The 135151-nt window shown below is 43.5% G+C and overlaps 1 protein-coding gene across 2 annotated transcripts; it reads left to right on the forward strand.

The window, feature by feature from the left end:
* The first annotated feature begins 580 nt into the window (after positions 1-580).
* Positions 581-61861, forward strand: bbs7 (Bardet-Biedl syndrome 7). 2 transcript variants are annotated; one of them, XM_041194241.1, is made up of 19 exons: positions 581-879; positions 5590-5655; positions 5975-6037; positions 9582-9757; positions 12980-13166; positions 16629-16701; positions 17436-17552; positions 19260-19390; positions 27819-27903; positions 31968-32070; positions 35346-35538; positions 35703-35777; positions 44654-44716; positions 52620-52759; positions 55266-55430; positions 56723-56832; positions 56930-57033; positions 59386-59509; positions 60655-61861. In XM_041194241.1, the coding sequence occupies exons 1-19, from the start codon at positions 844-846 to the stop codon at positions 60786-60788; spliced, it is 2145 nt and encodes a 714-aa protein (XP_041050175.1). In that variant the 5' UTR covers positions 581-843; the 3' UTR covers positions 60789-61861. The 2 variants fall into 2 exon arrangements, with proteins under 2 accessions (XP_041050175.1, XP_041050183.1); XM_041194249.1 differs by lacking the exon at positions 5590-5655.
* The last annotated feature ends 73290 nt before the right edge of the window (positions 61862-135151 follow it).

Here is a 135151-nt window from a genome sequence, read left to right on the forward strand (position 1 = left end):
AGGCCAAGCTATTCCCTATTTGTATATGAATATTGAAGCCTGAGACAATTATTTATGCAAATTAGACATCAGATTTAAGGAAATATAATCATGGAAGCTTTTAAATTTTTGATGTGATAACAAGACTTTCTAAAGGCTGCATCGAAAATCTTAGATGTAAATTCACAACCTGTTCATAACAGCAGAAGACGTGCACTCTCCATAAAAGGGGAAAGGGAGCAAGCAGATTGCCTTGGCAGACGTTTCAATGTGCAAAAGAATACGAAAATAAATTATTTACTCCCGAATTTCCATGGTCTCTTGAGTTGAATCTTGGCATATTTTGGTGCAAATTGTCTTTGTTTCCTACATTATAACGGTTACTACACTTCAAAAAGTGCTCCATTATTTGTAAAGTGCTTTGAGGCCTTTCGTGGTTGTGAAAGGCGCTATATAAATGAAAGTTTCTTTTACTCCTTGGCTAACTCTTAATCCATCCGAGAGGAGCCCTGAAAGCGTGGCTTCCAGCTGCCAATGAGCTGTGAGTTTAAAGGCCGGTGCGGTTATCGAAAGCCAATGGTGAGCGGTGTTAGAAGACGCTTAAAGTCGCCATAGAAACGGGATTAGTGGGGCCTGGTTTGGATTTGCTCAGATCTACTGGTTGGCCCGGGGGAGGAGGAAAAAAAATAACTTGTTTGTTTGGCTGTTCCTTTTCTCGGTCTGATGCACTGAATGCCTAGCGGTTTCTGGCATGAATTTTCTGAGCGGCGCTGACTCTTTACCGGCTCTTGGTCCCTGACACTTTTAACGCGTATTCTGATCCTCAATCCGCCCGATTTTCCCGAAGAGGAAACTGCGACGGCCATGGAGTTAAATTTAAATCGCGTCGACTACCTGCAGGTCAGAGAGTTGACTCAGTTATCGCCGGGTTCGTTTAATAAATCGGACGGTATCCGCGTTTAAATCCAGTAGATGGGAATCAACTCCGCGGTCTTTAGGGTTGAGGGGTGGAAACAAATCAGCGGGTACATTCCCAAACGACAGGCGCTGCATCTCAATAGAACCGAGCCTTGTAAACAAATTCGAGTGGTGGAACTTCAGCCGTGCCATTCTTAAAAAAGTCTGTGTGAGGCCAACTCCCTTTGGCTTTGGGTAAATGAATTCCCCACAATGTACTGGACCCAAATGATCTCTGGTCTGTACTGACGTGAGCCAGGATCACAAGGTCACTAGAACTGGCTTCAGTGACTTTGGACAGAAAAAGTTCCGGCTCCTGAGCAATATTCATGGGCCATTACTGAGAAATATGAAGGCTGAGTTTGCTACCTTAGGCAGGCAGTCCCTAGGGGGTTCGAGGATGACTTGCCTCCACACTAAAAATTAGTTCTCAAATGACTGATAGTCCAGTGCACAACCTATAGTCTGTTACAGGTGGGGCAGACGATGGTAGGGGGAGCGGTTGTGTGGGGTGCCCAGGTTGCCACATGCTCTTTTTGCTGTCGACACTTGGCTTCAGCTAGCCCTTGGCGATGAGACTTGAGGTGTTCAGCTCCTTCCAGATGCTTCCCCTCCACTTTGGGCTGTCTTGGGCTGGGATTTCCAGATGTTGGTGGGAGTGTTGCACTTTTTCAAAGAGGTTTTGTGGGTGTTCTTGAAGCATTTCCTCTGGCCTGCTGGGGCTCGCTTGCTGTGTCAAAGCTCTGAGTAGAGTGCTTGTTTCAGGAGTTTCATGTCAGGCATGCGGACAATGTGGCCGGCCCAGTGGAGCTAATCGGGCATGGTCAGTGCTTCGATACTAGGGATGTTGGCCTGAGCAAGAACAATGACATTGGTATGCCTATGCTGCCAAAGGATTTGCAGGATCTTGTGGAGGGAGAACTGGTGGTACTTCTCCAGAGTTTTGAAGTGCCTGCTGTACATAGTCCACACCTCTGAGCCATATAGGAGGGCAGGTATCATGACTGCTCTGTAGACCATGAGCTTGGTGCAAGGCTTGAGGTCTGGTCTTCAAACACTTCCTCAGGCGGCTGAAGGCTGCGCTGGCACACTGAAAACGGTGTTGAAACTTGTCACAAGATATTGAAAGTAGTCCACAATTTTCAAACTCGTCGTGGATTTTGATAACCGGGGGCAGGTTGGCAGAGGACCTTTGTCTTTTGGATGTTTAGTGTAAGGCCTGTGCTCTTGTATGCCTTGATGAAGGTGTTGACAATGGCTTGGAGCTCGGCCTCTGAGTGTGCGCAGACGCAAGCATTGTCTGCCTACTGTAATTCAATGATTCAATGATGGAGGATGGAATGACCTTGGATCTGGCCTGTAGGCAGCAGAGGTTGAACAGGTTCCTCTTGTTCTGTACTCCACTCCAACCAGGAGCTTGCTGAGGGTGAGGTGGAGCATTGTGGCAAGGAAGATCAAGAAGAGCGTCGGTGCGATGAAGCAGCCTTGCTTGACGCTGGTCCAAACGTGGATTGGGTCTGTGGCGGATCCATTGGTCAGGATCATGTCATCGGGGGGGGGCAGCTGAAATGGAGGAGGAAGGCTTTTGTGAAGTCACAGAAGGGCATGTAGAAGGGTTGGTGCTGTTCTCTGCATTTCTCTTGCAGTTGCCGCATGGTGAAAATCATGTCTGTTGTGCCCCCTTAAGGGCAGAATCCGCATTGCGATTCTGGGAGGAACTCTTCAGCCACAGGGAGAAGGCGATTGAGGAGGATTCTTGAGATGACCATCTCTGTGGCAGTCGGCAGGGAGATTCCTCTATAGTTACCGCAGTCGGAAGATGGTCACGATTACGGCATCTCCTGAGATCTCCTGGCATGTTCTCCTCCTTCCAGACAAGGGAGATGAGGCCATGTATTCGTGCCATGCTTTAGTGCTCCCACAGGGATTCCACCTACTCCTTACAGCTCTTTAGCTGTCGAATGGCTTTTTCTACCTCGTGCTGGGTTGGGGTTGTGCAGAGGTGGTGGCAGGTAGCATGCTGTGGGGTGGAGTCGAGGACACTTGTGTTGAAGACAGAGCTTCTGCTAGCATGATCTTGGAAGTGCTCCTTCCAGCGGGTTTTGACTGCCTCTCTGTCCTTGATGAGCATCTCTCCATTCTTGGCCAGCAGTGGACTGGGGCCATAGGTGGCCTTGACTGCGCTAAAGAAACCTCGCATGTCATGGTTGTTAGCTAAATGTTGAATCTCCTGCGCTTTCTCCACCCACCATCTGTTCTTTAGATCACGGGTTTTTGCTCGACCTCAGCCTTCAGCCATTTGTAGAGCTGCTTTCTTGCTCTCGAGATATGTTGCTATTTCAGGTTCAGAAATGCATTGCACTTATAGCTTATCAGCTCCTAGATCTCCTGGTCGTTCTCATCGAACCAGTCTTGGTGTTTCCTGGTCAAGGGACCAAATGTCTCTTTGCAGGTGCTGATTATGGAGGCCTTGAGGACTGACCAGGTGCTGTGGACACTCTGCGTCTCAGGGTCACCAGGAGCCGCCAGGTTGGCAGTGAGATGCTGGCTGAATAAGGCTGTCTTATCAGTGCCTCAATGTTGATTTTCCTACGGCATTTTTTCTGTTGTCATTGCTGCTTTGGGCCTAGATTGATGTTGATGACAGAACGAATTAGGCAGTGGTCCATCCAGCAATCTTCGGCTCCTGTCATGGCACAGGTGATACATATGCCCTTTCGGTCCCTCGCTCGGACAATGACGTAGTCAAGCAGGTGCCAGTGCTTGGAGTGAGGGTGTTGCCATGAGGCCTTGCACTTGTCTCTCTAACGGAACAAGGTGTTGGTTATGACGAAGTCATGTTCTAGGCATTTTGTCAGGAGCAGGATACCATTGGTATTGGATTTCCCTATCCCCTCTCTGCCGATTACATCTCCCCAGAGATCTGTGAGCTTCCCAACTCTGGCGTTGAAGTCACCAGGGAGGACCAGCTTTATTGCCCACTGGGACTTGGGCCAAGGATTGTTCGAAGCTGGAGTAAAATTCCTTTTTGGACTTGTCTGTGGCATCTTGTGTTGGGACGTACACACTGAGGACTGTAGTGTATTGGTTCTGAGCTAGGGTGAACCGAAGGGTCATGAGATGCTTGTTTATATTACAAGTGGTGTCTTTGACCAACTAGTTTGTTTTTAATGGCAAAGCCAACCCCGTGAAGGTGGTGATCTTCTCCCTGGTTTACCTTTTCAGAAGAAGGTGTAACTGTTCCTTGAGCTGGCCTTCCCCTGCCCGCCAGCTCTCACTTAGGGCAACGATGTCAATTTCGAAACATCTGAGCTCCCGGGAAACGAGAGCAGCATACTGTTCTGGTCTGTTGCTGTTGGAGTTGTCCATGAGGGTCCTTGCGTTCCAGGTCTTGAACTTAATCTTAAGGGGGTGGAAGTTGCCTGTGCATGAATTCTTTTAATGTGGGGTGGTCGTTGCACAGCAGCAACCAAATGGCCTTCATGGAGCAAGGCCTTGGTCCAGTGGCAAGCGGGTCTGAGATGACTGGAGACCAGGTTCCTCTGTGTGGGCCTAGGACATACAGACATACATACTCCTACAGTCTTTTTTTTTCTCCTTCCAATAGGACTTCTGTCCCTGGGATTCATAAAGAGCAGTAGCAGCCTTCTGATTTCGCTGTTGGCTTGTGCTGCGCTGCTCCGGGCAGTAACCACCAGGTGGTGATTCCTTCCTCTGGGTCCTCACCTGCTCTTCTGGGTGGTGATGGGTGTCTCCAGGCCCTCTTTTTGCCCACTCTTCAAAGTGATGGTTACGCCTTGGTCCTCACCCGCTCTGGCTCTCCACTGCCTCTCCTCTCGCACTGTTTTTAGATTCTTGACTGCCTCTCCACTCATGTTCTGCTCTTCTTGCTGAAGTTTCGCTGTTTACAACCCCACTTTCCTTGCTGAAGTCTCGCTCTTTATACCCAGCTGAAACTGGCCTGAGTTTACTATCATTTATTGTATAGACATCGTCTTATTGTGTCTACTTGAGAAAATTGTCAAGTATATAGTTGGTATAAATTTGACACTGTAGTTATGTTTGTCAACATTGTGGTTAAACCAGCCTCCTTCAGATGTTTGAAGGTACTAAATCACAAGCCATATTTGCACTGGCAGTCAAAAATTAGCCTCTAAATTTCTCACATGAACAGACTATTTTAACTTCCTACTTCCAAAAGTGTGATTACTGTGCTCATAGCACAAATAGGGTACTTGTCAGGAAATTCTTCATGTTAAGAATGATGAATGCGTGACATGAATATTTCAGTGAGAGTACTGGATGAAAAAGCTTTGGAATCAGTTCAGAAGCATGGGATGCTATCATGAAGGATGTTTCTTTTTGGCTGAATGAACTAGAATGGGGCAACAGGACTTGCGTATCTGTAATGGCTTGTGACAGTTTAATATAGTGTGGATCAAAGCAGTGTCCTTGATCTTCATTCAGTACACTGCAGTCCTAAATTTCAAACTAAGATTCTCAGCACATGAAAATTTCACTACCATGAAAATTAGTTTGATTGTGTTTTCCTTTGATCACCCTATAGTAAGATGTATATTCATAGATTAGATAATCAATGTGTGTTTATTGTGATTGTGCTGTAATTCATCTTCCTTTTGATTTTTATCCTAGGTGGGGGTGACTTCCCAAAAGACCATGAGGCTCCTACCTGCATCAGGACGCAGAGCAATCCAAAAGGTTTATTCCCATTCAGTACACACATCAGGATGATAATTTGTTTTTCCAATTCCAGGCAAAAGTGTAGGGGAAGGAAGAGGAGAAAGAAAATTAATGTCTTATACTTGACCTGGTACCATTCAGCTCTCTCAGCAAAGATATATTTATTGCATGTTGTGGCATTATTGGAAACCAAAACTTGTACAGTACTGGAGCCTCGCCTTTTAATTTTATGATGCCATTTCTGCACTTTGCCAGAACTTTTTTTTTTTAAATGGTTGTTTTAATATCTTTGATACTATATTGTTCTTTTAAATATTTTTATGTTTTGAACTTTTAGGTGGTCATTGCAGATCATGATGGAGTGGTTACTTGTTTTGGTATCAAAAAGGGAGAGGCAGTTGTAAGTATCAACTTAATGTAACATTTTAATATTTTAGGAGTGAGATTGTGATGTTGGACGTTTGAAATGAATCTTGTGCCTGTGCCAAGCATTGGAATCTCCCAATTATAGCTTGATTGGATAAAATACAAAATGCAGTTTTTAAAAAAAATGTAATAAAAATGAAAAAATGTTGGAAATGCAGTATCTTTCCATTAACTCAAAGATGCCTTTGCTTAGAAGCTTAATTGGACAGCAAAGAAGGAGGCCATTTACCTATTGAGTCTGCACTGACTTTTTCAAGGAACAATCCAGTTATTCTCACTGCACTTTCCCTATATCCCTGTAATTATTTTCTCAAAGTATTTATCCAATTCCCTTCTGAAGGCTACTGTTGAATCTGTATCTGCCACCTATCAGGCAATACATTCTAAATCTTAACCATAGACCATAAACATGTTGCCTCTTGTTCTTTTGCCCAAACACCTTATTCTGGTTACCAAGCCTCAAGTCATTGGAAATAGTTTCTCTTTGCTTACGGTTCCGATCCAGTTAGGGACTGTTAACATTTAAAGAAGGAATTTAAACAACCAGCAATTAACTGACAGAGCTACACCGCAAGATTTCACATTTTTAAACAAAAACAAACTTGATTGTATATCAAAAATAATTAAACAAAGTAAAATCTGTTAACTTAACACTGTAGCTTATAAAGATTCATGCTATAAACTCAGTTCTATTTTTTTAACTCCCCTCAAGATTTCCCTTATCTTATGAAATATTTAAGATTCACTCACTTTTCCAGGGACCAACCCAATAGTTATATCACCGCTCTTTGGAATTCACTGATTTCTCTTCAATGTTCCAATTATTTGTCAAGGTACACAATTTCATGGGGGGTCCTTCCATTAGCTTTTGGCTAAGTGACCCTCCAAATTTCTTTACCGACCTCAGAACTCCGGATTCCACAGCTCCAGTATGGGCCTTCCTCCAAACCCTGAGCCGTGGCTTAAAACATCAAAAGACATCTTTGGTTTCCCAATAGACCACTGCTATGGTTTCAAAATGCAACCAAGCTGATTACTTCCAGAACTCCAATTGCAACATGTTTAACTGCTTTTTATTGAAGATTAGTACAGATTTCTTACTTTAGCTTCCAGCTAAACAAATCTTCCAGTTGTTAACAGTCCCCAATTGCGAGCTGCATCATGAACAATACGTTTACTCTATTTCACATGTAGATCTGGCTTTATCTTTCGACTTCCGAGGAGCTACAAGTTACATAAGACCCAAAGCTTCTGCAGTCTCTTAGCTGTATCTCTCAACCAGTCTTACCTGCTGAATTCACAGAAGTAAACTCAAAACAAAGGATCTCACTTAGCTCCATCCATCCCCATGGCAGTGTAACACATACAGCCTGTTCCCAAGTAGACATGCAGATTAACTAGCTTTTAATTGCAAAGCTTTCCTCAATACTGGGAAACTACATGACTAACATATAATTTATACTGGAATAACTGCAGATGTCATGTCTCCAGCTCTTTTAACTAAAGATTGTCACCCTTTTACTCTGACTTTATCCAGTAAAGGCAAGTTACCTTTTGTGTTGTAATCATCTTACATCTGTTTGGTTTGCCAGCATCTAGATGTTTACCAGGGATTTCTTTTTCCCACTGAACTTGTATTTAAAATTCAGTTTCTAAAACTAAAAAGCTATACCTCTAAAACCATATGAACTATGACATTAAGCATATATAACATTACCTTATCTAAAGCATTTGTGATTTTAAATATCTCTGTTAAATCTCCTCTTAGCCATCTCTTCTGAAAAGAGAATAATCCCAGCTTCTCCATTGAGTTGAGTTTTTTGCATTTCGATTAAAACGAGCAAACAATTTGAATTAATTAACTCTCGGTGAAAAGAAGTAAATTGTATACAGCAGTATTTGTAAAGAGAAATGATAGATTAGGACTTTTTTGCATGTACACCCTTAGTCAAAATTGCAAAGTAGAGGATAATCAAGCCTTATTGAATTTAGCAAAACGAAACAAAGGGGCCGGGAGAGAAATTATTAATTACCTCTTTTTGACAGCATGCCTGACTTTTGACTTCTACCTGTTTGTAAAATGTTAGTGTAATTTTTGTTCTCAATATATACTTTGGCTGAGTAAAAATATATACAGTAAAATTGAAAACAGAATTACTTTTAAATGTTACTCTAATAGATAAATCAGAGAAATTTTAACTTTCTTGACTCACTAAGAGTGGCTGTTGGGGGCTGCAGGGGAGTGCCTGGTACAGCGCAGGAAACATATAAGTCAGGGTTCCACTGCATGCTGTGGAGTTTTAACAGCGGCTGGTTCCCTACCTGCAATTGACAGGCTTGACTTCAATTTGGGCAGGGACTAATTCAGCTGGGGGCTGTATGATCAGGTAAGCCTTTGCCATGACCTTTAGGAGCAAGGGGTGTGGGTGGTTGGTGATTGGAGGCCTGAAGGATTGGTCTTGGGGAGATTGAAGATCTGGATGGGGGGTTGGGTGTCGGTGGGGGAGCTCTGAGGCGTTGGGAGTGCTTAGTCAGAGGCTTTGGGTAGGGTGCGTGGGAAAGATTAGAGCCCCGGGGGGTTGGAGAGGGTGTGTAGGGAGGTCAGAGCCCTGGGCTGGAGGGAGATGGAGGAAGTTCAAGCCTCTGGCAGGAGAGGCAGGAAAGAGTTCCAGTCCCATGTGTGCTGATAGGTGTTGGCCTAGACAGCGACAGCCGTATTCTGTGAAAGAATAAAATAAATCGGGCAGAAAGTTGAAATGGTCTGGGTAGGGGAGGGGTTGTGTCCTGTTGTTGGAGTTTGGCCAGGCAGGCACACTGCATCCAGCAGGTAAGTGGAAAGCCACTTCTTAGTTTCTGATCCAACAGCCTCATGCTTGGATTTAGCTGCTGGGTTCCCTGAGGCCCAAGAAACCCGGTTGGCCAGGGTTGAATTTCAAATAGTGAATTAAGATATGGACTCTTTCTAATGCTTACAGTGCCAACCAGCCTCCATTAAAACCAGAAGTGGGTGGTTTAGGGTCAGAATTCAGCAAACACTTTAACCCTGACCTGTCCCAAACCCACCCGTTTTTGGGATAAAATTCCCTCCATTATAACTGATTATGTTAATTTACAAGGGATTCTTTTTTCAGGTTAGATGATGTTTGTAACATGGCCATCATTCAGGCTTTTGTTTTGATTATTAGGAGTTGGTGAAGTTGTCTTTGGATGACACATGAAAGACTCTGATTGGGATAGAATTCCTTCAATTGGAACTAGTGATGAAGCTTTTTGACTTTAGCCTGAGGAGTGATTATGTACCATAGCACACCCTATGGTTTCATTGCTGTTGTGGGGCACATTTTGTTGAACTAATCTGCTTTTTCACTGTGGATGGTATATTTGAGATAACAGTTTATAGTGTAAATTATGTTTGAAACTGTGTCCCCAAAAAGTGAAATGCATAATATGCTTTAATGTAAATTGCAAAAGTCTTTTGTGTTTGTGGAAGTCAAATGTGTGATTTCACTTGTACACAGCCAGTGTTCAAGACCTTGCCAGGACAGAAAGTTTCAAGATTGGAGCTAGGAGGAGCCATTGGTACACCACAGGAGAAAATCTTTATAAGTGTTGGCTCAGAGGTGCGAGGCTTCACAAAGAAGGGAAAGCAGTTCCTGTCATTTGAAACTAACCTTACGGAAATCATTCGAGCTATGTAAGTCATCCATGAATTGTGTCCATCTTTTGTTCAGAAATAAGGCTTCCTTCTCCATGCAGAATGTTCACTGATTGTTGCCTAAGTATTAATGGAGTATGTGCTCTTTTACTCCTCCAAACCTCTTCTACCAACAAATTCCCCACATGTTGCTTCTGAGGAAAGCATTAATTGCCCTCCAGGTTTAATTCAAATTTCTATTTGGAAGAAGAGTAAAAGAACGTTTATCTTACAGCCAAATACTTTACTCGGGAATTTACATTTGAAGATGTGCAATAAATATATGTATAAAATATGTACACCATTTATTAGCATTGGCAAAGCTAATCTGGAGTTTGTTGCTAGCTTCACATATCTAGGCTCCACAATCACCAGCAATTTATCACTTATTGCTGAAATCAACAAGATGCATCGCAAAAACTGCAGCTGTCGTGTCTAAGCTGAGTAAGAGAATGTGGACAACAGCAATCTGACTGAGAATACCAAAATGCAAGGGCAGGACCCTGTCGGGGGGGTGGTTGTGCGGGTGCGAGTGTGAGTGGGTGGGTTCCCGATCGGCGCCCCCAATTGGGGGTGCACTGCCATTTTACATGGGTGGGCGAATTAAGGCCCGCCCAGCGCAACGTCTGTCAGGAAGCGCTTGCTTTCCGTGCGGGCGGGGGTGATTCCCTGAGCCTGGAGTGCACGTGCACGAAAGAGCCTGAGGGAGGTCGGCTCAGGTTTGAAAGATTAAAGATGAGAAAAAGAAATACTGACATGTCCACTTAAGTGCCACTGTCACATGAGCAGCGACATGTCTATTTCTTTTATTTACACATTTCAGAAAAATTTTAATGCCTTCATGAAACCTCATCCCTCCGTGGATGAGGTTTCATGTTTTTTCAGAAGCCCGCCTGGGCTCCTGGCCTGCCTGCCAACTTTGAGGTTCGTTGGGAAGGTCCATTGATTACCTCAATTACTTTATTAATGGCCTGAAGTGGCTGTTGACAGTTCAGGCAGCTGACTCAGCTCCGCGTGCACTGACCTGAAAATGTAAATGACACGGGGTGACGTTGGGATGCCCGCCCGACGTCACCCTGCGTCATTTTACCTGTCGGCGAGCGGGCCCCGCACCTCCACTCGCCGACCGGAAGATGCAGCCCCAAGCTTACCAAGCCTGCATCCTCAACGACTCCCTGTACGCTAGTGAGATCCGGACAGTGTGCTAGGCAGAAGAAAAGGTTGAACAGTTTCCACCTTCACTATCTTAGACATATCCTCGGCATCTCTTGGCAGGACAAGGTCACCAACACACAGGTCCTGGAGTGTGCTAATTTCATCAGCATACACTCGTTGCTAAGTCAATGATGTCTGCACTGGCTCGGCCTTGTTCATTGGACACCTGCAAGTGATAGCGGACATTGATGCTGAGAACTGGGAGACTGTCACTGACGGCTGTGACTGTGACCTCTGAAGACTGACTTTGTTTGGAGGGGTATACATACAAATTGGGAGCATAAGGAGGCCATTTTACCCCTCAAGCCTGCTCTGCCATTCAATAAGATTATGGCTGATCTGATTGTGGCCTCAACTCCACATCCTGCCTACCCCCCCAATAACCTTTGACTCCCTTGTTAGTTAAGAATCAATCAACCTCTGCCTTAAAATATTCCTTGACCCTGTCTCCACCACTCTCAGGGGAAGAGAGTTCCAAAGATTCATGATCCTCAGAGAGAAAATTTCTTCTCATCTGTCTTAAACGCGAGACACCTTTATTTTTAAACTATGTCCTTTAGTTCTAGTCTCTCTTACAAGGGAAAACATCCTTTCAGCAATACCTTGTCAAGTCCCCTCAGGATATTATATGTTTCAATAAGATCACTTTTCAATCTTCTAAACTCCAATGGACACAGGCCGAGCCTGTCCAACATTTCCTCATAAGATAACCTAACTTTTCCTGACTTGTGTACGAGGACATCCAGATTCCCTGTACCTCTGATCTGCAATCTCTCCCCATTGAAATAACATGTTGCTTTTCTATTCTTCCTGCCAAAGTCGACAAGTTCACTTTTTCCCACCTGGCAAATTTTTGCCCACTCACTTAACCTATCCGTTGTCCCTTCGCAAACTCCTTATGTCCTCTTCACAACTTATTTTCCTACCTATCTTTGTGTCATCAGCAAATTTAGCAATTGTACATTCAGTCCCTTCATTCAAGTCATTGGCCGGGATTTTCCAGTTCCTTTGTGGCAGGACCCGCCATGAGAGATTCAGCAGCCCAACCAAAAGTCCATTGACTTTCAGCGGGAGTGGATGATCCCGGTGGCAGGCAGGGCTGGAAAATCCCAACCATTGATGTAAATTGTAAGTAGTTGAAGCCCCAGCACTGACCCCTGTGGCACTCCATCATATCTTGCCAACCGAAAAGAGACCCATTTATCCTGACTCAGTCCTTCCTGTTGGCTAACCATTCCTCTGTCCATGCTAATATGTTACCCCCTACACCATGAGCTCTTATTTTGCCCAATAACCTTTGATGTGGCACCTTGTCAAATGCCTTCTGGAAATCTAAGTACGGCACATCCACAGGTTCTCCTTTATCCATGTTGCTTGTTACTTCCTCAAAAAGCTTCAATAAGTTAGTCAAACATAATTTCTGTTTCACAAAACCATGTTAACTCTGCTTGATTGCATTGAGATTTTCTAATTGCCCCACTATAACCTCCTTAATAGTAGATTCGAGCAATTTCCTATGACAGATGTTAAGCTAACTGACCTGATTTTTCTATTTTCTGTGTCCTTCCTTCCTTGAATAGAGGAATCAAATTCACTATTTTCCAATCTGATCAGGCCTTTCCAGAATCTGGGGAATTTTGGAAAATTAATATCAATGCCTTAACGGAAGAGGTGAGGAGAAACCGAAAGCTCAGCTGGCTGAGAAGAGGGCCCAGAGAAAACAGGACCTGTGAGTCCTGCACCTGCTCAGCTCACTGTCTTTCTCTGCAGCAAATGAAGCAGAGACTAACATGTCAGAGTGGGGCTCCTGAACCAGGCAATGCTTAACACAGTTGACCACCATAGCGCAAGCCATCTTCCTATAAGACGAAAAGCTACCAGTATAGAGGATAATGTGGTGTTTTGTTTAATTTGTTCCACTGAAAAGTGTTGTTTATGTTGAGTTGCCTTTTTTTTTTCACTTAGATATATTCATAAAATTCTCACCGCATAATGATTCTTTTCCAGGTATGTGTCCGGTGCAGATCTTTTCTTGTGTGCCAACTATATCTATAATCATTACTGTGACTGTAAAGATCAGGACTACTACCTGTCCAGTGACAAGATCAATGATATAATCTGCTTACCTGTGGAAAAAGTAGGTCATATTACACCGATACTAGCCTGCCAAGACCGAGTGCTCAGAGTTTTAAAGGTAATGCGACAAATTTATTATTGCATAATTTTTGACTCTTTTTTTCCACAGATTGGATTTGGAAAAATAGTTACTTTTAAATGTTGGGTTTTAACATAAAGCATATTCACAAGTTTAGGAAAAAAACATTGAGATGAATGGTTGGTAAAATCATAACGGATTAAGCTTTATAATTGCTGGTGAAACAATTCAAATGATAAGCAATTTGCTAGCATGCTTTGGTGAAAGATAAACTCTTTACACCCATTGCATTGAGAAGTCTCTGGTCCTGGACACTCAGCAGGGGCATTCTGATAGGCCTTCTCTGAACACAGGATGCTAAAACAGAGATAGAGATATAGACTGTCAGATTTTACATAGGAAATAGGAGCAGGACAAGGCCATTTGGCTCATTTGAGCCTGCTCCACCATTCAAAAGAACAAAGAAGAGTACAGCACAGGAATGGACCCTTTGGCCCTCCAAGCCTGCGCCGATCATATTGCCCGTCAACTAATTTGCACTTCCGGGGTCCGTATCCCTCTATTCCCATCCTATTCGTGTATTTGTCAAGCTGCCTCTTAAACACCACTATCGTACCTGCTTCCACCACCTCCTCTGGCAGCGAATTTCAGACACTCACTACCCCCTGCGTAAAAAACTTGCCCTGTACATCTCCTCTATAGTTTTCTCCTCTGACCTTAAATCTATGTCCCCTAGTAATTGACTCTTCCACCCTGGGAAAAAGCTTCTGACTATCTACTCTGACCATGCCACTCATAATTTTGCAAATTTCTATCAAGTCGCCCCTCAATCTCCGTCACTCTAGTGAGAACATTCCCAGTTTCTCCAACCTCTCCTCGTAGCTAATAACCTCCAAACCTGGCAGCATCCTGGTAAACCTCCTCTGCACCCTCTCCAACGCCTCCATATCCTTCTGATAATGTGGTGACCAGAATTGCACACAATATTCCAAGTGTGGCCTAACTAAGGTTCTGTGCAGCTGCAGCATGACTTCCCAGCTTTAATACTCAATACCCCTGCCAATGAAGGCAAGCATGCCATATGCCTTCCTGACTACCTTATCCACCTACGTTGCCACTTTCAGTAACCTGTGGACCTGTACACTCAGATCCCTCTGCCTGTCAATGCACTTAAGGGTTCTGCCATTTACTGTATAATTCCTGCCTGCATTAGACCTTCCAAAATGCATTACCCGCATTTGTCCGGATTAAACTCCATCTGCCATTTCTCCGCCCAATCTCCAACCGATCTATATCCCGTTGTATCCTTTGACAATCCTCTTCACTATCTGCAACTCCTCCAACCGTAGTGTCGTCTGCAAACTTACTAATTAGCCCAGTAACATTTTCCTCCAAATCATTTATGTATACTACAAACAGCAAAGGACCCAGCACTGATCCCTGCGGAACTGCACTAGTCACAGCTCTCCATTCACTGCTACCCTCTGTCTTCTATGACCAAGCCAATTCTGTATACATCTTGCTAGCTCACCTCTGATCCCGTGCGACTTTAGCTTCTGTACCAGTCTGCCTATGAGGGACCTTGTCAAAGGCCTTACTGAAATCCATGTATATAACATCCACTGCCCGTCCATCGTCAATCATCTTTGTCACTTCCTCGTAAAACTCGATCAAGTTAGTGAGACACGACCTCCCCTTCACAAAACCATGCTGCCTGTCACTAATACACCCACTTGCTTCCAAATAGTAGTAAATCCTGTCTCGAAGAATCTTCTCCAATAATTTCCCTACCACTGACGTAAGGCTCACCGGCCTGTAATTTCCTGGATTATCCCTGCTACCCTTCTTAAACAATGGAACAACACTAGCCTTTCTCCAGTCCTCTGGGACCTCACCCGTAGCCAGTGAGGATACAAGATTTCTGTCAAGGCCCCAGCAATCAGCTCCCTTGCCTCCCTCAGTACTCTGGGGTAGATCCCATCTGGCCCTGGGGACTTAGCCACCTTAATATTCTTCAAGATGCCTAATACCACCTCTTTAACTAGATCATGGCTGATCTTCTACCTCAACGTCACCTTTCCCACACTATCCCCCTTTCCCTTGATATCTTTAATTTCTAGAAATCTATCAATCGAATATACACAATGACTGAACCTGCACAGCCCTCCAGGGTAGAGAATTCCAATGATTCGCCACCCTGAGGAAAGAAATTCCTCCTCATCTCAGTCCTAAATGGTCTACCTTTTTATTCTGAGACTCTTTCCCCTGGTTCTAGATCCCCTAGCCAGGGGAAACATCCTTCGTTGTCAAGCGCATAAGAATTTTGTATGTTTTATGATCCTGGACCAAACCCCCAAATGTTGGGTATGATCCGGTTACGGACTGGTAACTTTTTGTTTAGAGTAGACACAGTTTGAGACCCAAGACACTGGCTAAGAGAATAAAGCTACAAGACTCCATGGGTTTTGAACCAAATAAATAAGCTTTATTCTACAAGGTCAGAAAGATAAAATAATTTACAATATCTGTCTTGTACTCTAACGTTCAGGATTAATATGAGGTACATGTGAATTAACAGGCAGACTGTGGTCGAACACACTACACCGCACAATAAATAGCAAATGTGACTAAGACGGGTTCCACAGACTTTTCGGCAGCCCACCTAGGTGTCAGTAACACTGAGTCAACCAATCTCATTGAAACTCTCTGTCTTGAGCAATTCTAGTCTTTGCCTTCAAAGATCTAACCTCTTGGATTCCCTCCAATAGTCTCTCTGACTGGGACTACCTCAATGATTGCACACCTCTGTGTTTCAATCTCATCTCCTCAGACTCTGCAACCTGGATTCCCGAGTCTGTACTCCAGCACCAACCAGCAAGCACAACTTCAGCTCTTCAGCTGCACCAAACAGAACACTGCTGCTCTAGATGGATACCTTTGCCCCACTAGCCTGCAGCACGGAGTCACCAACCTTTTACTGCCTTTTTCGATTCCTCGGGCTTCCCCTGAGCCCTCACTACTTGAAGTCTGCCAACCACAGCCCATTTTATGCTTGGAGCCCTGGTTCTTTCTCTTAACTGGGACCCCTCTCCCTGATCCTTGGTGCATTGCTTGGATGCAGATGAATAATGGAAAAATACTGAGGGAAGAATAAAAGGAGTAACCCTGAATATTTGAATTGAGAAAAATACTGAGTTGTAGAAGGTTGGCATAGTTGGATTAGTTTTGGATTGCTTGCATAAAAATCATGTTCTGATATGGGTTGAATGGCCATATTTGATATAAACCTCTACAGTTCGGTGACTAAGTTAAGTATTTTCCAGTCATAGGATTTTAATCTCTATTTGATTCTAGAGCATTGGCAAATTACATTTTGTTACGTTTTTCATTTTTTATCGATCTGTGGAAATAGAAGTTGGTGAATTTATGACATTTAAAATTGTCTCTGATTACATCATGGTTAGCATATTTGACAGTCTTGTACTTGCTGTATCTTACCAGGGATCTGACCTGTTGTATGAAGTGGAAGTCCCTGGAACACCCAAAGTCCTGGCATTACACAATGGAAATGGGGGCAAGTATGGTGCTGGTGCTGTGTGTAGGATTATTACTATGGTTTATCCTGCAACAATGGTATAGTTGTGGCCATAAATTGCATGTTCAACCATGATCACAGTACTTTACTAATTTCTAATATGCCACAATAATTTATGGCCAGTTGATTTCACTCAAATTCATTGTATAGTGCTGCTGTAACCCCATTGTCAGTGTGCACATGTATTACCAAAGTCCTTTGCTTTGTCAGCAACTTGAGAGGACTGGCAGAACCATGACCTTGGCCATGGCTTCTCCCTACATAACATTCAACTAAATAATGCTGTAAGAAATGACTTGCATTTACATAGTGTCTTACATAGGATGTTCCCAAGTGCAGAATTCCTAAATTCATGCTGTAGATAAGTAATGTGAGTGCTCCATGGGCTCAAATGGTTTGTCCTCCTTTTGCTCTAATTACCATTTAGTCTCTAGTCATAATGGCTAATATCCAGCAGTAAGCATTTTGTATGTGAGCAGAAGAGGGAAAATGTTTCAAATTAGTGCCCAATAATGACTCTTTGTAGCAATATGATCATTGTTCACTTTGTGGCTTTGACCAGAATAGTCAAATTGTACATTTTCTCCCAACACCTGTTTTAATTGTTCCATTCAAGTAATTTTTTTAAATTAAATCAGTTTTCTTTATAAATACTGTATTGTGTTTAGAAGAATGACATACTGTAATATTGACTTATTATTCAATTTTCTTAGGGGACTCTGGAGAAGACCTACTGTATGGAACATCTGATGGCAAGTTAGGACTGGTCCAGATCACAAAAAGCTCTCCATTGCATCGTTGGGAAATTGCCAATGAGAAAAAGAGGGGAGGCAAGGACTGCTTTGTTTTGCTAAAGCATTTTGTGGGATGCTTTTTTAATTGTTTTTTTCCCAAAGAGGGAAGTGGTTGCATTATCAGCATATAGCACATCCTCCATCACTTGAGATTAGACCAGGGGACTGAAGATACTTCCCATCAAGTGTGGAGACTGTTTGGAATATTAGAGTTAAAATTGTGGTAAAGCAATTGGAGACCTGATAACATATTTAATTTCAGTTTCAGTATTCGGCAAGAAGTGCCCAACCTTAGACACATATACTTCAAATCATTTCATCAGCTTTTCAAAGGGTTCCTTTCAGTATTATTTTCCCTTGCACATTTATCCTTTTTTTTGTATTTTAAATGGTTGGATGAGCTTCATGCCAACATATCCAAAGTTTGTTTCAAGTTTGTTGGGATGAATTTTCCTTTGAGGTCAGGTCTCTGATGCCAGGATCAAATCCAGGTACTGACCCCACATTAGGTCAGAAGTATTCACCTGGTATGATTTTCAAAGCCATGGCCAAATAATGGCCAGGGAGCATTCTTGCCATTCAATTAAGGATGACAGGTGGGCTCTTGATACTGGAGATCCAATAGGATGCCCCCCCAGCACTGAAGGAGCTTCAGCCTGCAAATGCAGGAAATGGAAGAGAGGAGGCACCCACTCAGCACTTTATGCATACTTTTTAAAAAAGAACTGGCCAAAACTACTGGACCACCATTGTGGCTGCAGTTGTGGCCATGTAGATTTGGTGGCTGTGCAGGTGGTGGGGAGAGGGTGGGGGGAAGCCTCAATTTGACCCTGGAGCACTGCCCCCACCCCTCCACAGTCTGCCGCTGGGAGGCTGGCTCCAGGCGCATCTGGGCTCTGGATGCTGCAGGCTGACTGAAAAATTCCAGTTGGCCTCTGATCAACCTTAATAGGCCTTTTAGCTATTTTAACAAGCTGTCCACCATCTTGTGGGCGGTCGCTGTCACCCTACCCTCCTGGAAATGGCCCAGAGTTGGGAATTTCCCGACGGCCCGCCCTGTCCATTGTGTAATTGAGTATATGCATCAGATTTCGGGTCCAAAGCTCCTTTATCTCATGTGTAGTAACAGTGAAATGTAACCCTGCTCAAAATCAGTTTTAGAAAAAAATATTGGCTGATTTCCGTTACTGGTTCACTAGGTAAATGCATGTATGGTACTGAGATCTGCAGTTGCTAAGGCCTTGGATTCATTTTCTGGACCCTGGTGAGTATGTAATGTAACCCAGGATGGTGTGAGGGCTACCAAAGTTGTCCATGGTGTCTCTGAATCATGAAGAGAATAATAAATAGGGTCCTATTCCTGTTTGTTATCAAGTGACCCTGATGAAACATAAATTAATGTGCAATGCATCCAGCTTGGCTGTTATATCTGCAGAGTTCATTTTTTAAAAATTACTTGTTAAAATGTGGATAATCCTAACAAAACCTGGATTTGTAGTTGCCTGGAAAAGGTGGTAATGATGGGCCTTCCTGAACTACTGCAGTCCTTGTTGGGAAAGTGTTCCCACAGTGTGTTAAGTATAGAATTTGATGTTCCTAACCAGGTTCTTGAATATCAGAATAGTGTGACACTTGGAACAGAATTGGGAAGTAGAATTATACAATTAGTTGGTAAATTGCAAAGAATAATAGCGCTGCAGGGGAGAAAAATAGACTCAGTGTTTGTTTTTGTATGAACTGCAGGTGCTCTGTGTGTTGACTACTATGATATTCTGGGCGATGGAGTCAAAGAGCTACTTGTTGGTCGTGATGATGGAATAGTGGAAATCTATGGATTTGATAACAACAATGAGCCTATCCTTCGATTTGAACATGTGAGTCTTCATTCCTTAAGAGATTTAAAAAGGATACTGTAATTCAGATATAGATCAATTAACACCAAAATGTAAATTTACATATATAAATCCCTGTTTTGAAATGGAATTAAACATAGAAACATAGAAAATAGAAGCAGGAGTAGGTCATTTGGCCCTTTGACTCTGCTCCACCATTCAATATGATCATGGCTGATCTATCTCAATGCCATACTCCTGCTCGTTCCCATACCCCTTGATGCCTTTAGAGTCTAGAAATCTATCTATTTCCTTCTTAAATATATTTTTTTAATTGTTTCATGGGATCTGGGCATCACTGGTAAGGCCAGCATTTGTTGCCCATCCCTAAATGCCCCTTGAATGGAGTGGCTTACTCGGCCAGAGGGCAGATAAGAGTCAACCATATTGCTGTGGGTCTGGAGTTGCATGTGGGCCAGACCAGGTAAGGGTGGCAGATTTCCTTCCCTGAAAGACATTAGTGAACCAGTTGGGTTTTATGACAATCTATGATGATTGTCATGGTCACCATTACTGAAACCAGCTATATATTTCCACATTTTAAAAAAAAATTAAATTTAAACTCCACTAGCTACCATGGTGGGACTTGAATTCATGTCCCCAGAGCATTAACCTAGGCCTCTGGAGTACTAGCCTCCACAGCCTTCTGTGGTAGAGAATTCCACATGTTCACCACCCTCTGAGTGAAGAAATTTCTCCTCATCTCAGTCCTAAATGGCCTACCCCGTATCCTGAGATTGTGACCCTTGTTCTAGACCCCCCAGCCAGAGGAAACATCATCCTTGCATCCAGTCTGTCCAGCCCTGTCAGAATTTTATTTGTTTCAATGATACCCCCTCTCATTCTTCTAAACTCCAGAGAATACAGGCCTAGTCGACCCAATCTCTCCTCTTATGACAATACTGCCATCCCAGGAATCAGTCGTGAACCTTCACTGCATTTCCTCTAGGGCAAGTATATCCTTTCTTAGGTAAGACGACCAAAACTGCACACAATACTCCTTGGTCTCACCAAGGCCCTGTACAGCTGCAGTAAGACATCCTTGCTCCTATACTCGAGTCCTCTTGCCATGAAGGCCAACATACCATTTGCCACCTTAAGTGCTTGCTGCACCTGCATGCTTGCTTTCAGTGATTGGTTTTCAAGAACACCCAAGTCCCTTTGTACACCAACATTTCCCAATCTATCACCATTTAAATAATACTCTGCCATTCTGTTTTACCTACCAAAATGGATAACTTCACATTTATCCACATTATACTGCATCACTCAACTTGTCTAAATCCATGCCTGGGCAATGTCACGTTGTCAGTAGATGCCAGTGCTGTAGCTGTACTGGATCAGCTTGGCTAGGGGCATGGCTAGTTCTGGAGCACGGGTCATCAGTACAATGATAGTGATGATTCAGGGCCCATAACATTTGGTGTATTATCAAGTAAAGCCTTGATCCCATTACAGACCGTGGGAACACCACTATTTACCTTCTTGAAAACGTTTAGCTGAAAGTTATTTCCCTTGGCTGGGCATTTGGAACATGGGGGCAGAGTCTCAAGATAAGGGGCTGATCATTTAGGACTGAGATGAGGAGAAACTTCTTCACTCAGAGTTGTATATCTTTGGAATTCTGTAACCCCGAGGTTTGTGGGTGCTTTTACCGTTGAATATATTTAAGGTTGGGATGGATAGATTTTTGGTGTCTCAGGGAATCTAGAGTTATGGGGAGCAGGCGGGAAAGTGGAGCTGAGGCTGAGGATCAGCCATGATCGTTGAATGGCGGAGTTGGCTCGAGTGTCTTCTGCCCCTATTTCTTGTGTTCTTATGCAGAAAAAGAAAAAAATTGTCCTTAACATATAGGTTTGGGATGACAAGATACATTGAATTTCAAATGCACTATGACATGGGTTGTTAGGTCACAGTTTGACAGCAAGTTCATGATTTCTGTGTGGCGTTGGTGAAATCCTACCTAGAGCAAAAGGCAAAGTTAAATTTGGAGTGCACATCACGCTGACCAACCTTTGTTTGCCTTTTGGTGGCCTATTATGGATAGGTGCCAGATAAAGCCTGGGTGAACTTTGGGGAGATCTACAAACAGGAATAATGTGGGGGGAAAAAAGCATTGCAGGATGAGGAAATATTGGTTGCCTTAGAGTACACTGGAAATACCAGTTCCCTTGGAGTATTCTGAACAATGCAGAATAAAGTATCACTATATTACTATTTTTAATGGGTCATAAACTTAAAAATATATTGGCTTGCTTTCTTACTAGTTATTTTTATAGGTTAGATTTCAGCTTTGTATTTTATGTAATAAGCAATCCATGTTTATATAAATATGATTCACTCAATAAATAACCAAGCTGTTTGTGTTTATTGCATGAGTTTTCTAAGGTTTTTTGTATTGAGAGTGTAGTAAAATACTTTAGTGAAGTTTAAAAGATGATGCAAACCTGAAACAAAAACTGCAGATGCTGGAAATGTGAAACTAAAGCAAAAATTGCTGGACACCCCCAGCAGGTCAGTTAGCATCAGTGTTAGAGAACAGGTAAGTTCATGTTTTAGGTGTAGACTTTATCAAAATTGGAAAGAATTAAAGATGAATAACATTTAAAAAGGAACAAAACAAAGGTGGGAGCAAAAATGCATACTGTCACAAGTGCACACACTTACTCATGATGTAGAATGACGTGTAACATGCTGAAATGGAAAACCAATGATAATTAAATGGCAGAAGTGGGGTTAACTTGACAATAGGAAGCATAATGAAAGAAATTAAATACGAGATATTGAGAATCTGTTAGTAGCTGAAAGAATGGCTGAGTGTAAGATGGATAGAAATGGAAGCAAGAGAAACTGATGAAGTGGAAAATAGACCACAAGAACCTGGGAGATGAAAAAAGCTGGTTGTCAGCTGCTGCTTCTTTCAGGCTTCTGGTTCACAGGAGCCTGCTCTGCTTTGCCAGTACTTCTTGCTTCTATTTGTAACAGCCTTACACTCCACCAAAGCTATTCGCAGGTTATCTGTGTTTTCTAAATGCCTTTAATTTGTTTCACAATGCTTCTTAGTACCTCATGTTTAAAGTTCTTCAACACAGAATCACAGAATTGTCACGGTGCTGGGGGATGCCATTCAACCCATCATGTCTGCAGTGGCTCTCCAAATGAGCATTATGACTCAGTGCCATTCTCCTGTCTTTTCCCCATAAGCCTGCACATTGTTTCTATTTAAATAATAATCTAATGCCCTCTTGAATGCCTCAATTGAACCTTCCTCCACCACACTTTCAGGCAGTACATTCCAGACCCGAACCACTCGTTGTGTGAGAAAAGTTCTCATACTGCATTTGTTTCTTTTGCAAATCACTTTAAAGCTGTGCCCTCTCATTTTCGTCCTTTTACAAGCGGGAACAGTTTCTCCCTATCTACACTGCCCAGCCCGCCAAGATTTTGAACACCTCTATCAAAACTCCTCTTAGCATTCTCCTGTCCAAAGGAGAACAGTCCTAACTTCTCCAAACTATCTTCACAACTGAAGTTTCTCATCCCTGGAACTATTTTTGTAAGCCTTATCTGCACTCTCTCCAATGCATTCACATCCTTCCTAAACTGTGGCACCCAGAACCGTACACAATAGTCCACCTGGAGGTCTAATTAATGAACTATACATGTTTAGCATAACTACCTTACTCTTGTACTCTGTGTCCCTATTAATAAAGCCTAGGACACTAAATGCTTTATTAACTGCTCTCCACCTGTCCTGCCACCTTTTGATGACTTATGCACATATACACAGGTCCCTCTGCTCCTGTACACCCTTTAGAGTTGTACCCCTTATATTGTCTCTCCATCTTCTTCCTGCCAAAGTGAATTACCTCATGCTTCCCTGCATTGAACTTCATCTGTCACCTATTTGCCTCCTCCACCAACTTGTCTATGTCCTTTTGAAGTTCTACACTGTCCTCACAGTTTGCAATGCTTCCAAGTTTTGTATCACCTGCAAACTTTGAAATTGTCTCCTGCACACCAAAATCGAGATCATTAATATATATCAGAAAAAGCAGGGGTCCCAATACCCACCCCTAGGGAACTCCACTACAAACCTTCCTCAAGCCTGAAAAATATCCATTAACTATTACTCACTGTTTCCTATTACTCAGCCAATTTTGTATCCACTTTGCTACTTTTATTCCATGAGCTATAGCTTTTCTCACAAGTCTGTTGTGCGGCACTGTATCAAATGCCTTTTGAAAGTCCATGTACACCACACCAACAGCATTACCCTCATCAAACCTGTCTGTTACTACTTCAAAAAACTGCAGCAGGTTAGTTAAACCATGCTGGCTCTTCCTAATCAACCCATTATTTTTTTCCATGTGACTATTAATTCTATCCAGAATAATTGTTTCTAGAAGTTTCCCTGCCATGAAAGTTTAACTGACTGGTCTTTAATTGCTGGGCTTATCCTTACAACCTTTTTTGAACAGGGGCATAATATTTGCAATTCTCCTGTTCTCTGGCACCTCCCCTGAGTCTAGGGAAGACTGAAGGATTATGGCCAGTTCTGTGGCAGTCTCTACTCTCGTTTCCTTCAGCATCCTTGGATGCATCTCATCTGATCCTGGTGCCTTGTCCACTTGAAGTATTGACAATTTATCCATTACCCCCTCCTTATCAATTTTGAACTCATCTATTGACAGAGTTTCCTCCTTTGTCACCATAGCCTGGGTAGCATCTGCTCATTTGCTAAAGACAGATGCAAAGTATTCATTTAACACCTCAGCCATACCCCCTGCCTCCATGTGTAAATCCCCTTTTTCGTCCCTAATCAGCCATACTCCTCTTCCTTTTACCACCGTTTTACTATTTATGTGCCTGCAGAAGACTTTGAGATTTCCCTTTATGCTGGCTGCCAGTCTTTTCTCATAATCCCTTTTTGCTTCTCTTATTTGCTTCTTCACCTCTCCTCTGAACCTTCTATATTCAGCTTGGTTTTCAATTGTATCTTCTACCTGACACCTGTCATAAGCACACTTTTTCTTTTTTATCTTAATTTCTATCTCCTTTTTCATCCAGGAAGCTCTGGATTTGTTTGCCCTACCTTTCCCTTTTGAGGGAATATACCTTGACTGTGCCTGACCGTTTCTTCTTTTAAGTTAGCCCATTGTTCAGCTACAGATTTTTGTGTCAACCTTTGGTTCCAGTCTATCTGGTCCAGCTCCTTTCTTTCCCCATTGAAGTCAGCTCTCCCCCAATTAATTGTTCTTATTGTGGATTGCCCATTGTCCTTTTCTACCGTCATTCCTAAATCCTATGATACAATGATCACTGTCTTCTAAATGTTCCCCCACTGACTTGGCACCTCATTTCCAAGAACTAGCAGTATCTCCTGTCTTTTTGGACTGGACACATACTGCAGTAGAAAATTCTACTGAACACACTCTAGGAACTCATGCCCCTCTTTGCCTTTTACCACTATCCCAGTCTATATTCGGGTAATTGAAGTTCCCCAAAACAATTACACTATAATGTTTGCACCTCTCTGTAAGTTCCGTGCAGATTTGTTCCTCTACATCCTTCCCACTAGTTGGTGGCCTATAGACTACACCTAGCAACATAATTGCTTTTTGTTCCTTAGCTCTAGCCAAATTGATTCTGTCCTTGAACCATCTGGGACATGCACCTTTTTCCAGCACTGCAATGCTCTCTTTAACCAATACAACCACTCCTCCTTTTCTTCTTACCCTATCTTTCCTGAACACAATTAATTTTATACCAATTAATTGTTTCTAGAAACTTCCCTACCACCAAAGTTAAACTGACTTGTAATTGCTCGGCTTATTCTTACAACCTTTTTTGAACAAGGGTATATTGTTTGTAATTCTCCAGTCCTCTGGCAACTCCCCTGAGACAAGGGAAGACTGAAAGATTATGATCAGTGCCCCTGCAATTTCCACTCTCACTTCCTTCACTAGCCTTGGATGCATCTCATCCAGACCTGCTGCCTTGTCAACTTTAAGTACTGACAGTTTATCCAATACCACCTCCTTACTGTACCAGGAATATTTAACATCCAGTTCTGTCCTTCCTTGAGCCAGGTCTCTGTTATCACCACAACATCATAGTTCCACATGGCAATCTGCGCCTGCAACTCGCAAATATTATTTACTATACTCCATGCATTCAGGTACGTGCAGTACAACCCTGATTTTGTTACTTTCTCCCTTATTCTGACGCATCTTATTAACTTACTATTCTCTATTCTAGTGCTATCTGTCTTTCCGAGTGTTTTGTATACCTTGGTATTACTCTCTGGGCCACAACCTCTGGCTGTCCACCCTCTCTCAAGGTCCTGCAGCAGCTCAGTGACATCCTTGACCCTGGTAACAGGGAGGCAACATATCATTCTGGAGTCGCATCTACGGCCGCAGAAACACCTGTCTGTTCCCCTAACTAACGAGTCCTCTATGACTATTGCTCTTCCTTTCTTCTTCCTCCCCTCCATTTGGCCGAGCCACCTGTGGTGCCACAAACTTGGTTCCGACTGCATATTTCTGAGGAACCAATGCCCTTGGAAGTATCCAAAACAGAAAACCGATTAGCAAGCAGGACCCCAGGGGACTCCTACACTACCTGCCTGGTTCTCTTGGACTGCCTGGCAGTCACCCATTCCCTTTCTGCCTTCATGCTCCTAACCTGCGGTGTGACCACCTCTCTGAACATGCTATCCACATAGCTCTCAGCCTCATGGATGCGCCACAATGACTCCGGCATCCGCTCGAGCCCCAAAATCCGGAGCTCAAGTTTCTGCAGCTGGCAGCACTTCCTCCACATCTGGTCATCTAGGTCACTAGTAGTGTCTACAATTTCTCACAAAATGCAGGATACACATTCCACACGACAGAGCTGCCCTGCCATGTCTTAACTTTACTTCCCTTATGCTAACCTTATTTTACTTTGGTTTACTTGTATTACTTTGTTACTGGCCCTGACTTCCCCTTATTCCTAGTGTTTCTTACTCAGATCCAAATAACAGCTACTTTAAAGATAACACACTTTTCTAATTTACAACTATTTAAAGACAGTCCCTAACAGCAGTTTCTTACCAACCATTGAACTTAACGGACTTCCAGTGATGTGACTGCTCAATTTTTTTTCAAACTCTGCTCCAAAGGGGAGGTATACACCGAGGTATGTTTCTGCTCAGCTGCTCCTGTTCCCAACTTAGAATAGTTCCTATGTATATCACACCTCTTTCCCACGTGAGTCCAATTAGCTACTCACTCGGTCTCTGTCTGACTCTTATATAGACCCTCTGATGGGTCACTAGCTAATTTGGCTTCCTGGTAATTAACACCACTTGAACCAACTGCTTTCAAATAACTGTCACTCCAGGCAGTTCTCTTCTTAACAAGCTAACCTAATTTACTTATGTCAGATCTTGATTCTTAACCTATAGTTAAACCTGAAAAGGACTTATCAGAACTTACTATGTGAGTCTAATTTGTAACTCACTCGATCTCATTCCTGCGTAGTTGCCCGTCCCTTCGCGCGCCCCTTACTGACTGAAGTGAATAAACATTATCACAACTCATTTCATTCTACTTCCTCTCTTGTGGGTGTTTTTGTATTTTGATTCCCCTCCCTTCCTTTTTGTTCTGTTCCTTTTTTAAATGTTGCTCATCTGTTCTGATCAACTGTCTTTACATCAAACATGTGTTATGTGTTCTCTCCTCAGATCATGACTGATCTGATGAATGCATTTTCTGTTTGTGTTTAAAAGGTGATGCATTATCTTGTACCATGATGATCAAATTTAACTTTTTTAAATAAAATCTGGTCACCAATGCTGTGAAGAGGCAGAGTTCAGTTCATTGCTTTACTGTTCCCCAACTTGTACTGCATGATCTGGGAAGATGTTCAGAAGATGTGGGTGCCCTGTAATCAATGAGTCACTTCCTGATCACTGAAAACCTCTTCACCACCTATAAGGCTCAAGTTAGGAGTGTACTGATATATTGACCACTTGTGTGAATGAGTGCTGCTGCAGCAATACTGGAGAAACTTGACACCATTCAAGACAAAGCAGATCAATTGTTGTGCACCCTTGCCACTGAATTCCATTACTGGTGCACTGTAGCTGCACACCAATTTCCCTAGCTGTCGAGAGGGAAAGAGACAAACGGAAGTATATTCAAGCTACTGCCAAGCACTTAACATTTAGTTCAACAGAGCAGCTGAAATGGGTTGCTTGCTAACTACTTACATGGAAGGAGAAATGGATAACTAATTAGGAAGAGAACGACTTCCAAGATGTAAAAAGACATTTTTTATCTATTTGGGAAAATAAAAGGCTGTATATTCAAATATTTATGGATGTTTAAAAATTGTTGTTGTGTGCAATTACACATTCTAGACTTTGTCTGAAAGCATCACCTCTATTCAAGGAGGATGTGTTGGAAAAGAGGGATATGATGAAGTTTTAACTGCCACATATACAGGTAAGAAAATAAATTAACTGTTTTCCATTTTTAGAATTGGCCATACTTAAATGAAACAAAAAATAATCTGTTGAACTACTAAGGGAGTTCCATGTCCAAATGCATTGGCTAAACTGGTACTGAAGAATAGAGCAGAATCCATCAGGCTTTGGTTGTTGAAGTAGTTGATCTCATCAGGGCAACAGGGCAGTCGGCTCCACTGCACCTGGTCTAGGAGGTATCAGATTCATAGACGTCTACAACACAGAAGGAGACCATTCGGCCACGCCAGTCAGCAAAGATCTGACTATACTAATCCCATTTTCCAGTGCTTGGTCCATAGCCCTGGAGGCTATGGCAACGCAAGTGAATATCTAAATAGTTCTTAACTGTTAGGAGAGTTTCTGACTCAGCCACCCTTTCAGGCAATGAGTTCTGGACTCCCACCACCCTCTGGGTGAAAACATTTCTCCCCAGCTCCCCTCTTAGCCTTCTACCTCTTACCTTAAATCTATGTCCCCTGGTTATTGACCCCTCTACTAATGAAAAAAGTGCCTTCCTATCCACCCTATCTATACCCCTCATAATCTTATACACCTCTATCAGGTCCCCTCTCAACCTTCGTTGCTCCAAAGAAAACACCCCAACCTACCCAATCTTTCCTCATAGCTCAGATCCTCCAGCCCAGACAGCATCCTGGTAAATCTCCCCTGCACCCTCTCCAGTGTAATCACGTCCTCCCTATGATGTGGTGACCAGAACTACACACAGTACTGCAGTTGGGGCCTAACCAGCGTCTTATACAGTTCCAGCATAACCTCCCTGTTTTTGTATTCTGTGCCTCAGCTAATAAAGGCAATTACCCCAAATGCCTTCTTAACCACCTGATCTGCCTGCCCTGCTACCTTCAGGACCTATGGATATGCACACCAAGGTCCCTCTGATCTTCAGTACTTTCCAGGGTCCTACCATTCATAGTGTAATCCTTTGCCTTGTTAGCCCTCCCCAAGTGCATTACCACACACTTTTCCTGGTTGAATTCCATTTGCCACTGCTCTGCCCACCTGACCAGTCCATTGATATGCTCCTGAAGTTTACGGCTATCCTCCTCATTATTTACCACCCTACCAACTTTCGTGTCATCTGCAAACTTCTTGATCATACCCCCTACATTTAAGTCCAGATCATTTATGTACACCACAAACAGCAAGGACCCCAGCACCGAGCCCTGTGGAACCTCACTACAAACAGACTTCCAGTCACAGAAACATCCCTCTACCATCACCCTCTGCTTCCTCCCTCTCAGCCAATTTTGGATCCACTTTGCCTTGGACCCCATGGGTTCTTGTTTTCTTGACCAGTCTAACATAAGGGACCTTATCAAAAGCCTTGCTAAAGTCTATGTAGACCACATCAAATGCATTACCCTCATCAACACTCCTGGTTACCTCCTCAAAAAATTCAATCAAATTTGTCAAACACAACCTTCCTTAACAAATCCATGCTGACTACCCTTGATTAATCCGTGTCTCTCCAAATGTATATTCTGTCCCTCAGAATTCTTTCTAGTAACTTCCCCACCATCGAGGTTAAACTGGCCTATAATTTCCTGGTCTATCTCTTTCTCCCTTTTTTTAACAATGGGACAATATTAGCAGTCCTCCAGTTCTCTGGCACCTCGCTGTGGCCAGAGAGGATTTGAAAATTACTGCCAGGGTCCCTGATATCTCTTCCCTTGCCGCCCTCAACAGCCTTGGATACGTCTCAACTGGGCCTGCGGATTTATCCACTTTTAAGGTTGCTAAACCCACTAGTACCTCCTTTCTCTCTCTATGCATCAGCTGTGGTTCCCACTCCTGATTGCTGTTCACTGATACTTTTCGGAAAGTATGGGCGTGAGAACATTAAATGAAGACAGGATTGTGACTTGCTATGATACCCTTAGTGATGAGATAATCTAGTCAGAGTATCAGCAGACTAATGCATGAAGAATGGCCAGGATATGGTCATCAATTGTAGAATCACACCTTCAGATGACTCACTGCCTGCAGAAGAGGAAATTGAGGAATGGTTTATTTTTTAGCTCTACAGGTCTTATTTGGGAAGGTTTATCCTAGTTACAATTGGCAAGAACTGTGGCAACAATGGAAATTAACCAAGCAATTTCATTTATATCGTAATTAGGAAGGCTGGAGTTACTATCACACTAATGAATATCTCATGTTGAGCACAAAAATTAATTCCGAAATACACTTTTAAAAAGTTTTAAATGAATAGAATACAAACAACAATATTTATATGTCTTTATTGCAGTTAAACATACCAAGGTGCTTCACAGATTTGTAATCAGACAAAAATTAACACTGAACCAAAGTAGGAGAGGCAACTAAATTAGGAGAGGTGTGACTATTTGCTGGATCGAAGATCTACATTTTAAAGCGGAGAGAAGTGAAGAGGTTTAGGGAGGAATTACAGAGTTTAGGTTTAGACAGCTGAAGGCATTGTCACCAATGTTAGGGTGAAGGAAGTGGGCAAAGCATAACAACCAGAGTTGGAGAATGCAGAATTCTTGGAGGATTGTAAAGCTACAGGAGGTTACAGATATGACGATGGATGGAGGCCATTGAGGATTTTCAATACAAGGGTGAGAACTTCTAAATCAAAGCGCTTGTGGATTATGAGCCAATATAAGTCAGTGAACAGAGTGGTGAATGGTGATTGGGACTAGGTGTGAGTTAGGATGTGGACAGCCTGAGATGGTGCCCAGGGAGATGTGGAATTGGTGGCTAGGGAATGGAGCTTGTAGGGTTCAGTGTTTCTAATGTTGCTTCAATGTAGGAAATGTTTGGCTCGTGCAGAACTGGATGTCGAATAAGTGGACAGGTTGAGAGGAGGTGGTGAGGTAGAACAAGATGTTGTCTATGTACACATGAAACCTGACTTCCTGTCTTTGGATGATGTTGCCAAGGGGCAGAATATAGATGAGAAATATGAGTGGGCCAAGGATAAATCATCGTGAAACTACAAAGGTAAAACTATAGGGTATTCTGTAGCTACAACTGAATTGGAAAGAATGGGATCTGGCAAGGGCAGTACCAACTCAGCTTGAACACGTGGGAGGTGTGTTGGAGGACGATGCTGTGGCAGCCCTGTCAAATGCTTCAAACAGATTGAGAATGATGAGGGGGAATAATACATCACAGTCACAGAAGATGCAATTTATGACTTTGGTAAGGGCCATTTCAGCTTTGTACTGGGGGCACAAATTTGTTTGGAGATGTACAGACATGGATTTTGGAGGCAATCCACATTCAAGTACTTTGGAGAGGAAAGGGAGGTTGGGTATGCAGTGTTAGTTTATAACATCAGAGGAACTGAGGGTGTGTTTTCGAGGAAGGGATGATGAAAGAAGATATCAGGAAGTTGGAAACATTTACAATATCAGCTAGCACGGTGACCAGGAAGGGAAGTTATAAAGTTGAAGGAGCTCAAGGTGGGTCTCATGGACAAGATGGTTTCGATGAGGACATGAAGGAATAAACTAGAATATGTAAGTTCAGACTGGGTGGGGAAACTTTAAGAGAAGCTTGGGGGGCAAGGGGAAGAGAGGGATGCAGCAGAGCCTGCTGAATACATGCCTCATTTTTATGGAGATGTGCATTTCTGCTCCACCTAAACCCCTATCTAAATTCTTCCTGAATCAATGCCAATATCTGCTTTGTAAGTTTCCTTTTCAAACAGTTCTGTGCATCAGCATGTCTTTATTTGAACAAATGATAATGTAAAATTGACTGAAAAGAAATTAGACTTACCTAACACACCTGTGTACATTGTCTCTTGGAAGTCTGTGTGTTAAGATAAATGTAGTAGTTGCAGTACTGTAGCAACTACATACCGAATATATTTACTGGTTTACAAAAATGATTGTTTTGAAACTTAGAATTCTTTGGTGGCTGATTTATGTTTGATAAATCTGAGATTGAGTTAACCTTTTCAAGTGATTATGGATATTTACACCAGGAATGTTGTCTTAATAACTGATGTCTGTTGTGTTGATATTTTCTATTTATGTGTTTGGTTCTTAGGTTGGGTGATGGGCCTAACAACGGAGCCAGCTCGGAGAGAGGCAGGGCTTTCTGACGATCTGAAGATAAACCAGGAGATGCAGAATAAAGTCATGAATATCAGGTCTGAAATACTGTCTAGTTTTTAGAGGTGGTGTCCTTTGGTTTTCGGTGTGACCCAATTTCTATTAATAACCCCACAGTGAATTTGAGATAGGGCAACTCAGAGGGTTAGTTTATTCATGCACGCTCAAACGTGAGAGAAAGTTGCAATGTAGCCTCCTTTTCACTCGCAGCCTGAAAGAGGGCAAATAGAGAAAGAAAGATCTACAGGGCAAAGACCACAGAAAAGAATTATTGTCTCACGTGAGTCCAGAGTCCAGAATCTAAAGTCTGATGGTGTATTCCTTCACAGAGGTTGGCAGGTTGAAAACTGGCACTGGATAATTCATTTTTCCAATGTACTTGACTTTCAAGATGAAGTAGGCATGCAGAGATGAACTAGTCTTGTAGGCAATGGTATAGAAGTTCAGAAGTTCCAGTATAAACAGTGTAGATGGGGGCCAGGCATTCAAACCTGGATGGAGCCCTTGTTCTCAGCTGCTTGCTAGATGGCAAAATGAGCTTTGCAGATCCACAAGGCAATATTACTGGTTACTCCTGCAAGTGGTTCATGTCACATCACTCCCACCTCTTCACTTTGGCTTGGACAAAAGATTCCTGTGTCTGGGTTCCTGAGATTGTTAATGTTCCCACCATTACTAATTACGCAGGGTTCTTTGTCCTAGTAGACTCCAGTGGCCAGGCCTGGCTTATGAAATGTAGATGGCCTTTGTATATTTCCCTTTGGATTTGGTCTTTGCAGTCCACAGGGTTGTTAGCATCTCTTCAGAGGTAATGATCGTTACTGCTAGATTAGCTCCTATTGTTTGAAGGTCACAGCCAGACATGGCTTCGGTCAATTTTAAAAGAGCATTGTCCAGTTTTTTATATTTATATATATATATATATATATATATATATATGCTTTTTCGAGCTTACAATGCTTACAGCTCTGGGGCATCTTAAGCAACTGACAATTTTTTGTGTGAGTTTGAACATTATATATCAGCAGGCTATAATGACCAGGGAATTCTTGGCCACTAAGCCTGATCTTTTCACCACTTGCTACGCATTTGTGTGTTTTCCAACAGGAATCAGTAGGTAGTAATCAGAATGGGAACCCTATCTGATTTTGTTTCTCCCCTTCTAACCCACTCCTTTATAATGTGCTCATGCACCGTTCTGAGGCTAAAAAGACAACCAGGTATCTGCTCCAAAGCCTCTGCTCTTCACCTTACCCACTTGGAGATGTCTTAAAGTAACCCTGGTGTCACTTTGCTGCTGATTCTTTGCTTATATCTTGTAATATTGCAGCTGTTTATTTGCTTATACCTTGTAACAGAACTTCCTTTTTTCAGTTCTGAGACAGACTTGGAGAAGGGAAGGCTGGTAAAATTGCAGCGGAAGGTGTCACTAGGGAAGCCCAAATTTTTCCCACCACCACAGTGTATTCTCAGTATGCCTACCGTCAGCAAGGCAGCAGTCCACCAACTGGCAGCCAATTTGTGGCCACTTCCCCTTTCCCCAGCATTTTACCAACATCAGAACGAATCCCCACCTTTTCGGAAGACCTCTAGGTATTTCAAAGTGGCCTTCCAATGCGTTTCCTAATGGTGGGAGGGGACATCTTCCTTAATGGTTGCTCCGTGGCTCTAAGAGGGGCTCCCCAGTTGCAATGGCTAACCCCATGGCTGCAGTAGTACCGCTGGAAGATTCACCCATCCGATTGCTCGGGCCTGCCTACTTGGCCCCAGCACATTAAAACAATGTGTATCTGTCCTTCGAGAGCAATACAACATGGAGATGCTCTCCCCTTCTCCCTGCAATTTTAGCAGTGGCCACCTCTATTGGGCTGGCAGCTCTGAGAGACAGGCTGCCGTCCTCATTTGGGCAACAGTCTCAGTGGCAGCTTCTTAATTGGCTAATGCTGATGAAATCCCATCCAGGGTCCTGCTGTCCACCCGCGTGAGCTCATGACCCACTTTCATTCACAGTGACGGGACCTAGGCCTTCCACCAATATCCCAGCCATCAACTCTGTTTTTTTCTCTATGGATGCTGCCTGACCTGCTGAGTAATTACAGCATTTTCTGCTTTATTCCTTTTATAGCAGTTCTTAGATTAGATAATGTGTAGGGCTTTCAAGCTGTAAACCAGCATTGTGTACTGTTGAACCCTGGTTTCTATAACAATAGTCTTTCATCATTGGAATTGAATTTGGGATTGGGATTGAAATGGCAGGTTAATGTAAAATGATTTGTATACTATAGAACCTCAGTTATCCAGCCCAAGTAGAATTGGAGGTATTAATGCGGTATTGCTGATTTCTACCACCCCCACAAGGTACAAGTGAAACAGAATTTATTAGCATAGGTGGCCATTCAGCTCATCATATCTGTGCCAGGACTTTACTAACTCAGACCAAATCCCATAGATCTCTGCTTGAAATATTTATCCAGTTTTCCCTTAAAAGATGCAGTTGTCTTTCCTACAAGGAGTGGCTGAGGGAAATAATTCCATGTTCCAAAAAAATTTGTCAGGAGTTTTTTTCCCTAACTTGTCTTTATAGCAGTTTTAAATTGATAACCCTTTGTCACAGACTGTCCAAGCAGAAGAGTTTTCCCTTTCCACATTATCAAACTCTTTGATAATTTAGAACACCTTTATTAAATCTTGCCTTGGCTATCACTGCTCAGATTAATAGCAGTATGTAAACAACTGACATTAGCCTCAGTGAGCTGCTTGGACTGTTCCAATTGAGCATCTATCCTCTGTACTTCCATTTACATATAAGTTGATCACTAGTTCTTTAAAAACATGTTCTACTTTCTTTTCAGGAGCACTGTAAAATGTGAATTTTATTTGTGTATTTATTATTATTAATATTTCTATGGTAATTGTCTGACATTAAATTTTATGTTGATATTCTAAGTCACTAAGTGAGCTCTAGAAGTTCTTTGGTTTTTCACAACAGTTTAGGGTCACTTTAAAGGTTACTTTGTATGGTGGCATTTGTCATTCCTTGTGTCCTGGAACAAGACAATATTCATGCTCCAGTGCCTAGTGTTTTGGATAATTTTGGTGCCTCAAGCTGCCTTTCCGGCTTTTGTTTGACTTCTATGCCATTGCCTTATCAAATATAGCTAACTTTTAGAAACAGGTGGTAACTAGTAAACTGGAGTATTTGTAACTCTGATAATCAGATAACAGGATATGTTGTAACTTACAGTAGAAGTATCCTTACCCTCTTCCTTGATAAGATATATGAAGTTGATTATAAGATCCCCTTCTTCATTAGGGTAGAATTGGAGCAGTTACAGATGAAGGTGCTTCAAGAGCGTGAGAAATACCAGCAGTCAGCACAATCGAGTGGTGCAGTTTCAGCAGTGCCTGTGTTTAGTGTGAATGATAAGTTTACTCTGAATCGTGATGATGCAAGCTACAGTCTCACCATGGAAGTGCAGACAGCTATTGACAATGTGCTACTCCAGGTAAAAGCAGCTGTGAAAATGCTTAGGACAGCCATGTGTTACAGAGAAAAATCTGATAGACTTTTTTGGCTTCTGTATTTGTTTAAGTGCAAAGCTAAAATTCATTTTGATTTTTGGGCACTGAACCTGACAGGTTAGCCCTAACTATTTGTCTCTGTGTCCAGAGTGATGTCCCAATAGATCTTCTGGATGTGGACAAAAATTCAGCAGTGGTCAGCTTCAGCGGGTGCGATGCAGAGGTAAGAAGTAAATATATTTGGTAAAAAAGGAAATTGATAGTGAACTAGAACACTCGAAGAGTTTGTTTTCTTATTTGCTCTGAATGTGGTCATTAGATCCTGACTACATGCCATTTATTTCACTCTGTATTTTATATCAATGATTGTGGCTGAATGGTTTCCTGCTAGAAATTGGGACTTTTAAAGGAACCAACTGGTGGTTTTCATATTTTGATCACAAGTCCGATTCCTGACTAAGTAATGAATTTGGCTCAATACACAGCATTCTGAATATCATCATTTGCTGACTGATCAGAATAAGCATCCAGGAAAGATGTTGACTGTTGCTGATTCTATGGAGGACACTGTTGATCACTATTAAGTGACACTTTGGGTTATATATACATCTTTGGTTTGGGAAGTATGAGCCGGGCCATTTCCCAATGTTGTATTCCTGATTTCAGAAAGTCAGCCCATTCACCTAGAATTTTGGTCTCCAAGAGTTGGGTGCAGGCTGGAATTGGACTGCTGCCTCCTGAGGCAGGCTTGAGGCAGCATCAGAAGTGACGGATGCTAAGGCTGGCAGGTTAGAAGGCCTGTCTCCATTTACTGGGATATTGGCCCTGTTCTATTAATGGTTGTTAGGCCCTCTAGCCCTTGCCACAACCCACCCACCCCCCATTTCCCTTCAATCTCCCATGCCCCCCCCGACATATCTCCCATGCACACTCACCCAGTATCCACTTGGTACAGAACTCATGAACCATAATAATAACATTGGCAAGTCTTTGTTTTTTTTATTTCATGAGCATTTCAGTCAGCCTTCCAAAATCCCGTTGAAAAAATTGCCCCTCTTAAAACCTTTATAAATCAGTCAATCAAACACAGGGATTTGTAGTCCTAGTGAAAAATACTTTAATCCACTTATCTCCTAATCTTGGCCAAATAAACAAACAGGTGCTGAGAAAATTACTTCAAAGAAAGATGAACTTATTACAAGCTCACCAAACTGTTAATGAAACAAATCTAGCAATCCTCTTTGGAGCTGTGGAAGCAGTCCCCATGGGGTTGAATCCATTATTGAGTCTTGGAGCTCAGCCAGGCCTTCATAATGAGGCCACCTGGTAGAACAGATATCTGGTCACCTGTTCAGCCTGTTTTGTTGATAAAGTTGCAAGATATAATCTCATTATTAATGCATGTCTGAGCTCCAAGACTAATGGAGTCATCCCAGAGGAGAATTGTTACAGGGCTATGAAAGGACTGCTAGCTATGTTTTATTGACAGTTTGATGAGCTTGTAATAAGTTTATCTTTGAAGCGGGTTTTAAATGCCTGGTTGTTTATTTGGACAAGATTAGGAGATAAGTGGATTGAAGCATTTTTCCATGGGAGAACGAATGTCTGTGTTTTTATGAGCTTATGAGAGGGGCAATTTTTCTGTAGAGGATTTTGAAAGCAGTTTTTTTTATTTCAATGACTTGCCAGTGTTGTTATAATTCATTGATACTGTACCTAGTAGATACTGGAAGAGTGCTTCAAAGGCTCAGCATACGTCAGGATATTAAATCAGTTAAAATCAATCAAGCCACAAGGTCCCCCATGTACGTTAATATATGAGTCTCCAATAAGTTGAATGCAAAAGAGGACTTTATCCTCTGGATAAAATACTCCGTAATGCATCTGAAGCCTTACGCAGTGCTGGTCAAATTAATGGTCTCTTAACCTTTTTAAGGACGAGTGACCAATTACTGGATTAATACAGTAAGTCCTCACTTAAAGTTGTGGTTGCATTCCTGAAAATCATGACCTTAAATGATCATGGGTTCCCATAGGAATCAATGTTAAAGCCAGAGTTAGGTTCCTTTGTTTTTCTCAGGGTGAGAAATGTCCAATGTACAAGTTGAAATACTGTACCATAGATGTGCAGCACTGTTCATTCCTAACTGAAATAACTTGTAAAATAAAATGCATCCCTAATATGAAAGAAATACAATATACAAATTAAATTATTTTTTAAAATTACAGTAGTGACCTCAATACACAGTACTTTTAGATTGACCAGGCTCCATCTAGTGGTAGAAGTCAGTGCAGTTAGCAGCTGAAGTCCTGATTACCTGTACTGACCAACTGCCCAGGACTTAATGCGAGTTTGGGAATGAAGCCAGGAGCAAAAGTTGGGAGCCACTGAAGAGCAGACCTCATGACTCCGGTAAGACAGAGGCAAGGGAGAAAGTAGAGGGGAGGTGGGAAGTCGGCATGGGTTGGGGGGTGGAGTTGGCAAGGCTGGGTGGCAAAGTGGGGAGGGGGTTTTGGCAAGGGGGCCAGGGAGCAGTCAGTAGGGTTGTGTCAGCAAGTCGGGGGAGGAGGGGGAAATCGCCGTGGCCAGGAGGCAAGGAGGGATTTGGCAAGGCAAACAGTGGGAGGAAGAGGGACTGGGCAGAAACACTGCAGGAAAGGTCCTGTGAGCAGGCAAGCAACAGAAGAGGAAGCCTTTGGCAAACAATGTTAAAATGAATCTGGCAATGTTAAATTTTTTTCGTGGGATGTGGGCATTGTCCATCCCTAATTGCCTTTGAACTGACCCAGGTCATTTCAGGGGCAGTTAAGAGTCAAACACATTGCTTTGGGTCTGGAGCCACATGTAGGCCAGACCAGGTAAGGATGGCAGATTTCCTTCCCTAAAGGATGTTAGTGAATCAGATGAGCTTTTGCGACCATCAATGATAGACTAGCTTTATATTCGAGATTTATTAACTGCTGCCATGATGGGATTCAAACCCATATCCCCAAAGCATTAGCCTGGGTCTCTGGATTACTAATCCAGTGATGTTACCACAACACCACATCTGCCCTAATATATATATACACACTATTTTATTAATGATGTTAAAGTGAAACAATGTTCAGTGAGTCGATGGCCAGCCAGATCTTAATGTAACATATTTAACTTTTCAAACCGTGTCTAATTATGACAGTTGAAGCTGGTAAGAGCTTTTAAACTTAACTGTTAATAGGTTCAATCCTCCACAGCAGTCTTCCCCCAAGGTTCACCAACTGACTTACCTGGCATTGTTCCCACAGCCTTCAGGAACCCACCCACCTCCACAAAAATAGCAACCCAAGGGAAAATTGTATTTGAAACAGACATTTAAATAATGAACCCACATCACTAAACTGGGTTGCAATCTACCACATTTCCAGTCCTGGGGAAAATGGCGGGCAGTGGAAATGGCCTAGTAAGTATAAAATCTCGACCCCACACGCCTCCCATTTGGACCGCTTGACTTGGGTTTATTCAGCACCAGGAGAGGAAAATTCAGTCCTTTGTGTGCTTATTGTCAGATCCAAAATGCTGCATTTCTGCAAGGATGTGCTGAATCAATCCCAAAGTCTCAGTTCTCCTCTTCTCTCAGGAGAGATGTTAATTGCTGATGTATGTGGAATACTTTACATTTAAATCTTTCTCTCCTTCCTCCCAAGTAATGTTCACATTTAATCAACTGTGGAGCTATGAAAGTTAAAGCAATTTATATTTGAAAATCATTTTTTTACAAATCATTGGTTGATTGTAGTTCTGGGATATGAAATGGGTAACTAATGTGGCAGTAGAACAATTGAGAAATAACAGGCACAATGCAGCATTGCAATTCCTTGTGGGGGGAGCTAAACCAAAATAAGCAAATTTACTCAATGATCACCAAGATTCCACTTTTTGTAGCTTTTACCTTAACACAAATCAGAATCCATGTAAATGAAACATTTATTCACAGGCACTTTTCGGTTGGTGTGAACTAGAAATTCACATGTGGAATAGCTGTTACAGCAAGGACTACCTCGTGAGATTACAAGCATTTATATAATTCCTTACGCAAATATGGCATCCTGTGCAATCTTGCAGTCCATCCAACTCTGCCTCTGGAATGCAGGATCTCTCACTTTTCTCACTCAATGAATTTGGCCCTTGAGGCACCTGCAACGGTAGTTCTGCTTCATCCGAGTCCCCCAGAGACAGTTGTGACACAAATAGCGCACTCTTGCAGAATCTAAGCTCATGATAGTCTTGAAAGCACAAATTCCACAGAAACCCCTTTATCTTGACTCCATTCATGGTCTGGGCAGCTTTGTCAAAGCTGAAGCATAGATGTGAATTTTTTTTTTATTCTTTCGTGTGATGTAGGCATCACTGGCTCGGCCTTCAATTATTGCCCATGCATAATTGCCCTTGAGAAGGTGGTGGTGAGCTGCCTTCTTGAACCACTGCAGTCCATGTGGCGAAGGTACACCCACAGTGCTGTTAGGGAGGGAGTTCCAGGATTTTGACCAGTCTCAGTGAAGGAACAGCGATATGTTTCCAAGTCAGGATGGTGAGTGGCTTGGAGGGGAATTTTCAGGTGGAGGTGTTCCCATGTGTCTGCTGCACTTGTCCTTTTAGATGGCAGCGGTCGTGGGTTTGGAAGGTGCTGTCTAAGGAGCCTTAGCGAGTTCCTAAAATGCATTTTGTAGATGGTACACATTGCTGCCACTGTGCATTGATGGTGGAGGGAATGAATGTTGGGGGTGGGGTGCCAATCCAGCAGGCTGCTTTGCCCTGGATGGAAAGCTTCTTGAGGGTTGTTGGAGCTGCACTCATCCAGGCAAGTGGAGAATATTCCATCACTACTGATTTGTGCCTTGTAGATGGTGGTCAGGCTTTGGGGAGTCAGGAGGTGAGTTGTTCGCTGCAGGATTCCTAGCCTTTGACCTGCTTTTGTAGCCACATTATTTATATGGCTAGTCCAGTTCAATTTCTGGTCAATGGTAACCTCCCTCCCCAGGATTTTGATAGTGGGGGATTCAGTGATGATAGTGCCATTGAATGTCATGGGGTGATGGTTAAATTCTCTCTTGTTGGAGATGGTCATTGCCTGGCACTTGTGTGGCATTAATGTTACTTGCCACTTGTCAGCCCAATCCTGGATATTGTCCAGGTCTTGCTGCATTTGGACATGGACTACTTCAGTATCTGAGGAGTCACGAATGGTATTGAACATTGTACAATCATCAGCGAACATCCCCACTTCTGACCTTATGATGGAAGGAAGGTCATTGATGAAGCAGCTGAAGATGTTTGGGCCTAGGACACTGACCTGAGGAACTCCTGCAGTGATGTCCTGGAGCTGAGTTGACTTGACCTCCAACAATCACAACCATCTTCCTTTGTGCTAGGTATGACTCCAACCAGTGGAGAGTTTCCCTCTGATTCCCATTGACTTCAGTGTTGCTAGAGTTCCTTAATGTCAAATTCAGTCAAATGTTGCCTTGATGTCTAGGGCAGTTGCTCTCACCTCACCTTGGGAGTTCAGCTCTTTTGTCCATGTTTGAACCAAGGCTGTAATGAGGTCAGGAACTGAGTGGCACTGGCGGAACCCAAACTGGGCATCAGTGAGCAGGTTATTGCTAAGCAAGTGCTGCTTGATAGCACTGTTGATGACCCTTCCCATTACTTTACTGATGATGGGAGAGTAGACTGATGGGGCGGTAATTGGCCAGTTTGGATTTGTCCTACTTTTTGTGTACAGGACATACCTGTGCAATTTTCCATGTAGCCGGGTAGATGCCAGTGTTGTAGCTGTACAGAAACAGCTTGGCTAGGGGCGTGGCAAGTTCTGGAGCACAGGTCTTCGTACTATTGCCAGAATATTGTCAGGGCCCATGACCTTTGCAGTAGCTAGTGCCTTCAGCCATTTCTTGATATCACATGGAGTGAATCGAATTGGTTGAAGATTGACATCTGTTGCTGGGGACCTTCGGAGGAGGCTGAGGTGGATCATCCACTCAAATGCTTCAGCTTTATCTTTTGCACTGCTGTGCTGGACTCCTCCTGAGGATAGGGATATTTGTGGAGCCTCCTCCTCCAGTGAGTTGCCCACCACCATTCACCACTGGATGTGGCAGGACTTCAGAGCTCAGAACTGATCTGTTGTTTGTAGGATTGCTTAGCTCTGACTATCATTTATTGCTTATGCTGTTTGGCACACAAGTAGTCCTGTGTTATAGCTTTACCAGGTCGACACCTCATTTTTAGGAATGCCTGATGCTGCTCCTGGCACTCCCTCCTGCACTCTTCATTGAACCAGGGTTGATCCCCTGGCTTGGTGGTAATGGTAGAGTCGGGGATATGCCAGGCCATGAGGTTACAGATTGTGTTTGAGTGCAATTCTGCTGCTGTTGATGGCCCACAGTGCCTCATGGATGCCCAGTCTTGAGTTGCTACATCTGTTTGAAATCTATCCCATTTAGCATGGTGGTAGTGCCACACAACACGATGGAGGGCATCCTCAATGTGAAGGCGGGACTTCATCTCCACAATGACTGTATGGTGGTCACTCCTACCGATAATGTCATGGACAGGTGCATCTGCAGCAGGCAGGTTGATGAGGATGAAGTCAAGTATGTTTTTCCCTCTTGTTGGTTCCCTCACCAATCGCTGCAGACCCAGTCTTGCAGCTGTGTCATTTAGGACTCGGCCAGCTTGGTCAGTACTGATGCAACCAAGCCAGTTTTGGTGAAGGACATTGAAGTCCCCCACCCACAGTACATTCTGCACCCTTGCCACCCTTGGTGCTTCCTCCAAGTGATGTTCAATATGGAGGAGCACTGATTCATCAGCTGGGGGAGGGCGGTACATGGTAATCAGCAGGAGATTTCCTTGCCCATATTTGACCTGTTGCCATGAGACTTCATGGGATCCGGAGTCGATGTTGAGGACTCCCAGGGCAACTCCCTCCTGACTGTGTACCACAGTGCCGCCACCTCTGCTGGGTCTGTCCTGCCGGTGGGACAGGACATACCCAGGGATGGTGATAGTGAAGTCTGGGATATTATCTGTAAATTGATTCTGATTAAAGTTATCAAATTTCAGGGTGAATGATGGCATGATTCGTAGACTGTTGAAAAAAGAAAAGAGGAAAAACATTAACAGCCTGGTCACAATTTCACAACCCTCCTTCATAAGCAAATTATGCTGTTATACTAACAGATAGTGACTTTTTTCAAGAAGGAAAAGAAAGTACACCATTTAACTACAGTCTAATGACAGTTGGAGGAAAATTCTTTGAATCCATAAGTTGAGATAAACCTAAAAATTTGCTGAGGACATACAAGTAAGAGGTTTGGCAAACATGCTTCAGGATAACATAGGTATGTGGAATGGATGATGGATGACAGATGCAATTTACCATGGATCAATGTGAGGTTGTTTATTTGGTGGGAAACAAGTAACACGATTATTTACAAAGGCACAAATGGCAGCATGGCTAAGGGATGGGACTGCTAGACCCGATGTTTCTTCATCACAAGTCTTACAAAGGAGTGTGAGGCAAGTACACTGAATAAACATAGGTGTATTCACCTGCCATCTGGTAACAGTAGGGCCCATATAGCAACCCAAGTCTGGATTGTGATCCGAACATCCAAAAATATTGCCTGGAAAGACACTGAACTGTGTGGATAGCACAGAGGTTCAAGTATATAATTCCTTATAAGTGCAACTGCCAGATAAAGTAATAAGGGCCAATAGCATTTAAGTTATTTAAAAATGAGTACATGGAATAGTAGAGTAAGAAAGTAATGATAAATTAATACAAAACATTGGTTAGGCCACATTTAGAGTGCTTTGGCTTATAATTTTCTTGGAGTTGCTCCCTTGTTTCTCTGTCATAAATCCGTTTGAAGTGTTGTGGAAACCACACTTGCACTGCACTTCCAGCAAAGTTACAGCTGGGGTTATTCAGAGGAATTTTCAGACCTGGGCGATTTTAGACTCCATTATAGAAAGGATATAAAAGCCACAGAGATCTTTAAAGCATATCTTCAGGATTATGCCAGAGATGGGAAAGTACAGCTTTGAGGATGGACATGAGTCACTGGTGGTATTTCCACCAGAGTAGAGAAGGTTGAGGAGATTTAACAAAGGCTTTTAAAATTATAACAAGTCTCTACAGAGTGTTTGGACAAAGAATATTTATTCTAATTATGGGTTCAATAGCAAGGCTTGTTAATTATCAATCAGTGAGTGAGGATAAAGATTAGTAAACGCTTGTTTTCACAGATGTTTGTTGGGGCATGGATTACTCCAACATCGGGTCTTTGAGGCAGAGAGCATGGTATCTATTCAGGGGAAACTGACAAATGTTTGAAGCAAAGGTAATATGCTTGGCTGTGAGGAGAAAAAAGTCAGTGGAATTAACTTACATTACTGTAGCATGGAGTTAGCACAGAAACGATAGGCCAAGTAGCCTCCTTCTGTGCTGGAAACTCCTATAGTTGTAAGTAAAGAACAAGCATTCTCCAGAGCCAGTTCCTTAATATGAGGTTATGTAAGATGGTTAAAGTTGATCAATGAATAAATGAAAAATGCTGAACTGTGAAGACTTCACAGAAATATTGCTATTGTACTTGCATCACTGTTCGAGTTTACTGTGGATTTGGAAATATGGAAAGTGAAAACTTGATGTTAAGTATTAGGTTGTTTCTAAATAAGTTCAGTTGCCATTCTACTGCCAGGTCTTAAGCCATTGACCCTTTTGTTCAGCAGCTAGAAGGCATGAAGTACTTCCCAGGCAGAACATCCATTTAACTGCAAAGAGGGCTCACAGTCCCTATTTGCATGCCCCAGAGTTGCTGGATATGGGAAATGTTGGGGTCTTCCACTCCATGCCAATGAGTGTTTGTGCATCAGCTCTCAGTTATTGTTGCATCCCTATTTTCCATGGTTTCTTTACCATGTATGTTGAGCAATCCTGAAAACTAACTTACAGTCTTGTTGTTTAAAAGTATAACCAGGTATTGCATGATGTACTTTTTCACATATGTCTGTACAACCTTCACAAATTGTTCTTTGTTTTATCTCAACAGAATGGTAATTTTCTTCTGGCTACTTATCGATGCCAAGCAAATACCACCAGATTGGAACTAAAGGTACTATGAATTGGTAAAGATAGTGCAGTCATTAGTTAGAAAAAACTATTTTTGATAAAGTAATATGAAACCTTACCCAATCAGGAAAATTTCCCAAAATAAAAGCAAAAATGCTGGAAATACTCAGCAGATCTGGAAGTAACTATGGGGAGAGAATCAGGGTTAACGTTTCCTCAGAGCTAATGAAAAGTAATCAAACTGAAATGTTACTTTGTTTTTCTCTTCATAGATGCTGACAGTGCTGCAGTTTTTATTTTACGTTTCCAACATCCATAGTATTTTGCTCAGGAAAACACTCCACTTTGTTCCTGTTCATCTTGAATTTGTTTCACTCATCTTTTTGAATATCTCGCACCTTTCCATGAGCCTGACAGAGATTACCTTTCTATATCATCTGGCAATTTCCACTTAATTGAATTATTTTCTAAATCAATTTCCAAATTATTGAATCATTAATAGCTTCTGTTCTCACGAATATAAGGTACTTGCAATAATGTCTTTTACCTGTTGAGTTACTTGAGGTCATTCAAAACTCTGCTACCTGTACCTTAACACGCAGAAAGTCCCGTTCCCCTATCATCCCTGTGCTTGCTGACGTACATTGGCTCCCAGTCAAACAACGTAATTTTAGAATTTTCATCCTTGTTTTTAAATTCCTCCATGACCTCGCCCCTCCCAATCTCTGTAGTCTCCTCCAGCCCACAACACTCTGTGCTCCTCTAATTTTGGCTTCTTGTGCATTATCAATTATAATGCTCCACCTTTGGTGGCTGTGCCTTCAGTTGCCTAGGCCCCAAGCTCTGGAATATCCTCCCTACACCTCTCCTCTCTCTACCTTGCTTTCCTCCTCAAAATCTAACCTTTGATCATTGACCTGATATCTCCTTATGCGGCTTGGTTCATACTTTGTTTTATAATGTTGCAATGAAGCACCTTTGGACATTTCATTACATTAAAGGCACTAAATAAATATAAGTTGTTGTTCTTTAGTGAGTCCTCCAGAAGAATGGTCACACAGATTGACAATAAAAGGAACGCATCCAAAATGGGATACAAAAGTTGGGAATTTGATGAGTGTGGGAATTTGTTGCTGAGGGGAAGGAGATGCTGCTGTATGCTTCCAATACTTATGGTATTTAATTTAATCATGACCTGATAAGTATTTAACATTTTTTGTCCAGTACTGTAGTGCTTAATGCATTTTTTTTCTTTTATTTATTCATGGAATGTGAGTATCAATGGCAAGATCTGTGTATATTGCCCATTCCAAGAGAAGATGGTGGTCAGCTCTGTGGAAAAATAACTTATAAACTAAAAAGTAGATATGAATATTCTAAATAATCTAGACTAAGATATGGCAGAGCAAGTTGTATATCTGGAGTGCAGTACGTGGAGCCTGTGGACAACAGAAGTGTTTTGAATGAACACACCTGCATTTAGTGTCTTGGCCTTGAATCTCTTGACTAACAATGTTGAGACACTCCAGCACGTAAGGGAGGGAGAGAGGTATTTAGACAGTTGGCTCCAGACATCAGTCATACCTCATTGCATGGCCCAGGTTCAGGACCGGGTTGGTGTCTGCAGGTCAGATCAATGTTCTTATCTGTGAGGATAAGAATAAAGACTGTCAGAAGGACAGTCGGAGTGTGGAACATGACACCTTAGAGCAAGAGACTGGAAGAAGTAGTGGGGAAACGTCATGTGGTATTTGCAGTAGATTCAATAATTTTGAGGCTCAAAGAGCATCCTTTTTAAGCAGAATCAACAATCCCACATGGTACGTTGCCTGTCTGATGTCGGGGTGAGTGACATCTCAAACCATCTTGAATGAATATTGGAGAGGGTTGGGGAGGATTTAGTCATAGTGATCCATGTTGGGATCAACAAGATAGGAAAGAGTAAGTAAGAGGATTAAGTGAACAGGCAAATGGGTTTCAATGAAGGCACTAAAAAGGATAGAACAGGTACTTTCTAAATGGTGAAAAGCTAGAAACCGCAGAGATCCAAAGAGACTTTGATGTTCATTAATCACAGAGTCACAGAGTGCAGAAGAGGCCCTTCGGCCCGCCGAGTCTGCACCGACATGTGAGAAACACCTGACCTACCTACCTAATCCCATTTACCAGCACTTGGCCCATAGCCTTGAATGTTATGACGTGCCAAGTGCTCATCCAGGTACTTTTTAAAGGATGTGAGGCAGCTCGCCCCCACCAGCCTCCCAGGCTGTGCATTCCAGACCGTCACCACCCTCTGGGTAAAAAAGTTCTTGCTCACATCCCCCCCTAAACCTCCTGCCCCTCACCTTGAACTTATGCCCCTTTGTGACTGACCCTTCAACTAAGAGGAACAGCTGCTCCCAATCCACTCTGTCCATGTCCCTCATAATCTTGTACACCTCGATCAGGTCGCCCCTCAGTCTTCTCTGCTCCAACAAAAACAACCCAAGTCTATCCAACCTCTCTTCAAAACTTAAATGTTTCATCCCAGGCAACATCCTGATGAATCTCCTCTGCACTCCCTCCAGTGCAATCACATCCTTCCTATAATGTGGCAACCAGAACTGCAGACAGTACTCCAGCTGTGGCCTCACCAAGGTTCTATACAACTCCAACATGACCTCCCTACTTTTATAATCTATGCCTCAATTGATAAAGGCAAGGGTCTCATATGCCTTTTTCACCACCCCACTAACATGTCCCTCCACCTTCAGAGATCTATGGACACACATGCCAAGGTCCTTTTGTTCCTCAGAACTTCCTAGTGTCATGCCGTTCATTAAATACTTGCTTGTCAAATTACTCCTTCCAAAGTGTATCACCTCAAACTTTTCAGGGTGAAATTCCATCTGCCACTTATCTGCCCATTTGACCATCCCATCCTATCTATATCTTTCTGTAGCCCAAGACACTCAACCTCACTATTAACCCCCCAGCCAATCTTTGTGTCATCCGCAAACTTACTAATCCTACCCCCCACATAGTCATCTATGTCGTTTATATAAATGACAAATAATAGAGGACCAAGCACAGATCCCTGTGGTACGCCACTGGACACTGGCTTCCAGTCACTAAAGCATCCTTCTATCATCACCCTCTGTCTCCTACGACTAGGCCAATTTTGAATCCACCTTATCAAATTACCCTGTGTCCCATGTGCCTTCTCCATAAGTGTCCCATGTGGGAACTTGTCAAAGGCTTTGCTGAAATCCATATAATCTACATCAACTGCACTACCCTCATCTATACAGCTGGTCACCTCCTCAAAAAATTCAATCAAATTTGTTAGGCATGACCTCCCTCTGACAAAGCCATGCTGACTATCCCTGATCAAACCTTGCCTCTCCAAGTGGAGATAGATTCTCTCCTTCAGAATTTTCTCCAATAGTTTCCCTACCACTGACGTGAGACTCACTGGCCTGTAGTTCCCTGGCTTATCTCTACAACCCTTCTTAAATAGCGGAACCACATTAGCTGTTCTCCAGTCTTCTGGCACCTCCCCCGTGGCCAGAGAGGAATTAAAAATTTGTGTCAGAGCCCCTGCGATCTCCTCCCTTGCCTCCCTCAACAGTCTAGGATACAAATCATCTGGACCTGGAGGTTTGTCCACTTTTAAGCCTGCCAACACCTCCAATACCTTGTCACTCCCTATATCAATTTGCTTAAGAACCTCGCAGTCTCTCTTCCCGAGTTTGATACCTTCATCCTCATTCTCTTGGGTGAAGACGGTTGTGAAGTATTCATTCAACACTCTACCAATGTCCTCTGGCTCCACCCATAGATTGCCCCCTTGGTCCCTAATGGGCCCTACTCTTTCCCTCGGTTATCCTCTTCCCATTGATATACTTATAGAATATCTTGGGATTTTCCCTACTTTTGCCAGCCAGAGCTTTCTCATATCCCCTCCTTGCTCTCCTAATTGCTTTCTTAAGCTCCACCCTGCACTTTCTGTACTCCACTAATGCCTCGGTTGATTTGCTTCCCTTGTACCTGCTAAAAGCCTCTCTCTTCCTTCTCATCGTAACCTGACTATCTCTGGTCATCCATGGTTCTCTGGGCTTGTTACTCCTTCCTATCACCCTAAAGGGAACATGTTGAGCCTGTACCCTCCCCAGTTCTTTTTGAATACCTCCCACTGCTCCTCTGTAGATTTCCCCACAAGTAGCTGTTCCCAGTCTACCTTGGCCAGATCCTGCCTTATTTTACTAAAATCTACTCTCCCCCAGTCCAAAACGTATTTTTGCAACTTGTCTATTTCTTTGTCCATAACAAACTTAAACTGTACCATGTTGTGGTCACTATCACTAAAATGCTCCCCCCACCACCACCTCAGCCACCTGTCTGGCTTCATTCCCCAGAATTAGGTCCAGCATTGTGCCGTCTCTTGTTGGACCCTCTACGTATTGACCTAAAAAGTTCTCCTGTACACATTTCAAGAAATCCAATCCATCCAAGCCCTTAACACTATGTCTATTCCAATTAATGTGGGGAAAGTTGAAATCACCTAATATAATTACCCTTTTGTTATTGTTTTTACACACCTCCGCAAATTGTGCACATATTTGCTCTTTGATTTTCCACTGACTATTTGGGGGTCTGTAATAAACACCTAACAATGTGGCTGCCCCTTTTTTATTCCTAAGCTCTACCCACAAAGCTTCATTCGATGCCCCCTCCAAGATATCATCTCTCCTTACTGCAGTAACTGACTCCTTAACTATTAATTACATGCCTCCTCCTCTTATACCCCCTCCCCTGTCTTGCCTGAAGATTCTATATCCCATAATGTTGAACAGCCAATCCTGCCCCTCCCTCAAGCACATCTCAGTGATGGCTACTATATCACAATTCCACGTGTCAATCCTTACCCTTAACTCATCCAGCCTTGCCTTACTCCCTTGAAACTTAATGCAGCTGTACTCCCTCTGACTTGATTGTTTTACTGTAATACAATGTGTCCCTATTCTGCTAACATTCTATGTCCCCTCCCCTTGCCAAATTAGTTTAAACTCCTCCCAACAGCACTAGCAAACCCGCCTGCAAGGATGTTAGTCCCGCTCTGGTTCAGATGTAGACCGTTCTGCTTGTACAGGTCCCACCTTCCCTAGAAACGGTCCCAGTGATCCAGGGATCTAAAGCTCTCCCTTCTGCACCAACTCTTAAGCCACATTTTCATCTGTGCTATTCTCCTATTTCTGAGCTCGCTGGCACGTGGCACTGGGAGTAATCCAGAGATTACAACCTGAGAGGTCTTGCTTTTTAGTCTACTGCCTAACTCACTGAATTCTTGATTCAAGAGCTCATCCCTCTTTCTACCTACGTCATTGGTACCAACTTGAACCATGAACTCTGCCTTATCACCCTCCCCCCTTCAGGATGCCCTGCAGTCGTTCAGTGACATCCTGGACCCTGGCACCAGGGAGGCAACATACCATCCTGGAGTCACGTTGACAGTCACAGTAGCGCCTTTCTGTTCCCCTGACTATAGAATCCCCTATTACTATTGCTCTTCCTCCCTTCCTCCCCTCCTGTACAAACAGGCTGCTTGTAACCTCATCAGCCTCCAAAATGGAATACCGATTTGTGAGCGGGACCCCAGGGGACTCCTGAACTACCTGCCTTTTTCTCTTGGACTGCGTGATGGTCAACCATTCCCTTCCTTCCTCAAGCCCCTTCATCTGCGGTGTGACCACCTCTCTAAACGTGCTATCCACGATGTTCTCAGACTCACGGATGCTCCACAGTTTCCCCAGCCACCGTTCCAGCTGTGAAACTCGAGCTTCCAGGAGCTGCAGCTGGACACACTTCCTACACACATGCTGGTCCCGGACACTGGAAATGTCCCTGGCTTCCCACATGGAGCACAAGGAGCACACCACAACTTTGAGCTCTCCTGCCATGACGTATCCCTTTAAATTAAACCTTTTAAATCAATTACTCTAGGTCCCTTCTTTCCTCATCCTCATTACTATAGAATATACAAACTATAAACCACAAGAAGACCTTAAATAATAAGCGATTAAAGTAGTAAACACTTAGCCGACCTGACCCATTACTTAGCAGTCATTCCTTTCCCTTGTAGCCTCTACTGCTGGAGCAGGGCAAGACCACCCTCTGAAAATTTAAGAAGTTGGATAGCAAGGAAAAAATGCAAAGAGCACCTCTTCCCCTATGCACTGAATTCCCACTGTGCACCAAATTGCCAATACCCACTCTGGCTATGTCTCACTCAGGATGAGCTCTCTCCCCTATTCATGTGGAAGCACATTAATAGATCATTAAAATATCATGAACAGGTACAAAAAGTGATCAAAAGGCTAATAGAATGCTGGCCTCTACATTTAGAGGACCAGAATGCGAGGGAGTAGACTTAACCTATACAAAGCCTTGGTTTGACCACAGTCAGAGGAATGTGTGCAGTTCTGGGCACCATATCTTAGAGGGCGATATATTGGCCTTGGAGGGAATTCAATGTGGATTTACCAGAATGGTATGTGGACACCAGCAGGGTTAAATTGCTAGGAGAGATAACACAAACTAGGGTTGATTCCCTGGAACTTAGGAGGTTAAGGGATGGTTTGATCAAAATTTACAAGATATTCTGGAGAACAGCTAGGAGCAATAGAGAGAAACCACTTCTGTTGGCTGAGAAGTCTAAGACTGGGGGGGCATAGTCTGAAAAGTAGAACCAGACCTTAGGTGTGAAATTAGGAGACACTTCCACGCAAATGGGTGTTAGAAGTTTGGAACTCTGTTCTACAGATTGTTAATTGTAAATTTCAGATTTGTTAACCAAAGCTATTAAGTGATATGGGGCAAAAGGGTATCTGAAACTAGGTCACAGATCAGCTGTGATCTAATTGAATGGTGGAAAATGACCAAGGGGCTAAATGGCTTCCTCTTTCTATCTCTTTACCTACATTCCCTTACTAATTTGAGCTGCAGCTAGCTTTCACAGAATCATACAGTGCCCATCGAGTCTGCACCGACACTGTGCAGTCTGCACTGTGTTAATAGAGCTTTAAAAATAATGCTTGTGAGAAAATCTAGACTGGGTAATGTCAATGCATGCCTACTGTTTATTTTCAGAATTTTTTAGATTTTTCAGATTTCTTTAGGACATTCTAAAGTTGTGAAAGGCGGTTTATAAATGCAAATCTTTTAATAGATTGCAGGTTTTCAGCTTTTTTAATTTTTACATCACATGCCATTTTTGGGAAAATATTATTTTCAGATGAGATGCTAAGCTGTCTCAGCTGGATGTAAATGATCCTTTGACGCTACTTGAAGGATAACAGACGGGTTCACCTCATTGTTCTCGCCAATTATTTTTTGCTCAACCAGCAACATTATAACAAATTGTTTAGTCATTACTTCATTGCCGTTTCTACATACAAACTGGCTGCTGCCTTTACTACATGACAACTGATTACACTTCAAAAGTACTTAATTGGTTGTAAAGCACTTTAGGACATCCTAAATTTGTGAAAGGCGGTTTATAAATGCAAATCTTTCTTCTTGCACTCTCTTTAGTCTCCTTAATGAATCTTGAAAATGGAAATGAGAAACTTTTAATAGATTGCAGTCTTTCTTGGAATATTGAATTAGATTTATTGGACATTTAAAGTAAAGTAACCAGGTTCAGATTTCTGTCTAACTGAAAAAAATTAGACCTTTACCAGGATACTTTTTTTTTCAGAAGTGCCACTGATAAACCACTTAGCGACATACATGTACTGGAAGTGAGAAAAACCAACTTTTCTGTTTCTTCTCTGCATGTTGGAGATTCGAGGATCAATTTGTAGTCCTAATAAGGATCACTGTGAAATAGTTCTGACTTTGTGATTTTAAAGGCTGGAGACTATAGTCTGCTTTTCCAGAGTGTAAATTTCCTCTTCTTTCTACAGATTCGTTCCATAGAAGGACAACATGGAACACTACAAGCCTATATTACCCCTCGTCTCCAACCTAAAACTTGCCAGGTCCATCAGTATCAGATCAAACCACTCTCACTTCATCAGAGGGCACATGTTATTGATCCCAATAGGTAGGTTAATATAGTGGTCAATAGAAATGACTGGAGTGTGAGCAACATTTCAGCTTTTATGATTGGTAAATCATCTCCATGAGGCAGCATCTTATCAGCATGGATTTTCATTGAAGATTATTGAAGTAACATTAGAAATTAGGGTTTCCAGTATGCTTTATGAAATATAGTATTTCAGTCTGTCAGATGAGTACCTCAGCAAGGATATATTGGCCTTTGAGGGAGTGCAGTGCAGGTTGACCAGAATTTTACTAAAAGGGTTAAACTTTGAGGACAGGTTGAATAGACTAGGCTTGTATTCCCTTAAGTATAGAAAGATTAAGGAGTGATCTAATTGGAATATTTTAAGGTGATTAAAGGAATTGATAAGATAGATAGAGATCAGCTGCTTCCACTGGTACAGGAGTCCAGAACATGGGGGCATTAAGCTATTCAGGAATAATGTCAGGAAGCACTCTTTCACATGAAAGGTAGTGGAAATATTTACCTGCATCCCACCCCCAAACACTGCTGAGGCTAGGAGAATTGAAAATTTCAAAAATAAACCTCAAAGATTTTCTTAGGCAGGGAATACTGAGAACTATGAAACTAAGGTGGATAGATGGAGTTAAGATACAGATCATCCATGATATAATTAAATGGTGGAACCTCTTCTTAGATCCTTCAGTGTGTGACAACTCTGGAAGGTTTGAGGTGCTTTCTACTGTTTTAGATGATTTCTAGCCCTGGATTTCCATAGATATTTCAATTGCTCGTTTTGTTCTTTGAAAAAGAAAGTAACCATGAGGAACAGGTTTTGAAAAAAAAGTTTATTGCATATGCATGGTGTTCCAATTACTTTGAATTGTTTTTTGCTTCACTCAGACTGGGAAATAATTATAATAGTTGAATTTTTTCCTGGTTTAAAAACAAACAAGTTTCTCTGAGTAGAGTAGTTTGCAGTTATCAGAAGTAACATGGTACGCAGGTCAGAAACTATTCCCATTTTATCTTGAATTTACGTTGAAGGTCCGCAGTAAAGTGCTAATAACTTAATGATCTTAATAGGCCACAGGGAGAATTTATTAGATGATTCTATGAGCCCTAACATCAGTTCCTTATAGGTAGAAAGCCAGTCCATTTAACTCTAATGGTTCCCTTAAATGTGTGCTGCCGATAGTGTAGATGAATTGTTTAGTCCAGGAGGGTCTCTGGTTTGATACTCCGTGGTATTAAGGATGCTATCACCGCCCTCAGTGCTATTAGCTAGGTAGGCAGAAAAAATATTCCTGCTTTTGATCACTGTTAAGTGACTCCCGTCAGAATGTATAAGTGTGTCAAAACATTAGATGAGAATAAAATCAGGCTTGCTTTGCTGCCTTCAGTGTTCAAAGTGTGCTAACACACATGAAGGCTGGCTACTTGGGCAAGATACTAGTAACCATAGAATTGCACTCTGACATGAGCTTTCAGGATTGTCAACATTCCTTTTTATTCTTTCATGGGATGTGAGTGTCACTGACAAGGCCAGTATTTGTTGCCCATCCCTGATTGCCCTTGAACTGAGTGGCTTGCTAGGCCACTACAGAGGGCAGTTAAGAGTCAACCACACTGCTGTGGATGTGGAGTCACATGTAGACTAGACCAGGTAAGGATTGCAGATTTCCTTCCCTAAAGGATATTAGTGAACCAGATGGATTTTTACAACAATCGACAATCACTGAGACTAGCTTTCAATTCCAGATTTTATTAATTGAATTTAAATTCCACCACTCGCCCAGTGTTTTGTGGTGGCATCATGATGAACGGAGCAAAAATAGCAGAGGATTATCCATTGAATACGGAGGCTGGTGGGGTTGAAGGTGAGGAGAAGGGGAACCCTATGATGGTTCTGTGAGGGAGGGGAAGGGTGAGAGCAGAAGTGCATGAAATAGATCAGACACGATGGAGGGCCCTGCCAACCATGGGGTTGGGGGGTGGGGAAGAATCCTCAGTTGAGACAAATGAAGACATAATGGAAGCATTAGTATAGAAGGTTGTTTTGTCTGAACACGTGACAGAGAAACTGGGTGAATACCATAACATGTTATGGCTGCTCTGAGCTGGAGCTTCAGTGTCAGTGCTACAGTTTGCCTTGGTTTCTTTAGATTTGGATAGGAAAATTTAGGGCCTTTATGCAATGACTGCTTTTGAAAATATGCATATTACATATGGTGATTAAGGACAGCATCTGCTCTAACTGGCATAAAAACAGAAAATGCTGGAAATATTTAGTTAAGTTTGATGACGTCTACCGAGAGAGAGAGCGAGAGAGAGACAATTAATGTTTCAGGTTAATGACCTTTCATGAAAACTGTACTGATGTTCACTGTGTAACCTCACACTTAAAAGAACATTTGATGAATTGTACTCCTGTCACTGCTTTCAGAAGAAAGTGGGCAATGGCAGAAAATTGGCGAGGGAATATCATTGTAACTCTCCATGGTTGTTAATTTTGCCTTTTTTTCTTCTCTTTTCTGTAACTCAGGCCAATGAATACACTGACACTCACAGGACAGTTCAGCTTTGCAGAAATTCATTCCTGGGTTGTCTTCTGTCTGCCCGAAGTACCAGATAAAGTTCCGGTGGGTGATAGCATCACATTTTACTTTCAGAACACCTTCCTGGAAACACAATTGGAATGTTCCTACAAGTAAGAGAAATGACTACACTGGCTGGATATCATTGCTGGTTTGTTCATTGAATGGTAATCTAAACATTGCATTAATTTTTAATAAAGCTACCATTTTATTAAGCAGTGGCGTACATCTTAATTTGCCATTATGATCTAAATTTAACTCTTCAAGCACAGCTTGATTTAAAAGTCTGTTATATCACCTAACATGACAATGTATTATAATATTGAAAACAACCTGCACAAAATAAACCATTTGCTTGCAACAGTCTTAAGCTGTAATTATACGATAATGAGCACAAGCACAAACCAACATTACACAACATGCTGGAAGGGGTCTCTTATTCAGGATCTCAATGTGCTCCAGAGTTATGCTGCCATTTTTGCATTAAAATGCATGTTAAAAGACATTTTGGATCACTGCAAAAGTGTTAATATCATTGCACGCTTAATTCTTATAAACTAATCACAATATCCCTTGGGAAAACAAGAGACTTTTGACATTTTAGTAGAAGTTCTACGCAGGACTAAAACTCTGAAATTCTCTCTCTCTGCCTTCACCTCTCTCCTTTAAGATGCTCCTTAAAACCTATCTCTTGGACCAACCTTTTTTTCACCTGTCCTAATGTCGTCACCTTTGGATCAAAGTCCATATTTATCTGATTACATTCCTGCAAAGCGCCTTCAGACATTATACTCTATTAATGGAGCTATATAAATGCAACTTATTATTCACTTGAAAGATCTGCCTTTTACCTCTTTTTTGATAACTTTGAATGATAAATGTAGTGAATTGCTTTGGAAAAAGAACACTTCCTTTCTATGCTTTCTTGCATCTAATTGCTCCTGCTAATCGGTTTTCCCCCAACCCTCAAACTGCATGTACCAAAATGGCCTGGAGGCAAGAATATGTCGGCATGTCAGCCGGTGCGGGAAATTGGGGACCAGTCTGCTTCTGACCCTGCCTTTGTGGCCATTTAAAAATTTGGCCCATGGTGAATGGGAACAGTGTAATGTACGGTGATGTACTTGATTAATTTATTTACTTTTTCTGTTACTGACAACTCTGGGACTCAATTTAACTACATTTGTATGTGGTTTATTTGTACATTTTCTTTCAAACTTCTCTCATATTAAACTTTTAGTATCATCAGTCCATAAGTAGCCCTGGAGGAAATGAACTGGGCTATATAAAATATTTATTAAATCAGCATCAGTTAATTGCAGCTTACTCTGAGTTATTTTGGTTTCTTTCCAGTAGATTTGCTTTTGAGAATTATTTAATTATTGTTCTTTGAATTTGATTTTAGAAAAGGTGAAGGAACTTTTAAATCTGACAACATCTCTACTATTTCGATCCTGAAAGATATATTAACAAAAGAAGCTACAAAAAGAAAAATCAATCTCAACATCTCGTATGGTGAGAACAAACCCACAATTTAATTCAGTGTTCTTTTCAGATCCTAGAATTCCATTACTTATGACATGTTTTTCCTGAGTGATGTGTCTTTTTAAAGATGTTAATGAGGAATCCATAAAATACACGTTACAATTAATCCATCCCAAATTGGAACATCAGTTGCTTTTGGCGAAGAAAGTCCAGTTGATCGATGCTTTGAAGGTAAGTTGCACAGATAATGTAATGAACATGCTGAGTGAATCTTTTGAGCAGATATTCCCTCTAGCCTATTTTCTCCCTCACCACACCTCCCCACCAACCCCCGTCTCTTTTCTCTCCCTTTTTCTCTCACTCTCTCTTTCACACACACGCGCAAAACAGGTATGCATCTAAGAATACTGTGCTACAACAGTCCTTTCAATTGCAGTGGCAGGATTGTCAGAAATTCTGTTGTATTGAATTTTTCTAATAGGAAATAATTTTTGAGACTCTAAAAGCTGTTCCTTTTTACCAACTAAATAAAAAAAATCAAAACAAATAGTGTTGCAAAGCCAGATTAGGTTTGATTAACTTTCCAAGACTGATTACTGGTTCTGCTAAACTTCTTGTATGGGGAAAAAAAAATGCAGCCATGTTAGACAGCAATCCACCTTCAGCAATCAAATATAGTTGGCCTTATAAGTGCACTTTTTGTAAACTAGTGCAGTGCTTAAGGTTGCTGTGTCACTGGAATGAAGCACAAATCTTTGGGTGCACGGCTTTTAACAGTTTGGGAGAAGTGGCACATTTCAACTTAGCGCCTTGCAGTTCCAATCACTCCATGACTTCACTCCCCCTGCCAGTACACTGGCCCAGGAGTGCTGTATTATCTGAGTTGCCATCTTAGCAAGTCTGGCAGGATTACATTGGAATTGCTGTTGGCTACATTTTGGGTACCAATGTAAACTGGCACTACTGACACTAATACAAAAACATTTTAAAGGTACTGGAGAGAGAAGCTCTGACAGGTTGAATGACCCTTTTCTCAATTTGGATTTGTATAGTTATTTTCTTTTTACTCCTCTTGTTCCTTCCTCTCCTTCCCTTTCTCTCTCACATTCATGCCATCGTCATTTCTTCCTCTTGGATACTTTTTCCCCCACAAACCCCTTTCCACCCTTTCACTATTCCCCTGCCTTTCTACTTTCCTGCCACTATTCTAGGCTTGAATCCCTTTTGGATAATCCCACAGTTGCCCTTTGTTCCCTTATCAGCGATCTTCAAAGGACTCATCTCATAAAAGTATCATAGAACATTACAGTACAGAAGGCAGCCATGCCTGTCACCATGCCTATACCAGCTCTTTGAAGGAGCTCTCCAATTAAACTTAGATTGGAACTTGGGGCAGGAGGATGAGTGGTGTGGGGGTAAATGTGGCTGGGACAGTGAGATTTGGACTTTGGGGGTGGCAGGGTGTAGATTGGGGCTGGTGATGGTGAGGAGATCGGGGCAGAGGAATACTGGGGATCAGGACAATTGGAGTTTTGGCAGAGTGGAGGAAAATGAGTAATGGGCTGATGTGGACTTGGCTAGGCATGGGACCAAGCATTTCCTGCAGAGCTAAGAGTAGCGACAGCAGGAATGTGGCGAGTGGGTGCAGTGCTGAGAGAGGAATAGCCAACAAAGGAGTGAATGAAACCTAGGGAACTCTATTGTGGGTAAATAGTGAAAGATTGTTTCTACTGTTGGGTGAAAGAAGAATAAGGGGACAGAGAATGATGATTCTCATTGTACATCACAAGCTCCAATACATAGGAGATGCAGTAGAGCCAAGTGTAGGCTGGCAGTGGAGCACAGTAATGCTATGGATTTGGAAAAGCAATCCTGTTCTTCCAAGCTCCACAATGGGGCAGTGAAATGCTTTCCCTGCCATGTCTTCAGTATCCTCCAACAGTCTTTTTAAGGACAGTTATTTTGGTGACTGTAGAACTGGAAAAACTGGTTGAAGCAGGCTCCACTTAACTTTTCATGCATTTTTCAGAAGGGTCCTGAAACATGAGCGCCATCTGAAACATTGCTGCCAACTCTCACCAAGTCCCATTCACCCAGCACTCCTTTGTCCACTGACCTGCATTAGCCTCCCATCCACCAACGTATCAAATGTAAATTTCTCAACCTTGTGTTCAAATCCATTCATGGCCGCCACACTTCTTATCTCTGTAAACTGCCCTGCAAACTCTGGTCTCTTGTGCATCTTGCACTCCACTATTCCCATCATGCTTATCTAAACGTACATTGTTGTCGTGCTTCCAGTTGTCTGTCCCAAATCTCTCAAATACTTTCCTAATACTTGCCACATCTCAACCTGTGTCTCCTCCTTAAAAACTATTTCCTTTACTTGCCATCTTGATTTCCTCATCTTTGGTTCAATGCCAATTTTTGTCTGATTATGCTTTTGTTTTGGAATGATTTTCTTAAGTTAAAAATGTCATATAAATGCAAGTTATTTTTATATTGACAGCAATGGTAGAATATCGAGGGTTTCTGAAATTAAGTGTAATGATCTGTGAGATTAGATGATCCATTTCATTGCAGGAGTTACAGCTGTATGAAGGGAATGTGGATTTCCTAATACCTGAATACCGTTGCATTTTAGAGGAAGCTGATAATCTGCTGGAAGAGTATAAGAAACAACCTGCTCACTTGGAGAGATTGTATGGCAAGTACTATAACTGGAGAGAAGGAATACTATGACTAGTTGAAAACATAGAATTCTCTTTCAAGTGCATGTTACGCAGCACAACCTGGGACCTACCTTTTCCGTTGGTTTTAGAAGGAGAGGAGAAACTAAAAGCAATCATCTTTTTTAAGCTTCATTGTGACTTGCACTATTAATACTTTTGAAATTCTTCTTAATGGGATTGTATGTTCAAGCACAAACATTCTCAGGTGAGTCAGAGAAGATTAAAGCTCCTAAAGCAGCAAACCTGGCCATCAAATGATCTGCTCCTTTGCTCCTAAAGGTGGCAGCATTGGTGGGTTATGGGTCCACAGGTGAAGATCATCCTTCGGTACCTCCTAAATATTTAATCAACAGCAACAACATCCACTTACATAGTGCTTTTAACATTGTAAAACATCCCAGTGTTCTCCATGGAGGTGATTATCAGACAAATATTTGACATCGAGACACACGTTAGTCCAGATGACCAAAAGCTTGCATAAAGAGTGAGGCTATAAGAAGTGCCCTAAAGGAGGGAAGTAAGCTAGAGTGGCTTAGGAAGGAGTTCCAGGGCCTAGGCAGCTGGGGGCATTGTTATCAATGGTGAAGTGCTTGAAATTGGATACACAAGAGGCCAGAATTGGAAGAGTGCAGAGATCTTGTAGGCTTGTCAGGGTGAGAAGGCTACAGATATAGAGAGTGGTAAGGCCACAGTCACTGTCACATAGGATTTCATTTGTGACTTTGATAAGAACTGTTTCTGCACTTTGGCAGGACAGAAACCCGATTGGAGAGATTCAGACATGTTACAGGAAAGGTGAGTTTGGATTTGGGAGGCGATAACATGTTCAAGGACTTTATACATTATTATTAAAAGTTCAAAAATTGTAATTTTAACTGTGGTGTGTGTGTATTCTCTAGATTACAGCGATGGCTACACTTCCAAAGTACTTCATAGGTTTTAAATTGTTCATCAAAGGAGCATAGATGTACTCAAAGGACTAAATAGCCTGTTTGTGCTATATTGTTCTATGATTACTAAGTTTCCATTTGTTAAACCACAAAGGAAATGCATAGCATTTTAACAAAATCTAGATGCATCTTTATATTCATACTAATTTTCCTTTTTCTTCCTCAAATAGGCATGATAACTGACCTCTTCATAGATAAATTCAAATTCAAAGGCACCAACGTGAAAACCAAGGTTCCTCTTTTGCTGGAGATTTTAGATAATTATGATCCTAAAAGTCTCATGGCCTTCTTTGATTCAGCCTAGAGAAACTACCCAAAGCCTATTGAAAAGCAAATGTAATGCTGCTGATCATGGCTATTTTATAATAGTGACATGCTATGATTTGAAGCAGTAGTGGAACAGGCATTCAATTTTATTGATGGGGAGGATGAAAATCATGTTACTCTAAAGGTATTTAAGGGATGAATTTCTCTCAATCGTCTGCCATGACTTTGGCAGATGATCTGTGAAAACCCTGGGGAATTGGTATAAGCAGTTTTTATGCTGCTGCTCTAGGTCTCCATGGACCTTCTCCCAAATTTATAGCACATGAGTGGGAGAACCCTTGTGGAATTTTACCCTTTAATATCCTGCAAAATACACTGTAATATATGATGTAAATATGAGCTTTTTTAAAAAATGTTAGTTGTGAGTATTAAAAATGCCTTTTCCTCTCCTTTGAAATGTGGAAATAATTGATGCAGTGTTATTTTCACAATCTCCTCCTGAACCAGCACTATTGCTTATACTTGTCATCATAAAATATCTGGCATAGACCAGAAGCCCATATACTTTGTAGGCTAATGTGTTAACCTCTGGATTTTACAATTGTATTTTCCATCTGTGGGTGCCAGTATGTACACTTTTTTGAGACATACTCAATTTTTGACATATTGGGGTAATAAAATACATAGATATGGAATCACTCTTATTAATATCATGTACATATAAAATAATGTTAATATTATGTAATACTTATAGGAAAATATTAAATAGTACAATTCCCTATATGCATTATTTTTACAGTAACATTAGTTTTAGCAAATCTTTTTCAATGTTATTGTTTGTTCCTGATAATTTTGCGGAACTGAAATTTTACCAGGTAACTTCATATACTGAAAAATGTGTAACAGTGGTCATAATTTTGCGGCAAATACAATCTATCATTGTCTTTCCGATAATGTTACATTTAAGCAGTTGTTTGCTGAACATTTTTTTAAACTTCTGTTCTTTCATTGCACTAATTAGTCATTGATGCACTGATTGTATTGTAAATAGAATTGATTGTAAATATCGTGGTGCTGAAAATATCATATTAAATTGTAATATGTTCATCAGATATCCGTTACAACACTTTATTGGTTTAGGTGACATCTTTCTGTTAAAAACCTAACAGAAGAATTGATGTAAGAATGTAAAAAAAAGGACTGGGACATAAGGTAAACTATCCTTCTTTACCTGTCTGCAGCCTTTGACATGGGCGACCACAACATCCTCCTCCAGTGCCCCTCCTTTGTTGTCCAGCTGGGTGGGACTATCCTTGCCAAGTTTGATTCTCATCTATCCAATTGTAGTCAGTGATTTCTCTTCTTGCTCCCATACTGTTGCTTCTGGTGTTCCCCAAGGATCTATTCGTGGCCCCATCTTGTTCATGCTATCTCTTCATGCTGTCCCTCAGTGACATCATCTGAAAACAGTGTCAGTTTCCACATGTATGCTGACGATCAACAGTTCTATCTCACACCACCTCTCTTGCAACACTGCTTGTCTAAGATCCAATTCTGGATGAACAGAAATTTCCTCTAGATAAATATTAGGAAGACTGAAGCCATTGTTGTTAGTCCCTCGTACAAACTCCGTTCCCTAACTACAAACTCCATCCCTCTCCTTGGCAACATGTTGAGATTAAACCAAGCTGTTCGCAACCTTGGTGTCATATTTGACCTCGATGATGGCCTATTTCCATCTCTGTAACACTATCTGATTCAGCCTTGCCTCAGCTGTTCTTCTGAAACCCTCAATCATGCCTTCGTTATCTCAGAATCACAGAAATGTTACAGTGCAGAAGGAGGCAATTTGGTCCATTGTGTCTGTACCCATTCTCTGAATGAGCGATTCACTTAGTGCCGTTCTCTTGCCTTCTCCCAGTAACCCTGAACATTCATCTTTTTAGATAACTGTCTAATTCCCATTCCAGTGCTTCAATTGAACCTGCCTCCACCACGCTCTCAGGCAATGCATTCCAGACCCTACCAACTTGCCGCATGAAAAAGTTTTTCCTCATGTCATTTTTTCTATGTTTCGTATTGAGTTAAAGTTCCACATTTAATTTGTCGGTGTTCCAACTGGAGTCCAGACAGTGAGTGTTATGAGACGATGGTGATAATTTGAAAACAAGCATGAGAATTTTAAAATCAAGATGTTGCTTGACCAGGAGCCAGTGTAGCTCAGGGGTGATAGGTGAACAGAACTTGGTGCAAATTAGGTCATGGGCAGTAGAGTTTGGATGACCTCCAGTTTCTGGAGGGAAGAATATGGGAGACCAGGCAGGAATGCATTGGAATAATCAAGTAGAGGTAACAAAGACATGAATGAGGGTTTCATCAGCAGATAGCTGAGGCAGTGGCAAAGTCAGGTGATGTTAGAGGTGGAAATAGGTGGACTTAGTGATGGTGCAAACATGGGGCTGGAAGTTCATCTTGGGGTCAAATATGACACCAAAGTTGCAAATAGTTTGGTTTAGTCTCAGACTGTTTCCAGGGAGAAGGATGGAGTCTAGTTAGGGAACAGAATTTGGAATGAGGATTGAAAATAATGATTTCAATCTGCCCAATATTTAACTGGAGGAATATTTTATAATGTTCTCTGTTAATAAGTTTTCAAAATTGTGCAGAACATTATAGTAACGGGTTATTATGACGATTTGGTTTTCATAAGATAGTGACTGCTGATATACAAGAGCTCAGCTATTTTGTAGTTCATTAATCTACCACATGGTGGCCACTAAACCAAATATCAGAAGTAAAAGTGATTTTTGGACAGTTCCACAAACGGCCTGCTTCCCAAACCTTGGTCATAAGATATTTATGAATAAGGAAGGCCGTTTGGCCAATTTTATTGATGCATCCAGAAAATCCGTACACCTATTGACAGATCTAATTGTTTCATCTGGAAAAACTCAGCAGGTCTGGCAGCATCGGCAGAGAAGAAAAGAGTTGACGTTTCGAGTCCTCGTGACCCTTCAACAGATGCTGCCAGACCCGCTGAGTTTTTCCAGGTAATTCTGTTTTTGTTTTGGATTTCCAGCATCCACAGTTTTTTGTTTTTATCTAATTGTTTCATCAATGATTCCAGTGTTTTCACCTTAAACCAGAAGTCCATTCTATGTGTTTACTCTTTGTGTAAAGAAGAACTTCCTGGTATCAGTCCAATAGTTCTTTTTTACTAGACTAAATCTGCAATCCCTTCACCTATATCCATGGTTTCATTTAATGTAATTCTCAATGCATATTTTGAATGCTATTCTGCACCAGAGCCCATTACTTCTACTTTTTCCCCCTCAGTTCCACTCTCCTCCACCTGTCATAGATCTATGCCACCTTTTCATTTCTCAGATGCTTTCCCTCCATAATCCCTAAACCAAGCCATCACACTTCCTTAACCTTCCTTCTCTTTCCTGCCACGGACCCTGGCTGAATCCCCCTTACTGTGGACAAATCCAATGAGATCTTGGCTTTAAGTGGAACTCGGCTTATGAATAGTGACACTTTGCCCCTTAACGAAGCCATCAGACCCAGCTATATTTCCCCACCTGGCCCACCCAAATTTCTGTGATGACAGGTTAGCTGTTATGACCACGTTGCATCTTGGTCTTGCCCCCTATTTTTCTGACAGCATCACATTGTTTCATCCCTTGTCTCTCCTGACCTGGAACCCTGGTTTCTTTTTCTCCGGATATACACTGTGCTTTCCAATTATAGCTTCTTCACTAAGCAATTCCTCATCTTTGGTGATTTCAGTCTCCATCTTGACTTTCCTTGCTCTCCCTGAATTTACTGCCCTCATATCGTTCCTAAATCTCTCCCTCTAAACCTCTGCGACCAGGAATTCATGCCCATTCCCTCAACCTTGCCATGTCCCACAGCTTCCCTACTCCAGTGGTCTCAAAAACTGACAAAGCCATCTCCAATTGCATTCCTGCCTCCATCATCAATGACATCTCCATACTTCTTCCAACTCCATTTTACTTATCCATTGGGGGGAAAAAAACTCAATCTAAGTTGTTTCTAATTATGCATTCGACTGCTGACCGCAATAACTTTGCCACACTAACTCTGAAGCTGATGCTCAACCACTCCTCTGCTTCTACTTTTGTCCTTTCTCAAGCAAAATTGTATCTCACTCGGATCATTTCCACCATCTTCAATCTGTCAAGGCCAAGGGTCGCACACTTGAACATATCTGGTGCACAACTTGGCCTCATTCTTCATTGACAAAATAATCTGGAGAGCAAAGACACCCCTGTTCCTCACAACTAATACCTCTTTAAATTCTCCTCCCCAGCACTCAGGAACATATGAACTTTTGTCACCAAACTAGAAACCATCTCTTCAGGAACCTCTGATGCTTTGGAGGTTCCAGAACAATGTAGCATATCCTTGAAATTAGAACTAAGCTGTTCAGGGGTGATCTAAGGAAGCACTTCTGTACACAAAGGATAGTGGAAATCTGGCACTCTCTTTCAAAAAGCAGTTCAGACCAGGCCTATTGAAAATTTCAAAATTGAGATTGACAGATTTTTGTTAGGCAAAGATATTAAGGGTTATAGAGCGAAAAAAGTTAAATGGAGTAAACTACAGATTAGTAACGATCTAACTGAATGGTGGGACAGGCACAAGGGACTGAATTGCCATTCCTGTTCCTATGTTTATCACTTCACCTTGCCTGCCAAGCCAAATCTTTCCCCATCTTCAGCCTGCAACCTCAGCAGAATTTTCCCTGCTATGTAGAGGCTGATTCCAGGTGGGAAAGTCCCAGAAACATTACGTCAAGTTGGGATCCTGCCGTCATCCTCCCCTCTTCCAGCCTTCCATGGTGCCAGTTCTGTGTCCTATGGGGAACCCCTATGCATCTGACGTGAAAGCAATTAAGTGATTCAACCACAAATTCATTTTTTTCTAACTGTACACAGAACCCACACTGTGTCGACATCTCACCAGGGTCACAGTGGAAAGAGCTTCTGTGAAGCTGACAAGCTAGGAAAGCTTTGGTCAGTTTACGCTAAAGAGCTCCAGCCTTGGCCATTGCACCTCTTCTCAGAGAGTGCTTTCACTGCTTGGCCATTAATTGCCAACTTCTTGGAAGGAACTTCACCTGTCCGGCACTTCCCTCGCCTTCAGCTGCACTTCCATGCTGCCAGCCTTCATCATGACATTGCAGCATCTTCTGCATCTCCTCCTTCCATCTCTACTGAGGGGCAAGAGCAGTAGCCACACCACTGCCACCATCTCCAGCAGCGCCTCCCTTCTCCTCAGCCAGATACCTTTTCTGCAGGATAGATGGGATGGGCACTCAGACCTAGCTGGGTCTACAGGCAGAGGATCAGCTTTTTTTTTCCTTATTCTTTCATGGGATGTGGGCATTGCTAGCAAGGCCAGCATTTGTTGCTCACCTCTAATTGCCCTTGAACTGAGTGGCTTGCCAGGCCATTTCAGAGAGGCAATTAAGAATCAATCACATTGCTCTTGGTCTGGAGTCACATGTCACCCAGACCAAGTAAGGATTGCAGATTTCCTTCCCTAAAGGACATTAGTGAACCAGCTGATTTGTAACAATAGTCAATGATTGTTTCATGGTCACCAGTACTGAGTCTAGCTTTATATTCCAGATTTGTTAACAGCTACTATGGTGCTATTTGAACCTATGTCCTCCAGAGCATTAGCCTAGATCTCTGGATTACTAGTCCAGTGACATTACACCACCATCTCCCAACAGCATCTCTGAACAGCACTGCTTCAGGAGATTCAGGTTCTTTTTGTAGGTCACTGCTGACATCTGCAGCCTCCTGGAACAACACCTTCCTAGTGGAGCAGGTGAACATGCATTGTCAAGGGCCAACAAGATGCTTGTCACTGGAGGTCTACTACCACCTCCCACCTGTCTTGCCATTGTCTCTGTCTCTGTCCTGCAAGGAGAGAAAGCGGAGAGGTTTGACTTGTCATAATGACTTATGAGGAGAGGGGGGAAAAGGACACAATCGTGGAGAATCATTGTGAGGCATTTGTGTAAGAGGGCAGTAAGCTGAGGGTGTGTGTTCACTGTTCAGATGGGTATGTCTACAGAGAGGAATGAGGGGAGCTCCTAGGTGTGTAGACCTGAGGAGTGCTGTGCAGGAGAATATTGGGAAAATCAAAATGTGGGGCTTGATGCCTGAAAGTGTTATGTCATTTACCTGTCATACACTCCTCTGAGGTCCTGGATCTTCTTTGTACACTGTCTCCAGGTTGGAGGGGGCACACTCCTGCTGTCTTCCTTGGCCATTTCCATCCTGGATTGGAGAGGTTGTCTCCTTCCTCCCATCCTTGGGAGAGTTCACTGCAGCCCTTAGATCCCTCAGCAGGGCCTTCAGGTAAGAGTGAGAGACCCAGAGAGCACCCTTCTTAAGTCACCTCTAATTATTGGCTACTGCAGCCTCAAAAATCCAAGTGCTGGTGAGCTTTTGTAACCCATGCCATGGTCCCTTTAATTAGAAATCCTTCCTTTGAAAGAATGATCATCCCATCTGCCCTCCCTGATTGGGGAGCCTGGAGGTGGGATACTAGTATCAATTCTCTGGGAAAGAGCCTTAGCAAAGCCATCTCATTAAATAGTGTGCTGACCTGAAAATGGTCTTACCATTCCTGCAGGGACTAAGTGGGCAAGATTCTGCCCCTTATCTCTCATTTCTTTCTTATCTCTGCCCACACTATTTCCAAAACAAAAACAGAATTACCTGGAAAAACTCAGCAGGTCTGGCAGCATCGGCGGAGAAGAAAAGAGTTGACGTTTCGAGTCCTCATGACCCTTCGACAGAACTTGCGTTCGAGTTCAAGAAAGAGTTGAAATATAAGCTGGTTTAAGGTGTGTGTGTGGGGGGCGGAGAGATAGAGAGACAAAGAGGTGGGGGGGGGGGGTGGGGGTGTGTGGTTGTAGGGACAAACAAGCAGTGATAGAAGCAGATCATCAAAAGATGTCAACGACAATAGTACAATAGAACACATAGGTGTTAAAATTAAAGTTGGTGATATTATCTAAACAAATGTGCTAATTAAGAATGGATTTCCAAGCCCATCTCATCCATGTTTCATTGACCCCATTCCCACTTAACCGCTGACCAACTTACTTAGTCTCATTCTAGCTGACGTTATAATTGGATCCTGCTCATCATATTCTGCACCCCTCCTTTTCAAAGCTGCCATCAATTCCCCATTTAAAAACCCATAGTTAAATCCTCTTTCTTTACAAATTACCATCTCCCTTTCCTCATCAAATTCCTCAAACATCTTGCTGCCTCCCAGATCAATGCTCAGCTTTCTTGCAACTCCCTCTTTGAATCTCTCAAATTAACCACTCTACAGCACTGAAAGTCCCCAAAACCATAATATGTATAAATAGGGTCTGCACATAATCCTCCTCAAATCAGTTGTCCAGTTTGTATCTATCAGATCATAGCCAGAAGATCCCTAATAAAGGCGCCTCCTTCCTCCCTGCACCTCAGAAGCCCCTTTGGGATCCATCCGTGGCCTGGTCCTCTTCCTCATCTGCATACTGCCCATCAGACATTGGGACAGTTTTCATATGTACGCTGACAACATCCAACTTTACCTCTCCACCATCTCTCTTGATCTCTCAACTACCCCAGTACTGTCACATTATTTCTCTGACATCTATTCTTGGATGAGTCATTATGTACCTCCCAGTAATAGTGGAAAGGCTGAAGTAATTTTGGCCCCAGTCCAAATTCCGTACCCTCTCCACCAAATGTCATACTCCCCGAACACTGTCCCAGCTGAACCACTAATTGCAACCTTGACATTCTGTTCGCCCCTCTCAATACCTGAAACCCACCTCCTGATACCATTTCCTTTAACTTGTATCTGTTTTTGTCCTTGTGCATATGTGTAATAGTTTAGGCCTTTTTTCTAATTTAGGTGAATTTATATAAATAGAAGTTGTTGTAACCGTTTCTAAATGATTTTGTATCTTCTATCCCTCTCTTTAGCCTCCTTTCTAGACTAAAACGTATAACTCTCTCCAGTCTTTCCTCATAACTCAAAAACCTAATACTAGGAACCAGCTTTGTGATTCCGCACTGCCTCCAGCCCTTCAATAGGAGCACTGAAAGATTTACAGCACAGGAGGCCATTCAGCCCATCATGTTCATGCCTTAATGCCTCCCTTGCTTTTTGGCAGGATACAGTACTCTAGGTGTGTTCTGGCCAAGGTATTGTACAATTGGATTATGATTGCCTCTGGCTTGCATTCTACAATTTTGATTATGTAGTTAAATATTCTATTGGCTTTGTTGATTGTTGCTCTGCTTTGATTGTGCATAATGGGCATTAATGCTCCTAGGTCCCTTTCAATTTCATTTTAAGATTTTTCAACACCAGACATGTAGTATGAACATTTCCTATTTTTTCTTCCTACATACTTTTTACTTGACTGCATTAAATTGCATCTCCATTGTTTGCCTTGTAAATATAGCTTGTGTTAACTCATTCTCTATTTTCAAGACTGCTTTCTCTGATTTCACTGCCCCTTCAAATCTGGTATCACCTGCAACTTTGACCAATTTGCATTGCGTTTTTGACCCCAAGTTATTTTTGTAAATTAAAAACCCAAGTGATATTTAAAGTTGAAGCAGAATTCAAGCTCCTAGCATTGTAGATGGACAGGTGTATGTCTGGAAAATTGTTTGCATTTCTAACAGTGACGAATTGGCTAATTAAGTTTTGTGCTCCTTTTTAGAACTGTATAATTATTTATGTTATTTGTGGCTGTATATACTGATCTGACTCTTTATTGCCTGCAATTTGCTTTTCAGTTTGAGGACATTAGGTACAGTTCCTCTTGGACTGTAGTACAAAATGGGTGATAGCACTTTTGCAGCCTGTTTTACACTTGGCCTTTTCTTAGTGCGTTGACAGCCATATCACAAATATTTGATTCATTGCGCGGGATTTTCCGTCCCGACCTGCCGCTGGGATCATCTGCTCCCGCCAAAAGTCAATGAACTTTTGGCTCGGCCACCACATCATCTGCGGCAGGACACAAATCCTGGCCACTGCCTTCCCTATTATTTCAAATATGTTATTACCTTGCTCAGTTGCTGATTGATAACTGAAATTAATTTGAGTGATTTGATAAGTTTGTTTTGTAGAAGATTGATAGCTTATAAGGTAGAATCTACCTGCTAAGTGGTTCATAATTGGTGTCTTTTTCTTACTGTCCTTATCAACATGGATCATTGATGAGTGTTATTTGAGTTAATCACAGAATCACACAGTGCAGAAGAGGTCCTTCAGACCATCGAGTCTGCACCGACACCTGAGAAACACCTGACCTACTTAAATGCACTAGAATTTTTTTAAAAATATTCTTTCATGGGATGTGGGCATCACTGGCAAGGCCAGTATTTGTTACCCACCCTAATTGTCCTTGAATTGAGTGGCTTGCTGGGCCATTTCAGAGGGCAATTAAGAAACAATCACATTGCTGTGGATCTGGAGTCATGTGCGGTGGACGCCAGACCAGATAAGGATAGCAGATTTGCTTTGCTAAAGGGCATTAGTGAACCAAATGTGTTTTAACAACAATCAATGATAGTTTCATGATCACCATTACTAAGACAGGTTTTATATTCCAGATTTATTAAAAGCTGCTATGATGGGATGTGAACCTGGATCCCCAGAGCATTAGCCTAGGCGTACTGGATTACCTGTCTAGTGACATTACCACTACACCTCTGTCATATGTGTTTTGAAATATAATATGCACTATACTATATACATTTTACAAGTGTGTTGTGCACTGTTCAAGTCAGGACTACAAACTGGATATTAAAAGATAGGGTAATTACAGTACTTAAATATCATAAATTTATACCTAAAGTGACACTAATGTTTTTCCCTCAGATTTCATTAGAGATTGATCTGCCCTAGTGTTAGCTGAAAACCCAGCACTCCTATAGTTTATGCTGTCAGACAAGGCTGCATTGAAAGTACTTGATCTTAATTCTGGACTTAAAATTTTGCATTTTTAATTAGAAAGCTATTCATCAACATTAAGAACTGGAATGAAATTTACTGTGGTAATTATACGTAACACAACCATTTTAACTAAGTTAATGTCAATTGAGAATTCTCTCAAGAAGTGGTAGTAATTCCAAAGTGGATTTTTGGCACCCATCGACTCCCAAAATCTTGGTTCAGCGATCTTACCATCATCATCACTCCATCTGTCGTAAGAGAAACAGTCTAATAGGAGCGATGGAACTCCTCAGCACCCCAACCCCAGAAACTCAAAAGTTTTTAAAATCAAACAACGGGTCCTGTTTTATTAGGGCAGGCACAAATTTGGCTGCAATGGTGCCCAAATTGATGTGCCAAAAACTATTTTCTTTATGATGTGAATTCTAAAACCACATTCAAGATCCATACACTCTGATGGTCATGGGTTATGCAAGAAGAGATTGCAGTCAGTAGCAACTGATAAGAAAAAGGGCCAAATCCGTTGTTGCAACCAAAGTTGTTGTTTTCTCCCATCATTCACCCAACCTCTCCTGGAGATAGTAAATAAGTAGTATCCAGTGACCTCAGCTTTGATGTCCCCATGGTTAAATAGTCTGCTGATACTGTTTCAGCTTCCCTGTGGAGAATGGCCACGTGTGAGGTACTAAGAGCTGCTACACATGGAACTCTACTGTACTCTAACTTGAGTCTTCACCTACAGGAAAGAAAAAAGAGGAAATGCTTATAAATGGAGAGGGAAAGGGAGGTGGTCATGTGGTGGTAATGTCGTCAGACTAGTAATCCAGAGGCCCAGCAGACTAATGTTCTGGTGACATGTGTTTGAATCCCACCACGGTAGCTGGTGGAATTTAAATTCAGCTAATACGATTAGTCTCGGTAATAATGACCATGAAACCATTGTTGTAAAAACCCAGAGATAAAAACAAAAAAACTGCGGACGCTGGAAATCCAAAACAAAAACAAAAACAGAATTACCTGGAAAAACTCAGCAGGTCTGGCAGCAATGCTGCCAGACCTGCTGAGTTTTTCCAGGTAATTCTGTGTTTGTTTTTGTTTGTGTTGTAAAAACCCATCTGGTTCACGAATGCCTTTTAGGAAAGAAAATCAGCCATCTTTAACTGGTCTGGCCTACATGTGATTCCAGGGCCACAGCAATGTGGTTAGCTCTTAAATGCCCTCTGAAATGGCCATGCAAGCCACTCAGTTGTATCAAAAACCGCCACAAATCCTACAAAAAGGAATGAAGCAAATGGACCATCCAGCATCGACCTAGGCACTAGAAACAATAACTACAAACCCAGCCCTTCGATGCTGCAAAGCCCTCCTTATTAACATCTGGGGGCTTGTGCCAAAATTGTGAGAGCTGTCCCACAAACCAGTCAAGAAACAGTCTGACATAGTCATACACATGGAATCATACCTTACAATGTTCCAGACACCACCATCACCAATAATGGGTATGTCCTGTCCCAGGGCAGACCCACCAGAAGAGGCAGCACAGTGGTATACAGTTGGGAGAGAGTCGCCCTTGGAGTTCTCAACACATCGACTCTGGATCCCATGAAGTCACATGGCATCAGGTCAAACATGGGCAAGGAAACCTGATGATTACCAGCTACTGCCGACTCCCACCGCCCCCCCCCGCAATCACACCCCCTTCAGTTGATGAATCATTGAGGGTGGCAAGGACACAGAATGTACTCTGGGTGAGTTCTTCAATGTCCATCACCAAGAGTGGCTCAGTAGCACCGCTACTGACCAAGCTGGCCACGTCCTAAAGGACATAGTTGCTAGACTGAGTCTGAGGGATATAGTGAGAGAACAGCAAGAGAACAGCATCCTCACAATCTACCTGTTGCAGATGCATCTGTCCATGACATATTGGTAGGAGTGACCACCGCACAGCCCTTGTGGAGACAAAGTCACATCTTCACATTGAGGATACACATCATGTTGTGTGGTGCTACCACCATGCTAAATGCTAAACAGCAAAAGCAGCATGTGATAGATAGCTAAGCGATCCCACTAGCAACAGACCAGATCTAAGCTCTGCAGTCCTGCCACATCCAGTCATGAACAACTCACAGGAGGAGGCGGCTCCACAAATATCTCCATCCTCAATGATGGGGGAGCCCAGCACATCAGCGTAAAAGATAAAACTGAAGCACTTACAACAATCTTCAGCCAGAAGTGCTGAGTGAATGATCCATCTTGGCCTCCTCCACAGGTCCCCAGCATTACAGATGCCAGTCTTCAATCAATTCTATTCACTCCATGTGATAGCAAGAAACAGCTGAAGACACTGGATACTGCAAAGACTATGGACCCTGACAATATTCCAGTAATAGTACTAAAGACTTGTGCTCCAGAACTAGCTGTACCCTTAGCCAAATTGCTTCAGTACAGCTACAACACTGGCATCTACCCAGCAATGTGGAAAACTGCGCAAGTGTGTCCTGTCCACAAAGAGCAGGACAAATCCAATCCAACCCAACCAATTACCATCCCATCAGTCTACTCTCAATCATCAGCAAAGTATGGAAAGTGTCACTGACAGTGCTATCAAGCAGTACTTACTCCACAATAACCTGCTCACTGATGCTCAGTTTGGGTTCCACCAGGGCCATTCAGTTCCTGACCTCATTACAGCCTTGGTCCAAACATAGACAAAAGAGCTGAATTCAAGAGGTGAGAGTGACTGTCCGTGACATCAAAGTATCATTTGACTGAGCGCGGCATCAAGGAGCACTAATAAAACGAGTCAAAACGGGAATCAGGAGGAAAACTTTCCACTGGTTGGAATCATACCTAGCAGAAAGGAAGATGGTTCCGGTTGTTGGAGGTCAATCATCTCAGCCCCAGGACATCACTGCAGGAGTTCCTCAGGGTAGTGTCCTAGGCCCAACCATCTTCAAATGCTTCATCAATGACCTTCATTCCATCATAAGATCAGAAGTGGGGATGTTCGCTGATGATTGCACAATGTTCAGCACCATTCAGGACTCCTCAGATACTGAAGTAGTCCATGTCCAAATGCAGCAAGACCTGGACAACAATCAGGCTTGGGCTGATAAGTGGGAAGTAATATTCACACCACATAAATGCCAGGCAAGACCATCTCCAACAAGAGAGAATCCAACTATCTCCCCTTGACATTCTATGGCATTACCATCGCTGAATTCCCCCACAGCAACATCCTGTGGGGGTTACCATTGACCAGAAAGTGAACTGGACTAGCCATATAAATAAATCATGCTACAATGGCAGGTCAGAGGCTGGGGATTCTGCAGAGAGTAACTTACCCCTTGACTCCCCAAAGCCTGTCCACCATCTACAAGGCACAAGTCAGGAGCGTGATGGAATACTCTGCACTTGCCTAGATGAGTATAGCTCCATCACCACTCAAGAAGCCGGACACCATCCAGGACAAAGCAGCCCACTTGATTGGCACCCCGTCTGTCACCTCACACATTCACACTCTCCACCACCAACGCACAGTGGCTGCAATGTGTACCATTTACAAGATACACTGTAGCAACTCACCATGGCTCCTTTAACAGCACCTTCCAAACGCGTGACCTCTACAACCGAGAAGGACAAGGGTTGCAGATACATGGGAACACTACCAGCTGCAAGTTCTCCTCCAAGCCACCAATCTTCCTGAATTGGAACTATATTCTTCACTGTTGCTGGTCAAAATCCTGGAACTCCCTCCGTAACAGCACTGAGAGTGTACCTACACCACATGGATTGCAGCAGTTCAAGAAGGAGGCTCAACATTACCTTCTCAAGGGCAATTAGGGATTGGCAGTAAATGCTGGCCCAGCATTGAGAAAGAATAAAAAAAGAGCCTAAGCATTGAGAAAAGTGAAAGAAATCCTGAAAAGAATAAGGATTAAGGAAAACAAAACAGAAAATAAATGGAAATGACAACCATATCAAGAAACAAAGATTATTTTACAGTTTTTGGAGATTAATACATTAAAAAGTCTAAAAAGATTGTCTATTCAATATGGGTGGGCCTACTATGTATAAATAAATATATATATATATATATATATATATATAGACTATAACCATTCCATCCTCTTAATGCCCATCTTGTATGGGGACAATATCTATTTGAAAATAATGGTTGGTTACATTATTGCTGTCAATTTGATTTAGTTCCTCAGTTTACTGGGTGTCAAATTAATCACTTATAATGTTATCTCAGAGCCTAAGCTCCAAGCATAATGTACAGTAGTCTCATCCCACTCCCCAGTGATCCCTTGATCCAACTGCCAAATCAGTCCATGAATACAACAACTCATTTGATAATGTCTAGCATATGGACTGCTTCAGGAAAATCAGTTACATGAATTACACTGGGAACAACAGATGTGTTCTTCTTGCACCGAGTAAGTAATCTGAATGCTTTAGGCTTTAATTTCGTTAGACAGTCTTTGTGTTCTGAGTATTGTATTTTATTTTCAGTTTTTATATTTTGCATCATGTAACCTCATTAGAGGCATTTTAGTTTATTACACTGTTGTGTTAAATCATTATGTAAGAGAATAGAATTTAATCAAGTTATTGGCTTTGGCTCAGTAGTAGCACACTTACCTCAGAATCAGAAGGTAATGGATTCAAGCCTCACTTTAGAGATTTGAGCATGTAATCTAGGTTGACATGCAAAATCAGCACTGAAGGAGTTTTGGACTGTTGGAAATTCAATGGAGCTTAGGCAGTAATTTTACTGCCAGGGTGGGGAGGTCACAGGTCCCAAATCTACCTCAGCCAGAGCAGGGATCGAACCCTACACTAAGATGAGATACACTGAAGAAGGGTCATAAAGACTTGAAACATTAACTTTGTTTCTCTCTCCACATATGCTGCTGGACCTGCTGAGTTTTTCCAGTGTTTTCTGTTTTTGCTTTGAACCCTACACTGTTGGTGTTACTCTGAACCACACGCTAACCATCTAGCTGACTGAGCTAACTGGCCCCCAGCACGCTCATTACACAGCAGAATTACACTGTTCAAATGTAAAAGAGAGGCATTAAGGACCCACAATTGTAACAGCCATTAGGCCCCTTTGTAACATTGGTTTGCCCTGAACGCAGCTGTCACCTGTCTGGCTGCATTTATGAAATTGTAGTCTACATGTGGTCTAGCCAGCAATGCTTAAAGGCTCTGCTACAGGTCATCACTGTAGAGGAATTTTTCTTAATACTTCATGACTCCACTGGAGTGTCAAAGACTATTGCTAGCCCACTCCACGGTCCCTCCCACCCCATTACCCCCTTCACTCTACCAGTGGCTGTCCCTTTCCCCCTCCCATTTGCCCCTTTCCTCCTGATCCCTTCTTTGCCTCTCCTGGTCACCCCCACCCTCCTTCCATCCCGATTGCTTTCCCCTCTTCTGGTCACTTTCCTCTTGACTGTTTCCCCCTCTCCCAAGGCCTAGTTGAGGGCTGGGGGCAGTAATACAGAAATTTGAAATTAAAATACTCTTCGCCAGCAGGCTTTCTCAAGTTTCACAGCAGGTGTCTATGAAGCGGGAACAGCAGCATGAAGAAGAGGAAAAGCAGCAGCAACATTGACCATCAGTGATCTTATCTGCCAGAGTTCTTTTACAGAGCAGATCACCCAAGAATGCTTCACATGAAACCTTTTCCATAGTAACAACTTGCATTTACACAGTGCCTTTAAGTGTCTTGAGGTGCTTTGCAGGAACTTTATAGACATAGGTCGACACAGCCACATAAAGAGATATTATGACAGGTGACCAAAAGCTTGATCAGAGGGGTAGGTTTTAAAGAACATCTTAAATGAGGAGAATGCAGCAGGGAGTTTTAGGGAATGAATTCTAGAGTTTAGGGCCTAGGCATCAGATGGCACAACTGTCAATGATGCTATAATGGAAATAATAATAGCTTCTATTCATAATACATCACCAGTCATGCAATTCCCATCAGCATTGTCTTTCCTACAGTTCAGTCTTTAGGGTCTTGTCCTCACTCCACTGTGAAAAAAAATATTTAACATCAACACCATACCCAGTGAATAAAAATTAATGCAGCATTCCATCATATCTAATATTTAACAGAATAGTTGCCATGAAAGCTACCACGGCTGTCAGCAGAGCTCTGTTATGGTGGTTGCCACTGTGATGCTCATGGAGTTGACAGCTCAGAACATGTTGGACAGAAAGGTATCCATGCTTTGCACAAAGCTCTAACATAAGTTGGAGCTGGACTATTCAGTTCTCTGAACTACCACACATGTGCAAGCAAGCTGACCAGTGTAACTAGAATTTCCAGGTGTATTCCTTCTTTGGTAGGCTGCAGAAAAGCTAGTATGTGATCTTGCACTTTAGCGAGCTATCAACTGTGTTTGTATCCGCCAGCTCAGCTATAACTCAATTGTTGCTGGTGATCCATGGTATGAAGCCCTTCTCTGGCCTATGCCCTAATGTACATGTGCCAGTCTCTAAACTGGTGATTGCCAGAGTCAGATTGAGTGATACTACATCTTCACAATGACTGGAATGGCACAGGGGCCCCAGCATTTTCAGTACCTGAAATGAATTAGCTTTTAGTGTGAAGGGAAAACAGGGAGGAAGCAGTGTCTGGTGAAAGCAACTACAGTTTATCATGCAGGTTGTGTAGAGTTAGATGGATTAAGATGTGTAGAAACCCTGGGTAATAACTCCTCCAGTGTTGTCACTTGCCATGGCCATAACTTGTGATAACAGCAAATGTTCGCTATGGGACAGGATGTACAGGCAGGCATGGCCTGCTCCAGTTGCAGCTTCTTGCTGTGTGCAAACTTCTAAGGAAGGAAAATGGGATTCTATTAGTTACAATATTGTAAAGTGTTCAGAGAATGTGCCTCTTCTGGTCAAATAGTTTGTATGTTATGTGTAAGATGTAAGGTGTGAGGAAGTGAGGGTAGCAAAACTGGTGAAAGTAGGAAGTGCCGAGTGTGTGAGTAGCAGGAGAAGGAAGTAAGTGATTGTATTAGAGTGAAAGTGAAGCTATCATTCTATCACTGAATATTACATCACATAGTTCACAGCAATTACTGTACCTGTGGCAAAGTGAACTTTCCCAGGGGCTGAATTTTCTGGCTGGTGGGGGGACGGAGCAGGAGCGGGTGCAGACCCCATCGCCACTCGTGATCGGGCCCCCGCCACCATTTTATGCGGGCGGGCCGATCAAGGCCTGCCCAGCGTGAATCACAGCTCCCGAGAACAGCAGGAGTGGGCAGGTGTTGGGTCTGCAATGACTGCTGGGTCCAATGGCGACCCAGCAGCTTGTTTTAAAAAGTTGCTGCAGCCTTTCCTAGGCTGTGAATTATGGCCAGTGGAAGGGCTCCCCAGAGCGCTGCTGCTGAGCAGGCCAGGCAGGAGGGTAGAGCAGGGGGGGCACTGTGCCCCTCGTTTTTCTGATGATTGCCTTCGAGGACGTGGCAGCACGGCAATAGGTCCTGATACCCCAGGACGGGAGGAGGTGGCCCTGCCACATGACAAAACGTGCCTGGGAGGAGGTGGCAGAGGTGGTGAGCTCCCGCGACATGGTGCGGTGCACCTGGGTCCAGTCGCAAGTGCTTCAATGACCTGTTGCGCTCCGGAAGGGTGAGTACCCTGTTGGCATTGGTCACTTAACCCAGCAGGTAGGCTTTCCTCCCTGGTGTCCCCCCCCCAAATAAGTTTGAGTGTAGTGACTGCATTGAATCATTGACGGCATGGGTTCTTCATTGGGTGGGCCAGCAGATATTGCCCATGCTGAGGTCAGCCTGAGGGAGTGGTGAAGAGATGGGTTCTGCCCCACAGCAAGTGGTACACTGTGACACACATTACTGTTTTGGGGGCAACCTGGAGGAGCTGCACTAGCTAGGCGCAGTGCTGGAACTCCAGGACATGTCAAAATCAGGGTGATGACATGCTGGGAAGGGAGCTTCAAGGTGGCGTGGCACCGATTGATCTGCTGTCCTCTGCACTCCACGTGCTTGCGCCTGCTTACTATGGAAGGTGAGACCGTGTGATGCCTAATGTGATGTAGGCAGCATTTGGCCAAGGGGGTGGGGGGCAGTGGGGACAGGCCCAGCATCTTTGTGTGAGTGTTCAACAGCAGCAGGGTGAGAAGACACTGGTGCCCTGCAATGTTCCACTCTGGTTGGGGTGGGCCGTCCGCAAAGTGAGTCCAGGTACAATTAGCACTAAGCAATTCTCTTCTCTCCTTTTCAGGAGAAGAAAGCACATAATGCAGCCGAGCGGGTGAGGACTGGCAGCGGGCCAGCACAGTTAGCAATTCTCAGCCGCTTCGAGCAGGAGGCCCTGGCCATACGCCCAGGTCCATCGGTGTCAGTGAGGCTGGGGTGCCACAGGCAGGTATATTTGCCCAGCAGTGAGGTCACCATTGCTCTCCAAGCAGCCATGGCAGTGCTGAATGTTCAGTGATTGAAGTTTGCAACATGGCTTGACCATTGCTTATGGAACAATGAGCGCATAATGATCTGGGGGACATGGATATGCATTGACATTGTCTCCACTTTAACTGATCCAATGTCCTTGTTCTTCATTTCAGCATCAGCAGAGCAGGGCCAGAGATAGAGAGTGCCTATGGTGCCAGCAGATGGAGGACTGCAGGGGACCAGGCACATGCTCAGTCGGTGGCTGATGATGTGCCTCTGGAGTCGTCCGTGATGCAGCAAACACAGGAAGTGTGGCTGGGTGTGCAGGAGCATTTGGTGGAGATACATGAGGTTATGCTTGGCTTGGTCCCCATGGTGGAGGAGTCTACGCGGACGATCGCTGAAGCAATGAGCTTCATGTCCGAGCGCCATGCGTCCTCCATGGAGAGAGTAGCGACTCTCGTGGAGAAGCTCCTCCAGGAGACCCATCAGGGCTTCCTGGGGATGCGCTCGGACCAGCAAGCCCTCACATTGGCATTGACCTCAGCTCATCAGTGCCACTGTGGGAGATGGTCAGGGCACAAGTTTCCCAGCTCGGTGCCCATCCATCCACAGTGAGCAGGGAGGTCCGAAGCGACCTCACATCGGCGCAGCAGCTGCCTATCGTCTCTGTGGGCTCCTCTCAGGGCGCTCTGGGTGAAGGCGGCAGCTCCTCCGCCTCTGTGCCAGTGACCATTGCATCCGGTGAGGCTGCAATGACTGGGGAGTTGCCAGCTGTGGAATTGGCAGCTCCCTCCCAGGCGGGGGCAGCACCAGCTCCACGGGCCAAAGGACGACTGCCAAAGTCATCGAGGCCAACAGTACAGCAGAGTCAGCAAGCTGTCTTAGATGCCACTACCAGCGATGGGGCAGCACCAAGACATAGCATCCTTAAAAGTAAACGTAAGGCACCTTAGGCACACCACAGATTCACCACTAGTGCTTTTATGTTAGCCCGAAATGAGGTCTTTTTGAGTTGGTGTGACTTTTAACAGCTTTTTCATTTCGTTTCATTAAGTTTCTTTGGTTGCAAAAATAAATTCAGACATGTCACCATGGCTGAAATTGCCTCTTTTGTTCTGCAGGTGGATGGTTTCCAATAATGCAATGAGTGTTTTGTGGGCCATTCAGCTTTAATAACAAGGACCTTAGTTAATGTTCCTAACCAGGTGGATTTTGAACTTAGGTCTCAAATATGGAGCATACAGCCCAGGCTTGTCCTGGAGGTCCATATGTGCTGTGCTAGCTGAAAGTTTGTTGGATTAAAGCCTCTCAGCTGTCCCTGCCTCCCTGGAGTATGCCCAGGTCAGCGTCTACCACCACGGCATTTCCTTGCACGTGCTCGTCCTCAGACTCACTGCTGGACTCATCGTGTGCATCCGCAGCCAATGCGTGTAAGTCTTCATCGTCCACAGCATCCCCCCTTTCCAGCGCAAGATTGTGGAGAGCACAGCATGCAACTGGTATCAGCAACACACGATCTAAGGGATACTGGAGCGCGGCCCCTGAGCAGTCCAGGCATCGGAAGCACATCTTGAGAAGACCAATGGTTCTCTCCAACGCAGCCCTTATGGAGGCGTGGCTCCTATTGTACAGCTGCTCAGCTTCTGTTCTTGGATGGTGGAGAGGCGTCAGGAGCCACCTTCTGAGGAGATAGCCCTTGTCACCCAGCAGCCATCCATCCAGCCAGGCTGGAGCACTGAAGAGCCTTGGCACCTGGGAGTGTCTGAGGATATAGGCATGGTGGCAGCTGCCTGGGTACCTTGCACAGATTTGAAGAATCAACATACTGTGATCACACACTATCTGCAAGTTCATGGAGTGGAAGCCCTTCCTGTTGACGAAGGCACCGGACTCACCTGCTGGCACCTTGATGGCCACACGTGTGCAGCCTATTGCACCCTGGATGCAGGGGAAGCCAGCAGTGGCCGCGAAGCCTCTGGCTCGCTGTGTCTGACTTGCCTAGTGCCATCCCATAGGATGAAGGTCAATGCACAGCTGAACTGAGCATCTGTAATCTGCTTGACACAAGTGTGGACAGCCTATTGGGAGACACTGCAGAGATCACCCACCAACCCCTGGAAGGAGCCAGAAGCATAGGAGTTGAGGGCAGCTGTGACCTTTAGAGCCACTGGCATGGGGTGTCCACCCACACAGTTAGCGGAGATCTCAGGCCCAATCATCTGACAGATATAGTTGACTGTCTCCCTTGAGAGGCGGATCCTCCTTCAGCACTGTACCGCAGACATATTGAGGTAGCTGCTTCGCCACCTGTATACCGTGGCAGCAGGATAGTGGCGTCTTCTGCGGCCCCTTCGTCTTGGACTACCCTCTTGGCCATGCACCCCTATTGCCTGTGCCTGACCTCCCAAAGATGGCTCCCCTGGAGGCTGCATGTGCACTCCTGGCCTCCTCCCACTTCTAGCCCTCCCTCCCTCCACAGAGGCGGTGCCTCCAGTGGAGAGTTCAGCCCTCATTCCCAGGCTAAGGGAAGGCTTCCCGAAACATGCAGGCCCAAAAAGGATTCCTCACTGCAGAGTGCAGACCTGAAGGTTGAGAGTACTGACCACGCAGCTGGTGTGTGTTTTGAAGTATTGCAGATCACACATGCGAGTATCAGAAACTTTGAAACGTCAATATTTGACAGAGCACACTCGTGACCCTACTGAGCCCTATTAACCACCCCCCCAATGGATGAGGTTTATACAAATGTGTCCTACCTGCCTGCCGCTTGCACCGACCTGAAAATTGCATGGGTGCCGAAAAATCACGGTGGATTGGCGCGTCAAGGGCCTTAAGTGGCCCGTTAATTAATGGTGGGCGCGCATCAGAGAACATCGCGCGCCCACCCAATGAAATATCGCGGTGACGTCGGGATGCTCGCCCGACGTCACCGCACGTCACTTTACGTGTGTGCGTGCGGGGCGCGCCCCTGCACGCCAACGGGAAAATTCCAGTAGTCAAGATAGCAGATCTGAAGCTGGGTTTTCGCAGCAGCCTGTTTTCAACTCTTTCAGGAACTGATTTTGTGAAAACTCCTTTAAAATGCAGAAATGATTCATTAAGTATTGGTAGTAAGTTTTTTGTAGCAACTTCATAATTTTTTTCTGGATATTTCAAGGGTTCTCTGCATTATAAAATTGGATATATTTTCAGGAAAGATATATGTTGTATGTGTGCACATATCTGCAAGTAACTGCTGTTAAAGAGTAGTTTCTACAGCAAAACTGAGAAAAATCACACAAGTTGCTGACCGCTGACCCGAGTCTGTCCATTTTATGAAAATAAACATTGAGGAGATACTTGTCTGATATAGCTGCAATAGAAAACCCCACTGCTGCCAGTGCTTATCAGAAAATTATTCCCTGTAAGTAAAGAACAAGGATACTTGTTACTGAACTAATTAATATTAGTATAGAAATTTGAAATGTTCAGAAAAAATGTTAAGTCATATCAGCTCCATTGTTGGCCTCGTGGGTAAATGTAGCATACAAAGATCTCATCTTCAATACTTGAACAATAATGAATTTGCCAACCTCAGACAGGCAAGTAGCTTGGCTGCTACAAGTGGCCCCAGTAATTGGGCAAAGGAGGGAAAAACTCAGAGAGGGCCCCTGTTCCTGATCGTTACCCAGCAACCACACGAAGTGCATCTGTATCAATATCTTCTAAAGAAATGCTCTGTCAGAAATGTTGACAGAATTGTAACATAAACATAAGTGTGAGTTGAAGTCCATAAAGTCCTGTAATGCTATCAAATATGCATGTTAAGGTGCTTCTATATTACAAAACTGCTGACAATAATTAACAGCCTGTTAACATAGAAACTAGGAGCAGGAGTAGGCCATTCGGCCCTTCAAGCCTGCTCTACCATTCATTATGAGCATGGCTGATCATCCAACACAATAGCCTGTTCCTGCTTTCTCCCTATATCCTTTGATCCCTTTTGCCCCAAGAGCTATATCTAACTCCTTCTTGAAAACATGCAATGTTTTGGCCTCAACTACCTTCTGTGGTAACGAATTTCATAGGCTCACCACTCTCTGGGTGAAGAAATTTCTCCTCATCTCTGTCCTAAATGGTCCACCCCCTACCCTCAGACTGTGACCCCTGGTTCTGGACTCCCCCACCATCGGGAACATCCTTCCTGCATCTACCCTGTCTGGTCCTGTTGGACTTTTATACGTTTCTATGAGATCCCCCCTCATTCTTCTGAACTCCAGCAAATATAATCCTAACCGACTCAATCTCTCCTCATATGTCAGTCCCGCCATCCCAGGAATTAGTCGCTGCACTCCCTCTATCGCAAGTACATCCTTCCTCAGATAAAGAGACCAAAACTGCACACAATATTCCAGGTGTGGTCTCACCAAGGCCCTGCACAACTGCAGCAAGATATCCCTGCTCCTGTACTCGAATCCTCTGGCTATGAAGACCAACATACCATTTACCTTCTTTACCGCCTGCTGCACCTGCATGCTTACCTTCAGCGACTGGTGTGCAAGGACATCCAGGTCTTGTTGCACATTCACCTCTCTCAATTTATAGCCATTTTTGCTACCAAAATGGATAACCTCACAGCTCACCCTCCCACTCAGCTTTGTGTCATCTGCAAACTTGGAGATATTACATTTAGTTCCCTCATCTAAATCATTAATATATATTGAAATAACTGGGGTCCCAGCACCGATCGGTGCGGTACCACACTAGTCACTGCCTGCCATTTGGAAAAAGACCCGTTTATTCCTACTCTTTGTTTCCTGTCTGCCAACCAGTTTTCTATCCATTTCAATACATTACCCCAATCCCAAGCGCTTTAATTTTATACGCCAATCTCTTATGTGGGACTTTGTCGAAAGCCTTCTGAAAGTCCAAATAAACCACCTCATCAACTCTACTAGTTACATCCTTGAAAAATTCCAGTAGGTTTGTCAAGCATGATTTCCTTTTCATAAATCCATGGTGATTCTGTCCGATTCTGCCATTGCTTTCCACGTGTTCAGCTATTAAATCTTTTATAATGGACTCTAGAATTTTCTCCACTACCGACATCAGGCTGACTGGTCTATAATTCCCTGTTTTCTCTCTACCTCCCTTTTTAAATAGTGGGGTTACATTAGCTACCCTCCAATCTGTAGGAACTGTTCCAGAGTCTATAGAATCTTGGAAGATGACCACCAATACACCCACTATTTCTAGGGCCACTTCCTTAAGTACTCTGGGATGTAGGTTATCAGGTCCTGGGGATTTATTGACCTTCAATCCCATCAGCTTCCCCAACACCATTTCCCTACTAATACTGATTTCTTTCAGTTCCTCCCACTCACTAAACCCTGTGTTCCCCAATATTTCTGGTATGTCATTTGTGTCTTCCTTTGTGAAGACAGAACCAAAGTATGTATTTAGTTGGTCAGCCATTTCTTTGTTCCCCATTATAAATTCCCCTGTTTCTGACTGTAAGGGACCTACATTTGTCTTCACCAATCTTTTTCTCTTCACATACCTATATAAACTTTTACAGTCAGTTTTTATGTTCCCCACAAGCTTACTCTCGTAGTCTATTTTCCCCTTCATAATCAATCCCTTGGTCCTCCTTTACTGAATTCTAAACTGCTCCCAATCCCCAGATCTGTTGTTTTTTCTGGCCAATTTGTATCCCTCTTCCTTGCATCTAATACTATCTCTAATTTCCTTTGTATGCCATGGTTTGGCCATGGTCATCGCTTCTCTGCAGCAGAGTTTATGCAGTTAGTTTATGACTGTGTTGCAGCTTGTTGGACAAGGCACTGCCACATGGAGAGGTTAGTTGCAAGTTCCTCCCACATGCCATTGTCAGTTTATTCCCTTTTCAATCAGGGCTTCAGATGTCCTTGGGTGTTTTCACTGTCCTCCTTGAGATCAGGTGCCATCCCTTTGTTCTGAGAAAAGAATCTGCTTCAGAAGTCAATTATTTGGTATAACAGACACTGGATTAGTGGTCATGTCACTGGACTAACAACCCAGAGACCAGGCTAATGCTCTGGGGATATGGGTTCAAATCCCACCACTGTAGCTGGTAGAATTTGAATTCAAATAATGAATGTGTTAGTCATGGTGTAGTCTCAGTAATGGTGACCATGAAATTATCATTGATTTTTGTAAAAGATGGTTCATTAATGCCCTTTAGGGAAGGAAATCTGCTATCCTTACCTGGTCTGGCCTACATATGACTCCAGGCCCACAGAAATGTGGTTGACTCTTAACTGCCCTCTGAAATGACCTAGCAAGGGCAATTAGGCATGGGCAATAAATGCTTTCCTTTCCAATGATGCCCACATCCCATGAAAAAGTAAAGGGGAAAAAAGATGCAGTGTCCAGACCAGTGCAGCTGATTTTGCATGGTCATGGTTGTGATGCTGGAGAAATTCACTTTGGTAAGCATGTTTGCCTGTCTTCCCACTTGATTTTGAGTATCCTGTGGAGACACTACTGGTGGAAATTCCCCAGTGCCTGGAAGTGCCTTTGGTAGGTGATCAAAGTCTTACTGCCAAGATAGAAGGGTAGTGACAACAAGTTGTAGACTCATGCCTTTGTCTTCTAATGGAGATCTCTGTTGAGCACTTTTTGGAAGATTGTGCTAGCACAGCTGATTCTGTACTTGATCTCTATTTTGATGGTGACATTTTGAGAAAAGTAGCTGCTGAGATATAGAAAATGTCCAATGTTTTCTGAAGTCTCCTAAAAAAATGACAATAACTGGAGAGGGAGAGGGCTAGTGAGCGTTTTGATCTTGTTGATGTTGAGTGAAAGACCAACCCCTTTGTATACAGAGTTGAAGAGGTTAAAGGTGGTCTAAATGTGCCATTGACAGAGGGTAGAAGGTGGGAGGCCAGCCAGAAGTGCATTAGAATAGTCAAATCTGGAGATAACAAAATAATGGATGAGGGTTTCAGCAGCAGATGAGTTAAGGCATGGGCAGAGTCAAGTAATCTTATGGTAGTAGGCAGTCCTCACTAATGGTGCTGTTTATTTTCTCTCTTGGCCATGTACATGCAAACAGGACCTGTCTCAATGTCTCAAGTGTTGCTGTAAACCAGTTGCATGTGTGAAGTAGCTTTAGGTGACTTTCCAAAGGTTGCAGCTGGATGTTAAAGGCACTGTATAGTTGAAAGTTCTTACATGCTTCTACATTGAATTTCCCAGATTTTACTAGACTGCATACCTAGCAATTGAGTCTCCCCATTGGAGAGCAGACACCAGTGCGACTGCACAGAAATGAGGAACAGCCGATGCTGGGACCATGAAAATGTCTTTCAAGCAGCCCGCCTGTGATTTTTAGACTCAGTAAATCTTTCCAGCAAATATCCCTGATATATTCTCTTTAAAAACAAATAAAATGCTAACAGCCCACCATAATTCTTTGTCTAATTGCTAAAAGTGATAATGAGGTGTGGGACTCGTTCTTTAATAATAGAATGAAGCAGAATATAGGCAGCATGTGGCACTAGGGATTGCTTCCTTTTCTTATTGACTGTTATTGACAAGAGGGGATAAAGCACTTACACTTTACGCTTCATCTGAAAAACCTTTTACAGGATGTGTCAAAGTTAACACCTACTTTTCCCCTTCTCAGCAGACTGAAAGATTAGCAAGGTGACAAATGCTTCCTGAAAGAAATTGGCTGAAGGCTGGCATCTGTGATGCTAGGAACATAAGCAGGAGGCCAAGGTGGATCATCCACTCAGCACTTCTGACTGAAGATGGTTGCAAATCCTTAGAGTCTAGACTTTTCTCACTGATGTGCTGAGCTCCCCCATCATTGAGTATGGGGACGTTTGTGGAGCCTCCTCCTCTGGTTGGTTGTTTAATTGTTCATACCATTCATGACTGGATGTGGCAAGACTGCAGAGCTTTGATCTGATCTGTTGATTGTAGGATAGCTTAGATCTTCCTTTATTTGCTGCTTCCTTTAAATCTTAACTGCACAGGAGGCCATTTGGTCCATCATGTTTTTATCGGCTCTGCAAATGAGCATTATGACCTAGTGCCATTGCCCTGCCTTTCCCCTGTACCCTTGCACATTGTTTCTATTCAAATAATCATCTGATGTCCTCTTGAATGCCTCGATTGAACCTGCCTCCACCACACTTCCAGGCAGTGCATTCCAGACCGAACCACTTGTTTTCTCACGTCACACTTGGTTCTTTTGCAAATCACTTTAAATCTGTGCCCTCTGGTTTACGTGTGGAAACAGCTTCTCCCTCTCTACTCTATCCAGCCCCCTCATGATTTTGAATATCTCTATCAAATCTCTTCTCAGCCTTCTCCTCTACAAGGAGAACAGTCCCAACCTCTCCTCATGGCTGAAGCTTCTCATCCCTGGAACCATTTTTGTAAAACTCTTCTGCACTCTCTCCAATGTGTTCACATCCTTCCTATAATATGGTGCCCAGAACTGTACACAATATTCCAGCTGAGGTCTAAAGAGTGTCTTATATAAATTCAGCATAACCTCCCTGCTCTTGTCCTCTATGCCCTTAGTAATAAAGCCCAGGATATGATATGCTTTATTAACTGCTCTCTCCACCTGTCCTGCCAGCTTCAATGATCTATGCCCATATACACCCAAGTCATTCTGTTCCTGCACCCCCTTCAAAAGTTCACCCTTTATTTTATATTCTGTCCACGCTCTTCCCACCCAAATACATCACCTCACACTTCTCCGCATTGAACTTCATCTTCCACCTATCTGCCCACTCCACTCGCTTGTCTATGTCCTCTTGAAATTCCACACGGTCCTCCTCACAGTTCACAACACTCTCAAGCTTCGTATCATCCACAAACTTTGAAATTGTCCCCTGCACACCAAGATCTAGATCATTAATATATATTAGGAAAAGCAAGGGCCCTAATACCGACCTCTGGGGAACTCTACTACAAACCTTCCTCCAGCCCGAAAAATATCCATTGACTATTACTCTCTGCTTCCTACTTTTCAGCCAATTTTGTATCCACATTGTTACTGTCCCTTTTATTCCATGAGCAATAACTTTTCTCACAAATTGGTCATGTAGCACTGTGTCAAATGCCTTTTTAAAGTCCATGTACACCACATCAACATTACCCTCATTGACTTTTTCTGTTACCTCTTCAAATAATTCCAGCGAATTAGTTAAAGATGATTTCCCCCTCTTCCTTATCAACCCATATTTTTCCATGTGACTACTAATTCTATCTAGAATCTTGCCCACCACTGAACTTAAACTGACTGGTCTGTAATTGCTGGGCTTATGCTTACAACCTTTTATGAACAAGGCCGCAATGTTTGCAATTCTCGAGTCCTCTGGCACCAGCCCTGAGTCTAGTCCTACCAGTACTGTCGTGGACAGATGCATCTGTGACAGGTAGATTGCTGAGGAGGAGGTCAAGTAGGTGCTTCCCTCTTGTTGGTTATATGCTGCAGGCCCAGACTGGCAGATATTTCTTTCAGGACTGGGCCAGTTCAGTTAGTAGTGGTACAACCAAGCCACTCATGGTGATGGACATTGAAGTTCTCCACCAAGAGTACATTCTGTGCTCTTGCTACTCTCGGTGCTTCTTGAAAGTGATGTTTAACATGGAGGAGCACTGTGTTGAAGGACAGCAGTCAGTGGTCATCATTAGTTGCGGGAGGGGGGGGCGCGGGGGGGGGTGCAGTTTCTTTGCCTGTGTTTGGCCTGATGCTATGAGATTTCATGAGGTCTGGAATCAATCCCAGGCTAACTTCCTCTTGACTGTATACAACTATGCTGCCATCTCTGGTGCATCTGTCCTTCCGGTGGGGCAGGATATAACCAGGGGTTGTAATGGAGGAGTCTGGGATATCGGCTACAAGGTATGATTCAGTGATTAAGATGATGTCAGGCTGCTGCTTTATTAGTTTGTGGGACAAGTCTCTCAATTTTGGCACAAGTCCCCAGATGTTAGCCAGGACTTTGCAAAAACAACTGGGTTGGATGTGCTGTTGCTTCCGAGGCCAGTTGGTCTGTCTGGCTTTATTCTTACATGATTTTTCTGTAGCAGTTTGACACAATTGAGTGGCTGGCTAGGCCATTTCAGAGGGCAGTTAAGGGTCAACCACTTTGCTATAGGTCTGGAGTCACATGTACACCAGGCTGGGTGCAGATGGCTGAGTTCTTTCCCTGAAGGACATAATTAAGCCAGATGGGTTTTTACGACAATCTGGAAGTTTAGTGATCACCATTACTGAGACTAGCTTTTTATTTCAGATTTATTTATTTATTTATTCGATTTAATTTCCCCCAGCTGCCATGGTGGGATTTGACCTCATGTTTCTGGAGTATTAGGTCAAGCATCTGAATTACGACAGTCTCTCTTCACCCTCCCCTCCCGCCCCTTTTGCCACTGACACAAAGCAGTCCTCCAAGCAACCCTCCCTTCAACATTCCTCCCATTGGTCTCCATCAATTCCTGTCCTCACATTCATCATCAAACAAGTTAGATGGCACCACGAGTGTACAAGATGGGAAAATGGCGAAAAAGAATAACATTTATGCGATCTAGATAAGTCAACTCATCAAAACTGTGTTTTCACCCTTGTCCAAATACAAAGCCTTACTCTTCCTTTCCCTGCTACTCTTGCATGGTCAGATCCTTGCATCCCAACATGCCACAGAATTGAAATCGGGGCCATTAACTCTGTTTCTGACACCACAGATCCCTGCCTGAACTGCTAAGTGTTTCTGGCTTTTCTGTTTTAATTTCAGATTTCCAGCATCTCCAGTATTTTGCTTTTGTATAAATGTAACTGTTGATTATTTTCTCCTAGTGAGCTGTTGCGGAGTTACATTGGCATGGTCTTGAGCAGGCTTTCACTTGGTACCTCTCCACTGTACCGCAACTGAGATTGGAAGCTCAGTGTAAGAATGAATCAAACCTCTGCCCTCTACAAGTGTAGCTATGGATTGGTGCTCCAAACTGATGCAGAAAAAAAAAACTGTACATAACAGACTGAATTTTGTCAGAGCAGCAGTGGCCCCGCTGACAAGCCAGAAAGCCGGGGCAACCGTCCCCTGCCTGGTTGTTATGCCCATCTTGCAGCTAATGAGCTGTGGTCTCTTTAAGGGATGACAGCTTGCCTCCAAGAGCTGCCAGCCAAATGGAGGGCCAACAGGTCTTCAGTCCCAGCAGTGCCACCTGGTGATGGATACCATCCTTGCAGCAAGCTAACTGGGGTCGGGGATTGCTGGGGCCAGTCAGGCAGGCCCTGGTAAATGTTGGTGGAAACAAGGGTGTTGCCTTGGGGGCGTCCATTGCCCCATTAGGAGGGTGCCTCCCACCGAAGCCTGCATGGATGCTGTCAGTGTCCACCAGGCAGTCTCCCCACATGGCGGAAGGCCCACCCTCAGCTAGTAAAATGCCAGCAGCGGCAGGAAGAGGCCCTTAATTGGCACAATTTATCTTTTTTTAATGTATTCCATCATGGTTATATGGGCATCACTGGGAAGGTCAGCATTTGTTGCCCATCCCTAATTGCCCATGAACTGAGAGGCTTGCTAGGGCATTTTAGACAGCAGTTAGGAGTCAACCACATTGCTGTAGACCAGACCACGTAAGGATGGAGATTTCTTCCCTAAAGAGCATTAGTTGGGTTTTTATGACAATCGATAATAGTCATAAAAAATTTTATTTTAGATTTTATTAACTGAATTCAAATTGCATCAGCTGCCATGGTGGGATTTGAACCTGTACTCCCAAAGGATTTCTCTGGGCCTCTGGATTACTAGCCCAGTGACATTACCACTATTTCACCATCTCCCCCAGGCTGCTAGGGTTCCCCACTGCTGACGGAATACCATAGTGACAGGAAGGTGCCAGCATTCCACCACCACCCCACCATTCTGATTTCCACCCCTTTCCCCCCAACACCCACCCCCTTCGCTGCTTCTGCCGGCCCTATAAAATTTAGCTCAAAAAGAAAGAAAGAAGTTAAATGGAAGGAGACCCCACAGCCCTGCCAACTTCCGCTATTAGGCTGGCAAGCATAGAAGCTTCCCAATTTGTAATGGCTGGCAGAAAACCCATTCCACAAACGCATTTAAGATGCTGAGTACATCCAAGGACATGCCACCTCAAAAAAACAATCATAGAAGGAAGTTACAGCTTATTTCTTTAAGTTAGTTCATTTTCAAAAGGACAGTAATTTAGTGCAAATGGTGAGAGCTGCATCAGTCGCGTTAGATCTTACTCTTGTTTGAAAACATTTGAAGTTCCCCCAAACTAAAATGGATGTCTACTTCTCAAGAGTGATACAGTATATGAGCAAAATTCACATTGAGTTATCACATGGGTGGAAATTGAGTGCAACTGATCTCCACCAAACTTCCAATCAGTTACAACTTCATTTTGCTCAGTTATTACCCTCAGATGATCTGAAAAAATGTTCTAGGTTTAACTGTATGAGCTAATTGTATGTTTGAGTCAATCTTGAAAAGTAACCATCTATTTTTGCCCAGGGAGAAATCTGAAAGGCTTCAAAAATGGGAAAACATTGAATTATTTAATAATTTATTTTTAAATTAACCTTATTAAAATCACAGACTAAAGTGAAAAAATTGCCAGAGTTCAAGTCTGTGGGAATATATATTTATTTTATATTCTGTAAAAGATAGAAAGACAATGGAAAAGTAATACAAGTACATTTATCTATTCTGGGATGAATATGTGACATATTAACCCCAATGTTAACCTGGAGATTTGTTGGGAGCAGGAGTGGGAACGGGGGTGGGGGGTGTGGCGGGGGGCTGTGGGTGGAGGGTGGTGTGAGGTAGTCTGGGGAGACCTAATATCACATAGGAAACTTAGAATTAAGTTTGGTGCATCTGTCAGTGAAATTTTAACACATTAAGCTCATTATCATTTTACTTCCAGCTTTGGTGCTGATTGTGTGGCAGTGGGTGTGATGAAGACCTGCACAACACAATCTCAACTGCAGCATTTAAAGGGCCAATCTAAACATGCAATTTGGAGGAGTGAGAAACAAGAGAAGGCAAGGTGTGACAATGGATTCTGGACATGCAAATGCTGTGCTCCACTTCCAAAACTAGCCGTGCCTCTAACCAAGCTGTTCCAATACAGCTACAACATTGGCATTCACCTGACAAATGGGGAAAACTGTCAAGGTATGTTCTGTCCACAAAAAGCAGCACAAATCCAATTTGGCTAATTACCACCCATCAATCATCAACATAGTGATGGAAAGTGTCATTGACATTGCTATCAAGGGGATTTACTCAATAAACTGCTCACTGATACTCAGTTTGGTTTCACCAGAACCACCTGGCTCCAGACCTCATTACAGCATTGGTCCAAACGATGAACATTATGGCAGCATTTGACCAAGTGTGACATCAAGGAACCCTGGTAAAATTGAAGTAATTGTCCAAGGAAAATTCTTCAATGGCTGGAGTCATAACAGAACAAAGAAAAATGTCTGTGGTTATTGGAGGCCAATCATCTCACCCCCAGAACATCACTGCAGGAGTTCCTCAGAGCAGTGACCTAGACCCAGCCATCTTCATCAATGATCTTCCCTCCACCAGAAGGTCAAAATTAGGCTTGTTTGCTGATAACGGCACAATGTTCAGTTCCATTTGCAACTTCTCCAATCATGAAGCACAAAAGCACAAGAAATAGGAGCAACAGTAGACCATATGGACCATGGTGCCTGCTCCACCATTCAATACAATCATAGCTGATCTTGGGCTTCAACTCCACTTCCCTTCCCATTCCCCATATCCCTTGATTCCCTGAGAAACCAAAAATCTGCTTATGCCAGCCTTAAATGCATTTAGTGATGGAGCATCCACAACCCTCTAGAGCTGAGAATTCCAAAAATTCACAATCTTTTGAGTGAAGTAATTTGCCCTCATCTCAGTCCTAAATGATTGGCCCCTTATCCTGAGACTGTGCCCCATGTTTTAGATTCCCTGGCCAACAGAAACAATCTTTCCACATTTACCCTATCAAGCCCTTTTAGAATCTTGTACATTTCAATAAGATCATTTCTCATTCTTCTAAGTTCCAGAGAAAATAGACTCAATTTGCTCAGCTTCTCATCATAGGAGAACACCCTCATACCAGGGACCAATTTAGTGAACCTTCGCTGTACCACTTCCAATGTAAGTACATCTTTTCTTAAATGCAGAGACCAAAACTGCACACAGTACTCCAGATGTGGTCTCACCAAAACCCTGTACAACTCTGGCAAGGGAGTCTCTATTCTTGTACTCCAATCTCCTTGCAATAAAGGCCAAAAACCATTTGTCTTCCTAATTGCTTGTTATACCTGCATGTTAACTTTTTACCTTCCTTGTATGAGCACAATCAAGTCTCTTTGAACATCAACACTTCCAAGCTTCTCACTGAAGGGAGAAGTGAAAGAGTTAAAAACCAAATACAATGGACAAAGAGGTGGCTTTTGATAAACCATAAGTCATAGTCTGGACCAGATAAGAATCAAGGTCTGTGTGTATACATTGAATAGGAGTGGATAATATAATCATGTACGAGTGTCTCGAAGATAATAGGATAGAACTAACAAACTAATTGTGTGTGTAAATGATTGGGTCCTATAATGAGGTTAAAACATGTAGACATTGATCATTGGCGCATGCAAATAGAGTAAGATAAGGGAAAAGTATAACTGCAAGGAAATGTAACCATTCGGAGAGCTGGTACCCATCTTGTATGGATACAGTCTCCCTTGCATACCTGAATAAAACCGGTGAAAGAAGTTTGAGTCTCGTGTGGTTGCTGCGGGATCAGAGGATGCTTGAACCCCCTTTCACTCACCTTTTAAAAATATTCAGCTCTTGCATTCTTTTGACCAAAGTTTATAACTTCACACTTCCCTACATTATAATCCATCTGCCACCTTGTTGCCTGCTCACTTAACCTGTCTATATCTTGTTGCAGCCTCTCTGTGTCCTTCCCACAGCTTACCTTTCTACCTAGCTTTGTATTATCAGCAAACTTAGATATATTATTATGTCTCTTCTTCTAAGTCATTAATATGGATTGTAAATAGCTGAGGCCCCAGCACTGATCCTTGTGATACTCCAATATTCACTACCTGTCAACTTGAAAAAGTTCCATTTATGCTCACTCTCTGCTTCCTATCTGTTAACCAATCCTCTATCCATGATAACATATTACCTTCAACTCTGTGTGCACTTATCTTGCCCATTAATTTTTTGTGTGGCACCTTATTGAAAGCCTTTTGGAAATCCAGGTAAATTACATTTACTGGTTTTCCTTTATCTATCTTACTATTTATATCCTCAAAAAACTCTGATAACTTTGTTAAATAGGATTTCCCTTTAGTAAAACCATGTTGACTTCTCCTAATCAAACAATGCTTTTCTAAGTACATTGTTAACACTTCCTTAATAATAGATTCCAGCCTTTTCCCAACATGTTAGGCTAACTGATGTCAGGCCTGTAGTTCCCCATTTTCTCTCTCCCTCTCTTGAAAAGCAGAGTAACATTTGCCAACTTCCAATCTGATGGAACTGTTCCTGAATCCAATGAATTCTGGAAAACCACAGCCACACATCCATTTTCTCTGCAGCTATCTCCTTTACACCCCTAGGGTATAGACCATCAAGCCCTGGGGATTTGTCACATTTTAGTCCTTTAAGTTTCTCTAATACTTTTTCTCTGTTGATATTAATTTCCTCACTCTTTTTAGCCCCTTGTTTACAGTCTATTTCTGGAATGAAACTTGTGTCTTCTATTGTGAAGACAAATACAAAATATTTGTTCAATGCCTTGCCATTTTCTCATTCCCCGTGATAATTTCTCCTATTTCTGATTCTAATGGACCAACATTAACTTTAGCTACTCTCTTCCTCTTTATATACTTATAAAAGCCATTACAATCTGTTTTTATATTTCTGGCTAGTTTACTTTCATATTCTTTTTTATCCCTTTTAATCAACTTTTTGGTTGCGCTTTGCCGGTTTCTATAACACTCCCAATCCTCAGAATTGTTACTTTTTTTGCAACATTGTAAGCCTCTTCTTTTAATCTCATACTATCCCTAACTTCCTGAGTGAGCCACGGATGGGTCTTTCTTGCTGAGTTTCCAATGGAATGTATTTTTGTTGGACATTTTGAATTGTTTCTTTAAATCTTCCCCACTGTCCATTTACAAACATACCTTTTAGACTACTTACCCAATTAATCTTAGCGAGTTCTCTCCTCATACTTATGTAATTGACTTTGTTTAAGTTTAAGATTCTCGTTTGTGATTGGAATATGCCACTTTCACATTTAACCTGGAATTCAATGGCATTAAGATCACTATTTCCCAGTGGATCTTTTACTACAACATTACTAATTAAACCTGCTTCATTACACAATACTAGATCTAAGATAGTTTCATCCATAATTGGTTCTAAAATGTATTGGTCCAAGAAACTGTCACAAAAACATTGCACAAATTAATCTTCTAGGCTACTCTTGCTGATTTGATTGTCCCAGTCCATATGAAGATTAAAGTCCCTCACAATTTTTACATTGCCTTTGTTACAGGCTCCTAATGATTTCTTGTTCAATGCTCTGCCCGAAGGTGCAACTACTGCTAGGGGGCCTACAAACTACTGTGTTTTCTGACTCTTGAATTTCTAATTTCTATCCGTACTGATTCTACTTCATGATCTTCCGAGAACAGATCTCTTCTCGTTAAAGTACTTATGTCACCACATATTATCATCAGGGCTACCCTGCCTCCTTTGCCATTTCTTCTGTCTTTCTGTAATATTGTGTATCCTGAAATATTTATTTCCCAACCCTGATCACCTTGTAACCATGTTCTGTAATGCCTATTAGATCTAAATCATTTACCCCTATTTATGCCACTAGTTCATCTATCTTATTCAGATAAAGAACCTTTAATTTCATTTACTTCTATTCTCAGCAGTGACCTTATTTGTTGATGTACAATTTTTGTTAAACTCTCTGTCCTTTTCTGTCCCATATTGTTTGTCTTTTACCACATTGCTACACTCTTCCGATGCCTCGGCCTTTCTCTTTGGAGAATCCCCCTTCACCTGAACCCTCCTCCCGCTCTGTTAGTTTGAAGCCCTGTCCTCAGCCCTAGTTATACTATTGGCCAGGACACTGGTCCCAGCCCAGTTCAAGTGTAGCCCATCCCAATGGAATAGCTCATGCTTCCCGTAGTACCGAGTCCAAGGCTGCATGCAGCAAGACCTGGACAACATTCAGGTTTGGGCTGATTAATTGACAAATACCATTCATGCCACATAAGTATCATCTCCGAAAAGGGAGTCTGACTGCCTTCCCTTGATACCATTGCTGAACTCCTTGCTATAAAGATCCTAGGGGTCACCATTGACTGGGAACCTAACTGGAACAGCCATATAAATACTGTGATTACAAAAGCAAGGCAGATTCTGGGTATGCTGCAGCTCACCCTTCACTCCCAAACCCTTTCCACCATCTGCAAGGCTGGAGTTTGATGGAATTTGCCTGAAAGAGTGCAGCTTCACGAACTCTTGAGAAGCTCGACACCATCCAGGACAAGGTAACCCACTTGATCAACACCCCATCTACCATCTTAAACATCCACTTTCTCCACCAGCAATGCACAATTGCTGCAGTGTGTACTATTTACAAGATGCACTGCAGCAACTCACCAAGGCTCCCTCAATAGCACCTTCCATACCTGCAACTTAAACCACCTAGAAAAATAAGGGCAACAGGTGCATGGGAAACCAGCAACACCTGTCACACACCATTCTGACTTGGAATTATATTGCCATACCTTTACTGTCGCTGGGTCAAAATCCTGGAGCTCCCTTCCTAACAACATTGTGATTGTACCTGCACCATTTGGATTGCAGCAGTTTAAGAAGGTGGCTCACCACTACCTTCACATGGATAACTAGGAATGGGTAATAAATGCTGGCCAGCGATGTCCACATCCCATAAAAAGAATAAAAGAAAGATTTGCATTTATATAGTGCTTTTCACAAACACTGGAAAGCGCTTTACAGCCAGTTAAGTACTCTTGAAGTTTAGTCCCTGTTGTAATGTAGGAAACACAGGAGCCAATATGCGCACAACCAACTTCCTCAAACAGCAATATGATGATGACCAGATAATTTTTTTGTGGTAATTAAGAAATAAATATGCACCAATTAAAAAGAATGATCTCTCTCTTAGATGTAATGCTGGGGTCACTGCGGAGCAGGAGTGAGATTCTGTTTCCCGGTAATGGGAGGAAGAAACCAGCTGCTGACAGTGGGTGTGGCTGGAAGTGACCCACAAGCTGAACAGCAGGAGTATTGTACCATGACCTAACCACATCAGGAAAGGTGAGTACAGTTGTACATTCACCTACATCATGCTGTCTGTATCACCCCACCCCTCACTCTGCCTTGTACAGCCTACTCCATCATATCACATTGCTCTTCACACCCACTGGCATTGCAAGCACAACCATCTTTCTCTTTCTGCACATTTCTTCACATCTCCAATATTCACTCACCTCTGCCATTCATCACAAGGGGTCCAATTTCATAATTATGTTTTCAAAACTTATGGAATTTTATGCCCCTCCCTGATAGCCATTCTCACCAAGTGCATTGCATCAATCAGGTGAACACATGCTATTTTAGTCATTCATGGGGTCTGTTATTACCCCCGTTGCAAGAGGAGAGCAAAAGACACCAGGCAGATAGAGAGAACTGGGGATAGTCCTGCAGATTTTCCAACGAACAACTGCAGAGGAGGAAGTGTTGGATAACTATAATGTTTCAGAGATGGGCACCTCTCAACTACCATATCAATAACCCATATGTCATACAACAATCAGTCATGTTGACTTGATTTCAATAGTGCATGAAATTTGATCAACTTCATAATGATAAGTTTGAACATACTTACCTTTCCAATACTAATTCATACCTTTCCTCTCTGCGAGGACCTTCACACTTGCAACAGGAGTCTATGTACCTTCCGGACAATGAATCCTCAGAGGACCAGATTATTCCTGAGGATGCATTATTACAGGACTCACTACTCCAAGCACTAGTTCTGATACTTGTACTTGGGTGGGACTAGTTGGACATGTAGTTGGGTTTTCACCTGGTGACTTACACTTCAGCAAGAGCAGATGGTGGTGGCAGGGACAGCGGTGGAGAGTCCTTGTTGGGGTGCTCATTGAGCTCTGCTTAGCTGGACACAAATTGTAACCCAGAAATATATTGGCAGGCCTACTAAGCACACTGACCATAATTGCAGAAAGAATGTAGCAGTCTGCCTCCAAGAAGAGGTGGTTGTTATCACAGGGTATTGCAATGATATCTTGCTTGGGTAAAGTAGCCAACATGGCAATCAGTTGACTCCATGCAGGCTTGGCCCACAGCCATTCACATTCTGGGGCCAACATATCTGCTACCTTAAATAGGATGACAGACACCTTAAGCACCCTATTGATCAGTACCAAAGTGCTCTCCAGCAGTGGTAGCAGTGAAAAGTGGTTGGCCCATGAGAGGGATGATGGCGATAGGAAACAAGGAAGTGGCAAGTTTATTCAAAGCACTTCTACTTCTTACACAGTACCCACGCACCGCACCCCCCCCACCCCCATTCAGCCAGCATCTGATATGTTGCCTCAAGTCCCTATCGCCAAATCTTCCCCCCGTATAGGTGGAACAGTCTTTATTGGGGTCCTTACAGCCTCCAAATCCCAGAGATTATCAGCCAAGAGCGCCTTAGCAGGCAGAGCCGAGATCTAAGCAGACTGTCTCCATCTCTGCTGATGCCACAGGGGTTGCATCATGCTGAGGCAGTAGGAATGGAAAAATAAAACTCTGTAATTGCATTAGGGTACACACGAGTGTGTGAAAAAATATGATGTGTTGTTTTTGTTCTTTGGTAGAATAAAATAAAATTTATTACTTTGTAACACTTTCCCATGTTGCCCATTCTTGGCTACTGTGAGGCAACTTGCTTTTTAATGTGCTTGGTGATGAATGTGACCAACAGCGGATGTGGAAGGTGTGGATGGTTGAGTACAGGGTTGCTTTGTTTCATTGTGGTGGTGAGACACTGGGAAGAGTGGTTGTCGAATGTAGTTCTGACATTGATCCACTGGTGCAATCTAAGTGAACTTTACATTACTAAGGGCATCCCTGGCATCCATGTGAGCAGCTGATGCTACATTCCCCTCATCACATTCCTCAGCTCGTCTTCCTCCTTTTAATCATCTGCCGACAATGTGCACTCTGCACTTTATTCCCCTCGTAGGTCCAAATGCTGCTGCTGTGCATTGCTGTGCAGAACACAGCACACCATGCTGAACACCTGGGCTAGTGCATACTGAAGCATGCTGATGGCTCGATGATCACACATCTGGTGATTATACGGCATTAATTGTAGTACTGTTGGGCTTCATTGGTTGGGTTTCTTGGTGGTGTCAGCAGAAAGGCTTGAAGTTGGGATCCTTTATCTCCTAGCAGCCTCTGCTTATGCATGCTTGGAGGTCCAAAAATGTCAGGGAGCTTGGACTGCCACAGGACGAAAGCATCATGGCAGCTCACTGGGAATTTTATACATACCCACAGAACTGTCTTTTTGTGGTTGCACATCAGCTGCATATTGATGGTGTGGAAGCTCTGGCGGTTCATGAATCCTCCAGTTGATTTTAGGGTGCGTGGATTACTCCTTGTGTGACTGAGCCTGGGAAAAGTCAGCTAGAGAAACACATCTGAACGCCTGACTCATTCTGACTGACTTCATCGCAGGTAGAGTTCACATAAGTGCCGTGCCTGCAGTTCACATAAGTGCCATGCTGTGTCTGCACACAACGCATGCCTAACCTATGCATTTGCAGGCTACTGACTGGGAGATCTTGAAAATGCATCTAGTAGAGCCCTGGAAGGATCTGGAGCCCAAAAGGTTGAGAGCATACGGTCAATTTGATGGCTGTTGGTAATGCAAGGCCACCAGGGAATATGTCTTCTAGGACGCTGGCGATGTCTGCCATAATCTGATATGACAACTTGAGAATCTCCTGAAGCACTGTTGTTCCAACATGTCAATGAAACTCAGCCTCTGACTGTGCGCCCTCTGTCATGGGTACTGCCCCCTGTAAGCTATAGCCTTCTGCTGCTCCCTTTTCCGCTGTCAAGCTACAGGTCTCTGAATAGCAGGCTGCTGCTGCTGTTGCTGCTCCTGTCTCTCGCATCTCACTGCAGGTCTCTCACCAGCAGCCTGTTGCTGCTGCTGGTCATATTGATCCTCATCTGAGGTCCAACCTAAGGCAGCAAAGGTACTACCTCATCATGATGTGATTAAGAGAACCTCCAAAGTGCAGAAAGTAAACTTTCATCAAAAGTACTATGAACCTTTTTCCACTAAGTAGGTAAGAAAGTAGCTGTGTGTACTGAGTATTTATTGCAGTATTTCCATTTTTCATCAATCACCCCTCAATTGTTGTTATGTTCTTGCTTTGCTTTTAATGGCGAGTTTCAGGAAACCTATGGATGCAACATTAAATTGAGCAATTACTATATGTTAATAGGAAACATGCCTCCCTGATAGGATTGTGTACAACCAACCTAACTTAATCAAGTTAAATGCAGGTGTTGGCAGATTGCAGCCAGCTTCCTGACATGGTCACATTTTGCTGGTTTAACACCCCCACTTGCACCCAAACCCCCACACTCCTCCAGGTTAACTGCCCCCATCATGAGCTACAATGAGCTGTGCTACAACCCACCTGCATTTTGTGATAATTTGGGACTAGTCAATAGAAATATAACTTATAACTAATTATCACCTATCTTCTTACTTTATATTTATTTGATATGATTAGGGTGATCAAAAAGTGCGAGTTTGACATATACACAAGGTATATTTTGCAAATTGATACAATTATGAAAAAAGTTGGATACTTAAAAAAATGGTCTTATAGGTATTGAGTAAAAATATTAAACTTTGTAAACATTTTGTAGAACACCCAAACAGATGTCTCCCTCACCTAAAAAAGGTTGAAGCTAGTTTTTTTATTTTGAACAAATTAAGTGCCTCACAGCAACTGGGCCAATCTGCAGAACAGCTCTGCTCACTTACCTTGGCTGTCTGTTGGTTCCATCTGGCTTCCAGCTTGTTTCTGCTTATTAAGTAAACAATACATATGTCTCGATTTCAGTTTGTTGATTGCTTTAAAAACAGAGGGCATAATTTTAATGAATAGACACAGACATGATTTGCATTAATAGGCAAAATGCTTAAAATGCAACTTGCTGACAAATCTGCATGTACAATAATTCAGAAAATGCACCAAAACCTTTTTAAAATTGCACTGATTAACATAGCTCTGGAATAACCTGAAATATGACTAATTTATAATACATACTAAACTAGTCCCATTCCAATATTTTCTAAATAAAGGCACAATGTGGTTACATAAGTTTTCCTTTCAGTCATTAAGCTATATTTTTCCCTAAAATATTCTGGATCTTTTGAGTACCCTCACATTACATGGAAATATCATTGATTTTAATGTACTTGTAATTTTATTTGAATCTATAATTTCAGTCTCAAAAACCGTGTTCAGTTATGGAGACCTATTCACACCTGTTAAATCTCTGAAAAGAATTACACCAGGGAATTTTCACAGGAGGTGCACAACGAGTGCAGTCGACGGCACAATAATTTAAAAGTTCAGTTTTTCCTTAAATGAATTCTTAGAGGGCATTGAGATTAAACTTTGCAGAAGATTGCTCCAGGCCTTGTTCTTAGGAAAAAGGAGTTAGCAAAGGAAGCACATTAGGGTGTATACAGTTGGAGTTGTTGATCTTTGAGCTTGGTCAATTTTAGGCTTAATGTACTGGTTATGAATATTTAATTGTTCATTCAAAATTTTATAAAGACATGTCAATCTATGTACTTTTCTTTGGTTTTATTCTCTATTTTGAAATTGAGATTGTATCTACAAAAAATGTTGAATACCTATTCTGAAGGAAACCACATAACTGAGTGAATTGCCTATATCTCTTCCATGGTTGGGAATAAATAATATTCAATATCTTCTCACACTACATCTGATATTTTCCATCTGGCATGGAATGGACGTGTGAGAACTGGCAAATTAATTGATGGTCAATTTTGGTGGATCACTGTTCAAGTTGCTCTCTATACGCTCTTTCTCATCTACCTGCTTCCCTTTGGTGATATCACCTGAAAGCAAGTCAGATAAGAAGCCTACTCCTAACTTGTATGTTCATATAGCACATATATGCTGATGACATTCAGATCTACCTTTCTCGACACCTCACTGCCCAGGATTTGTTGTGCTGCTTGATGTACATCCGGTTTTTGGATGATCAGAAATGTCCTCCAAATAGCTCCTTAGGGGGCAGGTTGTGGTATAGTGGCAATGTCACTGGACTAGTAATCCAGAGGCCCAGGCTAATGGTCTGGGGACACGGATTCAAATCCCACCACGGCAGCTGGTGGAATTTAAATTCAATTAATAATCTGGAATTGAAAATCTAGTCTCAGTAATAGTGACCATGAAACCATTGTTGATTGTCGTACAAACTGGTTCACTAATGTCCTTTAGGGAAGGAAATCTGCTATCCTTACCTGGTCTGGCCTACACGTGACTGCAGACCCACAGCAATGTGGTTTACTGTTAACTCTGAAATGGTATGGCATGCCAATCCATTCAATCGCAGTTAGGGATGGGCAGCAAATGCTAGCCTTGCCAGTGATGTCCACATACCATGAAAGAGTATAGGAAAAAAAATGGCCCTCGCTACAAACTTCATTCCCTAGCCATGGATTCCATCCCGCTCCCTGGCACTAACTGAGGCTGAAGCACATTGTTTGCAACATCAGCATCCTATTTGGCCCTGGGTTGAGCTTCCGAACCCATATCCTCACCAAGACCATCTACTTCCACTTCCGTAATACCACCTGTCTTTGCCCCGGCCTCAACCCATCTGCTACTTAAATCCTCCTCCGTGTTTTTATCTCCAGTCTTGGTTTCCATTGCTTTCCTGGCCGACCTCCCATCTTCCACCCTCCGTTAACCCGAGGTCATCCTAAACACTGCCACCCATATTCTAACTTGCAATGTTCTGTATATAAATATAAGTTGTTACTGTTTTAGGCTGGTCTAAAGAGTTTCATACATTTTGAGTAAGAGTTTCATTATAACTTTTTTATGAATAAGCAGGTTAGCACTTACTTCCTGATTCTCACCAGGAATGCGCTTCCATGGCAGCACTGTAAATGGCCATTAAAGAACACCCCATGGTATAAAACGCCTCTATTATTGGGGGCTGAAGATCTCTGCAGTTGTCACAACATGATGGTCTGCAGCTCAAATAAACAGTCATGTACAACTATATAAATATGTTTAATGGACTCCTGCACACTATCTACATTTGCATATTTTTTAGCAAACTCTCTAATGTCTGTAGAAAATACAGTTTGGATTGTATCCTCTTATAAATGCACTTGGGATCCAGGGTTCTGTAGCTAAGGACTAGATGTGGCCTGGCCTTCTGCGAGGAGGTTCTTGCTCAGTCATATTTTTTGCTTTACCTAGTGAACCTAATCTATTAAGTCCTCCACTATGCAGGTGATACTGGGTACTGTTGGATGATGCTTTTGGAGTTGCCACTTAAGTCTGCATCAGCTTCTTCAGGTACATCTATTGAAATAGAAGAGCAGTCTACTACAATGGTGAATGAAAGGCAGCACATGAAACAGAGCTCACATAACTAATATGTGTGTGGGACTTTGTAATAACATAGGCAGTGAATAAATGAGTGGTGGAGGGGGGCAGAAGCATTGCAGGAAAAAGATAGTACAAGCCCTCACCTTGGTGGTGCACTCCAGCCTCCCTATGTCCATAGCTTCTATATTTTCAAGCACAGCTAATGTGTTGTGATCATGCTGAGAGGATTCTGAACTTAGGAATTTACTTTCTGTGGTTTGGCTCTGCTCTTTTTTCTTATATGAGTAGATTTTGCTTTAGATAGTGAGGTTTTGAAGTTTGAAGAAGACTTATATTACAGGTTAGTGGGGTATTCAGATTGCTTTGTCCAAATGGTCATACAAGAAGTTATCATTTAAAGTACTGTACTGAAGTATGGACATGCATGTGAAGCTTAAGAATAGCTGTTTTCTGGGGCAGTCTTATGCTGCCTCATCTAGGATATAACAGGGTGAGAAGAAACTACTGGACTGGAGACATTGTTCATTTACTAAGTTTAGTACAATGTTGGCTGTAGTTTTACCTTGGAAGGCTTCTAGAGTATTTTTTTATTTTAAACTTGTTTCCAGACCCTCTGGATGGTGGAAACTGAATCGACTCTGTCAGTGATCTTTTAAGTAGGCTGGACATTTTTTAGTACAATAGAGTGTCCAATTGGCATACCTACTTTGCATTTCCAACAGGGAGACCTTCGAAGAAGCATCACAAATTGGAGTAGACCTGCTTACTCCAGCCATGTCTTCTATTGTGCATAGCAACAATTAATGTGGGCCCCTTTAATTAGTAGCAACAGCCTTCAAGAACTGTAGTTGCATGCTATTTGCTCCTTAGCAATTTTGTCAGCAAGCTCTAAAAACCACGTTCATTCAATGCTACAAGCTCCTTATGAATATTTAATGAGATCAACAATGGAAAATCCTGCATGACCAGCCTCATTCCATTATGTGAGTCTTACCTTGCCACTCATATGTGCTGGTTTAGCGCAAAACCACAAAATTCACCCTACCAAATCTCACTGACTGGGAGATATGTTTCTATTTTATGTAGGTGGTGCTTTAATAAACCTCCTATGGGCTGTATAAATTTCAGCTGACCAGCTGTCTAGTCACAGTAATTATTTTCTTTTGTACTGTGACTGCGTTGGAATCCTTTGGGGGCAGTCACAGCTAGGGAGTTGCCATGGCTACAGTTGGCACTCTCTGATTCAGAAAGCGAAGCGTACAGCTGTTTGACTTAAAACGGTCTTATTTAGCTTGTCAGTACTTCTGTTTGGGTTGTTATTTAATCTAAAATGATAAGTCTAAAGAAAAGAACTGATAATGAGACTCAGCTTGTCATTGCAGAAAATGAGTTAGATTGTCTTGTTACAACCATCTATCCGAGTTGGAACTTGTTGGAAAAGATTTCTGGATCTCCAGCAAAAGCTATTCTCTTACATTACATGGTCACCTCCTGAATCACCCAAGGATCTTTCTTCAGTCCTCTCCTCGTCTTCATCTGAATGCTATCCCTTAGTGACAGCAGTTACAGATACAGGGTCATTCTCCATATTTACTGTACACTGATGACATCTAACTCTATCTTTCCATTATTTCTTTTGGATCCAATGACAATGTCTGTGCTGTCAGACTGTCTAGTTGACATCAAGGGGAATTTTCTTGAAGCTTCTTCTGCTTCACTGCTATAACTTTGGTGGATGTTCATCAGAAACCATGGGGTGGAATCGTCCCAGATTTGTGCAAAGTGCGGTAGTGGGTGAGTAAAAGGATGTTTTACCTGCTGGTCTCAATGCCATATCGTCCCATTCCCAGTGCGACCCACCTCATTAATAATGCACTCCCAGGAAACACACTGGATCGCTGGCGGGGCCACCTCTGATTTGCCCGCCCCGCCGTCACCTCAGGCCTTCAGTAATCCAGGCGCCATATTTAAAGGGTGCCCCTGCACTGAGCTAGGTCTCTCTAAGGAATCAGAAGCTGCTGCAAAATCATGGCTGCCAAAGGGAGGAAACATGCTGCCCCCAAATTTAGTGATGTCTCCCTCGGGCGCCTACTGGGCGCAGTGGAGACCGCCGTGAAGACCTCTACCCCCACTCTGGGCAAAGACCAGCATGCAAGGTCACCAATCCAGCATGCAAGGCAGTGGCAACGGTGGTCAGTACCAATGCCCTGCAAAAGTGGACAGCCATCCAGTGCTGAAAGGGGATGAATGATCTCCATCCTGCCAGGATAAGTCACTCTTCTCATCACTCTCAACTCACACACACACAAACCCATCACACATCCACAGGGATCTCACTCACTGCCAGTTCAAGGGACATCACCATTCAGTCTCTCACACGCAACTTCATCTGCCCTGCAGTTCATGTCCTCATCCCATCCATGGCACCACTCACCAGCCACACTTGTAAGGCATACTTATCATCTGGCCTGGCAGATGTACTGCTTACACTCTCTCCACCTGTCTTCATGCAGGACAAGATGGCACACAACAAAAGGGAAAGATCACAGACTAGTGGAGGAATTCCCGATATCAAGGTCTCAGAGACTTTGAAAATAGAGTCATCCAGCTGGCTGGCGATGGTCTGGACCATTCCTGTGTTGACCGTGAGGTTAGCAGTGCTCAACCAAATGAGGATCCAGTAGTGCAGCATCCATCAGGCAACCATGCTGAGTCAGGTCCGCTGTTCCCTAGTTCCCTGCCATGCACTAATTATCTCTCCTTGCTTTTGCAGGTACATCTGCAAAGCAGCCAAGAAGGTCCACAAGCCAGGTTCTCGCTTCAAGCCCCAAAGACACCACGGAGAAGAATCTGATGACACCCTAATTAAAGACCCATCACAGCGCTCATTCACACCCTCCACCAGTGCAGAGACACAAACTTCAGTGGGGGCTAATTCTAGAGTAGCCTAAGGGTCACAATATGGTGAGCACATCAAACTGTCTGATCTACAGCATGTGGTGGCAGGGACTTCCCAAGTTTCTGGTACTGGGAGGACTGCTGGAGACCAGAAATCTGCTGAATCCAAGTCAGATGAGCAACCTCTGGACTCGGTCATATATCAGTTGCTGGAGCTGCAAAGGCAAGCTTGGGAACATCAGGAAGGGATGTCAGCTGCACTCCTCACTTCATGTCGTCATCATCCTCTTGGAATCGAGTGACTATTAGGGCCTCTGCTGTGTCTCCATGACATGAGCCTGTGCAGAGGGTATGTGCGCTGCCATCAGCCATACAGGAGTCAAACATCCAAAGGTGCAAGGTGAGGGTGTCAGGACTGTCCTCACTGCACCTTGTTATCATCCTCCACGAATCCTGTGGCAAGGAGGGCCTTTCTAGCATGCCTGCCTCATCTGGTCGTTGCGATGGCCTCACCGCTGGCACCTTCACCTTCCAGGACCTCCTCATCGTCATTCCCCTCGACATCCTCCTCATTGGAGGATATGTGCAGCTCCTCCATCTCCTCCTCAGCCAGGTCCTCTCCACCTTGCAGTTCCAGGTTGTGGAGTGCGCAGCAAGCGACAATGATATGCGACACCCTCTGGGGACTGTATTTCAGTACCCTGCCGGACCTGTCGAAGCACCGAACCTCATTTTCAAAATGCCTATCAGTTGCTCCACCAAAGTCCGGTTTGCGGTATGAGCCTTGTTATACCGTCACTCTGCTGCAGTCTGAGGCCACTGCACGGGTGTCATCAGCCTCGTCCTCTGTGGGTAGCCCTTGTCCCCGAGGACCCAGTCTTGCAGCCTCTCTGGACCCTGGAAGATGTCAAGGATCTGAGACCTGTGTCGTGGACACTCCCTGGGAATTGTGTATAGACCTGTAGGGTGTGTTTGTAGTGAACGCACACCAGCTGAACATTCAGCAAGTGGAAGCCCTTGTGGTTGACGTAGTTGACTGCTTGTTGCCATAAAGATTTAAGTGCCACGTAAGTGAAGTCGATAGCACCCTACACCTGCAGAAAACCGGAGATTTGCGCAAATCCCAGCACTCTTGCTTCTTGGCTTTTCTGGACCAGACAGATTGCACAAGGTTCTGTGCCTCTGCAAAGATGGTGTCTGTGACCTGGATACACTTGTGTATGGGGGCTTGCGAGATCCCACAAAGGTCACCTGTGGAGCCCTGGAAGGAGCCACTGGTGTAAAAATTGAGCGCAGCAGTCACTTTCATGGCCACTAGCAGTGGATGCCCTCCATGTCCCCATGGCACTAGATCCTGCAGCAGGTGACATATGTGACCAACCAGATCCTAGACATATGTAGCCTTCAGTGGCACTGATTCTCGGTCATCTGCAGGAATGACAGGTGCCATCTATAGACCCTGGGTCTAGCGAGGCGCCTATGAGCGATGGCTTGCTGTAGATCTTCAGCTGTGTGTGCAGCAGGACCTCCTACTCCTTCACCTTGAGGGAGTTGCTCCTCCCTTTGCCAGGCCAGGTGCCTTCGCTGCTCTCTTCTTCTTCCGTGGTCTCTGTAAGTCATGAAGCATACTGCTAAATCACCAGGCTCCATCATCCTGATATTCTCCTTCTGCAGGATCAAAGAGAGAGACGTATGGGTTAGCATGGGTGTACTCTTTTGGTTAAGTCTGAAGGCCCCTCCACACATGCAGGAGAGTGCTGGCCACCACTTGGACGGCCAGTGTGTAGTGCATTCATTGGCTGCCCAAAACCTCACCCACCTCCGCCACACTTCGCTTGACCAATTGGCGGCAGCTACGGCCTTTGGACTGCATGCTGTGCTCTCAGCTCAGGCACTCTCCTAACCTGCCACTGCAAGGCTGTGCTGTTAGCTTGAACCATGATGGATACTGGTCCAAACCTTAATAAAGACATTGCAAGGGGCCATGAGTTCCTCCGCCAGTGACTGCGCCATGGCCACCTTTCACAAGATTGTACAACTTGTCCAGGCAGTCAATTGCTTTGCCGATCCCTAAAATGCACATTAATTTGCAGTCTGTGCCTGAAGGGTGAAAGGTTCTGGAGCATTTGGTGGCACTTTCATGCTTTTGTATTGCTTGAGTGGGCAGAAAAGCTTCAGAGACCCGACTCCAAGCATGTCAATGGAGCTGCAGCTGAGCAGTCTCAGCTGTGGGAGAATGCTTACTTTTGATAAGCTTTTCCAAGTGCGTGGCCACTTCCCTCACCACCTCGCGCCCCCCAGGAATGTGCTTGAATATTTCCTTCAGCCTATGCTGTCTTGCCACCCATCAACACCCAGCATGTGCTTGAATATTTCCTTCCGTCTGTGCTGCCTTGTCGCTGGCCTGATCCGCACTGCAGCCTTTGCCCCAGCACCACACTGAAAGCCAGCCGGGAAAAAGCGACATGCGTGTGCCCCCTGTGAATGTGGGGGGCCTTTTCCTTGATGTTCAAGGGATGATGCTCGTGAGTGCTGTGCAATGTTGTGTGCATTCACCTCTTGTGGTCCCCTCGAAATTCAGGTTGGCAGGCACACGCCTTTTAAAGGCAATTGTGAAACACGCTGTCCTAAAGTCACCTGACATGGGTGGTAAATTTGACATGGGTGGATGATTCCGGTGAGCAGTGCTTATAATTGGATGCAAATGTATTAAAACGTTGTCCCCAACGTGTGGTGGCAGGAAACGCGGCCCGCCATTGACGGGTGAAGCGGATGATCACAAACTTGTTTCACGACAGTGTAAAACTGATTTTTGGCCTTTATGCCCCCCCCGCCATGATGCCCGACGCCAACGGGGCCAGCAAATTCCAGCTCATGTTAGCATAGAGTGAATCCCCAAGGAATCTCATTGTCAAGTCACAGCTGAATTAAAATCTCCTCCAGTTGAACATGGGAAAAACTGAAGACATAATTTTTGGCCTCTACTATTAACTCCATTCCCTTGTCACAATTCCATCCAGGTATTCCTGGCAACTTGCTCAGGCTGAACAAGAGTATGTGTAACTTTGCCAGCCTGTTTGGCCCAGGTCAGAGCTAAAAATTCCATGCCCAATCTATCACAAAAACCTCTTTGCCCCATCTCAGCTCTTCTGACACTTAAACTTTGTCCATGTTTAAGTGACCCCTGTACCCCATGGGCTAAAATTTCTTCTGGCCTGCTATTTGGGCACAGGGAATGCGATTTGTGACCTGTCCGCACTAATTCTGTTAAATATGGACAGCTTGCAAATTTAGAGCTCTACTTCATTTATGATTGTATCATGGGACTTCTTCCTCACTGCTGGTTTTCTCTTCGCACTGCTAACTGCATCTGTGCTCAGCAGGAACAACGTTCAACATTACACTGATGGCACATGGCAACCAGCCTGCTCCTCTTAAAGGCAGTTTATCTGTTATTGGAATTTACACAGAAACTGGAATACCAGGACAGAGAGAGGGTTCCATGGTGACAGATGTGGCGCTGGAATCATTTATGATGGAGGTGGGCAGAAGGAGAGACATTGGGATCCTGTGGGGGACTAGGAGACCTGCAAGAACAACCCTTAGAAGGGAGTGAGACCAGGTGTCCAGGAAGGTCAACTTATGGCATCTTGATGCAAGAACCTGGCAGCATTACCAATAGAAATCTAATGATCTTCATGTGGAATGATCAAGGTCAGTGAATGCACCTTCAAATGACATCTTACCACCACACCACTAACCTCTCATGCTGCTCAATGCCCACACCCTCATCAGTCACCCTGCAGCGGTCCCTAGCACTCAGGGAATTGACATCCGGATACTCCTCCTCACCCTCACACAACTACCAATGCTATTGCTACCTGCACCTAATTAACATATGTAAAGGGCCTGACGCCTGTTGTAGGCAGCTGGTCAGGGCCATCTAAATAAGGGTCTCACACCCAGCTTTTGCTGTCTCCACATACCTCCACCCATTCAGTTACAGTACACATATCACCCAAGCACCACAGTCACTGACATTCTGTCCACTCCCTTGCAGGACAAAGTAGCATGCAATAGAAGGGAGCAAAGCAGGGTTGACAGAGACAAAGATGACTGCATCTCCTGACCCCTATGCGATTGCTCTCACCATCATGGAACCTGTGACATGTGCCATCATTGAGAACATGAAGGATGAGGTTTCTGCTTTATGCTTTTTCTCAACTCCCTGCTCACCCTCATCCAGCCAGGGGAAACAGTTTTTAGCATCAACTCAATAAGCCTCTAAAAAATTGGATATGTTTCAATGGGATCACCTCTCATTCTCCTAACTATAGTCCCAGCCTATTCAAATTCTCCTCACAGGTCAATTCCCACATCCTAGGAATCAGTACATTGCAGCACTCTCTCATAAGGCTAGTATAGCCTTTCTTGGGTAAGGAAATCAAAACTACACACAATACATCAGGTATGGTCCCACCAAGGTCCTATACAATTCTCTAATCTATTGTAATGTAAAGGCTGATATTTGCTTTCGTAATCACTTGCTGTATCTACGTGTTAACTTTCTGTGATTCACGTATAAGGACACCCAGGTCCCTCTGAATGCAAATATTTCCCATCTCTCACCATTCAAAAATGTTCCTTTTTATTTTTCCCCTCAAAATGAATAATGTAAAATCTTTCCCACATTATGCTACATCTGGCATGTTCTTGTCCACTAACTCAATTTCTCTATATCCCTTTGCAACCTCTTTGCATCCTCCTCACAGCCTACTTTCCCATCTAATATTGATATTGTCAGCAAACTTGGATACATTACGTTTGTTCCTCTCATCTAAGTAATTGATAACAGATTACACATAAATAATACTCGTACAGGGCCCAGTTTACAGCTTAGGGTTTGTTGTTTGCAGAGTGATGAACAAATGTGTCGCCTGGACCTGCCTGGTCTAAATTAGGTATCCTGGTGCTGCATCAGCTGGTTGGGCTGTGTAAAGTCAGGGTAGTTTTCCTTTACAAGTTTCCAGTGCACGCTAGGTCTACCCATGCAGGTGCCCCTCTCAAGAGGACGCATTGCAAGAGCTGCACCAGAAGAGGTTGCCAGTGCAGGGCACCCCAGGAAAACAGCAGTAGGCCTCTGAAGCACCAGTGGAGATGAAATCTGCCTCCAATTTCTCGAACATCTTCCTTGCTGGTCTTCTATCTTCCACCTAGAGGATTTCATGGGTCCAACTTTTAAAAGAATGGTGCTTGCAAAGAATTATGAATTGGTGCAGGCCAATCAGTGTTCTGCAATTGGCAGCATGGGTAGGAGGTCAAAATTGTAGCATTTTGGGCTTGTAAATGACGGTGTCTTTGTTGAGGGAATAGGAGGGTTGTAGGCAGAATTGTTACACAATTGGCCAGATGTAAAAATCAGGAGCAGGCCCTCTGTATGAGAACAGATATGTATTTGTCTTACAGCTGGAAATGGGTTATCTTCCACATTCTCTTCACACTGTTTCTTCACATGGGAGACTTAAATAAGTGGGTATTTCCTGTATTCGCCAGAAATTACAGTGGAAAATAGGGTGGGCACAATATTAGACAGAAATAATATAAAAGGCCTCCATCCAATTTTCTGATCTGTTCTGCCTGATTAATGCTCATTAATTGCATAGAAACAATAGGAAAGTGCAAGCTTGAGTGGCAACAGACTGTTTGACTTGATTTCATAGATGCATTCTTTCCAGCAGGGTTTTCTGGATTGTGATCAGGGACAGGAACTCCAGCAGATCTTTTTTCCTTCATAGCGGTACCACCCCTAAACACCACCCTGGCAGAGATCAGTTAGTTTGGCATAGGATAGAAATTAAACCTAGGGCACATTAGTCTTATCAATTAGCCCATTCATTATATTGTTATATATGTTTCCTGTAATATCTCAAATTTCTCTCATCACAATGAGAGATCTGCAACTACCAGTACTTTACCCTTCCATTTGTGTGCCACAAAATGCTTCCTCCATGAAAAATTATATTTTTAATTTTGTGACTAGGTATCTTCAAGTGGATGTAATCAGCCAATTTACATGCCTCCCATTATGCTTTACTTAAAAAGATAGTGATAATACTGCAACAGCTCATAAAGGAACTTGTATTCCATTCATTCATTGCTACTGACAATACTGCACATCAATTGTGTTTCGGTTCAGTGCAATGGCTTCTGAACATGATCTGCAATGTGGTGATACAGAAGTCTCAATCCTGTGACAGCGACTGTTCAATTAGAAGACTCAAGGGTAGATAGTCATCTGGGCTGGTTTTTGGGTACACGTCCCAAACAAAAGGCCGAAGACAAACCCAGGTTTTGGCCTCCTCAATAACATTTTTATGCATGCGATCCCAGCGCCTATAGCGACTTCATAGACTGCTCATTTATTGCAAATGCTGGGCCACGTGCCTCATCAGTCTATGGCTCAAAGGTAAGTTTTGGGAGGGGTTTGGAAAGATCAACAGGAAGCAATATCATCAACTATGGAACAGGGGGAGCATTCCTGCACTTAATTACCATATGTAAAGGGCCTAATGCCTGTTGTAGGCAGCTGGTCAGGGGCATCTAAAAAAGGGGCCCAACAAATTTAGCAGTGGCCCGAATGCATTTGTAGCTTAAGCATGAGCTGTCCCATTCTCGTGCTCATTTTATGCCCATAAGACAGGCACAATGCACAGTAATCTCTACCCCTTAACCTGCAAAAGTGAGTTGGTGATGTGCTCCAAGCTGAACAAAGTAATAGTCCAAATTCTCTCCATTCAGTGTATGAGAAAGGCCGGAACTAAAAGGAAGTCTGGGTCTGTGAGAGTCCTAGTTGAGAATGACAAAGGCAGAATATTTACTTTCTAGGTGGGATGTCTGTCATGACAAGTGTTCTATTTAACTCTTAACAAAAAACATAAATGGTAATGCCTCCAGCCATTCTCAGTGGATGAGGGTAGATGGAAAATTACACAAGCTTGTCTTCAGCAAGCTGCAGGCACAACAAGGGCTGAAGTGTATTGTAGATACTAACACTACTACTATGATTTAGTCCTATGGGCTGCAGCTTACCTATGTTGGGCAGGCTGGGCAGGAGCGGAACCAATCGCCATCCGTGATCGGCTGCGTGCTGCCATTTTTCGTGAGTGGGCCAATTAAGGCCCACCCAGCATAATGCATGGCCTGTAGTGTGCAGCACTACCTGTGCGGGTGAGGGGGAGGAGGGAGAGTTGGGGCCTGTTCTCTTTTGCGCTTGCGCACGAAAGAACACAGCAATCTCCCAGAGGCACGGAGCTGCCTCAGGGAGATTAAGTTGATAGTGAAAGTTTTGAATAAATGAACGGAAATGTTATTTAAACATGTCCCCTCATGTGACAGTGTATTTGTACATTTAGCAAAATTTATTTAATTACTTTATTAAACCTTCAGGAAACCTCATCCCGCCCCTGGATGAGGTTTCCTGAAAAACATGAAGGCCGCTTGGGCTCTTCGTCTGCCCGCCAACCTTAAGGTTGCATGGGCAAATTACTTTTTTAATAGCCTTAATAGGCCGTTGACAGTTTGGCAGGCACATGCCTCCGGTGCGCACCCGCCGAATGAAAGAGCAAAATGGGGCAGAATTTTATGGATGACGTGCGGGTGGTGGACCCTGCACGTCAGCACTTAAATGGCACGCACTGATATCGGGCGAGCGTCCTGACGTCACCGCGCGCCATCATGATATTTAGCTAGGCAGGCGCATGATGAATCACAATGCCCGCCTGCCATTAATTAAAGGGCTTGTTAAGGCCCTTAACTCGGCAATTGATGCCGATTTTGAGGTACCCGTGTGACCTTCAGCTCGGCACGTGGGCAGGTGGGTAAGTGACTTTTTAACAAAACTCATCCACGGGCGGGATATGTGGGCTCAGAGGGGTTGTTAATATTTTATGTGAAGTATTTATTGCAGAAAGTGTTTTAAATGTGCCTGTGTGATCGGTGCTTCAGTTTGATTTTCAATACTTTGTACTTTGAAGCTTCAGCTCAGCAGTCTATAGACAGGAATCTTTATCGCAGCTTTCCAGAGGCCTCCATTTAGCCTGGGGGTATGGATTCAGACATCTCCACTGGAGGCAGCTCCTCTGAGGAGGAGAGCTAAAATAAGGAGGAGGCCAGGAGTGGACAATCAACCTCCAGGAGAGCCACCTTTGGGAGGCCAGACGCTGGCACAAGGGGCACAGGGCCAAGAGGTTGTCCAAGGTGGAAGGGGCCGCAGAAGACGCCACTATCCTGCTGCCAGGATACACAAGCGGTGAAGCAGCTACCTCAATATGACTGAGGGGCAGTGCCGAAGGAGGCTCCGACTGTCAAGGGAAACAGTCAACTACATCTGTCAGATGGTTGGCCCTGAGATATCTACTAACTGTGTGGGCAGACACCCCATGCCAGCAGCTCTGAAGGTCACAGTTGCCCTCCACTTCTGTGCATCTGGCTCCTTCCAGGGCTTGGTGGGTGATCTTTGCGGTATCTCCAAATCAGCTGTCCACGCTTGTGTCAAGCAGGTCACAGACGCTTTGTTCAGACGTACACTGACCTTCATCCACATCCGTTGGGACCAGGCAAGTCCAACACAGCGAACCAGAGGCTTTGCGACCATTGCTGGCTTCCCCCGTGTCCAGGGTGCAAGAGACTGCACACATGTGGCCATCAAGGCACCAGCAGGTGAGCCCGGTGCCTTTGTCAACAGGTAGGGTTTCCATTCCATGAACGTTCAGATAGTGTGCAGATTCTGCAAGCTTGTGCAAGGTACCCAGGCAGCTCCCACGATGCCTACATCCTCAGACCAGGTGCCGACGCTCTTCAGTGCTTTGGCTCAGCTGGAAGAATGGCTGGTGGGTGACAAGGGCTATCCCCTCAGAAGGTGGCACATGATGCCTCTCCGCCATCCAAGAACAGAAGCTGAGGAGTGCTACAATAGGAGCCATGGCTCCACAAGGGCTGTGGTGGAGAGAGCCATCGGTCTTCTCAAGATGCACTTCCAATGCCTTCACCGCTCAGGGGGTGCACTCCAGTACCCCCCAGATCACGTCTCTGTGATAGTGGTAGCATGCTGCGCTCTGCACTATCTTGCGCTGGAAAGGGGGGGGATGCAGTTGACGATGAAGACCTTGACGCAGTGGATGCAGCTGCACATAATGAATCCAGCAGTGGCTCAGAGGATGAGGAAGCACAGGGCAATGATGAAGGGCAGCACGCTGACCCGCAACAATACCAAGGAGACAGGGACATCTGGGATACTTTAATCCAATGAACCTTCAGCTAGCTCCACACAAATGGATCTGCAGGACCAGCATTGCCTGGCGCTTCCGCACGCGGCACTTAAATGCTACATCTTCCACCTCATCAGCTAAGGGCTTGGTACGTAAACATCAATGTCCACTCAAACACTCATGATATGTTTGTGAAACAGACAAATGCAGCACAAAGGAAACACCCTCAGCCATGGTCACAAATGTGGACTTTATTGCCGCCAAAAACATGAAAAAAACGTAGCTCTGACGTTGACAAACAAAAATTCCCTAACCTAGGGCCAACACAAAAGCACCAGTGACACACCCATTGAGTGCCTAACGAGCCTTATGCTTACGTTTGCGGGTGCTACATCTAGGTGCCGCCCCATCGCTCGGAGTGGCTTGTGAGACAGTCTGCTGACTCTGCTGTCCTGTTAGCCTCGATGACCTTGGCGGACGTCCTCTGGCCCATGGAGCCTGTGCTGGCCCTGCCTGGGAGGGAGTGGCCAGTTCCAGAACTGGCACCTCCCCAGTTGTCGCAGCCTCAACAGATGCAATGGTCACTGGCAGAGGGGCGAGGAGCTGCTGCCCTCATCCGGAGCGCCGAGAGGAGCTCACAGCAACGACAGGCAGCTGCTGCGCCGACATAAGGTCACATTGGACCTCCCTACTTACTGCAGATGGATGGGCACCAAACTGGGACACTTGGTGCCCAGAACATCTCCCACATTGCGAAGACCACCTGTGGCCATTAACGCTGTGAGGGCTTGCAGGTCAGAGCGTAACCCAATCAGATGATGATCAACCTGTTGGAAGCCCCTCTCCATGACAGTTGCCAATCTCTCAATGGAGGAAGCCTGAAGCTCTGTCCTGAGGTTCATGCCATCATTGACACTCTGCCTGGGTTCCTCTACCATAGGAACCGAGTGAAGCACACCCTCATGCAAATCTGCCAGATGCTCCCATGCACCCGGTCGCTTGTCCGCCATGCAGCAGCTGCAGGACATCTCCAGAGGCACGTCACTGCCTGACTCAGCATGTGCCTGGTCCCCTGCAGTCCTCTGGCTGCTGGAGCCATCGGCACTCTCTGTCCGTGCCATCTCCTCCAGCGATTGTGAAGTGCCCTCCCCACTGTGCCCTGAGACACTAGCCGACTTTATAATCCCTACCAATGTGGTAGTCGCTGCGCTGGTGCCTGGCTCGCTGAAATGATGTGACGCAAGTGCCAAGTGACGCCCCTCAGGTGTGGAGGGGGGTGCTCTGGACATTGTCCTGGCAGCCATGTAGTAGTAATGCTGAAATTAACATCAAAGACAGTGGATCAGTTAGCGTTCAGTCAGTAACACAATTCATCCCCCCCCTCCCCCCCCCCAAAGGCTTATAATGCACTCAACCTTCAAGAACCTAAGGAGACCAACATTGGTGGGGTGGTAAGTAGTCAAGAGGAGGTCCAAACATTACACGCGCAAACAGACAGGCTGGTCAGATGGCCTAAGGAACGCCACATGGAATGTTATGTGGATAAGTGTGAGGTTAAGCACTTGGGCAAGACAAACAAGGTAAGGGAATACCGAGAAATGGTAGGACCGTGGAAAATAAGGACAATTACAGAGACCTTGCTGGGCAGACCCGTTAAGGTAGCAGAACAGGAACGTAAGGCATTTAACAAGGTAAAAGCCAGACTTGCCTTTATTAGCTGAGGAATAGAATGTAGGAAAAGGGAGGTCATGTTGCAAGTGCAGAAAACGCTGTCGAGGCCACAGCTACACTTCTGCGTTCAGTTGTGACGTGCACTTCATGGGAGGGATGGCATTGGAGTGGGGAGAGTGCAGAGGTTCCTGATCTGGATGCATGCTGGCCTGGAGAGTTGGAGTTATGAGGAAACATTGCATACACTTGCGACATTTGCCGTGGAGCACAGGAGATTGACAGGTCACATTATTGACCTTCATACCGTTATGAGGGGCATAGACTGGGTGGACAGAAGGCAACATTTCCCCTTGGCGCAGGGATGACTAATGTGGTGACATTTATTTAAGTTGAGTGCCATGAGGTTGACAGGTGAGGTGCTGAGGTCCTTTTGGATAGAGTAATGTGGGATGCACTGGCTGAAAGGGTGGTGGAGGTACAAACCCTCCTAAGATGCAATAAGTATTTGGATGTGCTGCAGCGATGCCATTGCACGTTAGGCCATGGGGATAGTGGTCACAAATGGGATGAAGTGACTTTGGAAGGTGCTAGAGACGCGCATCCTCAAGGGGCCGAGGGACCTTTGCGTACAACCCACACGTCTGACTGTATCAGTCTGTGAATGAGCAGTGTTGCTGCATTAACGATTGCAGCAATCATCAGTGCTTTGGATGGTGGGAAGACAGAGTGGATGAGACTGTGGGCCTCAAATACCTGGCCGCTGCACCCGTGCCTCACCAGCACCTGCCGACCTGGCTGCTTGCCTCCTCCCCAACTCCTCGAAGTGGATGACGTGGTGCAGCACAGCCTGGCCACCACCAATGCACAAACGCTCCTGGTTGTTGTGTTCTGTTTTTGCCTGCAGAACAGAGAAGACCATTTATTGGGGCTGATCGCTCACTTACTCTGCACACGCAAGCTGTACCCCAACCACAGTGGCCCATCTGAGGCTCCAGCAGCTCCTGTCCACACTACTGGTGATCAGTCACCAGAAGATAGTACAGCTGGTCCCAACCCCCTCTCCCAACGGACACCTTAGACACATTCGGAGTCCATCACTTTCAATAACACACGGGTCATAGCGCCCTTGGCAAGGAGGCGCAACTAGGTGTGGCGCCGAGGCCAGCAGATGGCTCTTAGCCACGACATCTTGAGGCTCCCCTTCCACCATCTTAAGACCATCAATAAGACATGTTTTGGAGTTCTGAGTATGTGTCTAGCTGCCTCTCCTGCAGGTTGCCCCCAGACTACTCAAATGCGATAAACACCAACATATGCTGCGGGGAGAACCCATCTTCTCATCAACCACTAAGGCTGATGTAAGCATGGTCACTATCTGTTTGCCCACCCAGCGTGCACCAAATGCCCAATGCAGTAATGACACTATGACGCAAGGGGGGGGGGCGCGGGGGGGGCGGTGCCTCAAAGTCTCAGGCTACCTGCTGGGTTAAATGGCCAAGGCCGACATGATACTCACCCTTCCAGAGTGCAACAAATCATTGAAGCGCCTGCGGCACTGTGTTCCTGTGCGCCGGACAACATCTTGGGAGCTGACAACCTCTGCCACCTCCTGCCAGGCCTGCTTTGTTACGTGGGGGGCTCTCCTCCTCCCATCCTCAGGAAACAAGACCTCCTGATGTTCTGCCATCACTTCGAGGAGGGCAGCAAGGTAAGCATCAGAGAAGTGAGGGGCATATTGGCCTGTCCTGCAGCCTGCCCTCCTCCCCTGCCTTGCCCTCCTCTGCAGCCCACTGTACAGACTCCCTGCACTGGTCACTTGAAATGGTGAAAAGCCTAAAGGAGGCTGCCTGACATTTCTTTATACAGACTGCCGGTTCCGCCACAAATTTGAAAATCCCGCTGTCCATGGGAGTCTGCAATGGGCCTTAATTGGCCCGCCCGTGCAAAATGGCGGTGTGGCCCGTTTTGCCGGCGGAGATCGGCTCTGTGCCTGCCGCCAATTGGGTCAGGCCGGCCCACCCGACAAACATAAAATTCTGCCCATGATGACATTGGGACACACGCCCGACATCATCTCGTGTCATTTTCCACATTGGCATGTCAGGCCTGCCCCCGCAAGCTGATGGCAATATTCTGGCCTATAAATTTCCATTTGTTTTGTTGAAAGTGGGTTTTATTTTTCACTTCTTTTATTAGTTGGGCCCTTTAAAAAGGGGAAAATTATAATTTTTTTTTCTTGTTGATCCCGTGACAACATTATGGAGCTTTTTTAAAAAAAGCCTTGGTTGTTTGTTGTATAAAATGTAGATCAAACAGATTTTGGCCATAACTTACAAAGTGTAAAGGTTAGTCCTATCTGCATTCAATATCTTGCTAAAACGAAAAGGAAACTGGAATACCAAACAAATTAATGATAGTGTATAAACTACTAGATTCAATTTAGATTGATTCAATCAATAAAATATTAATAGTTTTAAAGTTTGATGTTGTTGGCTTCAACAGCTATGATGCAGCTATAGGTATGCAGTAACAGTGAATGTGTCTTTGCTGAAGCAAGTCACTGTATTTAAAAAAGTGTAACCATATCATTTGAGAACAGCAATTCTTTCAAGCAGGGGCTTATTTATTTTAATACCTGGTAATGAAACAATATCCAAGGTAGTCTACCAATAATAATGTTAAAACTTTCTCAAATAACAAATGATTAAAAGCATGTTCATTAGAAATTGTGTAGCTTATGCACTGAATGGTATTGTGCAAAATGACCAAATCCCTTGGCTGGCTGTAATCTAGTGGGAATGAAGAAGAATCCATACAATGTATTTATTTATTCTGAGCCTTTTTTATTCACCTCTTTTCTCCCCTTCTCTTTTCTTCAGAAGGCAGCAATTGCTTACTGGGGTATAGTTCCTCTGATGCTGGTCTACCTTCCATATTATTTTCACCGTAGTGGCTATTGTCGATGTGTAAGCAGGGCAGTAAGTACTGGCTGATCATATGACCAAGAGGGAATGCCACCGCAAAGGCTGCTACTATCTCTCCTGGCATCACACAGGAGTTTCTCAATAGCAATTATAAGAGCATTAACTTATTGATCCCTCTTAAACTCCTGGTGCTGAAGCACTTAGGGTACCCTTACTGCTGCTCCATCTAAGGTGATCTCATTCAGCACAGAATGATAAGTTTTGGGATCTTTTGGTCTATGTGGCTGAATTACTCATTAGATAAATCCACTGGGCCAATAGGGAAACCGATTCCGATGGTTTATGGAGCCACTTAATCTCTGGCAGAAGCTTTTTTTCCCCCAAATTGTTGCAACACAATTTAATTTTTTGTAAACTTGCAAACTCAAACTACCTGATGATTCCAAAATCACAATAAGGGCATTTCTATGATAGTTTGCCAAGCTCAACTATATAGACCTGAAAGGTACCAAATATCCAATCAATAACATACAGACCAGTAAAATCACTAAGGATAGCAGTAAAGGGATGATAATTGCTTTCAGTGACAGAGTTGAGGAGGCTGCAGAGGAAAGTAGCATCACCAAAACAGATGCAACGGAGGCGAAGGAACTGAGGGAATGGATGGGGTCCTTACAGGAAGCAGGGTGCGAGGAGTTGTAGTCGAGGTAGCTGTGGGAGTCAGTGTTCTTGCTGGGGGTGGGAGGGGGCGGTCCTGCACCATGTGGGGAAACTGCCAAATAAAATTTGGGGGTTCCCCTGTGAGGTTGGGGGACCCCCAATGGGGCAGTGTGGCATTGAGGGGCCCCTGGCAGAAACACCACCCTCCATACTTCACCAACCATCAAACCCCCTGTGCCAGGTCATGCCCGGTGACCCCAATCCCACTTACCATGGTTCCAGGGCGGAGTCCATGATGCTGCTCCAGAATGGTTGCAGTCCCAGCAGTGGCCACTGCTCCTGGTGGCACTGCTGGGTCTGAAGGGCTTCTGGCCCTGATTGGCTGGCAGCTCTTGGCGGCGTGAATTCATTCTGTAAAGAGACAGGAACCCCACAATCAGGCCGTAAATTGCCTGATTGGCACAGAATCGGGTCAGGACTCCTGGGAATGGCTGAGGTAGAGTTGTCCACGGCTTTCCAGTCTGTTGTCGAGGCTACCATCACCCGACAACAATCACCCCATACCGTTATGGTTCTTACTTAAAAAATTAATAATTTAGTCTAAAAGATTGTGAACTAGCTGTTGCCTTTTGAATAGTCAAGGCAAATCAGTGATCTTGGCAAAAAAGAAGCCAGGCTGACAGCATTCCCGTGATCACTCATGCAAGTGAAAATGGCAGCAGATCTTGCCAGAATCAGAAAAGTTAACACATTCTAATTTGAATGTGCTGTTTGTGCCTTTTCCACAAATGCAGAGAGTGTCATTGATGGAAGTGGACAGGGAATCATGATAGGGGCTTAAACTTTGACCCTCCATTCGAGTGTAAATGGTTGCTTTGATGAATTGAAGAATTGATAAGGAAGGCCAACAATGGAATATAGACAAAATAACAAAAATTGCCTCCTGGAATAAGATGCTATACAAAAATTCTAATCATTTTTGGAGGCTGAGGAGGAACCTTCTTTCATGCTACAATATGCACCAAGCATAGCAGGATCTTGAATGATGTCTCCAAGTCATGGGAACAGATGAGAAGGAAATTCTCACGCCTGAGGAAGAGTGCCAAATTAAGATTACTAAATTTGACATCTCAAATTAAGGGGGAATGGGAATAATTGGATAGCTCTTTTGAAGAGCCAGCACAGCCATGATGGGTTTCTACGTATGCTGTAATACATGATTCTGACATCTAAATCGGCATGTGGAGTAGGCCTTCAAAACTGTGAAAACAGTTCCCTGTCACTGTTTGCTTTCTCCACAGCCTTGGCTCCAACTGCCTGTCATGCCACAGAGCCAGAGGCACTGCTGCCCCACATTTGTTGCAGCCTTTGTATGAACAGGTCACCTACTCTTCGGCCATCTTTGTGAGAATGCAGCGATATTCTAAAGCAAACGGCACCAAAACACTTCCAGAAACACTCATGAGTATTTTCAGACACTTTCCAAGATAAAATATTCCAAAAATTTAACATACCTGCAATCAGGTACTTAGTGCTACTTCAGAGCCCATCATGCTGTTTCATGTTTCTTTTTCTCGAGTGGACAACACAGGTACTGCCAGGACCTGTGTTGTCCAAATTGGAATCCTAGGCCAGGTGCCTCAGGGAGATTTGTTTCAGTGTTAGGTTTTTACATAAAGGATTTTTAAACTTTTAAAACATGTCCCCTCATGTGACACTATCACATGAGCTGGGACATGTCAAAGAATAAATGTATACATTTTAATTAAATTTTAAAACATTTCTTGAAACCTCATCCCGCCCATGGATGAGGTTTCATGAAAAATGTGAAGGCTGCCTGGGCTCTTCGCCTGCCCGCCAACCTTCAGGTTGGACGGGCAGCTCATTAAGTTGAGTTAATTAGGTGTTAAATGACCTTAATAGGCCTTTGACAGTTCGGCAGCACACAGCTGACGCCGAACTGAAATTCTAAATGACGGCGGTGACGTCAGGGCTCCCGCCCAATGTCACTGCGCATCATTTTACACATCAGCGAGCGGGCCCCGTCCCCAGCTCGCTCCCGGGAAAATGCTGCCCCAGAGTCTTAAAACAATACCAAACTTTCAGTCACACACTACACCAAATTCCTAATGGTCAGAGCACAATATCCCTGTGTCACCAATCTTAAGTGGGCATAAATTTCTGAAAGGATTTAACAAGAAAAAGAATGGTGGGTCAAATTTACACAGAAGGCAACCTACATTACTTAAGACCCCAATAATGCAGACATGTAGAATAAGTAGAGGCCTAAGGATAGGTGAGCTACCTGCGTCCTTGCCAAGGTGGGCAAGGAACTTAAAAAGGGCCAGATAACAATATAACTAAAGGTTTTTATGCATGGCTGAAAGATTGGCGAGGGAGGCAGGGGTTTGAATACGTGGGGCACTGGCACCAGTGCTGGAGAAATTGGGAGCTGGTTCACTGAGGCAAGTGCTGCTTGAACTGGGCCAGGACCACTTGCTACCTTCCAATCCTTGGGCACATAGGAACATAGAGAACATAGGACTTAGGAGCAGGAGTAGGCCATTCAGCCCTTCGAGCCTGCTCCACCATTCAATAGGATGATGACTGATGTGGTTGTGGTCTCAACTCCACTTTGCCTTCTGCCTTGACTCCCTTGTCTTTCAAAACTCTGTCTAACTCTATCTTGAATAAATTCAATGACCCAGCCTCCACTGCTTTCTGGGTAAGAGAAGTTGACATACCAACGACTCTTTGAGATAAAAAAAAATACTCCTCATCTCCGTTTCAAATGGTAGACCTCTTATTCTTAAAATGTGATCTCTTATATTAGTCTCTCCCATAAGTGGATACATCCTCTCGGTATCTACCCTATCAAATCTCCTGAGATTGCGTGTTTCGATAAGATCACCTCGCATTCTTTTAAACTCCAATGGATGTAGGCCCAACCTGTTGAACCTTTCTTCATAAGATAAGCCCCTCATCCCAGTAATGGGTCGAGTGAACCTTCTCTGAACTGCTTCTAATGCAATTATATATTTTTCCAAATAAGAATGATCAAAACTGCAAACAGCATTCCAGATGTGGTCTCACCAAGGCCCTCTACAGCTGCAGTAAAACCTCCCTACTTTTCTATTCCATTCCCCTAGTAATAAACTCTAGAATATAAATAAGACTGGAAGATTGTTAGAAAATTTAAGTTAAATAATTCACAAAATGATTGTCTCCCTTTCCAGCAGTTTTCTGGTCCTCCACTCATTGCCTAAGAACACCACTTAGGGTGGCACTAAGTTCATCGGTTTTCTTCTGGTATTGCTCCACCAGCCCTTTTCTTTCTCTCAGTTCTGCCTCACATTGCATCAATTTTATGGTCTTATCACCAATATCAGTCCGTAAATATGCAAGTGATCAGAGCAGAGACCCACGACACTGCTTTTTGTCCTCAGACTGCTTCTCAACCTTATTTAACCTACTCTTGTCCAGCTCTGCCACTTCCTTTTGACCTTCCTAATTCTTTTGGTTATTTTCTGTGTTTGCCACAGAATAAGCATGGCTTTCCAATCATATTGTTTAATTTTCTTTTTCTTCAGCAACCTTTTGTGTACTTGTGACAGTTGCCCCAGTTTGTCCACCTTAGATATTCATGATTTGCAAGCTCCTAGCTTCTTGTCCACATATTTCTGAATAGAAATAGAACTGACTAGTTCTCCTGCCATTACTACCTCTTGTATTCAACTGGTGACCGAGAGACCGTCCGCTAATTTATTTCACATAGTCGCAAACCAATCCCATTTTATAACCCGAAGAGTGATCTACTAATTTATTTCACTTAATCGGAACCATGCCTAGCTATACAACGTGCATATTTCTTTCAGCCATTTAACTTGGGTCCATCCTGGAATGCCAGAATGTTAGATAATCTTTTAAATGCAGTTAAATAATTCCTCATGATTCAGGCTGATATGTGTGGTCCAAGTGCAAGTTTATTACTCAGACACCAATAGTATAGTGACTATTATGATTATACAATAAATTCATACAACCTGGTTTCTTACAGATCCAAGGTGATCAAACTTGGCCTTGAGAGTTATCCCTCTGGCTTTCCTGAGACTTATGACCTTAGAGGAGCTGTTCCCTAATATATTGTGTACCCTTACTTAATGTCATGTGATACCCAGAATGTTTATTTAAGTGAGTCCCTTCTCGCCCAGCCTCCCGACTTGATATAATGGCCGTCTTGATGGTTTAACGATTAAGCATTTAATGTTCAAGAAGGAACGGCATGATCATGACAATCGCAAGTAGTTAAGTGAATGGGTAGTTAATGGGTGCTCCCATTGTGCATCTGACATGGGATGTAGCCAACATGTCTGCTAGTTCTGACTGTTTCACTGTTCTGACTGCATTAAGACATTCAAATAATCACATTGTGATGTGATTAACTTAGGAGTCAGGTGAATTCGAACAAAGATAAAAACTAATGCATCCACTGTCTCTGCAGCTTCCTCTTTTAAAACCCTAAAATGCAGGTCATCAGGTTCTAGGGATTCGTTGTCACTTAGTTCCATTTGTTTCTCCAGTCCTATTTCTTTTACTTATACTGATTATTTTAAGTTCCTCATTCTCGCTAGGTTGGTTCCCCATTATTTCTAGAATTATTTTGTCTTCTACCCTAAAGTCAGATATATTTGTTTAATGTTGCTGCCACTTCCTTATTCCCCATTATAATTTCACCTGTCTCTGCCCCTGACCACTTTCATTTATCTCCCCCTAGTACATGCCTATAGAAACATTTACAATATCTTTTCATGTCTCTTGCTAGTCTATTCTCATATTCTTTTTTTTTACTTTTCTACAACAATATGCCAAGGAATCAATTCGGGCCATTTTAATCTAATTTTAATCTCATTGTGTAATGAGACACTGATAATTAGTATTATTTTAGTAATGGGAAACAGTGATCTTGATATGGTTGAATTTTACATTAAGTTTGAGGGCGATGTGGTTGAATCTAAAACTAATTTAAATTATGGTAGTATGCGGAGTATGTTGGCTGAGGTAGATTAGATATGATGTTAGATAAGCAATAGCAAACATTTTAAAGAAATAATTAACAATTTCCACTGAATAGCCATTCTGGAGGACTAAAAAGCCCACTGGAAGCATCGTATGGTCATGGCCCACAAAATAAATTAAAGATAATGTTAGATTAAAAGGAAAAGCTTGCAATTTTGCCAAAGAAATTAGCAAACTTGAGGTTTGAGAAGATTTAAAAAAATCAAAGGATATCCAGGAAATTGATATGGAGCGATGCAATAGAATATGAGAGTAACTTGCAATAGATATAAAATCAGATTGTAAGAGCTTTAGAAGTATGTAAATAGGAACAGATTAGCGAGAATAAACATGGTGTCTTAGGTGGCGAGAAAGGGGAAATTATGATGGGGAATATGGAAATGGCAGATGTTAAACATATTATCTTTTTGTGTTTTATACTGTGAAGACAGACAAGTAATATTATAGGAAACCAAGGGGCGGATTTTCCCACTGGGAAATGGGAGGCGGGACTGATTCCAGATTTTGTTTCTACCTCTGTCTTCAGCTTGCCATGGAGCGCAATTTTCATGGGGACTGGTCTTAATACCCTTACAGATGGCTGTCCAATTAGTGGTCAGGGGATAGGAATGGAGGGGGACACCTAGGAAGTGGGCCACATTTTGGCCTGAATTGGCAGCCATTGCTGTGGCTGCTGTTTGTGCGTGGTCTTAAAAAAATGAAATGATCTTCTACTTTAAAGTGGAAAGGGCAAATGGAGAACTGGGGACTGGGAAAGGGTAGGCAAAAGTTGGTTATTAAAATTTCATTGCTGCTCAGTTGTTTTTTTGTTCAAACTTTTATTTTTAGCCATCAAATAAAACTGTTTCCTCACTGTTGCCTCTGTTCCCGCTAGGCTGCAGCTGGTCAGGTTCAGAGAGCTCCAAATGGCCACCTGTCCCCATTCATATGTTCATATTACAATGAAATTGTATTGATACACATAGTGCCACTTGCATATGATTTATTGGGCTGTAGCTTCTGAGCTCCAGGGTATCGTAACTTGGGGGGCACCCCAAAGGTGTGCTGGGAAACCATCCCCATTGAAGTCCCCAGGTAAAGATTGCATGGCAATTGCCCGGGAAGTTCAAACTTCCACTGGGCAATTGCCCTGCAATCAGAACCATCTGAAAGTGTGATTTAAATTGCAAACTTCAGATGGCTCTGACTGTCTTACCATAATAGTTACCCAGGGGCAGAATCTTTGGCTCGGCGAATGGGGGCAGGGCATGCTCACCGAGCTGTAAAATACCTCGTGGTGATGTTGGGTGAACGTCCCGATGTCACTGTGCATCATTCAGATTTTCATTTGGCGGGCACGCATCTGAGTTGGTTGCGCGCCCGCCGAACTATCAAAGGTCTATTAAGGCCAGTTAACTATCATTTGAAACAATTAGCTGAACTGCCCGTCCAACGTTAAGTTGGCAGGCAGGCGAAGAGCCCAGGCGGCCATCGCATTTCTCATGAAACCTCATCCATGGGTGGGATGAGGTTTCATGAAAGTTTTTAAAGTCTTGTAAAAACTTGTAATAAAATTAATAGACATGTACCAGCTCATGTGACAGTATCACATGAGCGGACATGTCTTAAAAAAATGTTTTTCCTCTTATTACATTTTTTTGAACTTAAATGAATCTCCCTGAGGCAGCTCTGTGCCTCAAGGAGATTTCTGCGCTCTTTCGTGCGCATAAGCGAACAAGCACAGGCCCCAACTCAGGCAACACACACCCCCCCTCCCCCACACCCCCCGCCCTGCGCAGGGAGCGTTCAGTGCTGGCATGCCCATGTAAAATGGCGGCACCCAGCCAATCGCAGGCGGCGATCAGCTGTGCACACACCTGTGCCCGCTCAAACCTCCCCCCCGCCACCGACGGGGAGAAAATTCTCCCCGAAGAGAGGTTAGAAGGATTAAAACCACTTCTAACTCCTGGGTAACTATGGTACTGACCTCCACCCCACCCCCCCACCCAACCACGAGACCCCCACTGAGCATCTGACCCTCCCTGACCAACCAATCCCATGGCCCCACTGACCACCCAGCTCCCACTCCCCTGACCAACTGACCCCCCATTCCGCCTTACCCAGCACCCACTGACCATCCGCCCCCACCTGACTGACTTCCACAACGACCTACTAATCCCCCCCGACTGACCAACATCCCTCTCCCCACTCTACCCAACTACCTTACAAACCTACCTTTTCCCTGGCTTCTGAAAGTGGCTGGACCTTCTGTGTAAAAAAAGGGGCATGGCTTCCTTACCTCTGGCTCTCCAGCCCTCGACACAATGCTGAGGAACACACTGTACGAGACCGCTCTCAACCAGCCTGAATCAGAAGGTCAGGCGAGAAAGGAGCAGTTGGATTTCAGGTAAGAAACTAGGAGTAGAGTGGCAATCTGACTCTGACTGCCGCTCCACAGGAGTTCAGGCCCATTATTTTGGTTTACAAATTCAACTGATACATGTCACTCTTAAGAATAAACACAGGCTCCTCAAAAGACTCAGTTAGGTTATCCATGAAGTAGTTGGGCTTTACAGACCAGAAAGACCTTGGCTTCAATTCCTTCATTTATGTTGAGTTCCTGATTAGGATGGTGATCAGCGTGAAGACTAGTTAAAAACTTGTTCTGACCACATGGCATCTGGCTGCAAGACACAAAGTCATGTCCACAACAATATTGCATTTAACCTTGCCAGAAATCATTGTCTGAGAAATTTCTGAACCAGGAGGCCACCCAACAGCAGACAAAGAAGTAAAATCCAGGGCAGAAGAGAGCGAAAACTAAAGGCGGGGAAAGATTTGCAGAGGGGAAACCAGAGGTTAAAGGAATGTTGGTTCTGCAAGTAATTAACAGTAACTGACTGAAATTGCGCCAATAACTTACAGTAGTATGTAAACTCTCATTCCTCTCATAACCAACAGTAATATAATAATTCAGTGATAGGTATATCGAACCAGTAGTAGGTGTTACACCCTGATACCCAACCTGTAACAAATGTTATTTCTATAATCTGTTGGTATTAACTTTGAAACTACAGCCAAAATCCCCTGTACTGCACAAGTTGCAGTCTGGTTCCTTAGCCGATGCCACCTTTAATAGGTCTGTCTCATTCCTCTCCCTATTTCCTTGGCCTCTCATTTGGATTCAGGATCTGTGTGTAGATGACAATTCTGAATTGGAAATCTCAGTCAGAGCCCATTTGTACCTGAACTTCACATGTCAAAACTGGCTGGCATAGTCAGACTTGAACCAACCTGAAAGACTGCACAATGAGTGGAGTGCTCTGTGTTTGAAGCACTTCTTAATGGCACATTGTCTTAAATTCATCTAAGCACCAACATTCCTAAATCACACTTTAGGTTCAGAGTCAATATAGGAGAATATTCATAGAATGATAGAAATTACAGTGCAACAGGAAACCATTCAGCTTCCAGTGTCTGTAACTTCCTCTAATCCCCTACATCCCCTCCATCCCAAACCCTTTTATATTTCTTATTTTCAAAGATTTATTTCATTCTCTTTTATGTTCTAGTCCCCACCTCAATAGTAACTTAACATAAGAAGTAGGAGAAGACCATACAGCCCATTGAGCATGCTCTGCCATTCAGTATGATCATGGCTGATCTTGGGCTTCAATTCCACTTTCCCGCCCACTCCCCATATCATTTGATTCCTTGAGACCAAAAATCTATCTCATCCTTAAACATATACATTGATGGAGCATCCACAATGCTCTGCTGTAGAGAATTCCAAAAGTTCACAACCCTTTGAGTGAAAATTTTTCTAATCTCAGTCCTAAGTGATCAGCCCCTTATCCTGAAACTGTCCTCCCTTGTTCTGGATTCCTCAGGCAGGGAAACGACCCCTCAGTATCCACCCTGTCACGCCCCTTTATACTCTTGAATGTTTCGATGAGATCACCTCTTTCTTCTAGTCTCCAGAGAATAAATACTCGATTTACTCAGCCTCTCATTGCTGGACAACCCTCTCATCCCAGGGACCAATCTTGTAAACCTTCACTGTGCTGCCTTCAATGCTGCCATGTTCTAGCTTCCAAGTTGAATTTGCACCTGTAAGTCATTCAATTTGTTCCTTATTTGCATAGCGAATACTAATTTGAGCCACACACCCTAATTTGTCCTTCAGTTCCAATTTTTTACTCTCATTTTTTATTTCTCTCTCCTGGTTTAATCGTTTTATGTTTTTTAGTTTTCCATTTACCTGTATTGCCTAAATCCTCTACTTTCTTCCCTTTCTGTTTGTTTTTGAATCATTATTAATACTACCTTTTCCATCTGCACCCTTTCCTCCATTTACTAATTTGAAGTCCTTGTGACTACCCTATTTATCCTTTCAGCTAGGACTCTGGTCCCAGGCCGGTTCAAGTAGAACTCACCCAAATAGTGCAGTTGTTAGATAAAAGCAAAATACTGCGGATACTGGAAATCTGAACCAAAAACAAAAATAAAAATAGCTGGAAAAACTCAGTAGGTCTGAAAGCATCTGCGGAGAGGAACACAGTTGACGTTTCGAGTCCGTATGACTCGAAACGTCAACTGTGTTCCTCTCCGCAGATGCTGTCAGACCTGCTGAGTTTTTCCAGCTATTTTTATTTTTGGTGCAGTTCTTTTCTGTCTCAATACTCATGCCTGTGTCCCATGAAATGGAACCCTTCTTTCACGTACCAGTCCTTCATCACATGTTTGACTTTTATCTGCTTATTCCTATGCTAATTTGCATGTGGCTCAGATAATAATCAAGAAGTTAAAACCCTTGAAGTCCTGTTCTTTGATTTAGCTCCTGGTCCCTGGTACTATCCTCTTGTCTACTTTTCTCTATCCTGTTGGCCCCAGCATGGGTCACAACCACATCCTACTCCTTCATCCCCATTATCCTTCAAGTCAGCTCAGGATGCCCTCAGCCTGGCACCAGCTAGGGAACAGACCTTTGTGAGCAGGATTGATAGTCTCACATGATATTTGTCCCCTAATTAACATACTAACATATGAATTAGAAGGCAGGGTCATTGAATATTTTACAATTAAGTTAGATAGATTCTTCATCTGTTCTGATGAAGGGTCATACGGACTCGAAACTTCAACTGTATCTCTCTCTGCAGATGCTGTCAGACCTGCTGAGCTTTTCCAGGTATTTTTGCTTTTGTTCTAGATTTCCAGCATCCGCAGTATTTTGCTTTTATCTTAGTTAGATTCTTGATTGACAAGGGAGTCAAGGAGTATAGTGGGTAGTTAGAATTATTGAAATCCCTTACAACTACCACATTATACTTCCCCTTCTCCTCCTCCCACTTTGGATAACTCCTGCTCCAAGGCGCAATGGTCTGCAATCTGGCTATCCTTCTGACAGTTTTTATCCTCATCTCCACAGGTAGCATGTACATTACACCTATTGAATAGATCCTTGTTCTTTATCTTATCTGGGGTCCCCTTACACTGTGTGTGATCAATCACATCCTATTCTGAACCTGTACCTCTCCACGAGGTGTTTTCGAAGTCTGGAGCAAACAGTTCGGCTCCTGCTCTCCCTCCTTTGTATGTCAGGATGTCCATCAACCTGCACTTCAGCTCAATGACTCTGAGCCAGAGTCATCTATTGTAGATGTATTCACTCTGGGTAGTCTCATTGACCACAAACTCCCAAATATCACAATCCAGAAACAGCACCTGCTCTGCCATATGTCTGTTTGCCAATATTTTGTCTGATTTATTTTCCCAAGTTTTTTTATCAGCCCCTCAAAATCAGCATTCCTCAAATCTATTACCTGGTCTTCGTTGTACTTATATCCATCTCAATTATTATCCTAAACCATATTCTATTATTGTCTCCATTGCCCAGATGATTCCCTACTTTTAATCTTCTTATCTCCCATTATTAGATTCTGTAGTGAATCATCCTTTGCTTGTTACATATTGGACAAGGAGACCTGTACACACTTTAGGAACTCTATTCTCTTATCCCTCCACCTACTTCTCCTGGCCAATTAATTTCAAGGTGTTTGGTTATTATGCCTCTTTTTTACTCGTATCCTAATTTGTTTGCATGTTCCTCCAATTCCCTTTCACTATCCTTAATAATGTGATTGATCCTTTGTTACATTTTATCTCTATCCACATGGATTTAACTGATGCCTGTTTCTTTTTTTATTGCCATTGTTTTATATTTCATAACTACAGCTGATCTACCTCTCCCTTTCCCTCTATCTAAATGTGTTCTCCCCTGCAATATTTAATTCCCAGTCCTAATTTTTTTCTAAACATGTCTCAGTAATCCCTACTAAATGTGGTTCTTCACAATATACCATATCCTCCAATTCCCTGTTTTATTACAGGCACTATATGGATTGCTTTAGTGACAGTTTAACTAATTTTTAATAGCCATTCCTCTAACTTTATTTTTAATCTTTTTACATACCTGTTGTGTCATTTATGTAATTTATGCTCCTGGTCATGTTTGTCCTTCTCTAGTTCGATTGTCACATGCTCTACTTTCCTGTTCTGTTTATATTTAATCTTGTTTCTTTTCTTCTAGATTCGTCTCCCCGTCTTACTAGTTGAAAGCATTTACACCTCCCTAATTACTTTTTCCGTTAGGACACTGACCCCATTCTGGTTCAGGTGGAGCCTGTTCCCCTGGTACAGCTCTATCCTGACGCAGTACCGGCAATAGCGTCCCTTGAAAAGGAACCCTTCATTCCTACACCAGCCCGTGAATCATGTGTTAACTCTACTGATTTGTCTGTATCTATGCCAATTTGGCAGCTAATAACAGAGATTTTTATCCTTGGGGTCCTGCTTTTTAATTTAGTTCCTAACTTCTGATACTCCCTCAACAGGGCCTCCTCCCTTTCCCAATGTCTTTTGTTCCAAAATAGGCCATGACAACTGGATTTACATCCTTGCTTTCCAAACTCCTGTCTAGCCATATCAAGAATTTCCTTACCTTGGCAAAATACCCTCTCTCATTCCTGGCTGCAGAGCATGCTAATTCTCTAATTATAGAATCCTCTATCACTGGCACATTTCTATTCTGGTGGGGACAGATTTGATTCTTCTCACCTCCAGCCAGGATTTCAACCTTCCTTAAAAATAAAAAAACTGCGGATGCTGGAAATCCAAAACAAAAACAAAAACAGAATTACCTGGAAAAACTCAGCAGGTCTGGCAGCATCGGCGGAGAAGAAAAGAGTTGATGTTTCGAGTCCTCATGACCCTTCGACAGAACTTGAGTTCGAGTCCAAGAAAGAGTTGAAATATAAGCTGGTTTAAGGTGTGTGTGTGGGGGGCGGAGAGAGAGAGAGAGAAGTGGAGTGGGGGTGTGGTTGTAGGGACAAACAAGCAGTGATAGAAGCAGATCATCAAAAGATGTCAACAACAATAATACAAAAGAACACATAGGTGTTAAAGTTAAAGTTGGTGATATTATCTAAACGAATGTGCTAATTAAGAATGGATGGTAGGGCACTCAAGGTATAGCTCTAGTAGGGGTGGGGAGAGCATAAAAGATGTAAAAAAAATTAAATAAATATTTTTTTTTTCTCTTTTTATAATGGAAATAGGTGGGAAAAGGAAAATCTATATAATTTATTGGAAAAAAAAGAAAAGGAAGGGGGAAACAGAAAGGGGGTGGGGATGGGGGAGGGAGCTCACGACTTAAAGTTGTTGAATTCAATATTCAGTCCGGATGGCTGTAAAGTGCCTAGTCGGAAGATGAGGTGTTGTTCCTCCAGTTTGCGTTGGGCTTCACTGGAACAATGCAGCAAGCCAAGGACAGACATGTGGGCAAGAGAGCAGGGTGGAGTGTTAAAATGGCAAGCGACAGGGAGGTTTGGGTCATTCTTGCGGACAGACCGCAGGTGTTCTGCAAAGCGGTCGCCCAGTTTACGTTTGGTCTCTCCAATGTAGAGGAGACCACATTGGGAGCAATGAATGCAGTAGACTAAGTTGGGGGAAATGCAAGTGAAATGTTGCTTCACTTGAAAGGAGTGTTTGGGCCCTTGGACGGTGAGGAGAGAGGAGGTGAAGGGGCAGGTATTGCATCTTTTGCGTGGGCATGGGGTGGTGCCATAGGAGGGGGTTGAGGAGTAGGGGGTGATGGAGGAGTGGACCAGGGTGTCCCGGAGGGAGCGATCCCTACGGAATGCCGATAGGGGGGGTGAAGGGAAGTTGTGTTTGGTGGTGGCATCATGCTGGAGTTGGCGGAAATGGCGGAGGATGATCCTTTGAATGCGGAGGCTGGTGGGGTGATAAGTGAGGACAAGGGGGACCCTATCATGTTTCTGGGAGGGAGGAGAAGGCGTGAGGGCGGATGCGCGGGAGATGGGCAGGACACGGTTGAGGGCCCTGTCAACGACCGTGGGTGGAAAACCTCGGTTAAGGAAGAAGGAGGACATGTCAGAGGAACTGTTTTTGAAAGTAGCATCATCGGAACAGATGCGACGGAGGCGAAGGAACTGAGAGAATGGGATGGAGTCCTTACAGGAAGCGGGGTGTGAGGAGCTGTAGTTGAGATAGCTGTGGGAGTCGGTGGGTTTGTAATGGATATTGGTGGACAGTCTATCACCAGAGATTGAGACAGAGAGGTCAAGGAAGGGAAGGGAAGT

The sequence above is a fragment of the Carcharodon carcharias genome, chromosome 1 (genome assembly GCF_017639515.1).
Source record: "Carcharodon carcharias isolate sCarCar2 chromosome 1, sCarCar2.pri, whole genome shotgun sequence".
Classification (NCBI taxonomy): Eukaryota; Metazoa; Chordata; class Chondrichthyes; order Lamniformes; family Lamnidae; genus Carcharodon; species Carcharodon carcharias.

What these genes read in the sequence shown, in the direction of transcription:
- bbs7 (XM_041194241.1), top strand. Translation starts at nt 844, where the DNA reads ATGGAGTTAAATTTAAATCGCGTCGACTACCTGCAG. An exon ending in AATAAAGTCATGAATATCAG is followed by an intron (nt 32,071 to 35,345) that starts GTCTGAAATACT and finishes CTTCTTCATTAG; the next exon opens with GGTAGAATTGGAGCAGTTAC. An exon ending in TCAGCGGGTGCGATGCAGAG is followed by an intron (nt 35,778 to 44,653) that starts GTAAGAAGTAAA and finishes TTATCTCAACAG; the next exon opens with AATGGTAATTTTCTTCTGGC.